The sequence below is a fragment of the Squalius cephalus genome, assembly GCF_949319135.1.
Source record: "Squalius cephalus genome assembly, chromosome: 13".
Taxonomy (NCBI): domain Eukaryota; kingdom Metazoa; phylum Chordata; class Actinopteri; order Cypriniformes; family Leuciscidae; genus Squalius; species Squalius cephalus.
The window spans coordinates 24984369-25123271 of NC_137134.1; the positions used below are offsets into that span (position 1 = coordinate 24984369).

Genomic DNA, 138903 nt, shown 5'->3' on the forward strand with positions numbered 1-138903 from the left:
ATGTCTCAAAGGGTCATTGATTAAAAAAAAAAAAAAGTCCTGATTAAACATGGCTCTGTGTCGTTTTTTAACCCCCCCAAAAAAAACAATAAATAAGAAACATTATAATAACCATTGTGGAAATAAATAATGTGAGTTCTTTGCAAGCCAATGTTTCTCTGGGGAATGTAAAATGTTTGAGAGAGAATGCAAAAGCATTGAAATATATTTTTACAGTTTTTATTTTATTTTATTCTCTTTGGTACTATTTTCACAAGTAAAGTGTACATTTTCAAAACTCTTAGTACAAAAATCCAAACTGATCACACTTGTAACAAAGCTTCAAAACCTGATGTAATGCTTTCATTCAGTTGCACATATTTTCAGTCCACATAATCATTGTTTCAAACACAAGATTATTGTAATATGTAATGAGAACATTTGGTTTAAACACAACAGTACGATCTCCTTTCAGTTTAGTACTTTTAACAATCAGTTCATTCAACAGCAAACAATGCAAAATACATAATAAATTAATGACAGTAATACAGGCTATGTTGCCACATTAGAAAATACACTTACATTACGGTATGAAATTGAATCCATAATGTTTGTAATAGTATCTATCTAGTGTGTTATCAAAAGGTGTGATGAAGTTATGAAACTGCCATGAGGTTTTGTGCTAGAACAGAGTTTGATGGCAATACAGTAAATGTTTTCACTGTGCCATATGACTGAATCTTTACACAGATGAAGGGTGATTTACAGTAATATGGCAGTCTCTACAATGCTAATCAGTTTACAGTATCACTTACTGTAATGTACTATATTTTATGCCATCTGTCTCCCTTTTTCTGATGCATCTCTGATCAATCTGATGTTACATATGTCTGTTTCCTCTGCTTTGTACTCTATCCTGCTTTATGTTCACAAATTGCAAATCTCCACACTGAGCCCCACACATTAGTTTTGTTCTGTGCAGTCTCAGTGTTAGTATTAGGCACAGACTCTGAATATAGCCTACATGATCTGCTCCTCAAGCATCCTGTAAAAAACACACAATCATATGGAAAAATTACAAATCAGAAAGGAAAATGCTGCTGCTATTAAAAACTGAGAGAAAGTTTTTTCATGTAATAGAGAGAAAATTCACTAAAACCCATCGATAACAGCAATGTCAGTATTGGCAGCACAATCTGTGCAATCTACATTAATCTCTGATTAGGCATCATAAAAGGGTTATCATTTATTTCCCTTGAGGTCCACTCTGATTTTTGTTTTTCTGTACCAAATTCATTTTTATTTTAATTTTTCTATTTTCTATTTTATTCTATGACTATTTTCTACTCCCTCTATGCAAGTTGTGATGATACTTACATGTTCTGGTTGATTACGGTTTCTGCTGCACCAGATCCTCACTCCTCCTGCAATTACTGCCAGCAGCACTGGAACAACTATCAGTGGTATAAGTATAAAATAGTAGCGGCGCTTTTCTGTAATAATCAAAGGGTGGTGCTTTTCTGTAAGAAACAAATGGAAAACAGCACTTTTTGTAAGTGACCTGTCTGTCTGACTTCAGTCTACACACAATACCTCATCTGGAAGAGGAAATATTCATGTATCAATACAGGTCAGAAGGCTGTAACATCACAGCTGATGTACCTTCACATGTGTGACAGAGTTCACTGATGTCCAGATGTGTGGTCTGGTTGCTGATGGTATTGTAGATCACACAGCTGTAAGTGTTGTTATCTTGATATTCCACCTCCAGAGGTAGAGAGAGACTGATGCTGAGATCAGACACACTGATGCTGGACAATACACTGATTCCTTTGTACCAGGAGAGAGTCACATCACTCACATTCAACACTGAACACACCAGTGAACAATTCTGGCTTGATGATGATGAAGAACTGTTGCTGATGTTAGGAACAGGCAAAGAACCTGAAAAACAAATGAATAAGCAAATAAACAGCTTCAACAATAGATATATATCTGACTGTTGTCTGACATATAGACATTAAGATTTTCCTGCTGTATAAACCAGTCTCACATCATGAATGACACACATCACTGTTCCACTGAAGAAATACAATAACACAGGTGTAAAAACAACCTGAGGTTAAATGACAATGCTCATTTCTGAGTCAACTCTGTTTTTAAAACAAATTGATTTTCACCAGGATGAAAGTTATGAAGGAGAAAACTGCTTACCGTACACTTTAACACAATAAGACTTTAATGTTGTATGTTGTATGTTTCCATTTCTGATGATGATAAATTCATAACATCCAGCGTCTTTAATGCTGATGTTCTGGATGGTGAGAGATCCGTTCTGACTGTCCAGCTGAAATCTGTCTCCGAATCTCTCATTATCACAATTAATTATTTTATTGTTATTAGCTATACATAGATGATCTCCAGACTTCCACCGTATCACATCATCGCTATGTAGTTCAGAAGCATCAGGGCAAAACGTCACCGAATCTCCCTCCTTCACTAAAGCGTTCTTTTCATCTCTTAAATCTGTAAAACACAATATCCAGTTTAAACTTGATATTCATTTTAATTTGTAATTTCTTTTCATTCTGTTGAAGCTTTTTTAGGTCAGAGTTTCAAAAGGGTTTGCTAATAGCATTGTAACGTGTACTTACACGATCTGGAGATGGTTTGTTGTCGAGGTTGAGTGTCGCTGAAGCTCCAGATAATGTGTGATCTGCTCTGCTGGTTTTTAAATCTCTCGTAACTGTCAGAGGTCGAGATGATCCTTTCATAGACTTCAGGGGTGTGAATGTTTGGAGATCCGAACATCCACAACATGTGATCATCTTGCTGTGTTTCATTAATGTCATTGTGAAGAATGATGAAATCTCTCTCAGTCGCTCTTGTCGTCATTTCATACCTTGCATAATCGTTCACATCTGGAAAAAGTTCAATTAAATTTATATATTACGGCCATTAATGAAAAATATGAATACACCTGACAATAAATCTTAGCCACTGTCTTGCAAAGTACATTTTTAGTGATTAGTGATACTTATTATTCAACAGGCCGAATTTCAGTTTAGTATAACACACAGCATTCCTTGTGACAAAGTTCCACGGTCACAGTTATTAGGACTGTCAAAAATAACTTGTTCATTTATGTTCGATTTTTTGTTTAACATGTTAAAAATGTTTAATGCAACATTCATTTCCCCCCTTCATCCTCTGGCTAGCATTACAGTAAATGTTTGTAAAGCGAGACATCTCTGCATGCTTCTCTTTGGGAGGCCGATAGCCACAATGAACAAGACACGACACGTATGCTGTCATAACGTGCTTGTCTATGATTAAGACCAGTGTTGGGGATTAATTACAAGAGAGTTATGTAATCTGGGGCCGTATTCACAAAACATTTTATCTTACCACTAAGAGTTCTCCTAAAAGCAGTAAAAGTTCTAAGGTAAGTTTCCTCTTAAAACCTATTCACAAAGCTGCTGAGACCAAATTTTACTAAGGAACAGAGAGTAGCCTTAAGCTAAGAGTAAGGGCGGGGTTGACCTCGTTGCTATGACACATTCCAGACACCAGTCTCTGTCAGCGATTTAATCATAGAAATACTGTAGAACGAGGTATCATATTGACATATTCAAAGAAAGATTTTAAAATAAAAATGGTATTGGTTTGGGCAAATTGGTTTTATGCAAATTCCCAACCTCAGGAACGTGGCCACTCATTTACAATGCTCCAAATTCATTAACTTTAGAACGAGTTGAAGAACAAATGCATGTGTGTGTATGCACATTTTGTGAATTAGGCAGATTTTATTTCATGAGAAGTTCTCCTGTGCAGTTATTAGTGAATGAGAGCCACTGTTGTTGTTTTTTTACTTGATCTTAGAAAGCAGTTTATGAAACCATTTTTTTTTTAATTCCTCATCTTATATTATTAAAACATAATTTTGACAAAGTTACATTGATTTTAAGATTTTTTTTGGACCCCGAAAATTTGACCCCCTTTGGCTATTTTTCTTTGTGTTCTGACTAGGGTTGGGTACCGAAACCCGGTTCCAATAGGGAACCGGTTCCGACGTAAACGGTAGTAACCAGACCGAATAAGAACGAAACTTTCGCTGCCTGATTTCGGTGCCTGACATTTTTTACCGTCCCCTATAAAACATCTCGCGGCACGAATGATCCAATAATAAAACATCTCCAGTTAACCAGCAGAGCATTCATTTAGTTCGTTTGTTAAATAAGAGACGATCTAGCGCTGAAATGTGTTTTTTTAAATCAAGTGATCAAAGTGCTCGTTGCCGCTGCGATCAGTGACGCGGATACAGTGTTTTCTCTTGGCTCGCGCACACCGCGACGCGTCTTCACTCGGACGCTTGCTTCAATACGTTGCGGAGATCGATCTATTTATGAGGCGCCGTCTATATGATTATGTGCGCGGAGAGTTTGTGTGTGCGTGCTCGCGTCTCAGATGAGTATGTGCGCGGAGAGTTTGTGTGTGTGTGTGTGTGTGTGTGTGTGTGTGCTCGCGTCTCAGATGAGTATGTGCGCGGAGAGTTCCGCGCGTCTCGTGTGTGTAGAGTTTGCGTGTGTGTGCGTGAGCATTGTGCGTTTCATATGTATTAGTTTGAGCATTCAGCAGTATAGCCTACATCTATGTGTGACTATAGTATATGTGTATGCAAGGGTTTCATATGTGCGTGAATGAAGTTTGATTTAAGCCCTAGACGGCGCCTCATATCTATTCGTTCTGGTGAAATCTCAAAATATAATGGACACAAAGTGTCCCTGCTTGATATACAACCACTGATGAGCATAATTAAAAATAATAATAATAATAATAATAAAAAAACTACGAATGCGGATTAGAACCCAAAACCTCTCACAGGCTTGACTAAAGTTCAAGTTCAGCTGCCAGTGTTCCTCTTCGGGTTAGTCTAGTATTTGAATGCCAACTGCAAATCTTGCATATCAAGTATGAAGTATATCAATATCAAGTATATTTATATATGGCTATACTGTGTGTTAAATATTTCTGCTCAGTGTCAGATATTTCTCTGTTTTGTAAAAGTCATAATATGAGAAGACAAAATTTTGATCTTAACTCAGGTGTTTTGTGCTACATCAGTAGCCTTTTAAAGGGCACAATTTTTCATTTAATCAGAAATCAAAAAATCTTTTTCAGAAAATCACACACACACACACACACACACACACACACACACACTATTTTTTTGATAAAGTATGTGCAGTTTAGTTTTCTTAAGTACCGTTTCAAGAACCGTTTAAGCACCGGAACCGTTTGAAAAATACCGAGTAGGTACTGGTATCGGATAAAACCCAACCAATACCCAACCCTAGTTCTGACGTAAATAATCTTAAAATCTGTAACTGTTAGTCATAATTATGACAACTATCATTGTATGGATAAAGAAATGCAGGGTTAGATTGATATACAGTAAGAGTGAAGAAATAGCGTCAATAGTAACTTTTTATCATATGGTCATATAGCTGTCATAGACTTGCAGCCAGAGGCATGCAAGATAAGAATAAGCATTCATGCAGAATAAGACCACTGACATAACCTACTATGTACAGAAGACGTTCTAACACATTTTTTTTTTTTAACCAAAGCTGTTAAGTTGAAGTTGACTGGAGATGAGACTAGAAGATCAGGCTTAATTTTAGAGTAGAGTTTTAAAAAAAGCATCACTTACCATCTATACATAGATAAACACCGAACAAAACAAGAAAAATATTCATATTCTTCAGTAGTTTGAACAGATGAAGAGTTAACGTGTTCCCATCAGCTGTTCTGCTGTTTGTTCTCATCCTAAAAATAAACCAGTAAACTAACTGGAGAAACTTGTACTACATTTATTTCAAGTGTCATAACTTCTGTCATCTTTTACGCCAAGACAATCCCAAAAGAAAACAAAAGCGTAGAAATGCACCTGCGCAACATGAGTTGTCACGCAAGTCAGTGCTTGTAAATCAAACACTATACACTTCAGTTCAGTGGAACCCTGCATTCCTGACTCAACTTTAAAGAACGTTTTATGACAAAAAGTTATTTTAAAAACATTAATTTAAACTAAATCCATAAAATCATCACATAGTGGAAACCCCTGAAATGTACACATGAAGCGCCTGACAGATCCCTTTAAGGTTCTAGAAATGTTTATTTGTGATATATTTTTTATTGATGCATTTTAAAGATAATTATCAGCCTTCAACACATCGAAACATAGCAAATGAACTATTGTGCACATACATTGACATTTTGTGGTTCAATATCTTAGATCAGTGTTTCAGTGAGCCTAGCTTGTTTTTCCACTCACTACTCTTGCTGTGCAACGTACATGCAAATGTGTCTTCGTCTGTCACAGGACTATTTGGATATGCAAAAGATGGCAGTCAAATTATTTTAGCTGAGCTCTTCTGTCTTCCTTTTCTGGTTAACCGGAAGTGGTTTTCATAAATGTCGTTTTTATAACTTAATACGAACATTAGCAAAACATTCTTAGGACATAATTTTGTTTGCTGGAAAGGACTGTGTTGAAATTTCAGCTTTAAACATTTCAAGAGAACATCTGTGTGATCACCACATGTAAGTAAGTAATCAAAGTAAGAAACAGTGCAGAGGGGGTGAATCGAAATGTAGTGGACTGGAATGACCCTGAATGTAGCTTCAAAGGTTTGAACTAATCGGCTCGTCAAACACCTCAATAGGGTACTGACATTCAATTCACGGCAGTACATTTAATTGTATTTTGTTGTGGTGCATCTCTACATTAATATTTTTTCCCCTGTCTCAAACATGAATACCTTTTAGAATTGATCTAAAAACCAATACTCATATTACATAGCACACATGCTATCATTACTGCAACAGTTACACTGTTTGTGCTGTAGGGGGCAGCATTTAACTTCCTTTACATCACTTCAGCTATCAGAAGGGTAAGAGAAGAGGACTTTATTCACATTTACATACAACTATGTCCACAGTTCTGCCATGGCAGGTTTGACAAGTAAAGGTTGGCATTTAAAGCATTTAAAATGCGCTTCACCAATGGACGTCCCTCAAATGCTTCAGGGCGCAATTGGATAGACCTAAAACCAGAGCGATCGTCATCGTGTAAAGCCCGCCTCAATGTTTCTGATTGGTGCCTCGATTTGGGCTTGAATGGGCTCTTTGCCAGACCACTTGCAGAGCAAATCTAAATTTGCAGGAAGTTTGTCTGGGTTTTCCCAGGCTACAACTGCAGGGGTGAACAAAGGCCAAATAAACAAATACCACACTAACGCAGAACTAAATTACCAAATTAAAGAATAGTAAAATAAAATATATAAAAAACGTATGCAAAAATAGACACACTAAAACACAAAAAAATATAATAATAAAATATAGGATTAAACATAATAAGTGACAAAGTATATAAAAACTTAGATACAATATAAGCTGTATAATATATAAAATATCAAGCTGAATGCCACCTTCATAAATCGTCCCTTTAATACTGATTAATTCTTTATGGAAATACTGGACTGATACTATAAAAAAGTGGAAATTTTAGGAAAAATGGAAAATTACCTCACTAATCTGACTTCAGACTTTAACTTTAGCTGCTCCTAAATGAAATGTAATGAAACGGAATAAAAACATGAATGATGTCAAAGTGATCAGATTGGGGGAATTGACAGAATTCATGGCATTGACCTGCAGTATAACAATAAAGACAGTCTGATGCAGTGGCGTGCACAGACCTCCTCCGGGGCAGGGGCGGAAGGACCAAAAAGGGCACTTTTTAAAAAAAACATTTATTTTTAAAATAAATCACCTGTATTTAAAGCAGTATCCGTCTGTCTGTTGTGTTTTATATATTTTAATGACTTCCTCACAATTATTTGGAATATCTCACTCGATGGAGAGCAGCAGTAGGTCAGAGAGCCTCTCTCGGAAATGATGATAATATAACTAATTATTATTTACTTTACCAAACAAAACAGAGAATCAAGTCGGTAATTATGAGGAATTCATGTTTAGTCATGTTAATGTTATAAATTGTAGGCCTATGTATTCGATAAAGTGTTAGCTATCATGAAATCAGTAACACTTTACAATAAGGTTTCATTAGCTGAATTTATTAAAGGGCACCTATTATGCAAAATTCACTTTTACATGGTGTTTTAACATAAATGTGTGTTGGCAGTGTGTGAGCAAAACCCCTAGAATGATAAAAATCCATCCAGTAGTTTTTTTACTATCTCAATAAATCATAAGCACTGTCTCAGAACACCCTGTTCTAGATTTCCCTCACTGTGACGTAGAATTGAGCTAAGCCCCACCGACGTGATTTGATTGACATCTGGTTTTGGCAAAGACCCCGCCCTCGGTGATCAGTGTACACCATCGCCATTGTTTCAAGACAGCCGGTGTGTAATAATGTCTCATAAGAAGTGTAGGTGTTCTGTTGTGGGATGTAAGAATGGACATAGTCTTCACTGACATCAGAGCCACTGAAAACACAGCGGATGGATTTTATTCATGAAGAAAAGGCACCACTTCAACAACAAATGCGTCTAAAGCTATTTATTGTCGTCGTCGACGTCATAGGATGTCTCAACAAACAACGTCAGACAGTTTTATGTCACGTAGGCATTTTTTTGCAGCATTTACAAATGTAAATAAATTAAGGTCTGCTCTATCTCCATAGACAGTATATAAACGTCTATCTCCCTCCCCTTAATAAATAAATAAATAAATCGTTTGTACTTAGCAAACGTTATCACAGTATTTGTGTGTGTGTGTGTGTGTAACGTTAGTTTAAAAAAATTGCGCGAACGTTATCACAGTTCGTGTGTGTGTGTGTGTGTGTGTGTGTGTGTGTGTGTGTGTGTGTGTGTGTGTGTGCACATCCATAATTGCAAAGGAGACGCGATTAAAACTTTGTAAGTACATAAATGTATCAAATAACCATTCCGAGACGTTTAGTCCATTCTCATTCGTGTTTATTCTGTGCCGGAGTCTCTTCATCATCTAGGTCCAGCAGCAGGGCGGGGATATGCAGCTCATTTACATTTAAGGTGGTACACACCAAAACAGCTCTTTTTAAACAGGCCCCAAAAATGACATTTTCAAATGGTTATAATAAATTAACTGTGGGGTATTTTGAGCTGAAACTTCACAAATGCATTCTGGGGACACCCAAGACCAATATTACATCTTGTAAAAAGGGGCATAATAGGTGCCCTTTAACATGAACTAATAATGAACTACACTTCTACACAATTAGTTTAGTTAATATTAATTTCAGCATTTACTAAAACATTATTAAAATCAAAAGTTGTATTTGTTAACATTAGTTAATGCACTGACTGTGACATAACATGAATAAACAATTAAAAGTTGTATTATTATTAACTAAGATTAACAAATAGGCCTACAGTAGCCTAACAAATGTTTAGTTTAGTTTCAGACACAGTTGAGCTAACAAACAACAGCACAGTTTGAAACAGGTGTAGGCTAAAGCTCTTGCTTATAATGCCTACCTTTTTAAAACATCTCATATTTTAATAAAAAATAAAAATAAAAATAATTATTGTCTTACATCATTATGTTGACAAACAAATATAAACAGAATACAAAAACATTAGTATTTCCTATGCAATACCATTGTACAATCAAAATACAAAAGCAGCTTGTTCATTTATCATTCTTTAAATGGTTTCATATAGTTTCAGTGCATTATTTTTAAATAGTTTCTTTAACTTATTAAGTGCCCCACATAGTTTTAATTCCTCATGACAGCTATTCCATAGATTTACACCTTTAACTGAAATGCAATGGTATTTTGCATTGGTCCTATGTTCTTTTTGAACTGTACAAGTTCCCCTTAAGTCATGTTGGTATTCTCTTTCTGTGAACAACCCTTGGATACTTTCTGGCAATTGATGATTTTTTACTTTGTACATGATCTGTAATGTTTTTAGTTGTTTTGCATGATTAGTTAATGTTAGTTAATATGAATAATATACAAATGAACCTTATTGTAAAGTGTACTATGAAATCAAAGATATAAATTTAGAGCTGGACATGGACTTTTCCTTGGACATGAAATTTCCTTTCACTAGATGTATTTCCCCAAGCTAATTACACTTGCCATGGCCTGGACAAAAACGAATGACATTGTCAGAAATTTAGTTATACTTTTTTGATTGTTAAGCATAACTCACATGCTGCCGCAACTTTTACAGTAGCATGGTAGGATCAATGTAACTTTTCCGTATTAGCTTAATGTTACCTGCTGCCGTGCAGTTTGAAGACTCGCGGCGAACTATAGCGTACATAGCGCTGCAAAAAAAAAACAAAAAAAAAACTCCGCCACTTCACCTCCGCCAAAAAAATAATATTTAATATTTGTTTGTATTATTATTGTTCGTGGCAATGGTGTATAAGTGTATTGTTATTTATTATAATATTTATTTTAATAATTGTTATTATTTACATTTATCAGAGAGGGGCACAATACATTTTGAGACAAAAGGGGCAGGGGCTTGAGCCCCCTCGGCCCCCCCACTGTGCACGCCATTGATCTGATGGATATTCATGTCACAATAGCTGAGTACACTGTGTGTTCTGCTGCAATGATGTCCTGCAAGAAAACAGAACCAGAATCAAAAATCAGACTGAGGTTCAAAAACACAAGCCGTCCTGAAGTATTCAAGTGACGGTAACATACAGCTCTAAGTCCCACAAATGAGTGATAAAAACTTTTGGCATTATATCACTAAGATGCATGTCAGCACATGCCCAGTCACACACACCTTGACTACAGGAATTTAAAGAAGCCGAGGGAGTTTACATATTGAAAACCAGCTCAGTTCATACAGTAATATCAAATACAGTATCTTACCGTAATTCTGTGACGTGGACAGAATGTTGGAACAGTGTAATGCATCTCTTCATCATGACTCTTATCTGTTTTAATAAAAATCAGACATTTAATAAACTAAAATACATTTAATTAACTTGAAATTATAATTTTATATATATATACATTGTATGTATACAATACACTGTTACGGCTCAGTTTTGTGTTGGGTTTTTTCTCTTTTTTTCTATAGGTTGCCAGATAAGGATCCACACCTGTCTTGAATTTGGTTATGTATTTAAGATGTCTGTCCTTTGTGGGAAGAGTGTCCTGATCCCTATCCTGCAGTTGTGCTCAGGAGCTGGACCTTCATATTGTTTTTCTCTTAATTGTTTGCTTATTTTCTTTATCATTTAACCCCTAGACATAAATAAATATTTTGTTTACTATATTTTTGGACTCTGATCCCTTTCTTTTGTTACTTCCTTGAGCCGGAATGTAACAATTGGGGGCTTGTCCGCAATTTTTATTTTTTTTAATTTGGAAGGTCCAGCTTCTATATATATATATATATATATATATATAAACGTATTGCTTGTTTATATATATATATTTATTTATTTGGATGTCAATACTTGCCTTTTTTCCCTGTTTTTTTACATCTTCTGTGGTAAATCAAACCTCCAATTACAGCTATTGATGCCAGCAGCGCTAGAGTAACAGCTATTACCATCATGAAACTTGAACGCTGGTCCAGTGCTGTAATGAACAGAGAAAACAGTCATTAGTGTAATCTGAATATAGTAGGCTACAGTTAAATCTTAAATAAACCATTATAGTTTTGAAAATCCGATTTAACATGTTAGATTTCAACTAGCGGGTGTTTAAGAGAAGTACTTGAATATTTTGACATCTATATGATAAGGACTCCAACTATCTATCTGGTCTTTATTTTATAAAGTTCATAACTTATATTTACAACTATCAAAAATGATTTGATGAACACCGTTGGTTTCACTGTTAATGTATTTCCTTGAAACAGGATGTTTGGGTGGGACAAATCGAAGATATTTCATTTTTTTTAAATGCCAATAGACTTACAAATATCACACCATGTTCGGCTGGAAGAAGTTATTTAAGATGTAGGTTGAGGAACATTCAACAGAGTTCTTTTTTAGACAAACATTTGTATATGATAACATCTGCTAACAATGAACTGTCAATATTTAAGAGAAAATATTTTCTATATTTATATCTATATTAGCATATATGACCAAAAAGCTCATGGACATTAAATAAAAGCTATAAAACACACAATTTTGATTAATTTAACACATTTAGAGGATAAGATATATTGTGATACCTGGACATGGCTGACAGAGATCAGTGATGTTGAGATGTTGAGTCTTGTTGGTGAATGAATAAGACACGACACAGCTGTAGGAATCATCCAGACACTGAACCTCCAGAGGTAGAGAGAGACTGATGCTGAGATCAGACACACTGATGCTGGACAATACACTGATTCCTTTGTACCAGGAGAGAGTCACATCACTCACATTCAACACTGATGAACACACCAGTGAACATCTGGACTCTGATGAGGATGCCAATGATGATGATGATGATGAACAGTTCGAAGAGTTACTGGTGATGATAGGAAAGGGCAGACAAGCTAGAAAATATAAAAATCATTTACATCTTAATAAGTACAACATAATTATTATTTAAAATACAGTATATCATGATTTCTTTATTGTGTCTATTTGCAGCATCAACCGCTCAACAGAATCTGCCTTTGTTGTGCTCTATTTCTGCTATTATTCAAAAATGAAGATTATGATTAGGATTAGATGAAAGGAATAAATCTCCCTTCGACTTACTGGTGCTTTCAAAATGCAACGGACAGCATTACATTCTGTTGTATTTGCATATTGAATTGCATACTGTATTATGATTGGTTAATTCATCTAAACTTTATTTTAATATTAATCTATTCTCTCTAAATGTGGGATTGCAGCTTGTCTAACATTGTTCCTAAAACGTCAACACTATTGTTTCACCTCCTTGTAAAAGCACTGGTATTTCCTTCAGGAAGTGCAAAAGAATAGTACAGCAATTGATGTATAAACCAAGTGTAGAAAATAGGTTTAGGTTTCACTTTTGTCAATTATTAAATACTTATGAACATCCAGATTAATCGAGAGAAGTTTTATTTTTGAGTATTATAACAGTCTGAATCATCATGAGAATCGTTTACTCACCAACAGTAACATTGAATCTCTTGTATGAAGTTCCTCTGCTTCTGATGATCTGTAGTTTATAAAGTCCAGTGTGTTCAGTTCTGATGTTTCTGATGGTCAGAGATCCAATTTGATTGTCCATCTGGAGTTTGTCTCTGAATCTTCCATCATTACTGACAAATACAAAATTTATTTGGTCCCTTTTAAAGATTTCAGCTATTCGAGTGTCTTGAGGTCCAAACATCCACAGTATGTGATCATCTCTCTGTACTTGAACATCAGAGTTTAGAGTGACAGAATCTCCCTCAGTCACTGACACTGACTTCACTTCATCAGTTTCACCAAACACACCTGAGAAAAAAATAAAATAAAATAAACAAACCTGATCAACATCAAATATAATATTTATGAGGAAGATCACCTAGGACAAAAATATTTAACACCATAAAAAAGGGACTTTAAACTAATAGCCTTGTGTAAATTGTCCCTGAACAAATAAGAAACATGACAGTAGTTTTAATTCGCAGTGTTTTTTTCTTTTTCTTTTTCTTTTTCTTTTTCTTGTTATTTCAAAGGATGTTTATAACGTAGCCTACCATTCGATAGCAATAAACACAGACAGAAGAAAGATGCGCTGTGAATCATTTTTCTGAACTTCTCAATAAACACTCGACGACACACAGGCAAACATGACGCGAAAACACTGAGTGCGTAAAAAAAAAAAAAAAACATTCAGCGATCTGGAGCTCCACTTAGAAAAACTATTTCCATTCTCAGGTTACACATTTTCAATAACAAAAATATATATCCATAGTAATCATTTAAAACATTTACAAGCAAGAAATAATCAGCTGATACAGTTCAATGTTAGAAGTCCGTTCAGAAACAGGATCTAGGAGTTTACGCTACATTTACATGCACACACCATCTCTCTCTCTCTCTCTCTCTCTCTCTCTCTCTCTCTCTCTCTCTCTCTCTCTCTCTCTCTCTCTCTCTCTGGGGGCGGATATTAATGTATGTCAAATGAATGTAGGGTTATGTAATTCATAAGTATTTATGTTTTAATCCATTATTCTGATCATCTGTTTATTTTGCATCTTAAACTTTCTTAAGTTGAATAATTTGTAAAAGGGCCCCTAAATTCAATTTATTTTTTATAGCTCTCTTGATATTACACATTGGTCCAACGTTTTCAAGAACAGTGTTTTCAAAATGTTGGTGCCAGTGGAATGTTAATCTGTTTGCTGCAGATAAGGAGGAAATCTTGGGAGGAGCCGGGGTTTATCTGGAAAGCTCTCCCCGTGACATTTGAAACACATTTATATGAAGCATGCACACATAAAAGTTGTCTTTAGTTGTCTAATAGTATATTGGATTATAAGTAGTGTATTCAATATCATTATTCTAAAGAACCCATGTGATATGCAAATAATAAGGAAGAGGATGAGGCACAGCAGACACTAGTGGGCGAAACTTGATGCTGCTTGCAAATAGTGGCCAGGATCCGGAACTGATGGATAAAGATTGCTTTGCCTCTGCACACATTAGGCTATTAACATAGTCATGTTGCTGAATATAAAGGCCAATTTTCACTGCACCGACAAGATGCCGACAGTCACTAGATTAAAGTACTCCTCAGCCATTCCAACACACAAACACATTCAAAACATTCAATTGGCAATTACAAGCGCCAACCAACGCCAACAGGGGATCTGACAAAACCCAACAACAAACGTAAATCTCTAACCAACAGAGTCTGAATGACCACAGAGTTTACATCAGGTAACATCAGGAGGCTTCCAGGTATGATACATACTTTTACATTATGTTCACAGAGGAAATAGTATATACTGCATAAATAGAAAAAAAATTGGTAGTAACAGAGTAACAGGTAAAACAGTGCCAATGTACGACCCCTAGACCAGGGGTTCCCAAACTTTTCCATTCCAGGACCCACCTAGACAAGAATAATCTATCTCAAGACCCACCAAAATATAAAATAATTTTAAAGCATGAATGTGGGGTGGGAGGCGTTAGTTCTCTTTGGAGCAGTTTTTTTCTTGTTATAGTAAGAATGACAAGTTTAATTGCAATACAAACTTTTGGCACATTATCAAAAATTGAGAGCCTAACAGCCTAATGGCTGTTGAAATAATGTGAAGAATACTGAGTAGTTTTTGTCTGCTGCCTCAACTGATTTACCAGACACGGCAGAACAAATTTAAAGAAATGAAAAAAGATTAAGTAAGCTTAATCATAACCAAAGGTTTGATATGACAAAAATCAGAATATAAAAAATATAATAGACTAATAATTTTATTTGACAGTAGACCCATGACCTAGAATTTCAATAGTAATATTTATGCTGCGAGTGTTGTTAAACTCATTGCGTTGTTCAGCGCAGAAAACACTTTCGTGCTGTGTGTACATGTGAAATACTTTTTATATATAGGCTATATTTTTTGCGTTGTAGCAAAATGCATGCAAGGGAACGCAAACAACGCACTCTTACGACGACCATATCTCTGAAAGACAACAGTGCTGTGTTGAACAGACGACAGAGAAATCAGTGCGATTTGTTTCATAAAGCGCGCGCTTGCGACATGTTGTGTTAACAATTTCAGCGTCTCAGAGCGGCGCGGTTCATTAAGCGGTTATGTGCGCATTATTAACAAGAAGAAACTCGTTTACTCCAATCACTGCTCTGCATTCTGCATGAGATCGCATTACACCGGATAATTCAAATGTCACGAAAGGCTGATTCAGGTCTCCGCTGCGTTTCCCAAAAGCATCGGGAGCTAAGCTGATCGTAGAGATAAGTGGCAACGGTTTTACAATCTACTAAAGGCATACGACGCTTTTGGGAAACGCAGCGCCTTTCGTGACATTTGAATTCTCCTGTGTAATGCGATCTCACAGCGATTTCTATTTAACGTTGGTATCGTGCAAAATGTTTGTGTGTGTGTGTCATTCATGAAACTTAAATTTAGCTGCAGCCAATAGTGACTGCGCGACCCACCTCTTCCCAATCTGCGACCCACAAATGGGTCGCGACCCACAGTTTGAAAACCCCTGCCCTAGACCACCGATAAACTGTTACAGCCTTGTTCTTATCAGTTTACATCTAGAGGGTTTTATTCTTTTGACACGTTGGGTTCTGGTAGGCCACCATTTCCTTCACAGCTAAGACACAACATCTGTGTAAACTTTCTCACGGTTGAACATGTTCAATCAGCGCCAATCAATGCCAACAGACACAAGAAGGGTATAACACACTAAATCGACAAACCCAATGTATTTTTTGTTGCTATTGGTCGGCGTTTGACGGTGCAATGTGAATTGGCCTTAAGACATCTGTTTTAACCTAACGGCGACATAAATCAACATGAAACAAAACTATTGTAGACTTACAATGCTGCTTATCACTTTTATTTCAATCATTTACAAGGAACGAAAGGAATTTCTGTTTGTAATCTGCAATGCGAGTCTCACATTGGCTCTCAAACTCAAACTAGCGCCACCATCAGGTCAAAAAGTTTCACAAACTGTTCAAAGTTTTCTGCTATTTAATTTGAATTGATTTGAAACAATACTTTTTTTCCCCCGAGCTTGTATGACAAGCTACTACATTCAACATTTAAACCTTCACCAGTTTTGGGTCACATGACTATCCTGATAAAATGGGTGTATTCAAAACCAGCAACGGCTAGAAAGATGACGGTAAAGCTGTATCGTGTTTCCATATTTGTCTATCGAAACACGCCTTGAGCAGCTTTGTGCTTATTTATTGGCCCTTACTGCATGTGAGAACTATATTAAATATCTAAAACCTGAAACCTGTTTTCATCTTTGTATCTCAGTTCACACCTGATTCACAAAAATAAAGGACCAGAAAATGCAATCATTCAACTGGGACATTCATTCCTTTTGTTCTGAAATAAAAGCTTGACTCTGTGCATTCACTTTAATAAAGATGATGTTCTGAGCCGTATTTATTTTGGCAGGTTTTCCATCATCAACAAAAGATAAGAAATGTTCCATATAAATGTCACTAAAAACAAATCTATTTTTAAACTCATTTTGAATATACCTGTGTCAAAGTATTCATTATAGTTCCCACAACGTTCTGACAACATTAGTTTCCAGTGAAGCGCTGAGGCCTGGTAAGAGAGTTTCACAAGAGCATCTCTTCACCCACTCATACACCTTATACACACTAACACTCAAGTGCACTCTTGTGAGCCCAATAATAGGTTCACCAAAAAACCACCCGCTGCATTCAACCAACAACAACACAAAAACACTTGATACCTTACACTGACCTAAATAGATCTGACTTCTGACCACAGGTATCATTCTGACTCCGAGCTGCTAGTAGTAAAGGCACAAGAAACAAAGAAGCTCTTGTTCATTCTACATTTAAAAAAAGAGGCCTTCTGCACAATTGATTCAATGCAAAAGCATAAAGACAAAATAGAAACATGATGGGTGTGAATCAAACAATGGAACAGCAATACTCAGGAATTTCCGGCAATTCTCAGGAATAACCTTGTGTATTGCAGGATTTCCAGTGGGAGGTCCTAACAATGCTGTATCTGTTGTTCAAAGCTCCCACAGACACATCTTTGGGTTAAGGTTCTTTAAAGGCCGACACATTAACTGCTACCTTCAATGAATTCTTCAACATACACAAACTTGTATGCATTGGCGAGCCTAAAATAAGATTGCATCAAAGAACATTAAGAGACAAAGACCTCAATTTGAATTGATAAATATAATTTTAACCGTGTCAGAAATCCACATCAGAAGCAAAATCCCTTGCGGGGAAAGTTAGTTCACTCATTGGCCATTTTTCCAACGCCTCTGAGTCGCTATTTCAGGCATTCAAGACCAAGCCCTATATATTTGAATAGGGAAATCCTGAAATCTCAAAAACTGCTGTCATTGTCACATAACATATCAGGAACAAAGTCTGAACTGAACTGCCCCATAAATAATGTTTTATATGTTCAAACAGCATTAAACATGCTTATATTTCAGGCTGGACCAGCCAATGATATTCAAAATTAGAATTAGTGCATCCCAAATCATAGCATGTTGAAATGAGTATTCCAAAGAAGATGGATGGTCTATTTTTTCCAGTTGAATCTGAAGTGCAGATCTGTGCGCACTCTAACGGCTAATATTGCCCATAACCCATTGAGCGTTGGATGAGAATTGGATTAGAACTACAAACATGGAATAAAAAGTGTTAGAAAACTACAAACATGGTGGATGTGCGAGACTGATGGTAGATGTTTAGTTAAAGGGGTTTGAGTGATTAATAATCAGTATATAACCTGACGAAAAGATGATTATTCAATGTTATCCACATTATATTTAATCTGAAACAGCATTGTGGACTTTTGTGAAGATATGTTTGGTCATTAACTTTTAAATGTGTCATGGTTATTACAAACACATGAGGAGAGTCTCTGCATGAAAGACCCACGACTGGCAGATCAACATGCTGCTATATTTCTCTCTGAAATGTAAGAAATTAAATGAAATTGAATGTGGAGGAGTTTAACTGTGACAAGATGATTGGCTGTGTCCAAGTTGACAGGCTCTGCTCTGCCTCCCTCTAGTGTCATGAGTTAGACTATTTTGAGCTATTCGTTAGTCAAATAATTTCTGTATATAAGTCTTCCTTTAAGACACGACATACTTGCATGTTTGAACTGAAGCAGCTGGCAAAAAGTAAAAGATTCTTTCTAGATTTTTGTAAAATGTTTATTGGAGCAACACTGATATTAACACACAAAGCGTTCAGAGCAGATTTTCTGCTGGGCTCAGAGCTAAAATGTAAAATACAGTGGAAAATGTCCAGTATTAGCTGAACAAACATGTCCTGTCTGACAAGGTGAGCAACTAAATGCAGACAACAGCTGGTAAAATGTGCGCCAAACATTCAGAATCTAATCTGTTTGAAAAAAGGAAGTCCAGCCATTTAATACTTAAAGTTATCCATTAACTTGATCATTTATTTACAGAAATCATTGCACTTTTTTTTTTCTTAAAAAAAAAAAATAAATCATTTTTTTGAACTTTTACAATAATAACAGGATACAGATAGGCTACAGGAGAATAGTGAACAAATAAAGCGAACAAATATTGAGAATTTAAAACAGAGTTTAAACAAAGTGAAATTTAAGCAATAAACCTGTTAAGCAAATAAACAACTATCTCTAGGGTTTACAGAGATGGGCAGAAAAAGAGGAAATGTCCAGTGAGTGGCGGTTCTGTGGATGACAATGTCTTGCTGATGCCGGAGGTCACAGGTCAGGAGAACGGCCAGACTGGTTTAAGCTGATAAAAAGGTTACAGTAACTCAAATAAGCACTCGCAGAAGAGCATCTCTGAACACACAACACTTGAACTTTGAAGCAGAAGAGCTACAGCAGCAGAAGACACACACCGGCGTCACTCCTGTCAGCTGAGAACAGAAACTGAGGCTACAATTCACACAGACACACCAGCATTAGACAATAGAAGATTGGAAACATGTTGCCTGAGTCTGATGAGCCTCGATTTGTGCAAACCTTTTCCAGTAACACAATATACTTTGATACACAATAGTAATCTTCACTGTATGTGTTTATAGTCCACAGCTGTCTCTGTTCTGCCCAAATCCAGCAATGGTTTCTGTTAAAGACGAGAAGAAACGTTCATATCACAAATGAATCAGTACTCTGATCTATAACTAAAATGCTGTTGAATCGGCTGTAACCGAGAGTAGGATTTAGAAGTGCTTAAACAAAATATCCATGAGCCGATTGATGAGCAGTTTCGTTCACGGTTCTACGTTCATTCTTCCACGAATGTGGGCGAAACACTGTATAAAAGTAGCCGACTCTGACGATAACTGCGTCCCAAGGCTGCATCCTTTGAAGGCCAGTTTGTACTGGACTTTTTTTAAAGTTATATTCACCCATCTTAAAACAAAACAGGGTTCACAAACTGTCTAAATATGTTCACCATGGTCCATTTCTGTTTATAATAGAGTATAAACTACAAGTTTTTTATATTTTTATATTTGTATCATTAGATATTGGAGTAAGATGAAACCCAATACTTGCGTTTAAAGGTAATTCTGCAATTTCTCTCAAAGAAATCCTGTCGTCACCAGTGCGCGGTGAATTCTGGGGTATAAGGGCATTGAAGATCCATCTGTTGTATCCTTCATTTCACGGGAAACGAAGGACGCATTTGAAGGAACCTTCGAATTGGGACAATCGGCATTTGAATGCGGCCTTTGAAGGATGCAGCCTCTGAATTGGGACGCAGCTAAAGACTCCCACAATAAATGATCAAGTGTTTACTGACCTGTGGCAGATCTCCCGTCTGAAGACAGGTGATCAGATGATCAGGCAGATGAGTGTATTCAGACTCTGTGATTGTCAGATCTACAAACACAAACACGTGTGGATCAGTGTGAGGAGAGTTTGTGTATTTAACATCAGTATCACACACTCATCGTGTTCTGATCAACAGTCAATAAAGCAATATTTCTTTTGACATCAGAATGGGTTGTACTGCCATCTAGTGAAACATGTTTACTGTTTGAAGTTTAAATTACTTAAAGAAAGTGTACCGTCTGCTTTCACATGCAGTTTTAAAAATCAACAATTTAACTTTAAATGAAACATGAATGTACAGTTTTAATTGCATTTACAATTGACTACTTATAAATCGGTTTTAACAAAAATTGCAGCATGTCTTTTGAACACTTTATTTTCACCCAGAAAGTCTCATTTAATTTCATTGAATGAATAAGGTAATGTTTGCCTTATTGCCTTAAAATCAGACATTTAATAAACTAAAATACATTTAATTAACTTAAAATGGTAATTAAAAAATTATATATATTTGCATGTCAATACTTGCCTTTTTTCCCTGGTTGTTTAAATCTTCTGTGGCACATCGAACCTCCAACTACAGCTATTACTGCCAGCAGCGCTAGAGTAACAGCTATTACCATCATGAAACTTGAACGCTGCAGTGCTGTAATGAACAGAGAAAACAGTCATTAGTGTAATCTGAATATAGTACAGCTAAATCTTAAATAAACCATCATTACCAGTAGTTATGGAAATTTGATTTAACACGTTAGGTTTCAACTAAGCTGGTGTTTAAGTAAAGTACTTGAATATTTTGACATCTAAAGAGTCCAACTATCTATCTGGTCTTTACTTTATAAAGTTCATAACTTATATTTACAACTATTAAAAATGATTTGATGAACACCGTTGGTTTCACTTTTAATGTATTTTCTTGAAACAGGATGTTTGGGTGGGTTAAAATATTAAGATCATTTTTGTCATTTTTTTAAAAAAGCCAATAGACTTCAGTTTATTACAAATGTCACACCATGTTCGGCTGGAAGAAGTTATTTAAGATGTAGGTGGAGGAACATTCAAAAGAGCTCTTTATCAGACAAACATTTACTGTCAATATTTAAAAGAAAATATTTTCTATACTTATATCTTTTTTTTTTTAGCATATAGGTGACCAAAAAGCTCATGGATACCTGGACATGTGTGACAGAGATCAGTGATGTTGAGGTGTGTGGTTCGGTTGGTGAATGAATAAGACACGACACAGCTGTAGGAATCATCCAGACACTGAATCTCCAGAGGTAGAGAGAGACTGATGCTGAGATCAGACACACTGATGCTGGACAATACACTGATTCCTTTGTACCAGGAGAGAGTCACATCCCTCACATTCAACACTGAACACACCAGTGAACATCTGGACTCTGATGATGATGATGAACAGATTGAAGAGTTACTGGTGATGACGGGAATGGGCAGGTCAGCTGGAAATATAAAATATTATTTCAGGAATGATTAATGATTGGCATCTTAACAATTAAGGCATCCTTAAATATTCTTATACATGCAGATCATATATATCATATATCAAAAACTATTTATTGGAGCAGGTTTTCTCATTTAGTTGGTGTTTGCAAAGAAACAACTACATTTACATGCACCTTCATAATGCGATTATAAAGCATAATGTGATTAATCTTTACCTCATGCAAAAACAATGCTTTGATCAAAGTGATGCGATTAAGCTCATAATCATATAGTAACCATAACTGTAGTAAAATATGTGTTGTGTGCTAATTTTAAACGCAATAAACAGGCATGTAAACACTTTAATGGCATTTATTCCATTCAAGGGCCAGATTTAATAAAGAGGACAAATTAGTTTGAGAGCCCATTTCCCCCCAAAAAGGCCTCAGTGGGAGTGGAAAGTTTTGCATGTAATCTACTGACGACACACAAATTAAAGAACACAGGATCATTTCCATAATGGTCAACGCAATCTACCAAGAGCAGCGCAAATTAGCATCTGGTTTAAGACAAGCCTTTTTGGGCAGTAAATAATGGCACAGATAGCGCAAACCTTAGTAAATCATCGTGCGTGATTAATTTGAATACTCTACTCCCATAAATACTGATCTGAAAGAGAAACTCCTACAAATGCATGTGCAATAAGGTTAGCTGCAAAAATAACTGTGCCCTAGTCAGCGCTAATTTTGCACTGTGTGTCTTTAGTAAATCATGACAGTAGTTTTTAACCCAAAAGAGGGTTTTTGCTTGGGCAAGCTGTTAGTAAATCTGGAACCAAAAGTGCATGTGTTTGTGATATACACAGGTGGCGCTGCCACTCACAGGTTTGAAAACATTTTTTGGGTGCTGAAGAAACTGCGCAACATGAATATAAAGCAGTACAGTGATGGTCAAAAACATTGAAATTAAGATATTTTAGGCGCCTCACTGAAAAATATCCAATACGTCAACAAGAAATGTGTTTTGCATTTGACGTGTAGATTAAAACAGTGGGCAGTAACACATGACTGTATGTGAGTTCGTCATTTATGCTGTGCAATTGGGGTATGCGAATAGCCTTAATGGCGATGAAAATAACCACAATTCTTATGAAATATTAAGAGTAATGAAAATCGCATGTAAATGAGAGTGGGGGTTTTGCTCGTGTCATATAAACATTTTACTGAGATTTAGTATTTTCTCATATTTTTGGAAATAATCACATTAATACTGCACATTTAAACACAGTTAATGTTTTAAAATCCATCATAAATATAACAAACACTCTGGATCATTATGAAAATCAATTTACTCACCATAGACAGTAAAACTGAATCTCTTGTATGAAGTTCCTCTGTTGCTGATGATCTGTAGTTTATAAAGTCCAGAGTGTTCAGTTCTGATGTTTCTGATGGTCAGAGATCCAGTTTGACTGTCTATCTGGAGACTGTCTCCAAATGTCTCTTTACTGTCATACATATTAATGATCTGCTTATGGATTTCAGCTATACGAGTCTCTTTAGGTCCAAACATCCACAGCATCTGATCATCTCTCTGTATTTCAGTAACATCAGAGTTTAGAGTGACAGAATCTCCCTCCATCACTGATATTGACTTCACTGGATCTGAATCAACATACACACCTGAAACACAAACAGAAAATATCAGTAAAGTAATAACTGGTTTCGGATCAAATAGGATGTTAGTAAGGAAGATCATCTAAAACCAAACAAACACTGCACTTAAGGTACAAAATAGCTTGCAATATAAAAAGTAATATTTCATAAAAGGAAATCTGACACATACCACTCAGGATCAATAAACCCAGACGGAATAAAGTTGCTTTATGAATCATTTTCCAAATGCTCTTTCATATAATGTCCACATGGCCCAATTCAATGATCATCTACTCCACTCAAACAGAATGATTTTAATTCTCAGATGTACTTCACATGCTCCATTTCTTCAACAATAAAAAATATCACCATAAAAAATTAGAAATAGAAGAAATAATCCAACATTGTAAAAACGAGACGCTTACTCTCTCTCTCTCTCTCTCTCTCTCTCTCTCTCTCTCTCTCTCTCTCTCTCTCTCTCTCTCTCTCTCTCTCTCTCTCTCTCTCTCTCTCTCTCTCTCCACCCCCTTCTCCTTCCCTCTGAAGTTTATTTTCTTTATTTTAAATCTACCAGTGTTTTATCTTGAAAGCTCTCTGGTTGTTTTTTTTTAAACTGGGCATTACTTTGCAAGTAACATTATTTTAATAAATCAACATGCTTTTTGTCATATCTGGAATATAAAACAGCATATGAGTGTGCAGTTACACTACACCGTTCAATGTTGCTGTTGAATTACATGATTTATAAAGGGCCCATTCAATGCATTTGTCTTTTCACATTAAATATTGTTCTTCAAATGTAGATTACAGTCTAAACGAAGAAACCTTGAGGAGGAACCAAGCTAAAAAAAACTCCACGGACTGACACGTGAACTAATTTATATATGCATTTACATAAATGTTGAACTGAATAGATATAATCCATCAGAATGCTAATATGACTCATGTTTATTTCTTGTTTGATTAGACGAGCTGAAGAGTGATCAGTCATTGCTTTATGCCTTTGTTAAGCTCTTCACTAGCTTGAAATAATGCATGCAGTAAATTCACATATTTAGCACATATTTAACATAGTAAATACAGCAAAAACAGAGTAAAAATGAATATGCTATTCCAAACAGTAAATGTAACCCTATACCGCTGTGAAAGAATAAACTTGTCTCAGTAAAAAAAAAAAATTGTTTTGTTTTTGACACCTTGGTTTCTGCCTACCATTTCCTTTACAGTAAAGACTCAACACCCTTTTCAGAGTTCTCATCAGATCTAAAATGCTTTTGCAAATTATCGCTCTGAGCGAATTAAAGACCTAACAAATTATAAAGGTTTGTGTCACATGACCTTTAGGCCATGCTGCGCCAAACCTAATAAAAAACTGTTTGTTATTCAAAACCATGCAGCTTCATGCTGCTGTGAACTTTAAGCTGTTTTTTTTAGAGCAAAACAAAGGTTATCCAATATAATTTTGTTTTAAGGGTTTCTATGGGGCTACACTTAATAAAGTCATAACATCTATTTTTTTTTCTTTTTTAACTAATCTTGTACCTTTACAATGACATTAACGATTAGTATTAATTCCAAAACTTAATTCTCTGAAGCGTTCTCACAACATTTATTTCCAGTGAAATGTGGAGGTCTGTAAGGGGTTTCACATGAGTATAAAAAAGCCTTTCACCTACTTGCTGCGGGCACATAGACACAACAATGCAAACATGCACTCTCGTGTCTAAAATGACCATCGTGCACCTGCTCTGCTGCATTTAACCAACAGCAACAAAACCACACGGAGAGCCAATCCCCTGCAATGACCACAGCTTGACTGAAACCAAGCTGAGGCACGAAACATTGAAGTCTTGAAAAAAAACAGGCCTTTTGCACAAAATGCAAAGTCAAACTAAACATTGACACATGAATGTTTTTTTTTTTATAAGAATGTGATTGAATTTAAAATATATTTTCATGTGGAACTGCTGAGGCAATACCAAAAAAACTATTTAGCCCATGAGGTATAAGGCATTTTGCATCTTTGGCTGACATAATATTATCCAAATACCATCCAAATATTATGTGGTTACGCAGCCAGGCTGACGTAGGCCAGTAAGAGCTGTGTGTGTAAACTTCACTCCCCTGGCCTCAAGAGGCGCATTGACTGCGACCTTTAGTGTCATTGTTAGCGCACCCACCTCCCATTTTATTTTTTAGCTTTTAAACTTTTAGAGATAAACTGCATGGAATGGGAAATTAGTATATAATGCTTATCAAGCAAAACACGTACTGTAACAATTATTTTCAGTAAATTATCTGATTTTGATCTCTAGACAGTTTTCCATCAGCGCAAAGACAGTGCAGGTTAAAAATATGTCTTTAGATGTCTTTAGACGACATTATACTGCGCTTACAAACAGGAGAATCCAATCACACACATTTTCCAAACTAAATATGTGCTCATTTATAATCAATGTGTAAACACATACATCTAATGAAAGGAAAATAGTTTTTGTGCTGTAAAATCCTTCTTAGCACCAATCACTGTTTAGGAGGAGGAGTGTTTAATTTAACTCTGCTGACAGATGTACGGTGGGCCGTCACAGTACCCACACTTAACCACTTTCTGCTTACAGTAGGCTAGATGACAAGTTTCCTGTGTTTGGCCAAAGTGTTGAAAGTGTGAAGTGGCTTTATTTATACAATATATGCACTTTCAAATAAACTTCTAAATGTCTCTTTAGTTCAACAGAAGGCATGTTGTGCTTGTAATGAGGATAAAAAGTAGTTGAAACGTTTTACAAAATATACCCATATCTGTACCAATAAAATGTGTAATATTTGCCATTTTACTACTAAATTATATGTATATCTAAATTATTTAACTTACACTGGAAATTTCTTTTTGACGATTCTCTTTTCAGGGATCCTGAGTTCCTGATTGTGATTAATTATTAGAGATAGTGTGGATTTAGTGTGAATTGCGGCAAAGTCAAGGAAAGTCTCACTCAGTTTACTCAGCGGCCATATTTGCAATGCCTCCCAGCAGCAGCTATTTCGGGCATCCAAGACAATGCGGGATTCATGAAATTAAAAAAACTGCTTGTCGAACTCTCAGTTAAATAACATATTTAAAATCAGTAACAAAATCTGACATGAACTGTCCAATAAATGTTGTTCCTTATGTTAAAATAGTAAAAAAGACCAGAACAGCCAATACGCAATGCTCAGAACACTGACTGTTTCTATAGACCTTATGTAGCCCTGCGCTTGTTGTCTTTTGACTTCTGGTCTGTATTTTCACAGCGATTTTGCGTGTTTATTAATGAAAGGCTCATTTTAAAGTCTTCCCGGTCGACTGATCTGCTTTAAACATTACAGTCCTCATGATAACTTTCGGTAACTTTACATGAAGTAAATCCACTTCAAAAGCTAATTACTTCTGTACAGCAATGCCATAGAAATATACAGAGCAACCGCAAAAACGGAAGTTAAAAGACAATATTCTACAGATGGCGGCACCCTTGTTTCTCTGGCGCATAAGGTCTATAGCAACCGGAACTTCTAAGGGTAGCTACATTTGATAAATCAATTTATCAATCAGTGATTGGTTATTTTATTTAGAATTTATTTATTTACTTATTCCACCATATTGTGCTGCACTTTCTCGTATTCAAAATTAATATGAGTGCACCATTTTTCTATATAATAAGTCTTTGGTTAAGAGCACTGAGTCTTGTGCATGCGCTCTCAAGTGGCCAAGCCTGCAAATGTTAGTGTGTTCAAGCTGCAGTCATGGCAGGTTTCCTCAGAATTAATCAAGAGTGTTTCTTATTACTTATTCATGCATCTTCATGGTTGCATATGCGTAACAAAACCATCTCAAATTCCAATCAAAAATAGCCCAAAACAAGCCCAATGACCCTATCCAAATATCAAAACTCAACATATGCCATTCCCATATTTTACAGTCACTGTTACATGTTATACACAATTTCTAATTAAGAATCACTAGTAATCATAAACAGTTGGAGCTCAAAGGCCCCTCCTTCACAAAAATCATAATCTAGCACAGTTTTATGGTTGGAAGAATCTAAAATATTTCAATACACACACTTTAGTTACAAATAACACTTTAATTACAAATAATGCTATTCTATATGACAGTGCACTCTGTGACGAGGCCTTCTCTAAGTTATACACTATCTATCTATTAGAGACTGTCCATTAATTTTCTTGGAAATGTTTTTTTCTGGGCCAGGTCTCTCCCCTCTCCTCCACAATACATGGCTTGGGACACACATGAATTCACACCTACAGCCAATTTGGCATGTCCAGTCCACTTAATCTGCATGTCTTTGGTGCTGTAGGGGTAACCGGAGCACCTGGTGGAATCCCAAACCAGGACACAAACCAGGGATTTTCTTGCTGTAGGATTTGAGAATGAACCAACCTTTGAATGACCTCTTTTACCAAAGGATTGAAATCCATAGAGAAATCCACAGAAATGCTTTTACATAATCAGAATGCATCAGATCACTCCAAATGCTAGATGAACTTATAATCAAACATCGTTCAACTGAATAATTCTATATTATGTCTATAACCTATGTGACTATTTTGCTTAGATCACATATAAGTCATGCAATTGTTATAACTATTAAATGTTTGACTGAAAGTGTTTCTTGTTTCCTATTAGTATGATCATATGCTCATAATTCAGAAGATGGCTTGTTTGAAATCTGTGTAAAATGTATCGTATCCTTATTATAAGAAATCATGACTAAACTTAACTCTCTGTACTCTCTACTTAGAGCGGGAAGGTAATAGACCACAGATAAGGTGTGATTTATGACGATGAGGGAAGAAACACCAACCTCTGAACTAAAGACAGTGTTAAACTGGTTACCACTCATCCAGGAGGATGGACAATTATTTGAGTTTAAAATCTTAGGACACGAACAGACAATTTGGAGTAGCCATGTAGACCAGACATGTAGATGAGAAGACGAGCAGAAAAAAAGACTGCAGATCTAGATCAGAAGAACATTGGTTAAACAATTTCTTTCAAGCCATCTATCTACTCTCATCACACTTTTCTTTCTTTTCTTTACTTAGTTACTTTTCTTTTCCATTAAGAGTCTCGGTTTGAAGTTAAGTTTTGCTGTACAGTTTACACAGCTTTTTTTAAAAAAAAAAATGTCTGGTGTTAGTGTTTCATGTGCGTTCGGCCAATCAGCACACACTAACGCCACTGGTAATTAATGCTGGTTTAGACCCTACTCTTATAGGAGCTACATTAGTTCCTCCAAAAGGAGTTCCTACATCTAAAATTGTTCCTATAGTTCCTGCGGTGCGAACACACCAAAAATCAGGTACCTCCGCCATAGTTCTAGGAACTATGAAAAGGTTCCTACCCACTGACCCACCATGCTACCATTAAGTTTTATACTACAGGCTGTAAACATCTTAATGAAAACATTTTTTAAAAGAAATACACTAAACGTCCAGCTCCCCCTCACTGGATGTAATGGGTGAAATTTGAAGGTCCAACCCCACCCTAACCCTGACCTTCAAGCCCAAAGTATACTTAGGTTTTTAAGCATACGCGAGGGTTTGCATATAGTGTATGTGTGAGCTTCTGTAATCACGTGTACTTTGTATGCGGAGGTCGCAATGACATTGAGTTTGTTAACATGTAAAAAAACAAAGTATACTTTGGGCTTTATCTTTACCATCCCTAAACCTAATTTTGGTCAAGCTGTCACGATCCATCACACGGGAAACAGAGAGAAGATCCAAAAGCAGTATAATTTATTAAGGGAAATCCGTTACTCAAATCCAGTCCAGGCAGGGGTCAAAACCAAAGAAGCAATCCAAAACATAAAACAATCCAAAAACAGGCAACGAGGCAGAACACAGAAGTGGTGTGATACAAGACAAGGACTCCGTGACAAACACTGAAACAGACAGGGTATATATACACACAAGTGCTGACAAGGTGACGAGAAACAGCTGAAAGACAATGTACAATCAGTGACAGGCAGGATCATGGGAATTGTAGTGAAAATGCATAGACACCGTGAAAACTGAGGACCTCTAGTGTTTAACCCAGGGAACCACCAGACACTGTGACATAACCCCCCCTCTACGGAGCGGCTACCAGACGCTCCACGACAGAAAACAAAACTCGACAAAAGTCCAGGAGGGAGGTGGAACTGTGGGGGACTAGGGGGAGGGATGGAGGGCCAGGACCATGGGAAGGAATGGACACAGGGGATGACAGTCCATCGGGCGGCCTGGGCGGAGAAGACCCTTCAGGCGACCAGGGCGAAACAGATAGTCCATCGGGCGGTAGGGGCAGAGACGACCCTTCAGGTGGCCAGGGTGGAGCAGGTAGTCCATCGGGCGGTCTGGGCGGAGACGACCCTTCAGGTGGCCAGGGTGGAGCAGGTAGTCCATCGGGCGGCCAGGGCGGAGACTTCCCCTCGAGCGACCACGGCGAAGACGACCCATCGGGCGGCCACGGCGGAGGCGACCCCTCGGGCGGCCACGGCGGAGACGACCCCTCGGGCGGCCAGGGCGGAGACGACCCCTCGGGCGGCCAGGGCGCAGGAACAGACACCGGCTCAGGAACTGGAACAGACCCCACCGGCTCAGGAACTGGAACAGACCCCACCGGCTCAGGAACTGGAACAGACCCCACCGGCTCAGGAACTGGAACAGACCCCACCGGCTCAGGAACTGGAACAGACCCCACCGGCTCAGGAACTGGAACAGACCCCACCGGCTCAGGAACTGGAACAGACCCCACCGGCTCAGGAACTAGAACCACCGGCTCAGGAACTGGCACCACCGGCTCAAGAACTGGAACAAACACCACCGGCTCAGGAACTGGAACGGACACCACCGGCTCAGATACCACCAGCTCAGGAACAGATACCACCAGCTCAGACACCACCGGCTCAGGAACAGACACCACAGGCTCAGGAACAGACACCACAGGCTCAGGCTCAGGAACAGACACAGCCGGCCCAGGAACAGGCACCACCGGCTCAGGAACAGACACCACCGGCTCAGGAACAGACACTACCGGCTCAAGTGTGTGCGCAGCCCACACACACCACATGGCTGTGGCCATAATGGCCAGTGTCGCGGTCACTGAGGCCTCAGGCGGCGCAGACGTGACGTGAACAGTCTCTGACTGGGCAGACGTGACGTGAACAGTCTCTGGCTGGGCAGACGTGACTTGAACAGTCTCTGGCTGGGCAGACGTGATGTGAACAGTCTCTGGCTGGGCAGACGTGACGTGAACAGTCTCTGGCTGGGCAGACGTGACGTGAACAGTCCCTGGCTGGGCCATCTTGTCCGAAGACACAGGCTCGGCAGGCGTGACGTAAACAGGCTCGGCAGCGGCCATCTTGTCCGAAGACACAGGCTTAGCAGACGTGACGTGAACAGGCTCTGCAGCAGCCATCTTGTCCGAAGACACAGGCTCGGCAGGCGTGACGTGAACAGGCTCGGCGGTGGCCATCTTGTCCGAAGACACAGGCTCGGCAGACGTGACGTGAACAGGATCGGCGGCCATCTTGTCCGAAGACACAGGCTCGGCAGACGTTCTGTGCTTCCTCCACGCATGCAGTACCGCCACTGCATAAAAGAGGAAGACTGCTCTCTTGGCCATGGCAGGACTGATGGTGGACGGCTCCGAGACGATCTCAGGGATGACAGCGGGCTGTTCGGAGGGGATGGCCTCCGGGACGACAGTGGGCTGCTCGGAGGGGACGGCCTCTGGGACGACAGCGGACTGCTCGGAGGGGACGGCCTCCGGGACGACAGCGGGCTGCACGAGGACGATCTCTGGGTCCTTGGGGAGACTGGAGGTCTTCCTCCTCCGCCGTTTTTGATGGCGATGTGCAGGCTCTGGGCTGGACGGAAACTGCGGCGAACAGAACTCTGAGCTGGGCGGAATCAGCGGCGGATGGAGCTCTGGGCTGGACATCACCAGCCCAGGGTTGAAGAGGGGCCAAAGTGGAGAATGGTGTCGGGATTCCTCTCGACCACCTCCTCCACTGCGGCCTCCACGGGTCCCGCGAAAAATGACTTGGCGGGTTCCCTTAAAACAATCTCTCCTCTCCCGCTCGGTGGCTGGGAAAGAGAAGTTAGTGTACATACCGCTGGATCTTGTATTTGACGGAGTCCTTCTGTCACGATCCATCACACGGGAAACAGAGAGAAGATCCAAAAGCAGTATAATTTATTAAGGGAAATCCGTTACTCAAATCCAGTCCAGGCAGGGGTCAAAACCAAAGAAGCAATCCAAAACATAAAACAATCCAAAAACAGGCAACGAGGCAGAACACAGAAGTGGTGTGATACAAGACAAGGACTCCGTGACAAACACTGAAACAGACAGGGTATATATACACACAAGTGCTGACAAGGTGACGAGAAACAGCTGAAAGACAATGTACAATCAGTGACAGGCAGGATCATGGGAATTGTAGTGAAAATGCATAGACACCGTGAAAACTGAGGACCTCTAGTGTTTAACCCAGGGAACCACCAGACACTGTGACACAAGCATTCACAACTCTGAATGAAATTCAATTACTTCAAGCCTGTAATGTAATTGGTTATCAAAATACATGTGATCCAAGTTAGTCTTTTCCAATGATAGAGCCACAGACCTTCTTATTTCTACACAGACTCTCATCTGACATTTAAGGCTCACATTAAACATCTCTGCAAGACCTCCTTCTTTAACCTCAGGAACATTGCCAAACTTCATCCCATACTCACCTCTGCAGATGCAGAAAAGCTTGTCCACGTCTTTATCCCCTCCAGGCTGGACTACTACTACAATGGGCTCCTCACCGGAATCTCTGAAAAAAGCCTTCAGCTGCAGTACATCCAGAATAGCGCCGCTAGGATCCTGTTGAGGATGCGCAAACATGACTACATCACCCCCATCCTCACATCACTCCACTGGCTTCCTGTCTCATTCAAGATTGAGTACAAGGTCTCTCTTACCCACCAGTGCATCAGTGGTGAAGCCCTCAAGGAACTCCTCACCCCACAGACCTCAACACGTGCCCTCCGATCTGCCTCAGCGTATCTCCTGAAACCTCCCAGGACCAAGTTTCGTACACTGGGAGATCGGGCTATCTGTTCAGCTGCTCCTAGTCTGTGGAATGCTCTCCCTGACCACCCGAGGACAACACAGACCTAAGCTTTTGATTGAACTCCCCTTTTCCCGTTTCATCCTTTTTTATCATGTAGCACTTTGGGATTTACTTAAATATAAAGTGCAAGTGAATTTGGTCTTATAAATTAAAGACCAAAACGAAGACCTGCAACAAATTAATCTCTAAAACAACTAGGCTACAGTCAAACTGTTTGAATTGCTAAACTGATATAAACTGATTCACTGAACCCTAACAGGATTCATTGCATGGTATTCATGCTCCACTTCTTTAGCTGCATGGGGATTTCAAATGTTGTCGAGCTCGTCTTTGGCTCCCTCTAGTGTCACTGAATTGAACTCACCACAATTATACAACTCACTCATAGTTTATATTCATAACACTTTTTTCTTTTCTTTTCACCAATACTAAATTGCAATTCACTAACGACAACAGAAACATTTCAAATAAGAAATTAATACAGGGTCAGTTCCCAGTTTAAATAAGCAGCTAACCATGGTCTAATAATTACTGTATAATCAGAATCAGTATTCTTTATTGACAAGTATGTTTACACAAGGAATCTGTCTAGGTGACATAAGCTTCCACAGTACAGACAGAATGACAGTGGCAAGACAGATGATAAAAATAGAATAAAATTTAACAAGCGAAAAAATTAAAAATAAAAATAAAAAATAAATATTTTTGAGCAAAATGGGTTTTGTTTGTTTGAAAGGTTTAAAAAATATTAGGAAATAGAAAAGAAAAAGAATAAAAACTATTCCATAAAATGTTATATATATACAGTTTTAGTTTATATATATATATACAGTTATATATACATATAACAAGAAATATTCAACAAAAATAGCAAGACAATAACAAGAACACAGACACTTATTTTAAGGCAAATGCAGCATGAGCTCAAGTTAAATGTGTTTGTTGGCTGAAATAAAACTAATAAAACCAAAAGCTCTGCCTATCTTGTGGTTTTATCTGTATTCTTTCCTCCACTCTTCTCAAATCATTGTAGAACAGATTAATGAGTTACTAGAATGTCTCAAAGGGTCATTGATTAAAAAAAAAAAAAAAAAAAGGTCCTGATTAAAGATGGCTCTGTGTTATTTTTTAACCCAAAAAATAAAAATAAATAAATAAATAAGAAACATTAAAATATCCAATGTGGAAATAAATATTGTGAGTTCTTTGCAAGCCAATGTTTCTCTGGTGAATGCAAAATGTTTGAGAGAGAACGCAAAAGCATTGAAATATATGTTTTTGCTCCCATCTAATATTACAGTTTTTTATTTGATTCGCTTTGGTATTTTCACAAGTAAGGTGTACATTTTCAAAACAAAAATCCAAACTGATCACACTTGTAACAAAGCTTCAAAACCTGATGTAATGCTTTCATTCAGTTGCACATATTTTCAGTCCACATAATCATTGTTTCAAACACAAGATTATTGTAATATGTAATGAGAACATTTGGTTTAAACACAACAGTACGATCTCCTTTCAGTTTAGTACTTTTAACAATCAGTTCATTCAACAGCAAACAATGCAAAATACATAATAAATTAATGACAGTAATACAGGCTATGTTGCCACATTAGAAAATACACTTACATTACGGTATGAAATTGAATCCGTAATGTTTGTAATAGTATCTATCTAGTGTGTTATCAAAAGGTGTGATGAAGTTATGAAACTGCCATGAGGTTTTGTGCTAGAACAGAGTTTGATGGCAATACAGTAAATGTTTCACTGCCATATGACTGAATCTTTACACAGATGAAGGGTGAATTACAGTAATATGGCAGTCTCTACAATGCTAATCAGTTTACAGTATCACTTACTGTAATGTACTATATTTTATGCCATCTGTCTCCCTTTTTCTGATGCATCTCTGATCAATCTGATGTTATATATGTCTGTTTCCTCTCCTTTGTACTCTATCCTGCTTTATGTTCACAAATTGCAAATCTCCACACATTAGTTTTGTTCTGTGCAGTCTCAGTGTTAGTATTAGGCACAGACTCTGAATATAGCCTACATGATCTGCTCCTCAAGCATCCTGTAAAAAACACACAATCATAGGGAAAAATTACAAATCAGAAAGGAAAATGCTGCTGCTATTAAAAACTGAGAGAAAGTTTTTTCATGTAACAGAGAGAAAATTCACTAAAACCCAGCGATAACAGCAATGTCAGTATTGGCAGCACAATCTGTGTAATTAACATTAATCTCTGATTAGGCATCATAAAAGGGTTATCATTTATTTCCCTTGAGGTCCACTCTGATTTTTGTTTTTCTGTACCAAATTCATTTTTATTTTTATTTTTCTATTTTCTATTTTATTCTATGACTATTTTCTACTCCATCTATGCAAGTTGTGATGATACTTACATGTTCTGGTTGATTACGGTTTCTGCTGCACCAGATCCTCACTCCTCCTGCAATTACTGCCAGCAGCACTGGAACAACTGGTATAAGTATAAAATAGTAGTGGCGCTTTTCTGTAAGAAACAAATGGAAAACAGCACTTTTTGTAACTGACCTGTCTGTCTGACTTCAGTCTACACACAATACCTCATCTGGAAGAGGAAATATTCATGTATCAATACAGGTCAGAAGGCTGTAACATCACAGCTGAAGTACCTTCACATGTGTGACAGAGTTCACTGATGTCCAGATGTGTGGTCTGGTTGCTGATGGGATTGTAGATCACACAGCTGTAAGTGTTGTTATCCTGATATTCCACCTCCAGAGGTAGAGAGAGACTGATGCTGAGATCAGACACACTGATGCTGGACAATACACTGATTCCTTTGTACCAGGAGAGAGTCACATCACTCACATTCAACACTGATGAACACACCAGTGAACATTTCTGTCTTGATGATGATAAAGAACTGTTGCTGGTGATGTTAGGAACAGGCAAAGAACCTGAAAAACAAATGAATGAGCAAATAAACAGCTTCAACAATAGAGATATATCTGACTGTTGTCTGACATATAGACAGTAAGATTTTCCTGCTGTATAAACCAGTCTCACATCATGAATGACACACATCACTGTTCCACTGAAGAAATAAAATAACACAGGAGTAAAAACAACCTGAGGTTAAATGATAATGCTCATTTCTAAGTCAACTCTGTCTTTAAGACAAATTGATTTTCACCAGGATGAAAGTTATGAAGGAGAAAACTGCTTACCGTACACTTTAACACAATAAGACTTTAATGTTGTATGTTGTATGTTTCCATTTCTGATGATGATAAATTCATAACATCCAGCGTCTTTAATGCTGATGTTCTGGATGGTGAGAGATCCGTTCTGACTATCCAGCTGAAATCTGTCTCCGAATCTCTCATTATCACAATTAATAATTTTATTGTTATTAGCTATACATAGATGATCTCCAGACTTCCACCGTATCACATCATCGCTATGTAGTTCAGAAGCATCAGGGCAAAACGTCACCGAATCTCCCTCCTTCACTAAAGCGTTCTTTTCAACTCTTAAATCTGTAAAACACAATATCCAGTTTAAACTTGATATTCATTTTAATTTGTAATTTCTTTTCATTCTGTTGAAGCTTTTTTAGGTCAGAGTTTCAAAAGGGTTTGCTAATAGTATTGTAGCGTGTACTTACACGATCTGGAGATGGTTTGTTGTCGAGGTTGAGTGTCGCTGAAACTCCAGATAATGTGTGATCTGCTCTGCTTGTTTTTAAACCTCTCGTAACTGTCAGAGGTCGAGATGATCCTTTCATAGACTTCAGGGGTGTGAATGTTTGGAGATCCGAACATCCACAACACGTGATCATCTTGCTGTGTTTCACTAATATCATTGTGAAGAATGATGAAATCTCTCTCAGTCACTCTTGTCGTCATTTCATACCTCGCATAATCGTTCACATCTGGAAAAAGTTGGAACAACCTATTCACAAAGCCGCTGAGACCAACTTTTACTAAGAAATAGAGAGAAGCCTTAAGCTTAGAGTAAGGGCGTGGTTGACCTCGTTGCTATGACACATTCCAGACACCAGTCTCTGTCAGTGATTTAATCATAGAAATACTGTAGAACGAGGTATCATGTTGCCATATTCAGAGAAAGATTTTAAAATAAAAATGGTATTGGTTTGGGCAAATTGGTTTTATGCAAATACCCAACCTCAGGAACGTGGCCACTCATTTACAATGCTCCAAATTCATTAACTTTAGAACGAGTTGAAGAACAAATATGTGTGTTTGTACATTTTGTGAATTAGGCAGATTTTATTTCATGAGAAGTTCTCCTGTGCAATTATTAGAGAATGAGAGCCACTGTTGTTGTTTTTTTTTTTTTTTTTACTTGATCTTAGAAAGCAGTTTATGAAACCATTTTTTCCTAGTTTCCAATTCCTCATCTTATATTATTAAAACATAATTTTTTGATTGATATAAGAGTGAAGAAAATGCGTCAATAGTAAATTTTTATCATATGGTCATATAGCTGCCATAAACTTGCAGCCAGAGGCAAAATAAGACCACTGACATAACCTACTATGTACAGAAGACGTTAAGACGTTAAACAAAGCTGTTAAGTTGAAGTTGAAGGTGACTGGAGACCAGAAGATCAGGCTTAATTTTAGAGTAGAGTTTAAAAAAATGCATCACTCACCATCTATACACAGATAAACACCGAACAAAGCAAGAAAAATATTCATATTCTTCGGTTTGAATAGATGAAGAGTTATCGTGTTCCCATCAGCTGCTCTGCTGTTTGTTCTCATCCTAAAAATAAACCAGTAAACTAACTGGAGAAACTTGTACTACATTTTTTTTAAGTGTCATAACCTCTGTCATCTTTTACGCCAAGACAATCCTAAAAGAAAACAAAAGCGTAGAAATGCACCTGCGCAACATAAGTTGTCACGCAAGTCAGTGCTTGTAAATCAAACACTATACGCTCTTAGAAAAAAGGTTCAGTGGAACCCTGCATTCCTGACTCAACTTTAAAGAACATTTTATGACAAAAAGTTATTTTAAAAACATTAATTTAAACTAAATCCATAAAATGATCACATAGTGGAAACCCCTGAAATGTAGCCTACACATGAAGCGCCTGACAGATCCCTTTAAGGTTCTAGAAATGTTTATTTGTGATATATTTTTTATTGATGCATTTTAAAGATAATTATCAGCCTTCAACACATCAAAACATGGCAAATGAACTATTGTGCACATACATTGACATTTTGTGGTTCAATATCTTAGATCAGTGTTTCAATGAGCTTTAGCTTGTTTTTCCACTCACTACTCTTGCTGTGCAACGTACATGCAAATGTGTCTTCGTCTGTCACAAGACTATTTGGATATGCAAAAGATGGCAGTCAAATTATTTTAGCTGAGCTCTTCTGTCTTCCTCTTCTGGTTAAGTGGTTTTCATAAATGTCGTTTTTATAACTTAATATGAACATTAGCAAAACATTCTTGGAACATAATTTTGTTAGCTGCAGAACATAATTTTGTTAGCCCTACAGCACTGTTTGTGCTGTAGGGGGCAGCATTAACTTCCTTTACATCACTTCAGCTATCAGCAGGGTAGGACTTTATTCACATTTACATACAACCATGTCCACAGTTCTGCCAAGGCAGGTTTGACAAGCTTTGGAGAACAGAAACTGGAAGGGACAGAACAGAAGATATTATTAGGAACTGCCTTTGTGGTTTGTGTTCGTGGAAGAGCTACTTTCAGCTGTTTCTTAAACGTTGTGATGGTCTAATAATCAATGGAGGCTGGAAACTCCTTCCAACGCTGAGGAACAGAGAGGATAAAGGGTCTGGAAAGCAACTTTGCATCTTGTTTTGATGAATCCACCAGGTTCTGCTAATTCATTGATCGTAGAGTAAAGGAGGGCACATAAATTTCATGTCTCATTTAGAAGGAGGTGTCCTCCAGGTGTCGCATTTGTCATCCACAGAGTCAGTAAAAAACAACAACATTACATTTCAAAGTCATCAAGAAATTACAATTTATGCTTCACAAGAAATGTTAACGGGTCAATTTTACGGGTGAGACATCCTTGATGAAGTATGCGGCCAACAAAAAAGACGAGTGCTGATCAGTCCTGAAGGCCACAGTTCAAGTTAAAGATAATATGAGCATAAGATACTGTAATGATCCCCATTGAAAATATATAGGATGATCCTTTTAAGTGGTTTTTAGAAATAGGATGAGGGTGGAGATGCAATGTAAACTAGAACACTAAGGAAACCTTCCTCAATTTTAAACATTTTTAACCACCAGTGAAAGCACAACTGCAGGGGTCAACAAAGGCAAAATAAACAAATACCATACTAACGCAGAACTAAATTACCAAATTAAAGAATAATAAAATAAAATATGTAAAAAACGTATGCAAAAATAGATACACTAAAACACAAAAAAATATAAAAATAAAATATAGGCATATACATAATAAGTGGCACAAAGTATATAAAAAACTTAGATACAATATAAGCTGCATAATATATAAAATATCAAGCTGAATGCCACCTTCATAAACCGTTCCTTTAATACTGATAAATTCTTTATGGAAATACTGGACTGATACTATGAAAAGTGGAAATTTTAGGGAAAATGTAAAATTACCTCACTAATCTGACTTTAACTTTAGCTGCTCCTAAATGAAATGTAATGAAACGGAGTAAAAACATGAAAGATGTCAAAGTGATCAGATTGGGGGAATTGGCAGAATTCATGGCATTGACCTGCAGGATAACAATAAAAACAATCTGATGGATACTCATGTCACAATAGCTGAGTACACTGTGTGATCTGCTGCAATGATGTCCTGCAAGAAAACAGAACCAGAATCAAAAATCAGACCAAGGTTCAAAAACACAAGCCATACTTAAGTATACAAGTGACGGTAACATACAGCTCTAATTCCCAGAAACGAGTAATAAAAACCTTTGGCATCATTATACCAATAAGATGCTCAGTCACACACACCTTGACTACAGGAATTTAAAGAAGCCGAGGGCGTTTACATATTGAAAACCAGCACAGTTCATACAGTAATAAAATATACAGTATCTTACCTTACTCTGAAGTGTAGAGAATGTTGGAACAGTGTAATGCACCTCTTCATCATGACTCTTATCTGTTTTAATAAAAATCAGACATTTAATAAACTAAAATACATTTAATTAGCTTGAAATTATAATTATATATATATATATATATATATATATATATATATATATATATATATATATATATATATATATAGTTGTTACGGCTCAGTTTTGTGTTTTTTTTTTTCTGTTGTCTTCTCTTTTTTTCTATAGGTTGCCAGATAAGGATCCACACCTGTCTTGAATTTGGGGATGTATTTAAGATGTCTGTCCTTTGTGGGAAGAGTGTCCTGATCCCTATCCTGCAGTTGTGCTCAGGAGCTGGACCTTCATATTGTTTTTCTCTTAATTGTTTGCTTATTTTCTTTATCATTTAACCCCTAGACATAAATAAATATTTTGTTTACTATATTTTTGGACTCTGATCCCTTTCTTTTGTTACTTCCTTGAGCTGGAATGTAACAATTGGGGGCTCGTCCGCATTTTTTTTTTTTTTTTGAATTTGGAAGGTCCAGCTTCTATTGAAAAAAACGTATTGCTTGTTTTTATATATATTTATTTATTTGCATTTCAATACTTGCCTTTTTTCCCTGGTTGTTTACATCTTCTGTGGCACATCGGACCTCCAACTACAGCTATTGCTGCCAGCAGCGCTAGAGTAACAGCTATTACCATCATGAAACTTGAACGCTGCAGTGCTGTAATGAACAGAGAAAACAGTCATTAGTGTAATCTGAATATAGTACAGCTTAATCTTAAATAAACCATTATAGTTTTGAAAATCCGATTTAACATGTTAGATTTCAACTAGCAGGCTTTTAAGAAAAGTACTTGAATATTTTGACATCTATATAATAAAGAGTCCGACTATCTATCTGGTCTTTACTTTATAAAGTTCATAACTTATATTTACAACTATTAAAAATTATTTGATGAACACCGTTGGTTTCACTGTTAATGTATTTCCTTGAAACAGGATGTTTGGGTGGGACAAATCGCCAATAGACTTCAGTTTATTACAAATGTCACACCATGTTCGGCTGGAAGAAGTTATTTAAGATGTAGGTGGAGGAACATTCAACAGAGCTCTTTATTAGACAAACATTTGTATATGATAACATCTGCTAACAATGAACTGTCAATATTTAAGAGAAAATATTTTCTATATTTATATCTATATTTTTAGCATATAGATGACCAAAAAGCTCATGGACATTAAATAAAAGCTATAAAACACACAATTTTGATTAATTTAACACATTTAGAGGATAAGATATATTGTGATACCTGGACATGGCTGACAGAGATCAGTGTTATTGAGATGTTGAGTCTTGTTGGTGAATGAATAAGACACGACACAGCTGTAGGAATCATCCAGACACTGAATCTCCAGAGGTAGAGAGAGACTGATGCTGAGATCAGACACACTGATGCTGGACAATACACTGATTCCTTTGTACCAGGAGAGATTCACATCACTCACATTCAACACTGAACACACCAGTGAACATCTGGACACTGATGATGATGATGATGAAAGGTTCGAAGAGTTACTGGTGATGACAGGAAAGGGCAGACAAGCTGGAAAATATAAAAATCGTTTACATCTTAATAAGTACAACATAATTAGTATTTAAAAGATATAATGATTTCTTTATTGTGTCTATTTGCAGCATGAACCGCTCAACAGACTCTGCCTTTGTTGTGCTCTCTTTTTGCTATTTTTCAATTTCATGTTTTCAAAAATGAAGATTATGATCAGATGAAAGGAATAAAATCTCCCTTCGACTTAAACTGGTGCTTTCAAAATGTAACGGACAGCATTACATTCTGTTGTATTTGCATATTGAACTGCATACTGTATTATGATTGGTTTTCATTCTTATATCAGTTAATTAATCTAAACATTATTTTAATATGAATCTCTATTCTCTCTAAATGTGGGTTTGCAGCTATTGTAACATTGTTCCTAAAACTTCAACACTATTGTTTCACCTCCTTGTAAAAGCACTGGTATTTCCTTCAGGAAGTGCAAACAAATAGTACAGCAATTGATGTATAAACCAAGTGTAGAAAATGGGTTTAGGTTACACTTTTGTAAATTATTAAATACTTATGAACATCCAGATTAATCAAGAAAAGTTTTATTTTTGATTGTCATCACAGTCTGAATCATCATGAGAATCATTTACTCACCAACAGTAACATTGAATCTCTTGTATGAAGTTCCTCTGCTTCTGATGATCTGTAGTTTATAAAGTCCAGTGTGTTCAGATCTGATGTTTCTGATGGTCAGAGATCCAGTTTGATTGTCCATCTGGAGTTTGTCTCTGAATCTTCCATCATTACTGACAAATACAAAATTTATTTGGTCTCTTCTAATGATTTCAGCTATTCGAGTGTCTTGAGGTCCAAACATCCACAGTATGTGATCATCTCTCTGTACTTGAACATCAGTGTTTAGAGTGACAGAATCTCCCTCAGTCACTGACACTGACTTCACTTCATCTGAATCACCAAACACACCTGAGAAAAAAATAAAATAAAATAAAATAAACAAACCATGATCAACATCAAATATAATATTTATGAGGAAGATCACCTAGGACAAAAATATTTAACACCATAAAAAAGGGACTTTAAACTAATAGCCTTGTGTAAATTGTCCCTGAACAAATAAGAAACATGACAGTAGTTTTAATTCGCAGTGTTTTTTTTTTTGTTGTTTTTTTTTTCTTGTTATTTCAAAGGATGTTTATAACGTACCATTCGATAGCAATAAACACAGACAGAAGAAAGATGCGCTGTGAAACATTTTTCTGAACTTCTCAATAAACACTCGACGACATACAGGCAAACATGACGCGACAAACTGAGTGCGTGAGAAAAAAAAAAAAAACATTCAGCGATCTGGAGCTCCACTTAGAAAAACTATTTCCATTCTCAGGTTACACATTTTCAATAACAAAAATATATATCCATAATCATTTAAAACATTTACAAGCAAGAAATAATCAGCTGATACAGTTCCATGTTAGAAGTCCGTTCCGAAACAGGATCTAGGAGTTTATGCTACATTTACATGCACACACCATCTCTCTCTCTCTCTCTCTCTCTCTCTCTCTCTCTCTCTCTCTCTCTCTCTCTCTCTCTCTCTCTCTCTCTCTCTGGGGGCGGATATTAATATCTGTCAAATGAAACAGCAGATCAGTGTAGGGTTATGTAGTTGTTAATATGTAATCCATTATTCTGATCATCTGTTTATTTTGCATCTTAAACTTTCTTATTGCTAAGTCGAATAATTTGTAAAAGGGCCCATAAATTCAATACATTTTTTATAGCACTCTTGATATTACACATTGGTCCAATGTTTTCAAGAACAGTGTTTTCAAAATGTTGGTCCCAGTGGAATGTTAATATGTTTGCTGTAGATAAGGAGGAAATCTTGGGAGGAGCCGGGGTTTATCTGGGAAGCTCTCCCCGTGACATTTTAAACACATTTATATGAAGCATGCACACATAAAAGTTGTCTAATATTATATTGGATTATAAGTAGTGTATTCAATATCATTATTCTAAAGAACCCATGTGATATGCAAATGGTAAGGAAGAGGATGAGGCACAGCAGACACTTGTGGGCGAAACTTGATGCTGCTTGCAAATAGTGGCCAGGATCCGGAACTGATGGATAAAGATTGCTTTGCCTGTTCACACATTAGGCTATTAACACTGTCATGCTGCTGAATATAAAGGCCAATTTACACTGCACTGACAGACGCCGACAGACACCAGATTAAAGTACTCAGACATTCCAACACACAAACACATTCAAAATATTCAATTGGCAATAACAAGCGCCAACCAACGCCAACAGGGGATCTGACAAAACCCTACAAACGTAAATCTCTAACCAACAGAGTCTGAATGACCACAGAGTTTACATCAGGTAACATCAGGATGCTTCCAGGTATGGATACAGAAATTTACATTATGTTCATAGAGGAAATAGTATATACTGCATAAATAGAAAAAATAGTAACAGGTAAAACAGTGCCAATGTACGACCCCTAGACCACCGAGAAACTGTTACAGCCTTGTTCTTATCAGTTTACATCTAGAGGGTTTTTTCTTTTGACAAGTTGGGTTCTGGTAGGCCACAATTTCCTTCACAGCTAAGACACAACATCTGTGTCAACTTTCTCACGGTTGAACATGTTCAATCAGCGCCAATCAATGCCAACAGACACAACAAGAGTATAACACACTTAACTAACAAACCCAATGAATTGCTATTGGTCAGCGTCTGGCGGTGCAATGTGAATTGGCCTTAAGACATCTGTTTTAACCTAACAGTGACATAAATCAACATAAAACAAAACTATCGTAGACTTACAATGCTGCTTATCACTTTTATTTCAATCATTTACATATTTATATGAAATTGCAATTAGTGGCCAAGCAACAAAAGGTTTTCTGTTTGTAATCTGCAATGCAAGTCTCACATCGGCTCTCAAACTCAAACTAGCACCACCATCAGGTCAAAAAGTTTCACAAACTGTTCAAAGTTTTCTGCTATTTAATTTGAAAGGTGCATTGCGCAAGTCTCTGAGTTTTTGCAGAACTATGCCCCCTCTGGCGACAAGCGAAACTGCAACACTGCAACTGAACGCGCATGACGTCACGCCCAGTCTCCGATTCGGTCCGAATCCCTCTTATTTATTTTACTGTACAGGATTATAGAGGCAATCGCAGTGATCAGAGAAGGGCTCATTCAGCCCATCAGGCAATTGTTTAAGCATGTATGGGTTAGAAAAACAGGTATTTTTAACATGAAATGTTGCTTAGTGCACCTTTGAACTGATTTGAAACAATACTTTTCCCCCCAAGCTCCAAAAATGTATGACAAGCTACATTCAACATTTAAACCTTCACCATTTTTGGGTCTCATGACCATGCTGATAAAATGGGTGTATTCAAAACCAGCAACGGCTAGAAAGATGACGGTGAAGCTGTATCATGTTTCTATATTTGTCTATCGAAACACGCCTTGAGCAGCTTTGTGCTTATTTATTGGCCCTTACTGTAAGAACTATATTAAATGCCTAAAACCTGAAACCTGTTTTCATCTTTGTATCTCTGTTCACACCTGGTTCACAAACATAAAGGACCAGAAAATGCAATCATTCAACTGGGACATTTATTCCTTTTGTTCTGAAATAAAAGCTTGACTCTGTGCATTCACTTTAATAAAGATGATGTTCTAAGCCATATTTATTTTGCCAGGTTTTGCGTCATCAACAAAAGCTAAGAAATGTTCCATAGAAATGTCACTAAACTGAATCTATTTTTAAACTCATTTTGTATATACCTGTATTAAAGTATGCATTCTAGTTCCCACAACGTTCTGACAACATTAGTTTCCAGTGAAGCGCTGAGGCCTGGTAAGGGAGTTTCACAAGAGCTTTTTGTGCAGAAGCATCTCTTCACCCACTCATACACCTTATACACACTAACACTCAAGTGCACTCTTGTGAGCCCAATAGGTTCACCAAAAAACCACCCACTGCATTCAACCAACAACAACACAAAACACTTGATACCTTACACTGACCTAAATAGTTCTGACTTCTGACCACAGGTATCATTCTGACTCTGAGCTGCTAGTAGAGGCACAAAGAAGCTCTTGTTCTTTCTACATTAAAAAAAGAGGCCTTCTGCACAATTGATTCAATGCAAAAGCATCAAGACAAAATAGAAACATGATGGGTGTGAACCAAACAATGGAACAGCAATACTCAGGAATTTCTGGCAATACTCAGGAATTACCTTGTGTATTGCAGGATTTCCAGTGGGAGGTCCTAACAATGCTGTATCTGTTGTTCAAAGCTCCCACAGACACATCTTTGGGTTAAGGTTCTTTAAAGGCCGACACATTAACATCGCTGTTGAAGGACTGTGCTACACTGCTACCTTCAGTGAACTCTTCAACGCACAAGAACTTGTCTGCATTGGTGAGCCTAAAATAACACTGCATCAAAGAACATTAAGAGTCAAAGACCTCAATTTGAATGTATAAATATAATTTTAACCTTGTCAGAAATCAACATCAAAAGCAAAATCCCTTGCGGGGAAAGTTAGTTCACTCATTGGCCATTTTTGCAACGCCTCTGAGTCGCTATTTCAGGCATTCACGACCAAGCCCCATATATTTGAATAGGGAAATCCTGAAATCTCAAAAACTGCTGTCATTTACACATAACATATCAGGAACAAATTCTGAACTGAACTGCCCCATAAATAATGTTTTTTATGTTCAAACAGCATTAAACATGCTTATATTTCAGGCTGGACCAGCCAATGGTATTCAAAATTAGAATTAGTGCATCCCAAATCGTAGTATGTTGAAATGAGTATTCCAATGACAGATGGATGGTCTATTTTTTCCAGTTAGAATCTGAAGTGCAGATCTGTGCGCACTCTAACGGCTAATATTGCCCATAACCCATTGAGCGTTGGACGAGGATTCGATTAGAACTACAAACATGGAATAAAAAGTGTTAGAAAACTACAAACATGGTGGATGTGCAAGACCGATGGTAGAGGTTTAGTTAAAGAGGTTTGAGTGATTAATAATCAGCATATAACCTGACGAAAAGATGATTATTCAATGTTATCCACATTATATTTAATCTGCAACTGCACTGTGAACTTTTGTGAAGATATGTTTGGTCATTAACTTTTAAATGTGTCATGGTTATTACAAACACATGAGGAGAGTCTCTGCATGAAAGACCCACGACTGGCAGATCAACATGCTGCTATATTTCTCTCCGAAACGGTAATAAATGAAATTAAATTGAATGTGAAGGAGTTTAACTGAGACAAGATGATTGGCTGTGTCCAAGTTGACAGGCTCTGCTCTGCCTCCCTCTAGTGTCATGAGTTAGCAAATAAGTGGACTATTTTGAGCTATTCGTTAGTCAAATAATTTCTGTATATTAGTCATGTTTGGACTGAAGCAGTAGGCGAAAAGTAAAAGATTCTTTCTAGATTTTTGTAAAATGTTTATTGGAGCAACACTGATATTAACACATGAAGCGTTCAGTGCAGATTTTCTGCTGGGCTCAGAGCTAAATTGTAAAATACAGTGGAAAATGCCCAGTATTAGCTGAACAAACATGTCCTGTCTGACAAGCTGAGCAACTAAACGCAGACAACAGCTGGTAATGGTTTAGTTAAAATAGGCGCCAAACATTCAGAATCTGTTTGAAAAAAAAGGAAGTCCAGCCATTTAATAAAGAAAGTTATCCGTTAACTTCACCATTTATTTGCAGAAATCATTTCACTTTTTTTCTCTTTAAAAAAAAAAAATCAGTTTTTTGAACTTTTACAATAATAACAGGATACAGATAGGCTACACAGGAGAATAGTGGACAAAAAATGTCGTCACGAACCCCAGTCTGGAAAACCTTGACATAACGTAATATTTAATGCACTTCTTGTTGTTGATTACAAAATGGAATATATTTTCTTTCTCTTTGTATTTTATATCAATATGGTACAAGATTATCCTACTCAAATCAATGTGATAAAAAAAAGTTCAAATTCAATTAATTAAATAATAATTTAATATAATATAATAAAATAAATGTATTTAAAAAATAATAATCATTTAAATAAATTAAATTCAAAATTAATCTAAAAGTAATCAAAAAGTAGTCCAATTATATTACCTGTAAATTAATGGATTACGTTACAAAAATTGTAATTTTGAATAAGTAACCGACTACAATTTGTTAGTAATCTACCCAGCACTGCACTCAGAGGACCACTAGAGGCCGTTCACACAGAATGTGTGTCTATGCCGGTTTTTAATTGTTTTTCCATGTAAATATGCACTAGATGTACATCTTTAATCACTGCAGAAACTTGTCAGAGGCTCATTATAGAAATAATTGGTAAATGGTTTTAAATATGTATGTATCCCCCTCAGGGGGTGTTTGTTTAATATAAACTCAATGCAAAGATGTTGGCTAAGAATTTCAAACACAGAGATTAAACAAAGTGAAATTTAAGCAATAAACCTCCAGCTAACACTAGGCAACGTGATCTCATGAGAATACGTGTGTATTTTTACGTAAAGTGTAAGTCTACCATACGTACATTTACTTACGTTTTATACACACAGAAACGTATAATACTGACGTATTTACAGCACTAAAACGTAAAATATTTACGTATTAACAGCACAAAAACGTAAATTATTTACGTATGAACAACTCTACCGACGTACATATTTGTACGTATTCTTATTTATGCATATTAAAATCGTAGCATTAATGTTTTGACTCTATTGCATTCAAATGTCTTATCAGTTACGTTTTCAGTCGCATTTATTATTATTAAATGCAGTTTACTCAAGAAATAGGCTAATAACCATTCGCTCTGTTCGTGCATTCTGCTGCAAACTCGTTTCGGAGGATTAGCCTACATGCAGTTACACAAGAATAAACTTTAAAACCTTAAAAATACCTTATTTAATCGTTTAACCATTTTGTAATATTAAGTTTATTTACAGTGAGACACAAAATGCGTTTTCTCCAATAGAACAATAATACATCAAAAACCCAACATAAATTCACAAAAGACATACATTTTATTAGCTTGATATTATAATCCAAATCTTTAGAATCCATACGTTTGCAAGAAAGAGATCCAAATTCAGCCCTTTATCCAGTGAGTGATCTTCATTTCCATTTCACAGGCTATCAAAGCAGCGCAGTCCGTAGCTGTCAAATTCCGCGCTGGTGATGAATTTAAATTCAAAAATTGCGCCCTCAAGAAGCGTTACGACATCTTTTACGGCAGTAATATCAAACGCTCATTGGCTCTCGCCACAGATTGCGACATGCCGTATTTCAGTCGGTAAACTACATTTGAAATGGAGAAGCGCGCGCGCCTTCACACCCATTTTTTACAGTCTATGCTTCACACAGAGCGAAGCCGGATTAACATTTTCATGGATTAATAACTTAAATTCTGCTCTGTACCTCATTCAAAACTATTATACTGAAAGAGAGGACTGTGACTGCAACACATCGTCATGTGAACGACTTTTGGTACCGGTTTTGACATTTTCGCAATAAACAAATTATTTTGATTTCACGTATGTTGTAATTTTTCTTCATAATTGTAGCCTATGTAGTTTTAAGAAATTGTTATGGGTAGGTTTAGGGGTAGGAGTAGGATTAGCTGCTAAAAAAATCTTTTAATGCTATATTGTTAATAAAATTGCCATTTCCCTACACATCTCTGTAGGCTACGTTTTGTCCTTTTTATATTCTGTATAAAATGGGTAACGTTATGTTTAGGTTTGGGAGTGGGGTTAAGGGATCTTCCATTTATCTATAAAACGGTAAAAGGTAAATTATACAGATATCTTAATGATATGAAAGATTCGTAAATATTTTACGTTTTGTAGCAGTAAAAAACGTAATAATGTTACGTTTAATTGTTGCAGATACGTCCATATCATACGTTTCAGCATCTATCCAAACGTACAAAATGTACGTTTTCTATCTTTGAAAATTACGTATTAATACTACGTATTAACAATGAGACCAGGCTGTATAAATTAGTGATGCGCGGGTCGTCTTCTAACCCGCGGGCCCCGCGGGTAGCCCGCGGGTCGGGTTGGGGCGGGTAAAGAAATTGTCACTTTATTTGCGGGGCGGGTTGGGGCGGGTCATTAAAAACAAAATAAAATAAAAATCCATATATGTTGCATGCAATGTCCAGCCTATATTAAATATTTGGGAATATCAATCTAATCATATTTTAGGTTCTTTTATAAGGCCGTAGCAATGCAACTTGCGTGATTTCCCCAAACCTTTGGCGTCACGTGACACAGCTCGCGCCAAGCAGCTCCCGCCGCCAGCCACAACAACAAAGACGGAGAAATAAAAGTGAAGATGGAAGATGAGGTGCGGGAGAAATTGAGGTCGGGATTTTACATAATTAAAAGAAAAAAGGTGAATGATGAATTAGATGAATACAAACGCTGCTTTGTAAATATTGAAAATGTTTAAATCATTATCTTATTAATATGACCTGATTTATGGTTCATATTCAGAATCGTCTGTTATTGCCAGTTTACATGGCGATGTTTCCAAGCACTTTCAGGCTGAAATAAAGGCTGTTTTCATTTACATTCAATGCCTAGTATGTCTATTTAATGGTCGCGGGTGCGGGGCGGGGCGGGTTGTAAAAATAGATACAGTGGTGCGGGGCGGGTTGGGGCGGGCCAAATAATTTCATAAAAGCGGGACCCGCGGGTTGGAAAAAAAGCCGACCCGCGCATCACTAGTATAAATGCATTTATGGATATACGTTGAATCTATACGTATTTTAAGTTGTAATACGTAAATATAGATACGTATCGAACCTGAAATAACGTCCATATGATACGTAAAAGTCACTATAATACGTAAATATATATACGAATTGGATCGTTTTTATTTACGTCTAAATAGCGATCCCAACATCACTCTAGGAATCACAACCATCTCTAGGGTTTACAGAGAATGATCCGAAAAAGAGGAAATGTCCAGTGAGTGGCAGTTCTGTGGGTGACAATGTCTTGCTGATGCCGGAGGTCACAGGTCAGGAGAACGGCCAGACTGGTTTAAACTGATAAAAAGGTTACAGTAACTCAAATAAGCACTAGCAGAAGATCATCTCTGAACACACAACACTTGAACCTTGAAGCAGAAGAGCTACAGCAGCAGAAGACACACACTGGCGTCACTCCTGTCAGCTGAGAACAGAAACTGAGGCTACAATTCACACAGACACACCAGCATTAGACAATAGAAGATTGGAAACATGTTGCCTGAGTCTGATGAGCCTCGATTTGTGCAAACCTTTTCCAGTAACACAATACTTTGATTCACAATAATAATCTTCACTGTATGTGTTGATAGTCCACAGCTGTCTCTGTTCTGCCCAAATCCAGCAATGGTTTCTGTTAAAGACGAAAAGAAACGTTCATATCACAAATTAATCAGTCTGATCTATATCTAAAACATTGTTGAATCGGCTGTAACAGAGAGTAGGATTTAGAAGTGCTTAAACAAAATATCCATGAGCCGATTGATGAGCAGTTTCGTTCACGGTTCTACGTTCATTCTTCCGCGAATGCGGGCGAAACACTGTATAAAAGTAGCCGACTCTGACGATAACTGCGTCCCAAGGCTGCATCCTTCGAAGGGCAGTTTGTACTGGACTTTTTTAAAAGTTATATTCACCCATCTTAAAACAAAACAGGGTTCACAAACTGTCTAAATATGTTCACCATGGTCCATTTCTGTTTATAATAGAGTATAAACTATTATAATAGCATCTCGTCAACATTTTAATCACTTTAAAGTTTTTTTTATCTTTATCTTTGTATCATTAGATATTGGAGTAAGATGAAACCCAATACTTGCGTTTAAAGTTAATTCTGCAATTTCTCTCGAAGAAATCCTGTCGTCACCAGTGCGCAGTGAATTCTGGGGTATAAGGCCGCAAAGGATCCATCTTTTGTATCCTTTATTTCACGGGAAACGAAGGATGCATTTGGAGGAGCCTTCGAATTGGGACAATCGGTATTTGAATGCGGGCTTTGAAGGATGCAGCCTCTGAATTGTGACGCAGCTAAAGACTCCCACAATAAATGATCAAGTGTTTACTGACCTGTGGCAGATCTCTCATCTGAAGACAGTAGATGACCTGTGTGTGTTCAGACTCTGTGATTGTCAGATCTACAAACACAAACACGTGTGGATCAGTGTGAGGAGAGTTTGTGTATTTAACATCAGTATCAAACACTCATCGTGTTCTGATCAACAGTTATAAGTCAATAAAGCAATATTTCCTTTGAATGGGTTGTACTGCCATCTAGTGGAACATGTTTCCAGTTTGAAGTTTATATTACTTCTAAAGAAAGTGTACCGTCTGTTTTCATATGTAGTTTTAAAAATTAACAGTTTAACTTGTAAATGAATGTACAATTTTAATTGCATTTACAATTGACTATGTATCAGTCGGTTTTAACATATATTGCAGCACGTCTTTTGAACACTTTATGACCCAGAAAGTCTCATTTCATTGAGTGAATAAGGTAATACTTGCCCTCTATTGTTTCTTGTTTGTAGTTCCTGCAGTGAAAGTATTTCACCAACACAACTACAGCTATGACCAATATCAGTAAAGCAGCTGATATCAGTGGAATAAGAAGTGACGGCTGAATGACATCTGTAATGAAGAGAAAATAGTCATTCATATGAATGTAATAGTCTTTCAATGACTCAATCAAGACATTATATAACACTGCAGAACTCAATATAAACCATCATCATGAACTAAAGAAATGTGATGGTAAAAGAAAAGATGAAATACAAAACAAACGTAAATCTGTTAATGTGACAATGTGAATATACGTGAGTTCAACTACTTGAAGACACTTGAGATCCCAGTATTAAACAAAATCTTTAAAGCTCATTAAGATAAAATAGCACAACAGTTGTGTTTCCCTGCAGTATTTACAATCATTAACATCCAGCAAAATCTACTGAACTATTCTGACGTACCTGGACATGTGTGACAGAGATCAGTGATGTTGAGGTGTGTAGTTCTGTTGTTGAATGAATAAGACACGACACAGCTGTATGAATCATCCAGACACTGAATCTCCAGAGGTAGAGAGAGACTGATGCTGAGATCAGACACACTGATGCTGGACAATACACTGATTCCTTTGTACTAGGAGAGAGTCACATCACTCACATTCAACACTGAACACACCAGTGAACATCTGGACTCTGATGAGGATGAAGGATTTTGAACTGATGAAAAGTGTCTGGTGATGTCAGGAGTGGGCAGACGAGCTGGAAAATATAATGTAAAAACTAAAATGTTTTTTAAGGAAAATTCAATGATATCTTAAGACATTGTAAGTAAGATTGTCAAACATGCAGGTCAATAAATGTGTCAACATAGTATTCGCAAGTAATTTCTTCATAACTTTCTGCAATTATTTCATCATGACAGTTTTTATTCATCTAAACATTATTTTAATATTAATCTATTGTCTCTAAATGTGGGTTTGCAGCTTGTCTAACATTGTTCCTAAAACTTCAACATTAATGCTACTCTGTCTTCTCTGTCCTGCCTGATTGTTTGTTTGTTTGTGCTTCTTGTGCTATGCAGATGAGGTTGTCTGGCTCATTTTTGTTTAGATAGATGAAACCTCTGTTGTTGGTTATTGTCCCAGCTATATTGTTTTTTGTGCATGTCCAAAAAAATGTGTTAAATGGACTGACAGTTTGGCTTGTGTGTGTTGGTGGTGTTGTTGATATTGACCAATTGTTCTATTTTATATGTTGGTTTAGTATTTTTTTAATTCATATTAACCTGTATGTAATATTTCAATCCTTTTTTTTTTGTTAATTCTTTTTTTAGGTGTGACATTAAGATCTGTCCTGGGACAGCAGATGTTAAGAATTAGCCTTTTGGCTAATTCTGGCACACTGTACATTTAATTATTGTTGGTGTGCATTGTCCCTGTTAAATAAACTTGAAATAAATAAATAAATGTTTTGATTCCTTTTATAAGCACTGGTATTTTCTTCAGGAAGCGCATACGAATAGTACAACAATTTATGTATAAACCAAGATAATGGGTTTTGGTTTCACTTTTATCAGTTATTAAAGGTGGGGAATGTGATTCTCTTTTTTGGCCATTTTTTCAAAATCACTTATAATCCTATTCCTAACCCACTTACAGCCACTGAGTTAGAAGCACTGAAATGAAAATTAAGCAATTTAATAATCTGTGGAATGGGCAGGACTCGAAAAACTCCAGCCAATCATTTCCAAGACCACCTAGAACCTTTGGACAGTAAGTACGTCAATCAAACGGTCGTACTATCCCCCCCCCTCCCCCTCCCCCTCCCCCTCCCCCATCCATGTTCTTCGAATGGGTGGAGTCAAAGTAAAGAAGGTAGGACCATTTGAGTTGTGTATTTTCAAAATCTGCCGGCCGTTTTGCAAATCACATACCCTATACTTTTAAATACTTATGAACATCCAGATTAATCAGGAGAAGTTTTATTTTTGAGTGTCATCACAGTCTGAATCATCATGAGAATCATTTACTCACCAACAGTAACATTGAATCTCTTGTATGAAGTTCCTCTGCTTCTGATGATAGATAGTTTATAAAGTCCAGTGTGTTCAGATCTGATGTTTCTGATGGTCAGAGATCCAGTTTGATTGTCCATCTGGAGTTTGTCTCTGAATCTTCCATCATTACTGACAGATACAAAGTTTATTTGGTCTCTTCTAATGATTTCAGCTATTCGAGTGTCTTGAGGTCCAAACATCCACAGTATCTGATCATCTCTCTGTACTTGAACATCAGAGTTTAGAGTGACAGAATCTCCCTCAGTCACTGACACTGACTTCACTTCATCTGAATCACCAAACACACCTGGAACAGAAATATAATATTTATGAGGAAGATCAAGTAGGACAAAGCGATTGCACTAAATATTTAACACCATGAGAAAAAAGGACTTTAAAATAATAGCCTGCTGATAGGAATTCCCCCTTAACAAATAAACAAATAAGAAACATGGCAGTTTTAACTTTTTGTTTTTGTTTTTTCGTGTTATTTCAAATGTTAACGTACCATTCGATAGCAATAAACACAGACAGAAGAAAGATGCGCTGTGAATCATTTTTCTGAACTTCTCAATGAACACTCGACGACATACAGGCAAACATGACGTGGAAAACTGAGTGCGTGAGAAAAAAAAAAGGAGGGAGGGTTGTAGAAAAGTGCTGGTGAACTTTATTATCAAGTTTAGTGTGAATTTTTTCTCCTAATTTCTGTTATTTCAAAGCATAATTTTTTTTAAATATTTATATAGGCTATGATTTAGTAAATGACTTTTGCAATATTAAATAATAATTTTCCAATGAGTAATTTAATTTCATAATTCACCAGTTTACCAAGAGTGGCCTACTTGCTTTCACATTAAATCAATATTTTTTCACAATATCTGTCAAATAAAACTGCAGATGTTATGTAGCAGTGCAGGGTTATTGAGTTGTATCCATTATTCTGATCATCTGTGTATTCTGCATCTTAAACTCTCCTATTGCTGAGGTGAATCATTTATAAAGGGTTTTAAACACATTTGAAGCATGCATTAAAAGTTGCCTAATTTTATAATGGATTATTTGCTGTGTTTTCAATACTCTATTGTTAAAGAACCTTTATGATATGCAAACAGGGATGAGGGTGAGGGACAGCAGACACTGCTGAACGACACTTGAGAGTGACCACTGCATAAATAGAGTAGAATGGCAGCATGTTATTCAAAACAGTGCCAATGTACGACCCCAGACCACCGAGAAACTGTAACAGTCTTGTTCTTATCAGTTAACATCTAGAGGGATTTTTCTTATGACACGTTGGGTTCTGGTAGGCCACAATTTCCTTCACAGCTAAGACACAACATCTGTGTTCTGTGACCTGAGTTCACACCTTTATACAAACATAAAGAACCAGAAAATGCAATCATTCAACTGGGACTTTTATGTTCTAGGATAAAACCTTGACTCGGTTTATTCACTTAAACACATATATGATGTTCTTGGCCATATTCATTTCGGCAGGAATTCTGTCATCAACACAAGCCATAGTAAATGTCAGTAAACAATCTATGTTTAAACTAATCTTTTACCTTTACCTGTATTGAAGTATTCATGTGCGTTCTAGTTCCCACAACGTTCTGACAACATTAGTTTCCAGTGAAGCGCTGAGGCCTGGTAAGAGAGTTTCGCAAGAGCATCTCTTCACCCACTCATACACCTTATACACACTAACACTCAAGTGCACTCTTGTGAGCCCAATAATAGGTTAACCAAAAAAACATGTGCTGCATTCAACCAACAACAACACAAAAACACTTGATACCTTACACTGACCTAAATAGATCTGACTTCTGACCACAGGTATCATTCTGACTCAGAGCTGTAAAGGCACAAAGAAACTCAGGTGTTCTGCACAATTGCTTCAATGCAAAATCTTTGTGATAAGCATGTCAAGTTCAAAAATATTTATAATAAAAATAAAAAATTAATGCTGCGGACCCCCTTTTGCCTTCAGAACTGCCTTAATTCTTCATGGTACCGAAGGTGCTGGAAACATTCCTCAGAGATTTTGGTGAAAATTAACATGATAGCATCACGCAGTTGCTGCAGATTTGTTCATCTATGATGCAAATCTCTTGTTCCAGCACATCCCAAAGCTGCTGTATTGGATTGAGATCTGGTGACTGAACACGACTCTTCTGTTGAAGAACCCATTGACTACGAGACGATGGAACCGGAAGTGCTAAAATGCTAACTTCTTTCTGGGTTTTGGCCTACAGAAATACATCATCCCTGCAGCACTCATTTAGCTCTTATGTTTAGAAGGGACTTATGCTGCCTTCACGTGCTATCAGAATTATCATAAATAGGATTTCCTAGTTAAAAATTGGACGCCTTCTCAAGTTGAATTTACCACAAGGAATCTCAGGGATCATTTTGATACCCAAGTTCCCGAGTTGGGCGAGCAATAAAATTTAAACATGGAGGAGGAGAGAACTGACGATTGCTACTGTGACTGCTCTTCTTTATTAGTTTTTCCACAACAGCTTCATCGCCTTGTCTTGACATTAAAGTAGTGCATATTTATATGCAGTATATGAATAATCATTTGAAGTGTATTGTAGGTTTTAAACAGTCAAAATAGCCTGTATTTGACCAAAATTCCCGAATTGTCAGCTTGATAGTGAGGTGAATTTTTAGGCCTATAATGTTTGACAATGAATGGGACGCTAAATGTTTTTGTCTTTAATGATATCATTTTGTCTAAAGATTTTCCCAGTAATAGGCAGAAATAAACCTGGTGTCCTCCTTTATTCCTGTTCTATCTTAGTATTTAGGCTTACAATCTTTTGCTGGATCCCAATTTGTGTACGTGTGCACTATTCTATAACATTTTGTAGTACAAACAGTGCAAGTAGTGTTCAAACTGAAAATTCCAAAAAAGAAAATGTGCCTTTTAAATACCCGGATGATGCAGTCAAAAAAAAAAATGTTTTGTGGAACTTTAGACACTTTATACACTCACCTGTGGAGGAGAGGCCATCAGACTCTGACACTGGATGTCCAAATAACAAAACATATAAAATTCATACACTAGACAGCTGGATATTACAAGTACATAGTGTATACACATATACCATTTTGTTTTCTTATTTTCTGCAACACAAAAGCCTGTATTTATAATAGTTGTGAATATTAAAGTAGTCAAATCATGAAAAATCTATTTTCCCCTTGAAATACAGCACACTGTATATTACTCAAAACTTTCTCTTAAGCCTAAAAAGTCAATTTATTGAATATAACATGGAAAAAATGGCTCAATTTGCAATTTGTGAAACCTGAATACATTAATACATGAAATGAACATTTGTCATCAACTATTTTTTACAGTAACGCACATTCATTTGAGTCTAAATGTGATTGTTGTAGATTTTTATAATTTATTCTAAAACAAATGTGTAGCAAAGTTAGATGTTATGGGATGAAGGAGGCGAGAACCGGCAAACATTCAAAGACTTTAATAACAAAATAAAACAAATACAAAACGAAAGTAAAGTAAAGACAGCAGCCCCTCACAGACGACTGCTGTCACATATAACAAAACAAAACATCAAATAAAGTAGTCCAGGCCTGGTCCTCTCTCATCCTTCACAATCGTCGCTCCTCCTCTTATGCTTCCGCTCCTCCGTGAGAGATACGAGATGGGTGCGTCACGCAGGTGTCGCTCATTATCAATCATGCCATCAGCCTCGCACCCTTCTCGCACGGTCCTCGGCCTCGTCCTGCTCGCCACAAAATGAAATAATCATTATATTAGGGTGTTTTGGTTGCTTCTGTGACTCACTGATGCTCTTTATCTAAACTATGCTTTAATGATGTTACTGATTTATACTGGTGAGCACATGAAGAACTTTATTGCTTCCTGTAAATAAACTTTTAAAAAGCTTTTTCCATTGATGTTTTTATCTTGAGAGTGAGTCTGGAATGTGTGCCAAGGGCATATGACTTACTCCTAAAGTTTAGATTAAAAATGCTAAACTCTTGATTTCTTTGTTTTTATATTGGTAGATCTGACTTGTTGGGGTTAGTAACTTGAGTTACGTAATCAGATTATTTTTTCAAGTAACTAGTAAAGTAACATTTTTTCCAATTTATAACAAAATATCTAAGTTACTTTTTCAAATAAGTAATGCTAGTTACTTTTTTTTACATTTATGGACTGACTCTCCTATCCCTATGTTGAGAGAAATAAAGGAGGTGTTGTGTGTGAGCGCTGTGTAAACATGATGGTTATTGTAGTTCTAAACTAAATGTGAACATGCATTTACTCATCTCATTTGCACGAAAACATTCAGTATTCCTCAAAATGAATAAAAACAGTAAAATGCAATCTCTGAATTTTACGCAAAACTTTAACTATATTAAATTACACAAATATACTTTATGTATTTAATCTCACTTATTAAAGACCTTAACATTTGCATAAAAAAAGATTGTTGTTATTAAAAAACAAGCAAGCCCAGCCCAGGTAAGAAAAAGTAATGTAAAAGTAATGTAACGCATTACTTTCATAAAAAGTAACTAAGTAACGCAATTAATTACTTTTTTTGGGAGTAATGCAATATTGTAATGCATTACTTCTCAAAGTAACTTTCCCCAACACTGCTTGTAACAGACTAACTGTAACAAGACACATCCACTAAACACTCTCAAGAAGCATGTGACCAGTAAATGACAGCATGACCAATATACAAATCCATTATTTCTGCTGCTTCAGATGTATAAGCCTTCATTAATCACAAGTTGGGTTTTTTTTTTTTTCAGAACAAATGTCAGCTCGTCAACCTTCAGGCAGCCGAACGGAAACTGAGACCGGATGTTTTGTTCAGCGTCTCAGCAACAAGCAACTGCAGTTTTACTGGTGCAATGGGTCACTGATGACATCTGTGCTAGATTGTCTTCATAGGGTGTGATGTGAGGAGTGTTATTCGCCTACGATTACACAAAACATCTGCACTATATAAAGGGAAACCATACTAAAGCATGTGATGGATTTTTTTTAATTAATCAACTAACATTTGTTTTTCTTGCAGGAACAACATTCATATGCTTTTAAATGTTTCCAAACTCTTTGGGGAAGACTTGTGACTTTGGGTAAATATTTCCCCCTCCGAAAGTCCCTGTTCGCAACTACTTTTTCAAAGTTCAGGAACTTTCATGGGTGGGACTTGGGCACTGAACATGCTGATTGGTTGAGGTCATGCTGCATTTTGATTGGTTGACTCCACGCTGAATTTTATTCAACCACTATCTGTTGTGGTGCGTTAAGTAACAGTCATCTGCTATTCGAATCAACAATGGAGTTAAAAAATACGACCGATGGACAGACGATGAGGTTCAGGCTTTATTAAGCTTAAATTCAGAGGATGAAATCCAGTGGGAACTGTAAAGTCGCATGCATCAAGAACAATAGAACTTTTTTTGTGAAGGCAGGTGTTAACACCCAGAGGACCATTAGGGGGCGTTTACACAGAACTTGTGTCCTTATGTGGGTTTTTAATTTTCTATATAAATTTGCACTAATGAATGTCTTTGATCATTGCAGTAATTTGCAGAGGCCCATTATGGAAATAATTGGTTTTAAATCTGTCTGTAACCTCTGGTTGTCACATTCACCGTCTTCTTCCTCATCTGTGTGTTCACTACACTTCCCATCATCCTCCTTGGCACACCTGCACTCTATCAGCCATCATCATCATCATCACCTGCACTCCCTCGTTAACAAGCCATATATATTCAGCATTCTCCCTTCACTTCTTGTCAATACAAGACACACAGACACCCTTCCTACAAGACTTACCTGAAAACCTACCTGAGACGATCCTCATCAGCCTGTCTACCATCCATCTTCTGAGCCTTCATCTTCATCATCTGCAAAGAGAAAGAGAGACTTGATTATCATTCAGTTAAGCTTCCATTGTTTATCTAATTTCGGTTTACTCCCCTTTCATCTCTGCATTCGATCCATTCTGCTAAATAAACACATTAAACTTACCATCTCGTCTGTTCCCTGTGTGAATCGTGACACTGGTGATGTTTGTTTAATTTAAAATAAATGTATTACAAAGATGCTGGCTGAGAATTTCAAACACAGATTTTAAACAAAGGGAATTAAATGCATTTTATTAGATGGTTTCTAATTTTATACAGCAATGGTTTCTAGAGATGGAGAGAAACATTAATTTCACAAATTTATAAGTAATCTGATCTATAACTTAAACACTGTTGAATTGGCTGTAACTGAGAACTGTTTCTATTAAACAAAATATCCTTGAGCCTAATGACGAGTGGTTTTATTAGCGGTTCTTCGTTCAAATGTTGGAACACCGTACTAAAATGGCAACAATTTTGCAGCAACAATTATTCAACGGTGACCCATTCCTGAATCTAAAGGGGGAACAGTGTAGTCTCACTCCCAAGCGAATGATTCTTATGAGCCGGTTCTTTTCGGTGAATCAGGGCAACCATCTGATTACCTAATGAATGACTCGTATGAGACCGTTCTTCTCAGTGGACCAAAATCATCAAGCATGACCTCTAATGTTCTCTATTGTTTTTTTAAATGTTGCTTAAAGGAGAACTCCGGTCAATTTTAACATTGAGCTCATTTTTTTGTACATTTGGAGTGCTGTCAATACAGAGAACAACGACAAAAATCGGTGTTGCCTACACCGAGTTATTCTATTTTTAAAATTTGCACCCTGTTGACTTCAATGGGGCAAGTACTAAACCTGCTTTTAGCCTCTTAACATCCTTGATGTGTCATTACAAGTGCACAGAAAATGTGAGTGATTCCTTCAGAGTGAACACGAGTGAGTCTGACTGCAGTAGATGTGAAAGAAATGTATAAAAATGATGTTATTTAAGCCAGCGCAAATACCTTTGTTTACATCCTGTTTTTCGGTTGAAGTCCAAAGTAGTCGATTGCAGAGTTCACACGCATAGGTTTAATACCTATGATCACGCGCGTGAACTCGGCAATCGACTACTTTGGACTTCAACCGAAAAACAGGATGTAAACAAAGGTATTTGCGCTGGCTTAAATAACATCATTTTTATACATTTCTTTCACATCTACTGCAGTCAGACTCACTCGTGTTCACTCTGAAGGAATCACTCACATTTTCTGTGCACTTGTAATGACACATCAAGGATGTTAAGAGGCTAAAAGCAGGTTTAGTACTTGCCCCATTGAAGTCAACAGGGTGCAAATTTTAAAAATAGAATAACTCGGTGTAGGCAACACCGATTTTTGTCGTTGTTCTCTGTATTGACAGCACTCCAAATGTACAAAAAAATGAGCTCAATGTTAAAATTGACCGGAGTTCTCCTTTAATGGTTAAGAAGACCAATTATTAAATATGTTTTGCCTCTCCAAAATTGAAACATTTAAATGTCTGTGTAAACACTCCTTTTGTAATAGACTGAGATTAATACAAACAACAAAACTATTTTTTAGTTAAGATAACTGGGTTTGGAAGTATAACAGGTCTTCTATTCAGCGTCAATGTGAGATTAATGTCTGTCACATTTACAATGATTTCTTTACTGACCTGTGGCAGATCTCCCGTCTGAAGACAGTAGATGATCTGTGTGTATTCAGACTCTGTGGTTGTCAGATCTACAAACACAAACACGTGTGGATCAGTGTGAGAGACTTTTTTGTATTTAGCATCAGTTTTACATGACCATCCTGGGGGTTATTCCAGACAGTAAGGTTGGCTTACCGTCAAATATATCCTAACTTTCGGTTGATTAACCTAAACATTGCATACTTGAGGTATGCAGGTCCAAAACCGTGGTCTGGAGTAAGTTCAGTCAACCCGGAGTATATGAAGCTCAATAGTTAACGGTTGGATATTATCAACCGAGTGGCGAGATCCGAATCCAGGAGTCACCATGGAAATGGATGCTCAGAAGAATAGCGCCATACTACTTACTTCTTCTTTTTGGCAATTTACATTCTTTGTGCATATTGTCACCTAGTGGGCGGTTTTGCTATATTTTAAATCTTATCTATTATTCTGAAAAATTAGGTTGCTTTATGTTATGTTATAATATATAACGATATCATATAGTACTGTGTGAAATCTGTGATGCTCACTGGAGCCTCGTCATGTGCTGAATACCTCTGAAATAAACTAACCCTGAAACAGAACCTGCTCTGGAGAAGGTTAAGTTCAGAGAGTAAGTTGCTATGGCTACTTACATACCCTGAAAGTTACCTCTGTTTTTGGAAATGAAGGTTGAGGTTATCCGGTTACTCTGAATCAACTTAGCCAGCAGGTATGTTGCATAACCTGCTTTCTGGAATAGAGCGCCTGTGATAAAAGCTGAGGTTTCTGCACACAATCATTCAGTGTCTTAACGTACTGTGAACGAAATGTTGTTTCGGCATACAGTACCTCTTCCTCACAAGACTGGACTGTTTTAATGATAATAATCACATTTTCAAAATACAAAATAAGTCTGAAATAGTGTTTTAAAAACGGATATTGTGGCACATCTTAGGAGCACTTAATTTCACATAATTTGAACCCAGAATGTTCATTTAATTTGGTGAGTAGTACTTGAAGTAGTAGTAGAAGTATTACTTGCCTTCTTGTGTTGGTTGTTTACTCTTCCTTCTGAGAAAGATTATTGCCGCCACAACTAATACAGCCAGTATCGCAAAACTAATCGATTTTCCCACCCAATGTGACGGCTGCATGAGTTCTGTAATGAACAAACAGAAAATAGTAATAATTATGAATGAGTCCTGCAATGTTTGCATCTCAATTGAAACAAAATCTAAAATCATTAATTATCATCAATAATATCAGCACTGACGTACCTTCACATGTATGACAGAGTTGCGTGATGTCCAGATGTGTGGTCTGGTTTCTGATGGGATTGTAGATCACACAGCTGTAAGTGTTGTTATCCTGATATTCCACCTCCAGAGGTAGAGAGAGACTGATGCTGAGATCAGACACACTGATGCTGGACAATACACTGATTCCTTTGTACCAGGAGAGAGTCACATCACTCACATTCAACACTGAACACACCAGTGAACATCTGGACACTGATGAACGTTCAGATGATGATGATGATGGACAGTTTGAAGAGTTACTGGTGATGACAGGAGTCTGTAGAGGAGCTGGAAAACATGGAAATGGTTCAGGTCAGGAGCAGCATGTTCATTTAATAATCATCCCAGCAATCACAAAACATAAACATCTATATATCTCCAACCCTCAATCCCCCTACACCAGCCCACTATCTTGATTTCTTGATCAACACTTAATTTTACTCACCATAGACAGTAACACTGAAACTTTTGTGTGTGATATTACTGCTGAAGATCCTCAGTTTATAAAGTCCAGAGTCTGTGGTTCTGATGTTTCTGATGGTCAGAGATCCAGTTTGATTGTCCATCTGGAGTCTGTCTCCAAATGTCACATTACTGTTAAACATATAAATGATCTGCTTATGGATTTCAGCTATACGCATCTCTGAACTGTCATGTCTATAAGCCCACAGTATCTGATCTCTCTGTACTTGAACATCAGTGTTTAGAGTGACAGAATCTCCCTCAGTCACTGACACTGACTTCACTTCATCAGTACCAGCGCCAAACACACCTGAAACACAAACAGAAACATTTTTGTACATTTTTAATAACACTTTATTTTTGCACATTTAGAGAAAATTACATTGCAAAAGCCTACAGTTTCCACAGTTCACTAACTCAAACACATGCCCAAAATAATATGCCATTATAAAAACATGTTTGTTAAAAAACAACACCATTTCTTCTGGAACTGAACTGCATTCAGTTGTTTACTTTTTCACAGAGGATGTTTTCCAGATGTTGTTGAGTTCAAAGGATGAACATATTCAAACATGTTTTCTTCTTCTTTTAGTTTTATGGCGGATTGCATCCACAACTTATCAGGCGCACCGCCACCTACTGTACCGGAGTATGCAATATGGCTAATGATTCAATGATCTACTGTAATTAAATAAAATAAAATAAAATAAAAAAAACTTTCCTATATAACTTTTTTAATATTACTTATATATTTATATCTGCTGTTGTACCCAATACACCCTTCCATTTTCTTCCTGCCTGACTTATCTTTTTTTAATCATCTCTTCTCTATATTTCTTACAATGTAACAGTATATGCTCTGCATTTTCTGTCATTTTGCACTCCAAAAATTAATCTAATTGACTTTTACCTAACATAGCCTATGTTTTATTTAACCCTGTGTGGTCAAACCTCAGTCTGGTTAAAACTATCTGCTCCCTTCTGTTCCTTCTGATCACATCATCACACCCTGTTTATTGAGAGATTTCTGTATTTCTGTATACTAAAATATTTCCTTCCACTATTGTCCATGTCCCACCTATCCTGCCAGCTTTCACAATCTAAATAAACTTTGATGGATTTCTAACATTACTGTTAGATTTCATATTTTGAATACTGTATAGGGCTGCTATAGAGTCAACACAACCACTCTATCTGGTTTTACTTCCGCCACCCACTGTCACCCTACAATAATCGCCATCATCTCTGCCGTTTAAACTGACAACTGTTTGGATAATCTTTTCCCAATACTTACATTTAGTGTTGGTATGTATATGCCTATGCCTACCCTATCTTCTTCATGACATATTCACTTCTTATGTACTGTCTGACTTGCTATGTGTCCTTTATCTCACTCTTCCCATTCTTTCTTTAATTTCATTGTTTAAATCTACCTCAGTTTTTGGAAACATCCATATAGGGATACTACTAATAGGGGTAGGGGAGTTACAACGGAAATTCTCTAATCTTAATTCCTCTGCTTTATCTTACAAATCCTTTTAAAACATTACCCATCCAAATCCATTACCTTGAAAATAATTATATTCCCAACCTTCTTTAATGACACTATTTGTAGGATTTTCATTACCACATCCACGTAGATGACACCAGTACCTAAGCATAAGTTTATCTTTTCTCAGGTCTGAGGGCATTTCTCTTAACTCTACCTGGATCTACATGTGGACACGAACATTGCCTTTTTTTCCCTGAAGACTTTTTGTTGGTTGGATTTTCAGTTTACCACATATTTCGCAATTCCTCCTCCACCCTTACTAACACTGAAAATGGCAAAATACAATGCATTGATGTGTGAAAAGATATAAAATAGCAAGTTTTGGGAGTGAAGCCTAATAAAAATGAAAACACTTACCACGTGAGAACCAAATCCACAGACAGAAGAAAAATGCTTTATGAATCATATTCACAATTCCCTAAATCCGAGCCACCCAAAAAAACAAAAATTTAAACTTTTAAATTTGCAATGCGTTAAGATCATTTCGATTCGCTTTTCTCAAATCTATGTAAGTAAATCTTCAAGTAGCCTAATCCTATGTCTAAAAGATCCTTTCGAATAAGTTATTAGTATTTTTATTTATCAGTAATTTTTTTTGCGGGGAAAAAAGAGAAGACATACAGAACCCCAAACGCTACTTCATGATTTCAATTTCAGCCTTCCAGATTTCAGTTACTTCGTCTGGAAAACATCGCCCGCAGTGCCGCCCCTGCCCTCCCCTCCCCTCAGGGTCATCGCATAATTGCCTGAGTCTTCAGTTCAGTTCTTGAGACGTCTTTACAGTAACTATAGCATTAGAGGAAAGTCAGCTCTTTCAGCGACACAAACAGGACGAAGACTGTGAGTTGGGACTGTTATAGTGCAGATTTTTTTTGCATGATTATGTTCACTTTGCTCTACTTGTGGTTTGTTGCTCTTCTAGTAGGCTATAAGCTCTTCAACTGTCATTTTCCTTTCAGAAAAAAAAAAATCCTTTCGGAGTACAGCTCTATAACTAATAGCTGAATGTAAACATTTCCCTGCCCACATCAGTCTCTAATATAGGCCTACCAAATACAACAGTTTTTATTATTTACATATCAAACAAATCGCAAAGCTGTTGCTTAGGCATTTTGCAACCCTGTATCACATGAAATACGTTCTGAGGAAACTATTTTGCAAATCGCAATTACGTTACATGCCAACATATAAGCAGTGCTATTACGTTGGTCCTTAACCTAATATAAGCAGTGCTATTACGTTGGTCCTTAACCTAATATAGCCAATCTATTGCAGTGCTATTACGTTTGTCCTGAACATAATTCATCCAAAGCAGGTTTCGTAGCAGTTAATGCTGTTCATTTTGTTTTAATTATTTACTCCCTTTTTTCTCATTGGGCTACAAAATATTATCTATGCCAGGGCGGGTCAAATGGCGGCACCCAGATATTTTTTATCTGGCCCTCCAACTGGTTTTTGATGTTTAAAACCCCTCGCAGTCTGATATCAAAGTCCCCGCAAAGGTTTAGCGCGTTCAGCGGTGAGTTTAACAACGCACGTGATCATTCAGCGGTGAGTTTAACAACCCAGTCTCACGGCAGTTCGTGATATGGTCACGTAATTTAATCTATTGACTCGTGCCACGGACACGTTTATTTCGTTATTATTATTTTTTTTTTAAACTAATGTATTTTCAATGGAGCGTCTTTCGTGATAACAGCACGATTCTTTCTGCCTGTCGGCTGCAGCAGATAAGCTATTTAATCAACATTTATTCACGAGATCTTATGTATTTTTATGTATTTTTTTAATGTTATTATTTCGGTCTTATTGCCAGGGAAGCTGGATTGCTTTGCTGTTTATTGATATTTTTTAAATTATATTTTATCAGTAGGAAATCGCGCTGAAGAAGTCTCGTTCCGAACACATCGCGATATTTGGCATCAGTTCACGTGTGTCAGATGTTGGTAAGTAAATACCTAAATACACTGTCCTAATAATGTGTGATATCATGTCTTTTCTGTTTGTCGATGTTAATCTGCCATTATATCTGCCATCTCCACGGAGACTTTGCGTTTCATTGCTTTCTAATTCAAAACAGGGTGATTAACACTGCCTGTCACGTGACGTGCATATCAGATTAAAAATAGTACAATTAGTTCCAAAGTTGTATTTGTAGTAGAAGCACAGTAAAAACAACACTTACCATGCTTTTACCACAGTAACATTAGTTTCACTGTGATAAGTGTAGTAAAAAGACAGTAATCACAAAATTTACCATGCTTTTACCACACTATTTGTAGTTTTAATGTGGTACTTATTGTAAATGCACAGTAACCACAACACTTACCATGCTTTTACCACAGTAACCATAGTTTTACTGTGATAGGTGTGGTAAAAGGACAGTAACCACAAAACTTACCATGCTTTAAACCTCAGTAACCTTAGTTTTACTGTGATTGGTTTAGTAAGGACAGTAATCACAAAACTTACCATGCTTTTACCTCAGTATTGATAGTTTTAAAGTGATATTTGTTGTAAATGCATATTAACCACAACACTTGCCATGCTTGTAAGGCTTTATAATGTAACATCCAATATTTGAAAGGTAAATCAGTACTTTTTCCTTTACATAATCCTATATATTTTACATAATGATATTTTCTTTTCTCTTTTTTCAGCTGAAAAGACCAAAAGGGCCTTTCGGACTCAGTCAGCCCATTATTGTTGGAGGAGAAGTAAACGGAGGAGACGGACAGCTGCAAAGGCAAATATTCGCAATGGTGTGTATGTGTTGGTTTTAACCCTAAATCAAACATTTTATCAAGCATTTGTTGTTTCTTAAAACTTTTCTCACAAAACCCATAGCCCAATCAGTACAAACATAGACTGAAAGTCTTGATAATTCACAAGATTTAACAAGTTGTCAAATTCGTACGATACTCGTACATATTTGTACACTCGTACACAATCCTGCAGCTTTTACTCCTAGTGCTGTCATTGGCTACTGCCTCAATTCCTGTACATATTTGTCGCGATATTTGTAAATCAGTTGCGCCCCTTCTTGGAAAGTAGTCGCACTGTAATATAAACAGATAGTTTATATTAATTGCAAATTGGTCCCCGTCTGTTCATGTTCCAGTGATACATGATGTCTCTCCACACCTCATAACCTACCTCTGTTTGCAAGAGTGGAAAAGCTTATCTGACTTGTCACATGACATCAGATACTCGATTATTTTGTCATAATCAGATCAGTTACACTGCTGATAACTGTCCCGTTTGCATGTAAATCATTTTCATGATTATTGCTTGCTATTAAAGACATACTTTTATTCATAGAAATGCCCACATATCAGTGAACTTAATACATAAAAATGCTTTTAACATTTAATTATGCAACACTCTTCACAGAAAACATATCCTACAGTTATAAACTGACTATTTGCAAGTAATGTATTAAAATTACCTTCCTTTCTGTTTTGCAGGATTACTTAGTCCTTTTTTTTAAAGCTCTACCAATATCAAACTCAACCATTACAAGAGCTACTAGTGAGTCGCAGCGAATCTTGCCGTGATCAGCCCTTCCCAGGTGAAGTTTCTTAATATATCAGTATTTACTCATCAAATGTTCTCTCCCTAATCATATGGTAAATTAACTTATTTATAACTGTCTTAATTTGTGTTTCAAGAACAACAGTAATTGCACATAGAGTAAGTCGAGACTTTCTTGTTTTACAGCCGAGAAGGAAGACCAGTCCTTATATCAACGCAAGCTAATCGAATAAGTCCTTTGTTTCGGGTGAGGAAGGAACATCTGGTGCCCAAAGACGATAGAAAAGTGCGCGAGTCCATTGGTATGTCTTGTATTGAAACAATGCTGTAATATGTAGTACATAATTTGATGTTGACAATTTTACATTGTACAGGTTATCACTTGGTTTTTGACCAAGTGAAGCTCTTGAAACAATTGACAGAAGAGTATGTTGTCTGGAAAGAAATCAAGCATCACTGGTAAAGGCTCAAAAGAGACCATGCCTTTCTAAAAAATCTTTTAAAATATGTTGCTGTTGATATGGGTAAAACTGTTTTTGTTCAGTACTTAGCTTATATTATTGTGCTGCAATATATATATATATATATATATATATATATATATATATATATATATATTAGGGCTGTCAAAAGATTAATCGCGATTAATCGCATCCAAAATAAAAGTTTGTGTTTAAATAATATATGTGTGTGCACTGTGTGTAATTAAATTTGTATATATAAATACACACACATGCTTGTATATATTTAAGAAAAATGTGTAATTTATATATATAAAAAAATTATATTTATATATAATATAAATTATATATAAATATATACAGTATATGTATGCAAATATTTCTTAAATATATAAATGCATGTGTGTGTATTTATATCTACAAAATAATTATACACAGAATACACACATATATTATTTAAACACAAACTTTTATTTTGGATGCGATTAATCGCGATTAATCTTTTGACAGCCCTAATATATATATATATATATATATATACTTCAATGTGTATATTATATAATGTACTGACTGCTGCTTTGTAAATTTATGTAAGGAACAGGCAACTCTGGCCCTTTGCATTCTACTTTTTGAGGTCAATTAAGAGTTAACCTCCAACCCTAATCGAGCACATCTGAAAATTTTAACCAAAGTCTTCAGGTTTATTTCTAGACAATAGGCAGGAGGGTTTGAGGTTGGAGCTAAATCTGCAGGACAGTGGACACTGAGGGCCAGAGTAAACCATCACTGCTTTAAATAATGCAGAACATAAGCTGACCTGACTGTCCATTAAACAACCTGGTTTCTGTTTTTTGTTTTACTTTCAGACCAGGACTGGAGAACGCCTGACAATGGGATGTTGAGACTTCTTCTTCTGGTTGAGAAAAAGCTACACCACATCAGTGATCACATCTTCTGTTCTTCAACTGAACAAACTGTTTAGACGAGGAAGAAGAACATGATAGAGACATACAGGGAAGAGCAAGAAACCAGTTTATCACAGCTAAACTGGTTTCTTGCTCTTCCCTGTATGTCTCTATCGTGTTCTTCTAATGAATCATTATTTTCCATCACAATATCAAATCTGTTTTCTGTAGGTGACTGAATATGATTATCTGGCACTCGTTTTGTGGCTTCAGCAGCTGTGAATGGATTCATATGATGTTAATGTATTTTTGAAGACACATTTTATTTATCTTGAATCTCATTTGTCTTTATGCTACTTTATCAACTTTATGCTTTGTTCTTCAATAAAGTGTTGTTTAATAAAGTATGGTGACTATTGTGTTTTGAAAGTGGTGTTTGGTACAGTAAATAGAAATTTTTATTTGAGAAATTTTAATTTCTTATTTCTTTAAAAATAACTACATATAATTAATAACATATAAATAATTACATATAATTAATGACCATGATTCTTTTTCTTGGGACATAAAAATTTAGATCTGGTTAATGATATATGGGACAACAATGCAACAAAAGTTGCACATACTTGCATGTATGCCAGTTTGCAGTGAAATAAAAGGAAGCTATGTGAATAACAAGAGGCTGCAGTGGGCTATCTTGCTATAAATACTTAAAGCTTAATTGAAGATGATCCATGTTGATCATTCTAGTATACTCTATATAGCAGGGATGGGCAACTTCGGTCCTGGAGGGCCACTGTCCTACAGAGTTTAGCTTCAACCCTAATCAAACACACCTAAAGCTAATCAAGGTCCTCTGGATTACTAGAAAATTACAGGCAGGTGATTTTTTTCAGGGTTGGAGCTAAACTCTGTAGGAAAGTGGCCCTCCAGGACCGAAGTTGCCCAACCCTGCTATATAGTATACTCTATATATCACTGATGTCAGGAATATAAGCAGCAAGAGGGGGTGAAAAGGACATGTTGGCACTGTTTTTTTTTTTGTTGTTTTACTGAATGGTGCATTATCCTTGTGTAATACTAATAGTATGTGTAGATTATACTGTCCTTCCACCCCCAGGGCCCCAGCAATGGCCCCCAGAAGAGCAAACAAATGCACATTTCAAATGGCTGTAACTCAAAGTCCGGTTAGTGTATCAAAGAGAAAATTGGCTGGACAACTGCTTATGCTATGTTTAATAAATAATGTTGGCCACAGTTTTCAGACATATATGGAAAGCTGGCATAAAGGTTATTTTTAAAGTGCTCACAGTAAAATATAAAATTTCAGCCTGTCCCTTATATGGGCCATTCTACAGAATTGGTGCAAAGTCAGAGTTGGAAACATCTTGAAATTTTTTTGTTTTTTTACACAAATTTTGCATGTATGTAAATTGTATAATATCCAAGGTACGCTTTTCTAGTAATTGTGCAGTTAATTCTCATATTGTATTTTTAGAAAATCCTGGAATATTTTCCTTCTCCCCAAATTTGTCACTACCGAAACACAATATTAAATAATTTATTAAGAAGGCTTATAATGACCTATTAAGATTTTGTTTACATCTACCTTATAAATATATATTTTTTCTATTTTAAAAAAATATTTTTACAGGTTAAATCAATAAAGGTTATAATTTTAATAATATTTTAAATGTAATTTATGAGATTTGTTGTATTTTTAATCCAATCTTTCTTTGTAGAAGGCATAAAATTTATCATACTGATTTCAAAGTTAAGGATTCATTAGTTTGAATATGCATTGAACCAAACACTATCATAACATCTTAGTTGATAATTCAATATACTTTATTTTTGACAAAACATCCCATGTTACGGTAGTGACTTCACATTTTTGGTAGTGACAGTAATGTTTTGGTAGTGACCACAATACTTAGTTTGCCATGGCTGAATCAGACTGTCCACATTTTATGTTAATATAAATAAATAACTATGATGCACATATGCAGTCAGTAAATATAGCAGACACACATCTGACAGTAAAGATCTTATAAGCACACCTAGAGCTATTCTATACTTTGGGTCTTGAGGTGCAAGTGAGAAGAGGTATGCTCATAGATTTTTCTTCCTAAAAAACAACAACAACTTACAATGTAGACTGTTTCAGAACCACTTTGTTTTATTTTCACATTTTCAACATTTTGTTTGAGTCATTCAGATAAATCTCCAGAACCACTGAACTGTGTGTGTGTGTGTGTGTGTGTGTGTGTGTGTGTGTGTGTGTGTGTGTTTACATAAAACATTAATTTCAGAATAATTTTCCTCATTCAGATAAATCTCCAGAACCACTGAAGTGTGTGTGTGTGTGTGTGTGTGTGTGTGTGTGTGTGTGTGTGTGTGTGTGTGTGTGTGTGTGTGTGTGTGTACTGGTGTCTGATCACCCTCACTGGAAGTGCTAGGTGGTGTGGAAGCCCTGCAAAATGTCTCCACCTCTTTTTGTCTTTTCACCATCATCCTGTGTCTTTTCTGTCTTTTCCTCCATGCTTTTCTGACCTGTCTTTGCTCCCTGTCAGATAATTCACTGATACTCTTCAACTTTCCTCCTTCCCTTCCCTTTGTTTCTTATTTCTTTCTCTTTCTTTCCTTAAAGGATTAGTTCACTTTTAAAAAAACTTCTGCTGATAATTTACTCACCCCCATGTCATCCAAGATGTCCATGTCTTTCTTTCTTCAGTCAAAAAGAAATTAAGGTTTTTGATGAAAACAGAAGCAAGAAGAACAGAGCAAGGCGAGCATTTGTGCTTATAAAACTTAAACTTTTTTATTTATTTTTGAAATGACCGATCGTTTCGCTAGATAAGACCCTTATTCATCGTCTGGTATCGTTTAAAGCCCTTTGAAGCTGCACTGAAACTGTCATTTGGACCTTGAACCGTTTGGGGCCCATTGAAGTCCATAATATTGACAAAAATCATGGAATGTTTTCATCAAAAACTTTAATTTCTTTTCGACTGAAGAAAGAAAGACATGGACATCTTGGATGACATGGGGGTGAGTAAATTATCAGCAAAAGTTTTTTTTAAAGTGAACTAATCCTTTAAGTATTCCTCGTACTTCACTGGGTCTTCCCTCAACCTTTGTTTGTATTCTCTCTGTCTCTCTGTTGTAGTTTTTTTTTTTTTTTTTTTTTTTGTCATGTTGGTGTTTTCTGTTATTCTCCCTGTCAAGTTAATCATAGAAATTAACATTACTGACAACAACCTTACACCTAAGCTAGTATCATGGACTGCAACCTTAAGTAATTGTAACCTCATCACATTACAGAATTTTAACAGAATCTTGCATACTAAAACACTACTAAAACATACTACAGTAGTAATTATTTGCATAACTGTACTAAAATGTAGTTTATTCCTCCAAATAAAGGATTATGTGTTCCCTTTTGTCACTACCAAAACAATAATGTCACAACCGAAACTTCAAGACATGTTACGGTTGTGACTGTTTTGGTAGTGACAATTTTAGATACTTTTGAGCCTAGCTCGAAGATGCTAATCAGCACATGGTTAGCCATCACTGGTCAGAACAGTTGAACACATATAACAACTAAATTTTATGGAATAACATCCAAAAAAGTTTTCTCAATAGCAGAAAAAATGAGTTTGGTAGTGACATTCCTTAAAGTTACAACACAGATTTTTAGACTTTAGAACACATTTACTTCAAAATGATGGGATCAATCTACTCACCATATAGCACATGAGAGAGAGGGACACAGGAATATTTCCTGATCAAAAATGTAGGGCTGTGGTTAAAATCAGTCTCAGCCAATGGACTACAACATTCACTGTTTTGGTAGTGACATGAAAATGCGGGACAAGTTTTTTTAGATAAAGTTTCATGATTTAAAAATAAAAAATAAAATAAATATTTTTTTTAACTTCATTTTTTAAAAGAAAACAAAAAAATATTTTTTAAAACAAGAATGGAAAAATTTGCAAAATTTTTTTCAATATAATTTTCACAAGTTGAAATTTAGGGGTTAGGGTTTGGGACAGCCACCTCCTAATTGAAAGTAGCCCATAAATAATGATTTTATATATGTAAAGCTTACTGATATCTTAAATATTATTGTGGGTTTCAATAGATAATTGAAGGATCTTAGTAAACATCTAAGATTTTAATAATTAAATGCTTTTCAAATGTGTTTTTTGGATGAGGGACAGCAGTTTGCACCAATTCTGTAGAATGGCCCATATATGTCATAAAGGTTTGCACAATGAACAAATTTAGATATCCAGTTGTCCATTAAATATATTATTTATTTAACATTTATTGTTTTATTACTAAACGTTTTAAACTACATTACCCACATATCTCTGTCATTCTATCAGTGGAGCAGGATGCATTGTACTGTAGTTCATTGAAATGTGCAGACATGCTTAGGGTTAGGGTTAGGATCTCGGTAAAGGAGTAATTTCTCACAACATAGAGACACTCTATAGTTAGCTTAATGTATAACTAACGTAATAATAACACCAAAACATACTTTGTAACATGAAACGCCGTTTTATATGGGTTAAACGATTGTCCAATCACAGCGAGCTCTGCGATAAAGTCACAGCCAATACAAACCCAGCTGAACAGATGCGTCACACTTACATGCCCATTTATGGTAAACGATGACAGATCTCTTCTGGTTCCGGCTGCAGGGATAGATACCTTAAATATTTTATATTTAGGCTGTTAAACATGCATTCCTTCTAATTAAATTTTAAAACTCATATTTAAAAACAAAAGACTCCTTTGTGTGGTTACCATCCAAAAACGAGTTCACATGATCAATGACACAAATTTGCTTAGACTGATGCAAAAAAACATTTGAAAGAGAAACTTTTTTTCTAAGCAATGGCCTACAGCAAGGTAGTTTTGCAGTATTTTAATTAAAAATAATTACATGTACTAAAGTGCTTCTAACATTTACAGTGTATGTATAGTATATTAAAGGTATATCAATTATATTCAAATAAATGTAACAAAAGCACAATGAATGGACACCATTTTGAAAGCTTATTCCAATATTTAATGTCAAACTGTTTAAAGACAAATGTAGCGCCAAAACTACTGCACAACAGAATAAAAAAAATCAGTTAATTAAATATCCAGATACAATCGATTATAGTGACACATACATTAACGTTAAAAAATTGCTATGATGAAGTTATATATTTACAAACCAAGAGATGAGATTCAACTTTGATATGTGAACATACATTTGTTTCTTCGCTTTAAAGAACAAATAGGCAAAAACATAAGCACAACATTTTACATTCTCAACTTTCATTCTATATCCTTGTGATTATTGGTCACTTTTATTGTAACTATGCAATGAATATGTCCTTTAGCAAAACACCTGATGACCACTGACACTTTTTTGAAAAAGGCATTAGGCAGACATCAAGTACAGTTTATGAAGCTAAAAGAGAAAACAAAATGCTTTAACAATATGGAAAAAGATAAATCACTATTTTCAATATTGGTTCTGCATATATCAAAGAGATCCTGAGGAGGAGTGGGACTCCACATGAAGACTTTCAGAAACTGTGACAGAGCAAAGGGTGCACCTCGCTGGACACATCCTACGCATGCCCAAACAACAACACCCAAACACAGTGATGAAGTGGACACCGCCAGGAGGATGCAGGAGACAGGGAAGACCAAGGAAGACATGGAGACAGATGTTTCACGAAGACCTGAAGAATGTCAGTGTCCCATGGGAAGATGTGAAGAACTTGGCCACGGATCGAATACGTTGGAGGACAGTTGTTGCCCAATGTGCCCAGCACAGGACTTGATGATGACGTTGTGAGTTTATAACTGTAGGATATGTTTTCTGTAAAGAGTGTTGTAAAATTAAATGTTAAAAGCATTTTTATGTAATAAGTTCACTGATATGTGGGCATTTCTATGAATATAAGTATGTCTTTAATAGCAAGCAGTAATCATGAAAATGATTTACATGCAAACGGGACAGTTATCAGCAGTGTAACTGATCTGATTATGACAAAATAATCGAGTATCTGATGTCATGTGACAAGTCAGATAAGCTTTTCCACTCTTAAACAGACAGGTTCCAATTTGCAATTAATAAAAAACTTTCTGACAGTGTGTGTGACATCCGACAACTTTCCAAGAAGTGGCACAACTGATTTACAAATATCGCGATAAATATGTACAGGAATTGAGGCAGTAGCCAATGGAGTAAAAGCTGCAGGATTGTGTACGAGTATACAAATTATGTACGAATTTGACAACTTGTTAAATCTTATGAATTATCAAGACTTTCAGTCTATGTTTGTACTGATTGGGCTATGGGTTTTGTGAGAAAAGTTTTAAGAAACAACAAATGCTTGATAAAATGTTTGATTTAGGGTTAAAACCAACACATACATACCATTGCGAATATTTGCCTTTGCAGCTGTCCGTCTCCTCCGTTTATTTCTCCTCCAACAATAATGGAATGACTGAGTCCGAAAGGGCCTTTTGGTCTTTTCAGCTGAAAAAAGAGAAAAGAAAATATCATTATGTAAAATATATAGGATTATGTAAAGGAAAAAGTACTGATTTACCTTTCAAATATTGGATGTTACATTATAAAGCCTTACAAGCATGGCAAGTGTTGTGGTTAATATGCATTTACAACAAATATCACTTTAAAACTATCAATACTGAGGTAAAAGCATGGTAAGTTTTGTGATTACTGTCCTTCCTAAACCAATCACAGTAAAACTAAGGTTACTGAGGTTTAAAGCATGGTAAGTTTTGTGGTTACTGTCCTTTTACCACACCTATCACAGTAAAACTATGGTTACTGTGGTAAAAGCATGGCAAGTGTTGTGGTTACTGTGCATTTACAATAAGTACCACATTAAAACTACAAATAGTGTGGTAAAAGCATGGTAAGTTTTGTGATTACTGTCTTTTTACTACACTTATCACAGTGAAACTAATGTTACTGTGGTAAAAGCATGGTAAGTATTGTTTTTACTGTGCTTCTACTACAAATACAACTTTGGAACTAATTGTACTATTTTTAATCTGATATGCACGTCACGTGACAGGCAGTGTTAATCACCCTGTTTTGAATTAGAAAGCAATGAAACGCAAAGTCTCCGTGGAGATGGCAGATATAATGGCAGATTAACATCGACAAACAGAAAAGACATGATATCACACATTATTAGGACAGTGTATTTAGGTATTTACTTACCAACATCTGACACACGTGAACTGATGCCAAATATCGCGATGTGTTCGGAACGAGACTTCTTCAGCGCGATTTCCTACTGATAAAATATAATTTAAAAAATATCAATAAACAGCAAAGCAATCCAGCTTCCCTGGCAATAAGACCGAAATAATAACATTAAAAAAATACATAAAAATACATAAGATCTCGTGAATAAATGTTGATTAAATAGCTTATCTGCTGCAGCCGACAGGCAGAAAGAATCGTGCTGTTATCACGAAAGACGCTCCATTGAAAATACATTAGTTTAAAAAAAAAATAATAATAACGAAATAAACGTGTCCGTGGCACGAGTCAATAGATTAAATTACGTGACCATATCACGAACTGCCGTGAGACTGGGTTGTTAAACTCACCGCTGAATGATCACGTGCGTTGTTAAACTCACCGCTGAACGCGCTAAACCTTTGCGGGGACTTTGATGTCAGACTGCGAGGGGTTTTAAACATCAAAAACCAGTTGGAGGGCCAGATAAAAAATATCTGGGTGCCGCCATTTGACTCGCCCTGGCATAGATAATATTTTGTAGCCCAATGAGAAAAAAGGGAGTAAATAATTAAAACAAAATGAACAGCATTAACTGCTACGAAACCTGCTTTGGATGAATTATGTTCAGGACAAACGTAATAGCACTGCAATAGATTGGCTATATTAGGTTAAGGACCAACGTAATAGCACTGCTTATATTAGGTTAAGGACCAACGTAATAGCACTGCTTATATGTTGGCATGTAACGTAATTGCGATTTGCAAAATAGTTTCCTCAGAACGTATTTCATGTGATACAGGGTTTTTGACAAAGAAATGGCGTTTACAGCTTATAGCCTATCACATCCTGCAGCCCAAAAGGCCAATAAAATACAATATCCGAGATGTCAAATCAGTGTACAAAAGTTACATAAGCTTATATATTGAATAGTTGATGTCATTTCACTTCTATAACCACTAGTTCACATTATCAAGAGATTTTCTGACACTTTGGGTTTTGGTTGGCCACTACTTCCTGTGCAGAAATCTAGTTAAGTTGAAAAGAAGTGTGTGTGGTGAATGCTTGTGCATGTGGGAATAATGGAGAGCACTATTCCGAAATTCAAATGACACATTAAAAGGATGTTCTTTTGAATACCATCCATAATGTTCCTAGTCTGCCAATTCTTAATTACAAAAGCATCTGCACACATGCATGTTGTATTGTAGGAAATGTAATACAAATATTCAGAGTATGTTCACTGTATTCAGTCTAATTATCTCAGTCAATATTCTGGTCTCCCTCAATCTTCACTCTCTCGATTGCAAGTTGTTCAGAATGAGGCTGCAAGACTTTTGACTGGGTCTAAAAAGAGGGATCATATTTCCCGTTTTTCCCATTAAATTCAGAGTTGATTTCAAGATCCTTATGTTCCTATATAAGGCGTGGTCTGGCCGTGCACCAAGGTACATTAGTGATCTTATTGTGCCATACTGTCCTGCTAGGGCACTTAGATCTTCCAATTACTTCCTCTTAAATGTGTCTCTGTGTCGCTACAAATCAAAGGGTGATCGGGCTTTTTCTGTGGCTGGGCCAATGCTTTGGAATGCTCTCCCTTATCATGTAAGGTCTGTTCCTTCATTGGACATTTTTAAATCCTCTATTAAAACGCATTTTTATTCTTTAGCTTTTGGAAACCTGTAATTGTTGTTTTTTCATTGTTTTTTATTTATTTATAGTGTAGACCTGCTTTGTACCATGTACAGCACTTTAGATCAGTCTATATTGTGTTTAAATGTGCTTTATAAATAAATGTTGTTGTTGTTGTTGACTTATTGTTCTCACTGAATGTAACAAGGTCAGCCATCATCCTCAATGCAGCCTTTCATGACTTTCATGTTTATGTAAGAGTTTCCTTCAGTTATATTTTCTCACTTCTAGCTTCTTCTGCTTATTTGTTCTCTTTTAATGTATAGGCCTACATATGATGAGTTATGTTGTCTTGAAGTAATGCAACACATTTATTTCTTTAAGTTGCAGGGCATGAGTTTGTCTGCAGCCCTTCACCCACATGCAGTGTTTCCAGCACCTTCTGCTCATATCTCCGATAATAGACACCCGTACCACATCTGACCAAACACCACAGCACGCCTCATTCTGAGCGGAGCAGGTAATGTGTCACAGTGCATGAAGCTTCTCGCATTCGATCTGTGCATTAAAAAAATACTTGTGCAAGACTGCAAAATAGAAATAAGTGCCAAAATAATAAGCGTTTTGTTGTAATATTTCACTATAGACTAACACTGAGAACATGCAACCATTCAATCCTCTAGATGTTTAAACGAATAGTTTTCTTTTCTATTTATTGATTTATACCATTTTGTTTGCTTATTTTCAGCACACTGTATTTCAGCAGCTGCAGTTTTACTGGTGCAATGTGTCACCGATAAGTGGCTTCCTTCTACTCATAGATATTATGTGCTATTTTGTCGGACTAATAGATTTAAAAATGATTTTGAACCAGCTGCCGTGGTTTTTTAAATTATTCTAGGTAAATTATTTATGGAAGACATTTTTTCCTCCTCTTTTCCTTGTGTGTTGTTGGGCTTGTTTTGTTGATTGTATGGTTTACTGCTGGCTGTGAAACATATCGGGAATAATAAAGTAAACCTTACCTTACCTATGTGGGTTTTTTCTAAATAAATATGCACTAGATGTGTGTCTTTGATCATTGCAAAAAAATCGCAGAGGCCCATTATAGAAATAATTGGTGTATTGTTTTAAATCTGTCTGTAGCCTCTGGTGGTGTTTGTTTAATATAAACATAATGTTATTAAGATGCTGGCTGAGAATTTCAAACACAGAAAAAAATGTTTTAGACATAAAAAAACAAGAGATTGATGCAAATTTGTAATATTAAATATAATATTGAATCAACAATACAAAGACAATATACTTCAGTGACTCCTACTCTGGATAAGTGATATTCTCTTGACATCTGTTTCACGGTATGTGTTGATAGTTCACAGCTGTCTTTGTTCTTCTGGACACATCCAGCAATGGTTTCTGTCAGAGAAAGAAAAACATTTGACAAATTCCATTTTTTGCCTCAACAAACATGACAAAGTAATTAAAATGTCAGTGTAAACACTCCTCTTGTAATATATTTAGATTAAGACAAATGACAAAACTCGTTCCCTCTTGCCCTCTATTCATATAAGATAACAGGTCATCTATGCAGCATCAATGTGAGGTTAATGTCTGTCACATTTACAATGATTTCTTTACTGACCTGTGGCAGATCTCCCATCTGAAGACAGTAGATGATCTGTGTGTATTCAGACTCTGTGGCACACAAACTCGTGTGGATCAGTGTGAGGAGAGTTTGTGTATTTAACATCAGTATCACACACTCATCCTGCTCTGATCAACAGTTATGAGTCAATAAAGCAATATTTCCTTTGAATGGGTTATACTGCCATCTAGTGGAACATGTTTCCAGTTTGAAGTTTAAATTACTTAAAGAAAGTGTACCGTCTGTCTGTTTTCATATGTAGTTTTCTGTTGCAGCACATCTTTTGAACACTTTATGACACAGAAAGTCTCATTTCATTGAATGAATAAGGTAATACTTGCCCTCTATTGTTGCTTGTTTGCAGTTGTGAAAGTATTTCACCAACACAACTACGACCAGTATCATCAGTAAACCAGCTGATATCAGCGGAATAAGAAGTGACGGCTGAATGCCATCTGTAATGAAGAGAAAACAGTAATTAATATGAATGCAATAGTCTTTCAATTACTCAATCAAGACATGATTATATAACACTGCAGAACTCAATATAAACCATCATCATGAACAGAAATGTGATGGTAACAGAAAAGATGAAATACAAAACAAACGTAAATCTGTTAATGTGACAATGTGAATATACGTGAGTTCAACTACTTGAAGACACTTGAGATCCCACTTTTAAACAAAATCTTTAAAGCTCATTAAGATAAAATAGCACAACAGTTGTGTTTCTCTGCAGTATTTACAATCATTAACATCCAGCAAAATCTACTGAACTACCCTGACGTACCTGAACATGTGTGACAGACATCAGTGTTGTTGAGGTGTGTAGTTCTGTTGCTGAATGAATAAGACAAGACACAGCTGTATGAATCATCCAGACACTGAATCTCCAGAGGTAGAGAGAGACTGATGCTGAGATCAGACACACTGATGCTGGACAATACACTGATTCCTTTGTACCAGGAGAGAGTCACATCACTCACATTCAACACTGAACACACCAGTGAACATCTGGACTCTGATGAGGATGAAGGATTTTGAACTGATGAAAAGTGTCTGGTGATGTCAGGAGTGGGCAGACGAGCTGGAAAAATATAACGTAAAAACTAAAATGTTTTTAAGGAACAATCAATGATATCTTAAGACATTGTAAGTAAGATTTTCAACCATGCAGGTCAATAAATGTGTCAACATTCACAAGGAATTTCTTCATAACTTTCTGCAATTACTTCATCATGACAGTTTTTATTCATCTAAACATTATTTTAATATTAATCTATTTTCTCTAAATGTGGGTTTGCAGCTTGTCTAACATTGTTCCTAAAACTTCAACATTAATGCTACTCTGTCTTCTCTGTCCTGCCTGATTGTTTGTTTGTGCTTCTTGTGCTATGCAGATGAGGTTGTCATGGCTCATTTTTGTTTAGATAGATGAAACCTCTGTTGTTGGTTATTGTCCCAGCTATATTGTTTTTTGTGCATGACCAAAAAAAAGTGTTAAATGGACTGGCTTTTGTGTGTTGGTGTTGTTGATATTGACCAATTGTTCTATTTTATATGTTGGTTTAGTATTTTTTTTTAATTCATATTAACCTGTATTTAATATTTCCATCCTTTTTTATTTTTTTTATTTTTTTTTAGGTGTGAGGTTTTTGTAAGAGCTGTCCTGGGACAGCAGATGTTAAGAATTAGCCTTTTGGCTAATTCTGGCACACTGTACATTTAATTATGTATTGTTGGTGTGCACTGTCCCTGTTAAATAAACTTGAAATAAATAAATAAATGTTTTGATTCCTTGTATAAGCACTGGTATTTTCTTCAGGAAGCGCATACGAATAGTACAACAATTTATGTATAAACCAAAATAATGGGTTTTGGTTTCACTTTTATCAGTTATTAAATACTTATGAACATCCAGATTAATCAAGAGAAGTTTTATTTTTGAGTATTATAACAGTCTGAATCATCATGAGAATCGTTTACTCACCAACAGTAACATTGAATCTCTTGTATGAAGTTCCTCTGCTTCTGATGATCTGTAGTTTATAAAGTCCAGTGTGTTCAGATCTGATGTTTCTGATGGTCAGAGATCCAGTTTGATTGTCCATCTGGAGTTTGTCTCTGAATCTTCCATCCTTACTGACAGATACAGAGTTTATTTGGTCTCTTCTAATGATTTCAGCTATTCGAGTGTCTTGAGGTCCAAACATCCACAGTATCAGATCATCTCTCTGTACTTGAACATCAGAGTTTAGAGTGACAGAATCTCCCTCAGTCACTGACACTGACTTCACTTCATCTGAATCACCAAACACACCTGAAACAGAAAAAAAACCTGATCAAGATCAAATATAATATTTATGAGGAAGATCAACTAGGACAAAAAGATTGCACTAAATATTTAACACCATGGGAAAAAAGGACTTTAAAATAATAGCCTGCTGATAATTGCCCCTTAACAAATAAACAAATAAGAAACATGCCAGTTTTAACTGTTTTCTTTCTTTCTTTTTTTTCGTGTTATTTCAAATGTTAACGTACCATTCGATAGTAATAAACACAGACAGAAGAAAGATGCGCTGTGTAACATTTTTCTGAACTTCTCAATAAACACTCGACGACACACAGGCAAACATGACTCGAAAAACTGAGTGTGTGAGAAAAAAACAAAACATTTCAACGATCTGGAGCTCCACTTAGAGAAAACAGTTCCATTCTCAGGTGACACATGATCAGATATATGCAGTTCTACTAGAACAACAAAAAAAAAAAGCGCTTCAGGAACAGGAGGGTTGTAGAAAAGTGCTGGTGAACTTTATTATCAAGTTTAGTGTGAATTTTTTCTCCTAATTTCTGTTATTTCAAAGCATATTTTTTTTTTTAAATATTCATATAGGCTATGATTTAGTAAATGACTTTTGCAATATTAAATAATACTTTTCCAATAAGTAATTTAATTTCATAATTCACCAGTTTACCAAGAGTGGCCTATTTGCTTTCACATTAAATCAACATTTTTTCACAATATCTGTCAAATAGAACTGCAGATGTTATGTAGCAGTGCAGGGTTATTGTATCCAGTATTCTGATCATCGGTGTATTCTGCATCTTAAACTCTCCTATTGCTGAGTTGAATCATTTATAAAGGGTTTTAAACACATTTGAAGCATGCATTAAAAGTTGCCAAATTTTATAATGGATTATTTGTTGTGTAATCAATACTCTATTGTTAAAGAACCTTTATGATATGCAAACAGGGATGAGGGTGAGGCACAGCATAAACAGAGTAGAATGGTAGCATGTCATTCAAAACAGTGCCAATGTACGACCCCAGACCACCGAGAAACCGTTACAGTCTTGTTCTTATCAGTTAACATCTAGAGGGATTTTTCTTATGACACTTTGGGTTCTGGTAGGCCACCATTTCCTTCACAGCGAAGACACAACATCTGTGTTCTGTGACCTGAGTTCACACCTTTATACAAACATAAAGAACCAGAAAATGCAATCATTCAACTGGGACTTTTATGTTCTGGGATAAAAGCTTGACTCGGTTTATTCACTTAAACACATATATGATGTTCTTGGCCATATTCATTTCGGCAGGAATTCTGTCATCAACACAAACGCTTGTGTTGATGACAGAATTCCTGCCGAGAAAACTGAGAAAAGTTCCATAGTAAATGTCACTAAACAATCTATGTTTAAACTAATCTTTTACTTTTACCTGTATTGAAGTATTCATGTGCGTTCTAGTTCTCACAACGTTCTGACAACATTAGTTTCCAGTGAAGCACTGAGGCCTAGTAAGGAGTTTCATGTGCTGCAAAAAATATGTGCTGCATTCAACCAACAACAACACAAAAACACTTGATACTGTAATGAGGAGTCACCGGATTGAGGATCCATCTGCAACTTTATTAATACAGAGTCGAAAACAGGTACAAGCAAGGTCGAGACAGGCAGCAAACATTCACAGAACAAAGGACAGGCAAGAGGTCTGGGCAGGTAGATGACAATCGTAATCCAAAAGACAAGCAAAGGTCGAGGCAGGCAGCAAAACATTCATAGAAGAAAGGACAGGCAAGAGGTCTGGGCAGGCAGCTGACAATCGTAATCCAAAAGACAGGCAAAGGTCGAGGCGGGCGGCAAGGAATCCAACAACGAGAAACAGTCCAAGATCAAACACAGAAAATAATCCACAGTAGAAAACGCTCAGAAATGATCACCACAGCAAATCAAGACTTCGCAATGGTGGTGTGTGTGTTGACTGCTTAAATAGTGTTTGTGAAATGAGTTGCAGGTGTGTGTGTAATCAGTCCCAGGTATGAGGGCCTATGGGATTTGTAGTCCGAATAGCAACAGTCAATATTCTGGTGAGAGCTCCCTCTGGTGACCTAGAGGAGGCGGAGAGGAAGCCTCTCCTGTAACAGATACCTTACACTGACCTAAATAGATCTGACTTCTGACCACAGGTATCATTCTGACTCTGAGCTGCTAGTAAAGGCACAAAGAAGCTCAGGTGTTCTGCACAACTGCTCCAATGCAAAATCTTTGTGATAAACATGTCAAGTTCAAAAATATTTATAATAAAAATAAAAATTAATGCTGCGGACCCCCTTTTGCCTTCAGAACTGCCTTAATTCTTCATGGTACCGAAGGAGCTGGAAACATTCCTCAGAGATTTTGGTGAAAAGTAACATGATAGCATCACGCAGTTGCTTCAGATTTGTTCATCCATGATGCGAATCTCTTGTTCCAGCACATCCCAAAGCTGCAGTATTGAATTGAGATCTGGTGACTGAACACGACTCTTCTGTTGAAGAACACATTGACTACGAGACGATGGAACCGGAAGTGCTAAAACGCTAACTTCTTTCTGGGTTTTAACCTACAGAAATACATCATCCCTGCAGCACTCATTTAGCTCTTATGTTTAGAAGGGACTTTTGCTGCCTTCACGTGCTATCAGAATTATCATAAATAGGATTTCCTAGTTAAAAATTGGACGCCGTCTCAAGTTGTATTTACCACAAGGAATCTCAGGGATCATTTTGATACCCAAGTTCCCGAGTTGGGAGAGCAATAAAATTTAAACATGGAGGAGGAGAGAACTGATGATTGCTACTGTGACTGCTGTTCTTTATTAGTTTTTCCACAACAGCTTCATCGCCTTGTCTCGTCATTAAAGTAGTGGATATTTACAGCGTACTGTAGGTTTTAAACAGTCAAAATAGCCTGTATTTGACAGAAATTCCAGAATTGTCAGCTAGATAGTGTGGTGAACTTTTTGACAGTGGATGAGATGCTAAATATCATTTTGATTAACAAAGCACTTGTAATCACGACTTCATAAGTGGAAAGTAGGACATTTTTGATAGCGTAACGGCAGCATCATTTCACCATTTTGTGCATTGCCTTTTCTCCCAATAATATTAGTGCACCATCTTATAGGCTTATACAATCTTTTGCTGGATCCCAATTTGTGTACGTGTGCACTATTCTATCTACTATTCTATTACATTTTGTAGCACAAACAGTGCAAGTAGTGTTCAAACTGAAAATTCCAAAAAAGAAAATGTGCCCTTCAAATACTCGGATGATGCAGTTAACCAAAAGAAAAAAGTGAATTTGTGTGGAAAGTGTGTTCTCTGATCACTGAGATTGTCTCTATAATCCTGTAAAGTAAAATAAATAAGAGGGATTCGGGCCGGAATTTTAGACTGGGCGTGACGTCATGCGCGTTCACGGCATGCTCACATATGCCTGGCAGGTTTGTGTATTCGCCGGCATTCTCCGTAGAAGATGGATTGTAAGAGACCTGCTTATAGTTCATTTCAAACACCAACGCAAACTCCACGTAAGATAAAAAAAGAAAACTTTTGTCCGTGAGCGTGCACACCTCTGGTTGCAGTTTCGCTTCCCGCCAGAGGGGGCATAGTTCTGCAAAAACTCAGAGACTTGCTTAATGCACCTTTAAGACACTTTATACACTCACCTGTGGAGACACTGGACGTCAAAATGACAACAGCTAGACAGCTGGATATTACAAGTACATAGTGTGTGTTAATTGGGACTCAACTTTTGTTCATACTTGAGACACAGGGTTGCTGTTGTCAGCTCTGCTCTGGCTCCCTCTAATGTCACTGACATTCTCTCCATTATACAATTAACAGAGTTTACACACACTATTGAGTTATGTATTACTCAAATAATTAATGAATATCAGTCCAGGCAGAAGTCAGTAAAAAGTAAAAGATTTTTTATAAATACTGGGTTAAAAAAGTTTTATTGGTGCAATACAGATTAAATAACAGTTCAGTACATTTTCAGATAATAATGCATTATGAAAAAATACCAAAGCATTTTGTTAAAGGTGCCGTGTTACTGCGCTACCTGTGACTTAAATGAAAATAATATTATTATGTCAATGTCAGTTGGAAACACATAACACATAACAATGGGATTAAGGACACTTTTCTTGTTGAGGTTTTACATAAAAAAAACCCACTGCGGTATACAACTTGTTTTTCTGCTGAGCTCAAAGCATCTTAAATAAGGGTGTAAAGACTCCTGCATTGAGCTCAGCTTACACAAACATGTCCAGTCTGACAAGCTGAACAACTAAAAATAACCGTAGAGAAATAACAGAAGATTTCCATAAAATGAACAAAAGACACAAGCTATCTGTTAGCATTATCATTCATATCAATGGCAGTTTCTCAGCTGGAACAGGATTCAGAAGAGCAGAAACCGGATGCTGACTTGGCAGTGGTGACAGACTTAAACATCCTGGGCAGGTTGTGTAAATACATTCAAACTGTTCACACAAATCTTGTAAAAACTTTCAGCTTGTGCTTAGAAATGCTGGTCTTAAAATTAAAGGCACAGTAAAGGCATAATACATGAAACATTTGGTAAAAAAAATCGAACATTAAATATACAAACGTATATAAAAATGTACACAAAATGATGTAAAAAATATAAACCTAATAATAGGCTTATACTGTATTTAATCAATATAAAAAACTCTACACACATGCAGAGTTATAACCATTTTTAAAAGAGCAGAAAGGTTTTTGTTAAGGCTGATGTTACTGCTACAGCAACTGACTTAAATGAGAGTAATATGATTGTGTATGTGTATTTATAATATATAGTATGCATTCAGCTCACTGTTCAAATCTCAAATAAGATTGTGATAATAGAGTCGAGCTTGTATGAACATGTTGTGTCTCACAGTTAAACATCTCGCCGCAGAACAAGTTAGAGCCGGATGGAAGATCAATGTAGGATTCAAATGGGTGACAAACACTGAGCTGTGATTATTCACAAATATTTAAAGGGATAGTTCACCCAAAAATGAAAATTCTGTCATCATAGACTCTCCCTCAAGTTGTTTCAAACCTGTATGAATTTCTTTTTTCTGCTGAACACAAAAGAAGATATTTTGAAAAATGTCTGTAACCAAACAGTTGACGTGTCCATTTACTTCCATAGTAGGAAAAAAAAAATACTATGGAAGTAAATGGACACGTCAACTGTTTGGTTACAGACATTTTTCAAAATATCTTCTTTTGTGTTCAGCAGAAAAAATAATTCATACAGGTTTGAAACAACTTGAGGGAGAGTCTATGATGACAGAATTTTCATTTTTGGGTGAACTATCCCTTTAAATGGAAATTGACCAATCGGAATCAAGTATTCCAGAGAAACATGTATCAATGAATAAAGAATATTCATACATTTACTGAAATTCTATAACATGGAATGTTAGTGCAAGCTAGAGAAAATCCTGATACTGGAATACTGATAAAATACTGATGACACTGAAGCTCAGGATTTTATATAATAAATCTGAACAACTGTTCATAACTCTCTGCAAATCTATCCTTATGGTCTCTAAAGATGCACTTGAGCCCACAGCGACTTTCTCTAAAATTAATTACTTGAAAATGACATGGCAGTGTTATATTAGTCACAGAAAATACTGAGAAAAATGTCAAATAAACACAGTATTTTTAACATGGACATACACTGAATATGTCATGTTACATTAACACCCGAGTATATGATGTGGTCTTCTCGATGAGCTTTCTGAAAGAAAACAAAACATAGAAATTAAAATGTGTATAACAAAAAAAGGTGTTTGTGTGCACTAAGCCATCCGGCTGATATCTGTAAATAAGCTCTAACTTTAATAATGTTCAACCAAGGGAAAAAAGGCTTCTGGGGGGGTGGGGGGGTGGGGGGTTATTGTGTTTGGCTCGAGGTCATGGTTCAAAGGACCCTAGGTTGATTTTACTCCAAACCATCCCTTTAAGCTTTTAATTATAAGTTTATACTTATCATTAACAGACTGTTGGTGTGTGTCTGATATATATATATATATATATATATATATATATATATATATATATATATATATATATATATATATATATACATATATATATATAGTACAGGCCAAAAGTTTGGAAACATTACTATTTTTAATGTTTTTGAAAGAAGTTTCTTCTGCTCATCAAGCCTGCATTTATTTGATCAAAAATACAGAAAAAAATGTAATATTGTGATATATTATTAGAATTCAAAAATAATTGGTTTTCAATTTATTATACTTTAAATTTTCATTTATTTCTGTGATGCAAAGCTGAATTTTCAGGATCATTACTCCAGTATTATGACGCCCAAGGATGAGAATGCGTTGGTCTATCACATGATCCTTTAGAAATCATTCTAATATGATGATTCATTATCAAAGTTGGACACAGTTCTGCTGCTTGATATTTTTTCATAACCTGTGATTTTTTAGGATACTTTGATGAAAAAAGAAAAAGAAAAAGAAGCAAATGTTTTAAAAATAGAAATATTTTGTAACAACAATATACATTACTGGTCAGTAATTTGGGGTCAGTATTTTTCTTTTCTTTTTTTAAAATAAATCAATACTTTTATTCAGCAAGGATGTGTTAAATTGATAAAAAGTGATAGTAAAGAAGATTTGTTTTTATTTTTAATAAATGCAGTTCTTTTTAACCTTTTATTCATCAAATATATTAGGCAGCAGAACTGTTTCCAACACTCATAATAAATCAGAATATTAGAATGATTTCTAAAGGATCATGTGATAGACTGGATGTCACATGTGACACTGAAGAAGTAAGAGAATGATGAGTAATGATGCTGAAAATTCAGCTTTGCATCACAGAAATAAATGCTAATTTAATGTATAATAAATTGAAAACCAATTATTTTAAAATCTAATAATGTATCACAATATTACATTTTTTTCTGTATTTTTTTTATCAATTAAATGCAGGCTTGATGAGCAGAAGAAACTTCTTTCAAAAACATTAAAAATAGTAATGTTTCCAAACTTTTGGCCTGTACTGTATATATACACAATACACAATATATATACACACCAGCAGACTGTTAATGTTCTTGTAATCCTTGTAAAGCTCATCATGCTGCAACTGAAAAACTTGTCATCAGACAACACATTTGCTATAAATGCTCATGACCCAACCAAATACAGAAGCATGTTGAAAATGCGTCTTTGTATTCGGTTGCATTGTGAGTATTTGCAGCGTGTTTCTGTACTTGGTTGCGTTGTATTTGCAGCACATGTGTCGCAAAACTGATGTTGTTTTCTTAATTTGCATTTCTAAATTTTGTGTTTTCTTCAGTTGCAGCGCATCAAGATCTCTAGGCCACAGTAATAAACAAACTATAAATCCAACTTCTCTTCAAAGACAACAGCTGAACAAAAAAAAACAATTACAAGCACAGGACTTGATAGCGGCAAAACATGATATTTTACTACATTGTCAAAAACACTTACTAGACTTACTAATATACGTTTCTAAAGTTGTCTGATATGGCACTGTGCCTTGAGGACGCTACGGTGTAAATTTGAAACCTAAGCATGAAAAGTGCAAGCAAAAACAGACAATAAGCAAAATAGAGCACTCTAAGACGCTTGAAAATAGCTTACTTGTCTTAGGCCACATTTTGCACGGATAAAGTATGAACGCTAACATCAGCACAGGATGACACAGCGACTGTTTCGACACATAAGCACAAACAGCTCTTTACTTAGCGCCTGTGGTAAAAGCTGAGGTTTCTGTCTTACCGTACTGTGAACACTGTGTGCACGAAATGTTGTTTCGGCATAAAGTACCTCTTCCTCACAAGACTGGACTGTTTTAATGATAATAATCACATTTTCAAACTACAAAATAAGTCTGAAATAGTGTTTTAAATACCCTGAATGTTCATATCTTTGATGAAAAAAGTATTACTTGCCCTCTTGTGTTGCTTGTTTACTCTTCCCTCTGAGAAAGATTATTGCCGCCACAACTAATACAGCCAGTATCACTAAACTAATTGATTTTCCCACCCAATGTGACGGCTGCATGAGTTCTGTAATGAACAAACAGAAAATAGTAATAATTATGAATGAGTCCTGCAATGTTTGCATCTCAGTTAATACAGTATGTCTCTGTTGAAAATCTGTTTTAAACAAAATCTAAAATAATTAATTAAATCATCAATAATATCAGCACTGAAGTACCTTTACATGTGTGACAGAGTTCACTGATGTCCAGATGTGTGGTCTGGTTTCTGATGGGATTGTTGATCACACAGCTGTAGGTGTTGTTATCCTGATATTCCACCTCCAGAGGTAGAGAGAGACTGATGCTGAGATCAGACACACTGATGCTGGACAATACACTGATTCCTTTGTACCAGGAGAGAGTCACATCACTCACATTCAACACTGAACACACCAGTGAACATCTGGACACTGATGAACGTTCAGATGATGATGATGATGATGATGATGATGACGAACAGTTTGGAGAGTTACTGGTGATGACAGGAGTCTGTGGAGGAGCTGGAAAACATGGATATGTTTCAGGTCAGGAGCAGCATGTTCATTTAATAATCATCCCAGCAATCACAAAACATAAACATCTGTATATCTCCAACCCTCAATCCCCCTACACCAGCCCACTATCTTGATTTCTTGATCAACACTTAATTTTACTCACCATAGACAGTAACACTGAAACTTTTGTGTGTGATACTTCTGCTGAAGATGCTCAGTTTGTAAAGTCCAGAGTCTGTGGTTCTGATGTTTCTGATGGTCAGAGATCCAGTTTGTCTGTCTATCTGGAGTCTGTCTCCAAATGTCACATTACTGTCAAACATATCAATGATCTGCTTATGGATTTCAGCTATACGTATCTCTGAACTGTCATGTCTATAAGCCCACAGTATCTGATCTCTCTGTACTTGAACATCACTGTTTAGAGTGACAGAATCTCCCTCCATCACTGACACTGACTTCACTTCATCTGAACCACCAAACACACCTGAAACACAAACAGAAACATTTTTTAAACTTTAATATAAATGTGTTTATTTTTTAGAGACAATTACATTGCAAAAAAATACAGTTTCTACAGTTCACTAACTCAAACACACCCATTATATTATCCCATTATAAAAAACATGTTTGTTCATAATTTTAACACCATTTCTTCTGGAACTGAACTGCAGTCAGTTGTTTTCTCTTTCACGGAGATATTTGTTTTCCAGATGTTGTTGAGCTCAAAGGCTGGACATATTCAAATATGTAGGTCACGAACATGCCTTTTTTTCCCTGAAGATTTTTTGTTGGTCGGAAGCTCACAGTTTACCACTTATTTCGCAATTCCTCCTCCACCCTTACTAATATTGAAAATGCCAATGGATTCATTGTGTGAAAAGATATAAAATAGCTATTTTTGAGAGTGAAACCACATTTAATAAAAATGAAAAACACTTACCACGTGAGAACCAAATCCACAGACAGAAGAACAATGATGTATGAATCATATTCACAATTCCCTACATATCCGAGAAACCCAAAAAACTTTAGAGCGCGTTCGTTTGAGTAATGAAATCCAACAATGCGTTAACACCATTTCGATCCGCTTTTCTCAAATCTATGAATATCGAAGTATAACTTCAAGTAGCCTAATCCTACGTCTAAAAGATCATTTCGAAGATCATTTAGTTAATGTTGCTACTAAAATATGTGAATTCGCGTTCGCTTCTAAAGGCGGGATACACAAAAGACCTTTACAATGAGGGTGGTCTCCGGCTGGTAATTAAAGAATAGCCTAAAGGCCTATTCGTGATTCATGCACCCGTTAAAAAAAAATGTTTTGTGTGTGTGTGCAACAAAAACAAAACAAAAAGAGAAGAAATACAGAACCCAAAACGCTACTTCATGATTTCAGTTCCAGCCTTCCAGATTTCAACTAGGATACTTATTCGTCTAGAAAACATCGCTCCGCCCCTCGAGGCTCGTTCCACCCATTGCCCGAGTCTTCTTCAGTTCTTGAGGCGGTACAGTAACTATAGCATTAGACGAAAATCATCTCTTTCATCTACACAAACAGGATGAAGACTGTGAGTTGGGACTGTTATGAGGGTGTTATAGTGCCGATTTTCTGCATGATTATGTTCACTTTGCTCTACTTGTGGTTTGTTGCTTTTCTCTAAAGCTCTTCAACTCTTTCCTGTCATTTTCCTTTCAGAGTACAGCTCTATAACTAACATCTGAATGTAAACATTTTTCCTGCTCACATCAGTCTCTAATATAGCAAATACAACAGTTTTTATTATTTGCATATCAAACAAATGACAAAGCTGCTGCTTAGCTAATAAATCACAGAGTCGGTTCGATTGGCAGGTGTTTTAATCTGAAATGACTAAATGTTGGCATTATGACAAATAAATATGGTGTTTAACAGCTTAGGCACATCCTGTAGCACAAGAAGCCATTAAAATACAATATATCTAAGATGTCAAATCAGTGAACAAAAGTTACATAAACTTATATATTGAATACTTGATTTCATTTCACTTCTATAACCACTAGTTCACATTATCAAGAGATTTTCTGACACTTTGGGTTTTGGTTGGCCACTACTTCCTGTGCAGAAATCTAGTTAAGTTGAAAAGAAGTGTGTGTGGTGAATGCTTGTGCATGTGGGAATAATGGAGAGCACTATTCCGAAATTCAAATGACACATTAAAAGGATGTTCTTCCTTGAATTCCATCCATAATGTTCCTAGTCTGCCAATTCTTAATTACAAAAGCATCTGCACACATGCATGTTGTATTGTAGGAAATTTAATAAAAATATTCAGAGTTTGTTCATTGTATTCAGTCTAATCTCAGTCGACTCATTGTTCTCACTGAAGGTAACATAAGGTCAAGGTCAGCCATCATCCTCAATGCAGCCTTTCATGACTTCAAGTTTATGTAAGAGTTTCCTCCAGTTATGTTTTCTCACCTCTAGCTTCTTCCGCTTCTTTCAATTCTCAGCTCAGTTCTTTGCATTTTTCGTAACGCGAGTATGTTTGTTCTGTTCAAGTCTATAGCCAGTCATTTTTTCAGTATCTATACATGTTTTTTGGTAAAAGTTGATCTGAACGGCTTGTTCTGTGTTAATGTGATGAGTTATGTTGTCTTGAAGTAATGCAACACATTTATTTCTTTAAGTTGCAGGGCGTGAGTTTGTCTGCAGCCCTTCACCCACATGCAGTGTTTCCAGCACCTTCTGCTCATATCTCCGATAATAGACACCCGTTCCACATCTGACCAAACACCACAGCACGCCTCATTCTGAGCGGAGCAGGTAATGTGCCACAGTGCATGAAGCTTCTCGCATTCGATCTGTGCGTTAAAAAAAAATGCATGTGCAAGACTTCAAAATAGAAATAAGTATACCAAAATAATAAGCGTTCAAAGTTCAATCCCTTGGTCATTCTGCATCTGGGTCGTCTTTCTCATAAGACTGCTTTGACAAAACCTGACACCTGTCTTTATAATAATTGTAAATATTAAAGTGGTCAAATCTTGAAAAATCAATTTTCCCCTTGAAATACAGCATCACTCAAGACTTTCTCCTAAGCCTAAAAAGTCAATTTATTGAATCGCCTGCAAAAAATTCAATACATTTTTGACGTCAGAAACCTGAATAAATGAATTTGTCAGCAACTATTGTTTATAGTAGCGTACATTTAGTTTTAGTGTCTAAATGTGATTTATTTGCAGATTTGTATATATTTTTTCTAAAAAAGAAGAAAGAATCTATCTCAGTCATTACTTTTGGGTGATTCGGTTGCTTCTGTGACTCATTGATTTTCTTCATCTAAATTATTGATGCTTTAATGGTGTTACTGACTAATGGCACATTAAGTACTTTAAAGCTTCTTATAAAATAGCACAAAACAAAAGAAGATAAAAAGCTTTTTACTTTGATGTTTTATCTTGAGAGTGAGCCAAGGCCATATGACTTATTCCTAAAGTTCAGATTTAAAATGATAAACTCTTGATTTCGGTGTTTCATATTGGTAGATCTGACTTGTAAACGACTAACTGTAACAAGCCACATCCTGTAAACACTCTCGAAAAGCATGTGACCAGCATGACCTACAAATCCATTACTTCTGCTTTAGAGGTTTATGATAAATGCATTAGCTGTTCAATCCGGGATATTGAATCCAAGCTTTCGTTAATCACAATTATTATTATTTTTATTTTTTTTCAGAACATGTTTTTTTTTTTTACCTTCAGGCAGCCGAGCGGAAACTGAGATCGGATGTTTTGTTCAGCGTCTCAGCAACAAGCAGCTGCAGTTTTACGGGGACAATGGGTCACTGATGACATCTGTGCTAGATTGTCTTCATAGGTTCATAGGTCTTTACAGAGAGAATAAAAAAGATTTATGAATCATATCCGATTAACATCTGAGAGCATTGAAAATCTAAAAAGTACTAACATAAATTCAATCTGCTTTTCTCAAACAAGTGAAATTTTTAAATATTAAAAGTAATAAGCCTATGTTTATAACAAACAATGATTTTGATAAAGTTGATATTAGTCAAAGGTGCTAAGTTAGTATATTTTTTGTTTACATTTTTCACAAAAGCAACCCAGATAGCAACATAGTGTCGGCCCAGATCCGGCCCACATCCGGTACACAAGGATTCCACACGTACCAGATGTGGGCTGGATCTGTGACAACACTATGTGTCTGTCTGGGAAACGCTAGTCGATTAAGGTCACATTATGCCGACCTTAAATTAAAATATAGCGTATATTATTTGTGGATAATCCATCATTTTAAAAACAAAAATGCACAATGTTTTTCAATGAAAGGTATAGAAATACAGAATCCAAAACAGTAGTTCTTGATTTCAGTTTACAGATTTCCAGATTTCGGTTACTTCGCCACGGCCCTCACTGGTCCTCTCGGCTTGAGTGATGAGTTCAGCTGAATAGTTGACGTATTCAGTGTGGATTTATCAGCATTTGAGATGTCTTTACAGTAGCTAAATAAGCATCAGAGAAAAATCAGCTCTTGTGTTGCCTGTATAGAGGCATTACTTTGTGGTTTCTGCTCTAACCTCTACATCTCCTTCCTGTCATTTTTTCTCTCAGCAAGAAGAAAAAATATTTTCAGATTTTACAACTGATCTGATCAACTGAATGTTTTTATCATTTGCAGAACATTGGTGTGTGCTCTAGTGACAAGGTAAGGCAGCAGTCGTATATATTGATTATATCAGCACAGCATTCAATATTAAGCACATAATCCCACTGGCATCCGATAAACAATCCTAAATCAGTGCATAAAAGTTACATGTAAGCTGTACATTGAATAGCTAATATCATTTCATTTCTAAACCCACTCGTTCACTCTATCTAGAGATTTTCTGACACTTTGGGTTCTGGTAGGCCACTATTTCCTGTTCAACAAAGAGACAGACCTCTTCGTGTAATGTTGATCATAACAGTAGTTTTGTTGAGGTTAATGTTCAAAGTGCTACTAACACCTGATGTCTTGGATTTATGAGTCCATCAAATCATGAGTTACAAAATAATCTCCATACATGCATAATAGACAAGAATCAGCACATTGTGGGAACTATAGCCTAACTGTTTAGTATTCAGTCGCATCTCAGTTGACGCTTTGTTCTCACTCCTGGGAACATGCCACTGAGAACTGCTAGTTTCTATTACCGTTGCAGGCTGACTGTGGGTTCAGCTGCAACCCTTAACCGCATGCAGCATTTCTACGGCACATTTTACACACCTCGACTCATATCTGACCAAAGAGCACATCTCATTCCGGCACATTTTGAACAGAGCAGGTCGTGGTCACAGTGCATGAAGCATCTCATGTTCATTTTGTACATATATAATAAAAAAAGCAAAACAATTTGCATGTCTGCTTGAATACATAATAGAAATAAGACCAGAAATAAGACACATCAAGTTAATCCTCATTATCTTTTTTGTCTCTTGACTAACGAAAATAAAGCAAAAAAAAAAACAAAAAAAACGTTTTTGTCTTGTGGCACTGCTGAGAACATGCAAACATTTGGTCCTCTGGATATTAATAACAACATTTTGCATCTTACACATTTTATTGGACATCTGAAGTTTTTTTTTTGTTTTTTGCAACCATGCACATGCATTTTAAATGTTGTCTATATCTCCCTCTGGTGTCTATATCTCTCTCTGGTGTCTGTCTCATATAAACTCACAGTAGTTTATTATATTGTCTGAGATGCTGTAATGCTCGCTGAGCATTTCAAGCAAATTTAAATAGTTTAAATTGTGAAATTTTTATTTAAAACCCAAACGAAACATGTAAGTTAACATTTTATAGTTTCAGTTATATATTAAAGGCACGTACCAGGATTTTAATCTGTTGCTTATTTGGGTTTTGTTTTTAATGAGTGATTTCGTCTCGCAGTGATGATGTCATCACAAACTGATTTTTCCGCAGCCGCGACTCTGCAGGAACCAAAAAACTTATGTAAAAATGGTGGTCATTTTTATACTTTATGTATTGTTGGTGTTTTACTTCTCACATTGTGAAAAATAAAACTATTATAGAGCAATTTTATACTCTTTTAGAATAAATCTCGACTCATAGTCACTATACAGATATCTACAAGATCACAGCATTTTTTTGTTATACATTTGCTGTACATTTAGTAGACACTAATTCAAAGCCACTTACAAATCTGAAATACATCAAGCGAATCATCATGAAGAGGCAAATAAACACAAGAAGTGATCAAAATACAAGTTTTAGACATTGCTTAGAGTAGCATAAGATAGATAAGGGAGGTATTAGTAGTCTGTGATAAACCATGTTTCATATAACACAGCAAAAGAAAAAAAAGAAAGTTTGGTCATGACATATTTCGTTAGTGACAATTTAAGAAATTGAGCCTAACTCAAAGATAACCAGCACATGGTTAACTAGCACAGTTCTGAAAGGTTGTACACACACAAAAACTAAATTTTATTAAATAACACTAAAAAAAAAACATGTCACTACTGAAACTTCACCACATGTTTCGGTAGTGACAATTGTAGATACTTTTGAGCCTAGTTCATGCTAATCAGCACATGGTTAACTAGCACAGTTCTGAGCAGTTGTACACACACACACACAATTAATTTTATCGAATAACACTCAAAAAAACCATGATGTCCCATCCGAAACTTCACCGACTGTTTCGGTAGTGACAATTTTAAGAGACTTTTGAGCCTAGTTCAAAGATGATAGCCAGCACATGGTTACATAGCACAGTTCTGAACAGTTGTACACACTTAAAAACTAAATTGTATGGAATAACACCCAAAAAAGTTTGCTTAATTGCAGAAAAAGGTGTTTGGTAGTGACATTCCTTAAAGTTACACACAGATTTTCAGACTTTTGAACACATTTCCCTCAAAATGATGGTACCCATCTACAATGAAATGGAGGCTATAGAGAGGGACATAGGAATATTTCCTGATCAAAAATGTAGGGGTGTGGTTAAAATCAGTCTCAGCCAATGGACTAAAAAAAAAACACATTGTTTCGGTAGTGACATGAAAATGCGGGACACATTTTTTTTACATAATGTTTCATGATTTCAAATTTAAATATAAAATGTAAAAAAAAAAAAAAAAACAACATTTCAGTATAATTTTTTACAAGTTGAAATTTAGGGGTTAGGGTTTGGGACAGCCACCTCCCAATTGAAAGTACCCAATAAATTATGATTTTGTCATGGTCTAGAAGGAGAGAACCCAATCGCAGACCATTTGCAGACATTTCAAGGGTTTATTACTACACAAAACAGAAAACAAAACCCACGAGGGGGCAAAACAGGACTGAGGGTAGAACACTTAGGCTAAGACAAGACTATAAACAAAGACTAAATACTGACTAGACAGGAAACAAACTCACAATTCTTCATATAAACAGGAATCAGACAATGTACTCACAAGACTGTATAACATGCAATGTTACACACACTAAGTTTGACAATGAACCGACACAGGACAGAAAACAAGAGGGATTAAATAGGGAAGCTAATGATGAGGGCAACAGGTGAAACTAATTCGGTAATGATTACAAAACGAGGATAACAAGGGGCGGGGTTACATGACGAGACAACGCAAGCACATGGCCAAACAAATGGCCATGTGCTGCACATGAAACATGGGCCTGTCATGATTCTGCCGCAAGACAAGAGAAAATCAAGAACAAGATGGCAGAATCATGACAGAACCCCTCCCTTAAGGAGCGGCTACCAGACGCTCCCTAAGGGAAACTAAACACGAGACATAACAGACTGTGACAAGGACACAAACCAACAAAACATGACGAATAACACTAATGGAAAACATGAAAAAACAATCACAGGGTTAGGGTGTAAAATGAAAAACAATAAACAAGGCAGAGGAGGTGGGGGAAACACAAAGTCCTTGGGGGGCAGTCCAGGGTGGATGGGAGGACGGGGGGTCTTGGACCTCCGTGACGAGGACTGAGGACAAGGAATCCGGGGAGACTTGACTGGAGATGCATGAGGGGATGACTTGGGAGAAACAGTAGGCAGCTTGACAGGGGAGACAGGAGGCGACACACCAGGAGATAAGACGGGATACTGCGGGTGACGGTGGAACAGAAGCAAAAACAGAGCTCCCCAAAGACGGCTCAGTATTAACGCTCCCCATCACAGAATCGGGGAGATCGTCGTCTGCAGCTGACTGGGGTGCGGCGCTCTCGGCAGCTGACTGGGGTGCGGCGCTCTCGGCAGCTGACTGGTGTAGCGACTGAGACAAATCAGACTGACAATTATTTGCCATATGCACACACAAATCTTTAAAAACTTCCATCCGAGAGCAGGGTCCCAACCCCCCAGGCGGGGCGAAAGGGGCCTGGTTGCCATGGCCGCGATCAGATAGGATGTTTTATGACTCTCAGGAATGCTAACAAGTAACTAACTCTGCCACAGATATCAGAACAAACTCTCCTGCATTCATTTATTGATGAACTGACTGACATGAAATGAACAGGCATTCCAGAACATTTTGAGAATGATTTACTGTTGTGTGTTTTGTCTTTTAATAATTCTGTTGATATTATGATCTCTTTGATACTATGTAGTTATTACAGGACCAACTGTCTATGTAACCCCACTTATACCATGTTTGGTCTCGATAAGTTGGTACTTTGAAGATCGAAATGATTGTGTACATGATATGCCAATAGCTGTGCAACACATTAGAATTACTAAGAATCTTCCTTAGTAGTGTCATTAAACACCAATCCAGCATGCCAGTCCGAGTGAGCACGCTTAAGACAAAGGCTTGTAAATCCTGGTGACAGAAGAAACTCCCGCCAGACAGTCCACCCTTCTCATTGGTACAGCAAACCCAGAGAGGGGTGGCCATTCTCAGGCTTTATTAGAGACTGACCACAGTGACCGCCCTCTCTTCTCAACGCTTCTCCCCATATGAAAAAAACCTGCATGGTTCATATACAGCAACCATATATCTTCCTTACTTAAATCGGCCAGAATTACCTAATGTGTTTCATATAAGGCCGATACATGTCACAAAATCAGACCGATTATGGCCACTTTCATACTAAATAGCACACATACAACTTGTAGGGGATTTTTGCGTTATATATGAATACTGTTAAAAGACTTATATGAGTTTTATATGACAAAAGTGTGCAAATGTGTATGGTATTATTAGTAGAAATCATATAAAAACTCATATAAAATTCATATATAAATCATTTAAAGTTCTTATATTGAATCATATGCTAGTTAAATTAAAGTCATATAGAATTTATACACATTTTGTGTCATTTGTTTATGTGTTTCATACAGATTTCATGTTTTGATGACCAACATCTGATTCACTTATGCAGTTGGCAACTTTTTAAAGGGATACTCCACTTTAAAATGAAAATTCTGTCATCATATACTCACCCTCATGTTGTTTCAATCCTGTATGAATTTCTTTCTTCTGCTGAACAGAAAGGAAGATATTTAGAAGAACATCAGTAACCACAGTTTCTGGTCTCATTGACTTCCATAGTATATTTTTTTCCTACTATGGAAGTCAATGAGACCAGAAACTGTCTGGTTACTGACATTCTTCTAAATATCTTCCTTTCTGTTCAGCAGAAGAAAGAAATTCATACAGGATTGAAACAACATGAGGGTGAGTATATGATGACAGAATTTTCATTTTAAAGTGGAGTATCCCTTTAAATTGTACAGTGCAGAAGCCGGTTTGAGGATTACTAGCTGTCAGAATATCACTGACCTTTATGAAGACAGTTCATTTTCCTACAGGATTTGAAAGAGCAGTTATAAAGCAATGACATTGTAAGACCGTGTATTTACATTAATTGTGAACTGTCTGGGCCTGTTGTTTGTGAACAAATCATAACATATTATTGCAAATGAACAAAGTTGAGTCAAATATGTTTCTAGAATATTGATTAAAATGTTGCAAATTGGCTGGAATTTGTTTTTCTATATGAACTCTGGTGGTGATGCACTCTAAAAACTTTTAATATGATTTACTCAATTTTTTTGGTGAAACATTTTTACACTTAGAATATTGATTAGATTTTTAAGCAGTGAAATCAATTACATACACTGTATTAACTGAGTAAATGTAAGTAAAACAAATTAAATAGATCTGAGTAACTGCATTTGGTAAATTAACAAATAAAATTGAGTAGAAATAATTGGGGGGGAAACATTTAAAAACAAATATTTATGAGTAATATTAACTGTGTTTATATGCCAGTAATATTAGCTTTTTTATTTCCTCTAAACCTTTGTAAAAATATTACATACAACCACCGGTATAACTACATGCCTTTATTGTCGATGAGTAACTTAGCCTACAGCAATACAGCATATTTTATACTATTTTTAACACATATACAATATTACCTACATTTAAACTCATGTAAGAAACATTTTCGAAGTAAAAATGAAACATTTAGGCCTGAACATTCAAGTAATTCAAGTGTAATCATCCGGTCTGTTATCCAGTATCCACCGGATCAGCGCTGGTTCCAGTGCCGGAGATGGACTCGCCTCTCCGGGGGAACCTCTAACTTTACAGCGCCGTCGTGCGTCACTCACAGCCGAAAGATGCTGCGACGCGACTGACTCCATAACCTGCCAATAAACAAACAGTGCACAGTTCTGAGGACATTTTATCATCCAAATGAGTTATATTCATTATCTTTAGGAATATAGTCGTGTTTTTTATGCAAGGCGTTACAATCACGCGAAAAGGCAGAGTCGACACTCGTTTAACTCGTTTGCGTCTCTTTATGTTCTTTCGCATTAAATAAAATTATTTGAAGCACATTAATGATTATACAGATAAAATAAAACATGCACACACCTGAATTTCACAGAGGAAATGCACCAATTCTGCATCGTTGAGGAGAGAAGAGGAGACTGAAGACTAGAGAATTCAAACAGCGCGCGCTCACTCAACCGCTGAGATGTCGTCACGTCAGAGGGTGGGGGAGGGGTGCATTGTTTTAACTGAGTAAACTTAATCAATTTCTTATGCGTGTTAAGTAAGGGATAATGTATAGAGAGGCGGTTGTTATAGCGAATAACAAGCCCGACAGGCTGAACGAGACTATCTTGACATCTTGTCTTGACAGCCTGAAGGGCTTGTTATTCGCTATAACGACCGCCTCTCTATACATTATCCCGCTTATTACATGGCTACCTACAAAATAAATAAATAATTTGACACGAATTATTGATTTAAAAAGGAGTTTATTGATTTAAAAACGATTGTATTGCTTCCGCCAAAGAAAATAGTCCGTTCCGCGTCCATAGCAACGCGCTGTTTTTCATGGCAACGGTCTGTTATACTCCGCAGCGGTCTGTTATGTAAGGGATAATGTATAGTGAGCCGGTTGTTATAGTGAATAACAACCCCGACAGGCTGAACGGGATCCCGACGCGAAGCGGAGGGATCTTGAATCAGCCTGAAGGGGTTGTTATTCAGTATAACAACCGGCTCACTATACATTATCCCGCTTATTACATGGCTACCTACAAAATAAATAAATAATTTGACGCAAATTATTTATTTAAAAAGGAGTTTATTGATATAAAAACGATTGTATTGCTTCCGCCAAAGAAAATAGTCCGTTCCGCGTCCATAGCAACGCTCTGTTTTTCATGGCAACGGTCTGTTATACTTCGCAGCGGTCTGTTATCGAGAAATAACAGACCGCATTCTACATTGGAATTCAGCCAAGCCATGTAATAAAAAGAAATAACAGACCGCATTCTACATTGGAATTCAGCCAAGCCATGTAATAAATATTAATAATATTGATTTTATTTAAGTTGGCAAATATTTGTGGTTCTTGAAACAGATCATTTTAATTATCCATTCTCAAATATTGTGATGGAAATTTCACAAATATATTAGCTCAATGTATTTTAAATAAATAATTGGTTAGTCAAATACTAAATTATTTTAGTGAAAAACTTCAAACTTAAATACAACTGTAAATTTCAGACAAAATTAATTGTTGGAGTTTTAGTCAATTATTTCGGTATGTTCAACTCAAACTATCAAGTAAATGATATTCAGAGATTTAAAGGAGAACTCGGCAACTCTAGCGAACTCTAGTCACTTCTTCGCTGATTTTTCCTTTTGTTGTCGCATGTTTTCCCCACGAGCTCCCCCTACAGCTGTGGGGGGGGGGGGGGGGGGGCGTATATTTCACAACACGGTCGTAAAAAACTCACTTGCGGCGGCCTCCTCCCCCTCTCTACCGCTGCTCATGTGCGTTTGTTTTGATCGGTGCAAGCCAACTGTATCGTGTGGAGCTATGTCTGTCTACCGAGGTGGGTAATACATCATACATGTGTGTGTGTTTATGTCGAATTGCCGTAAAGGAATTCGTGTTTCACGCTCGTTCTCATTCTCGTTCTCGCTTCTCACGAGACTTCCAATTTCTATCTTGCCGGGACGGTAGTCCCCAAGTTGCAAGGTTGGTTTTCCGCCTGGGAACGCTGGGGGGAGCGGGGAAAGTCACCAATATCACCAGAACAGGTTGTTTAACTAGAGTTCTCAACGGGTCGGGTCGGCCCGACAAACCCGACGGGACCCGCGGGTTCGGGCCGGGTTCGGGTCGAAAATATAATCAAATGACTCGGGTCGGGTCGGACCTCGGGCTTAATCTTTTCCGCTCAAAAAAATAAAATAAAACATTTATTAATCATCGCTGCTGTTCACCGTAAAGAAAGTCTGGCTGCTGCGTGCAACGTGCATCATGGAGAGGGGCGGGGGCAGACCTGACGCCGCTGCGTGCACGCCTTTAGCCTGGAGAAGAAGATGGAGTTGGTGAGAAGTAAACTTGCCGCAGGTGAATTCCCCGTCGCTACTACAGCCTATTTATATATTTAAAGTTTATTGTTTCAGTTGTTTGTATTGTTAAAAGGTGTGAACATTAAAGGTTGATTTGAATTCCCATCTGCTGGTCATGATAATACGTTTATGAGAGAGAAAAAAAAATCCGACGCGGCGTCGGGCCGCGGGCCGGGTTCGGGCAGATGATTCATGTTTATGTGTCGGGTTACATCGGGTCCGGGCTTTAAAAGCCACGGGCCGGGTCGGGTCGGGTTGTAATTTTCAGGCCCGTTGAGAACTCTATGTTTAACCATCCAAATGAATTCTAGACAGTTTTATTTAGTTAAAAAAGTTACCAAGTTCTCCTTTAATAAAGTTAATAAAGTTAATTAGTAATGTGATATTTACTAAGCCACTGAATTATTTTTTAGTATGATAAGCATAAGAATCACTTCGACATTTAGGAAAGTTTTATGTTTGTAGGTTAAGAATAGAACTGTTGTATACCATAGTACTGTGATAAAGTTTAGAGAAATTGTCACAAATGAAAATGAAATCTGGTGATGCAGGATTTAAAATGAAAACTATTGATATGTGAAATATGCAACAGTATCTTGTAGAATACACTCTAATAAATAATTTTGTAATTAAAATGTGTGCTTGTGTGTGTAGTTTAAATGTTGTGTTTCATCTAAGGCTGATTATACAGTATATAACCATGATTGACTACAGGCATAGGGCTCAACTCAGGACAAGATAAGAGTATGAGTGAAGTGCCTAAATACTGATTGGTAAACTGCACTGTGTTTTATACACATCCATGCTGGACATTCATATTAAATTAGCATTATTTTCCTACGTTTTTACATCATGAAAATCTATATGGCTTTAGTTGTATGTAGGACATATATGACATAATATGATTAAAAATACATTAATATTATGTAATTTATATATGTGGTTTTTGCAGCATATATGTCCCTTACAATATTCTGTTGGAACATATAAGAATCACAGGAGTTTTTAGCAAACCTTTTCCATATGGGTCATCCGACAACAAGGCAGCTTCTGCTGTTACTGGGGAGGGGCTGGACCCCTTCCCCCCCACTTGGGCCCAGCTCCCTGGGCCCAAACAGGCCTGAGCAATGCCTGCCATGCTTTCATACTCCAAAAAGGGAGTCAGACTTTTCTTCAATCTAGAAAACAACTGCAACTTTACCATCACTGACTCAACGATCCACTCCTGGTCTTCAAGCCAGGACAGCAGGCTTCGACTCACAACAGCCATGTGCTCGAAGCCACCATGCTTTTCTTCAAGGCCATAGACCCATCAACGAATCCAATCTTCATCCACTTCAAGAATTTTCCACGATTGCAACTGCCATGCAAATTCTTTGATGAGATTGCTATGAAATAAGCTGATGGTTCTTTCATTTCTTTCCATACTGAAATAGATCGTATTCCATAGTTCTATTTCCTGTTTCCGGATCCACATAACTCACCCCTTTACCTATGCATGTATGTATGGATGTATGAATGTATTTATGTTTGTTTAGTGTTAGTTATGTTTGTGATTTAGTTAATAAAACTTGTGCACAATTATGAATTTGGTTTCTGATCCTCTGTTTGCATACAAAGTCCCTTTTACGATTTTGATCTTGCTACATGCTAATTGCTGTACATAAGGAATAATTATTTTTCAGTGACCATGAACAATACATTTTCCTTAGAATAAATGAATAATCAAAGAGTTCGATGGAACTGATTAATTGATTGTAATATTAATTTGGCTTACCTCAAAGTTAATCTAATTAACTGACCCAAATATTAATAATTAATCATAATTGGTAATTATGGATTATTATTAATATTTCCCCTTTGAGCTAATATTATTAGACTGGGGTGCGGCGCTCTCGGCAGCTGACTGGGCTGCGGCGCTCTCGGCAGCTGACTGGGGTGCGGCGCTCACTGCGGCGCCCCTAGACTCAGGACAAGACATGACGGGGACTTCAAGAATTTTGACCAGACGTTTTAAGTACTCAGACATTGTCTCGGCAGCGACGAGGACAGGCATCTTTTGCGAAGCAGAAACCGACTGTAAAACAGCTTCAGCAGCTGAATCAGCCGCTGCTCTCTCTGCAGCACTTACGACTGCAGACTCAGGAACAGCACTTGCAGTAGCGAGCTCTGGGACAGCGCCTGGGACAGTGCTTGCAGTAGCGGGCTCTGGGACAGCGCCTGGGACAGTGCTTGCAGTAGCGGGCTCTGGGACAGCGCCTGGGACAGCGCTTGCAGTAGCGGGCTCTGGGACAGCGCCTGGGACAGCGCTTGCAGTAGCGGGCTCTGGGACAGCGCCTGGGACAGCGCTTGCAGTAGCGGGCTCTGGGACAGGCTGAGATGAAGGACGAGAGGCTCCCTTTCTCCTCTTCTTTCTCCTAGGTTGTGGTGTGGAAGTCATAGCCGGACTAGCGACCGGTTGGAGAAGCTCAGCGGGCTCCGTGACTTGAGTAGGAAGGGCAGTCTCAGGCAGCGCTGACTCGGTCAAGGATGACTCCGACGGAGAATCCCACGAAGTCCGCCTCCCTCGTTTGCCACGAAGATCAACGGGAGTGGATGGGACCTCAGGAGACGAAACAGAACCAGCCTGATCACCCTGGGTAACAACGGCCAGGACGCAACCCTCCGGGACCACTGGAAGCATGGCAGATGGAGATCCCGTGGAAGAAGCCTGCAGCTCCTCCCGACTGTGAAACTCCACCAACTCCTGGTATGGGCGAAGAAACAGCTCCTCCTGTTCAGACAGAGGGGGAAACGAACTCCCGCCACTCCTCGTACTGAAGACAGACGGCATCCACCAGGATTCCTGGAGCCTTAACTGACGCTTGGAGAGGGAGGACATACAATCTACTGGGTTCTTAGTTGTTGGTCGGTTCATTCTGTCATAGTCTAGAAGGAGAGAACCCAATTGCAGACCATTTGCAGACATTTCAAGGGTTTATTACTACACAAAACAGAAAACAAAACCCACGAGGGGGCAAAACAGGACTGAGGGTAGAACACTTAGGCTAAGACAAGACTATAAACAAAGACTAAATACTGACTAGACAGGAAACAAACTCACAATTCTTCATATAAACAGGAATCAGACAATGTACTCACAAGACTGTATAACATGCACTGTTACACACACTAAGTTTGACAATGAACCGACACAGGACAGAAAACAAGAGGGATTAAATAGGGAAGCTAATGATGAGGGCAAGAGGTGAAACTAATACGGTAATGATTACAAAACGAGGATAACAAGGGGGCGGGGTTACATGACGAGACAACGCAAGCACATGGCCAAACAAATGGCCATGTGCTGCACATGAAACATGGGCCTGTCATGATTCTGCCGCAAGACAAGAGAAAATCAAGAACAAGATGGCAGAATCATGACAGATTTTATATATAATTAAACTTACTGATATTTTAAATATTATTGTGGGATTCAATTGATGATATAAGGATCTTTATAAACATCTCAAATTTGAATTCTTAAATGCTTTTTAAATGTGTTTTTTGGTTGTGCAGTTTGCACCAATTCTATAGAATGGCCCATATACAGAAACGGACCGTCTAACTTTCAAAAAAGTCCAGTACAAACGTTACTATCGCTCATCAACTGCAGCTGTCACAGTTGCTAGGCGAGAAGAACAGTCCTTCGTAGGCTAAAGTAAACCATTCTCGGTCCGACCTTCGTAGACTTCAAAGGACGCAGCCTTGGAAATTGGGACACAGCCTTGGTTTTTGAGAACATACGTTGTCGCCTCGCAGTGATGACGTCAACTGCTCAGAATTAAAAATATGAACATGTTGATAGCATTTATGTGGACCCCAGCTCATAGAGGTATTAAGGGAAATGAGGATGTGGATGCATTAGCAAAACAGGCTCTGAAGCATGAGGAGATCTTGTGCATACCACTCAGTAAATCTGAAGCCAAAGGTTGGGACACAGTTGGATAACAGTTGGGATACAGGAAATACAGGGCGACATCTCTATATACTACAGAAGGTTGTGGGCACGGGAAGGACAGCTAGAAGAAACAATAAAGAGGAGAACTTCTTGACAAGGCTGAGGGTAGGGCATACTAGACTTAATAAAACATTGCAATGAATAAATAAGCACCTTTCAGGATTATGTGAACACTGTCAAATAGAGGAATCAGTAGAATATGTAATTCTTCACTGTCAAAATTACTCTCGAGAGTGAGAAACATTAAGGAGGGAAAGCAGAAAGCTTGGACAGGAAGAATTAAGTCTAAAAAATGTATTTGACATTGAGGTAGGGAAACTATTCTATTATTTGAAAGAAACTGGATTGATTAACAGAGTTTAGGGAGCATGGAATATATATATATATATATATATATATATATATATATATATATATATATATAATTTTTTATTTTTTTATCAAGGGTAGGAAACTCTGGCCTGCACTCCAACATAGTAGGTGGCGGTAATGCACCATAATGCTGGTGCCACCGCCATAAAACGTAACAAAGAAGAAGAAGACGTCACCTACTAACGCCATCTGTCAGCGTCGAATATTCTGATGAGGTGAGTGTAGCAGTTAACGGTGCTGCGTATATTTAAATAACTATAAAGTACACAATTACCCTCAAGAAGCCTTTTAAAGGGGTGATTTATGTATTGTTTTCTATATGTGCGTCTTTTCTGGCGTTTGCCGACGGAAATGGACATTGAGCAGGACACGATAGTGTGTGTTAAAATCAGGATGGTTTTTGTGTATGTGTGTCTTTTTCTTTGTTCGAGTTTTTCGATGTTTGGAGCGATAATATTATTGTTGTATGGAAGCGATCTTAGCGATCTCTGTTTCTCGGACACAATTTTATTCCCCCTGTATTTATCTTTTGACACTTACCATTATGATCATTAGGATGAGGTTGCATTATATTAATTGCCAGCTTGTGCATAAACAACAGAATAACACGTAACATGTTATTCCTTTATTGCTTTTGAAGTTAATAGAAAATCAAAATAGGGTTACTGAACTGCTGTAACCTTAGGTGTCATTTGTATTTATTTTAATTTAATAATACTTTTATAAATATAAGATTGTTAGAAATAATAATATTACAGTCTGTCTCTGACACGTTTCATGTAACAGCAATGAAACACTTAAAATCAATGAACAAAAACTGCTAAATGACAAGTTGAATGAAGTTGGATCACTTGGAATGTTATTTTAACTAGTATTTTATTCATAATTTCAATATTTGTTCTTATGACTTTACTGCAGATAAAGGTAAGAATAAAAAATGCTAAAAATGTATTGACATCACAGGCAAAATATAAACATGTAGAATATATTTGTTTTAAAAATACATTCAATAACTTTACCTTTTTGAAAGATTGACACACAATTTAAATGCTTATGTGAATTAAAATGATTAGTTTAATAACTTATGCTTAATACGATCTGCTCTTCCTACTACACAGGAATACCCTCTTGTGAAGGTTCTATAACAATTAACCGATAAATGCTGGAATATTCCCATCAGTCTACAAGTGAAGAAGAGAAACAGCGAGAACATGTGTGATCCAGAACTCTGCAGGATAAAAGATGAAGAAACTGAAGAACAAAGAGGTTGGTGTTTATTCTTGATTCCTCATTAATGATGCTGAAGAACATTAAGGTTATAAAACGTCAAGCAGTTCAGCAGATTTTGTGGATGTAGTTCGAAAATTCGCAAGAGTGGTGAAATAACATAAAGGAGCAAATAATATACAGGATACTTTCCATAAAATTAGTACAAAATGAAGTTTTCTTTTCTTTAGTGTCAACAAATGGTCAGTGTAAAGAGGTTTGAAAAACATTCATATTGATTGAAGTGGGTCAGATTAGATATGATGCAAGGGTTTAGAGTTCAAGGGTCATTTTGGTGATCAAAGATGAGTTTTAAGGGATAAAATGATTGACTCTAGGGGGACTTATATCATTGTTCTGAATCCGATACGGATGTAGTCTTTGAAAAAGTAGATTTTCTCTGCTATTTTCTCAAAATGTTGCTTTTTGTTAATAAAACTTAACCACATTCATGAAGCTAGAAAATTTTTTTTTTTTTTTTTTTTTTTAAGCAGAGGCTTTGTTCTTTTGATATACTGCATGTTTAGATATTTATTGAACAAAATATTGTGGGGGCCATTAATGTTTTGTGAAAATGATTAAAAATGCATGACTGGTAACTAAAAAATAAAAAAAATAAAAAAACGGGATGCAAACCTGTCACCTTTAGGTGAAAATAACAGTTTTGAAGCCAAAATAGGTAATTATTGTGATTGGGTTTTTTTTTTGGACATCATGGAGGGCATCATGATCTTGATTTGATCAGCACAGACTAGTGTTGTGAACACAAGGTGCAGGCAAATGTAATTCTGAATTCTGAAACAGTTCACTAAATAAGCTAAAGGAGTAGTTCACTTTCAAAATGAAAATTAATCGTCTGAAAGAAGAAAGTCATATACAGCTAGGATGGCTTGGGGGTGAGTAAATCATCGGCTAATTTTCATTTGAAAGTGAACTATTCCTTTAATAGAAGTGACTTACATTTTAGACAAAAATGTTGTCTGTTTCAACAACAAAAATAGTTCCAAAGTAAACTGGAACAGAACGTTTCTTGGCAAGAAACGGTGGTCTTTTGTTTCTGAATGAAATCTACAATTTTGAACGAATTGTTTGAGGAAGTGATTCAATAAGATTTTGAATGAATCGTTTGAAAGATTGACTCCAATGACACACTCACTACTGGCGGTGTTAGATTAAGGATCTTTTATTTTTTACTATAAAAATTGAATTTATTTTAAAACATTAAAATCATAGAATTGTTTAAGTTGTGATGTCTTATTTGTTGATATTATATTAATACACTAGATTAGTACTAATTATTGTTTATAACATTTTGTTTATTAATATTTGAATACATCATTTAATATGAATATAAAAAGTGTGCTTTACAAACAGGAAAATGACTGAATACTGTCAATAATATAGTAAATAAAAACAAACTACACAGGTTTTTAAGACTTCTGGAAAGAGGAACATATCGCGTATTATTCGCGTTGAATGAAAATTTAAATTTCCTAGAAAATTATCTCTGAAAAAGAGTAGTTACCCTGTTCTTAATCCAAATACATCTTGTATTACGCTACTAACATTACCATTTTGTCATCGAATACAACTTTAGTTATGCTCTACTGTACTGTCAGATCCACAATGTAATTAAACAGTTTGCTTTTACACACACAAGATGTTTTGTGCAATATCATAAGGACAGGATTTGAAATGAACACCCTTACAACCCCAAAAAATGAAGCTATAACTATGACAGAAAACAATGTCAAATTGCAAGCCAATTTGGTGTGTTATGTTCCACAAATTATGTTTGCTGGCGAAGTTTATGTAATCTGCACTGATTTAGTGCAGATACTCAACTCGATATGAATATTTGATATAGCCGAATGGGGTTAATTCAACATAACCGTCACAAAGCAACAGATAAAGGCGCTGGTTTGTTTGCTTTGAAGGGAATAGTGCAGACCCAAGAAACATAATAATCTGTAGTAATGCGCGGATCGCGGTTATATCCACGAGTCGGATGGGCCAAGAAATTAAAAATAACATCACAATTAATTGCTGGTGGGTCATGTTTGCTGGCGAAGTTTATGTAATCTGCACTGATTTAGTGCACATACTCAACTCGATATGAATATTTGATATAGCTGAATGGGGTTAATTCAACATAAATGTCACAAAGCAACAGATAAAGGCACTGGTTTGTTTGCTTTGAAGGGAATAGTGCAGACCCAAGAAACATAATAATCTGTAGTAATGCGCGGATCGCGGTTATATCCACGAGTCGGATGGGCCAAGAAATTAAAAATAACATCACAATTAATTGCTGGTGGGTCATGGGCATATGAGATGAATCATTAATGTGTTGATTTTAATAAAGACACAGAACTCTCATTTCATTGTAAAACGCGATGAAAGTCCATCACTCTTTTACTTTCGTTTTCAACAACAACTTGTATCTCTTCGGGAAAAAACAATCAAGGAAAACATATGCCTCCAGCACCTCCTAGAGGTCATTATATAAAAAACAAAGGGAAAAACTTACATGAGATGTTAAACAGCTTTAAAGGGAAACTCCACCTCTGGAAAGATGAATGTGTATTTAAATTGGGTCATTTATGTAGTAGAAATGTGAAATTATTTTTTGAATTTGGAGCCTTCTAGACTGAGAAAAGCCAGAAAATGTATTTTTGGCTCATGTGGATGAAAGACAACATCTCCCAGAATGCACTTGCTTCGCTGCTCTACTAGGCCACTCCCAAGCCACGCCTACCGGTTAGAGAGCAGTTGTAAACAACAAAGCTAAGCTAGTACTAACGTTAGTCTCCGTGAGTCTGCCCGGGTTTTTGAGATCGCACAAAATGTCCGGGATTCGGCTTTTGCGTTCAACAGTCGCGCACAGGACGAGACTAGGCCGCGGGAGAACGAGGCGAGGCCGGTGGCGTGATTACTGATGACCGACACCTGTGAGACGCACTGGTCTTGTATCTCTCACGGAGGAGCGGGTATTTTCTTAGCAAGGGTAAAACGCACATCAACCGATCTAGCCACCGGCCTCGCTTCGTTCTCCTGCGGCCCTAGCCTCGTCCTGCTCGCCACAGTAAACGTGATGAATGGCGACTGTAGAACGCAAAAGCCGGTGGCGTGATTACTGATGAGCGCGCCTGTGAGATGCACCGGTCTCGTGGGCTATCTCTCACGGAGGTGCGGGTATTTTCTTAGCAAGGGTAAAACGCACATCAACCGATCACTTGTTTAGCGTTCATGTAAACACTACATTCAAATTCACCAATCGGAATGATTTCAGTTAGATTGAAACAAAAGGTGTGCATGTAAACAATGAATGGTGAAATCAAACGCACTGGCACTGATCTGTGATAGGTCTGTTTGCGCATTAGGTCCAACTAGGGCTGTCACTTTTGTGAAAAAATCCTGTTCGATTTTTGAGACATAAGTGTTCATTGAATCGATTGTAAAATCGATTTTCCATGTCTAAAGACGTTTCCATTTTAAACGCCAAATATGGGCAAATCCACGGACTACTAACAGGCATTAGGACTAACGTAAAGACGGCGCTTGAGACGCGCACAATTCAGCAAATATTCCTGATGATTTATTGGTGTGAAGTTTCGTGCACAATGACAAACAGGAGTGCAACATTCTCGAAAAACAATAAGCAGAGTAGACTGCCATAACATAAATGAAAAACATTACTGCAGTCTTCAACATGCCTGTGTTTACGGTTAGAAATGTAAAACAAATTTTGCCTACGTAGGCGATTGAAGACCGTAGCCCGAATCTGTATCTGTATGCATGAGACTGTCTGCATACCGGCAGAATTCACAGTTTTATAGTAAAAAGAGAAACATTATGCAGAAGTATAATTTGCTGTTATGCGTGTTTGTCAGAGCCTGCGGTTGCTGTGTGACGCGTGTTCGCTGCGGGCGTATCGTGACGAGCTGGACGCGCTCCGAGAGAAGACCGTTAAAATCGATTCCCTATTTTCGTTTTCGAAACTTGCGTTGGTTGGTCCGATCGATTGTGCAATCGATTTACAAACGTAAAGTGACAGCCCTAGGTCCAACCCCCTATGGGCGTGTTTGAAAGGGTGGGAACTAGTGCTTGTAGTCTTAACAGAAATCCCCCCCTCTTACACTTCCTCCTACAATGACGCAAAATGACGATTTTTGCGTTATTGTAGGAGGAAGCGTAAAGAGGTAAATACAGATTTCTCTCGTCTCAGGGGAAAATGAGAAAATGTTGCACGACCATTCAATAGTATGATTGGGTTTCTAACATTGCAAAGCTTAATGCAAATGGCTGGAGTGTTCCTTTAACTAAAAATATACTCAAGCTTAGTGGAAATTATTCTAGGAAGAGTGTTTCGCATCTTTTTCACCTTATGCCAAGGTTACACTGCACGATTTTCAAAGTAGTCGGATCACTTTTCGTTTCACACGGCACAATTATCTGTGTTAACATTCAGTGTCTGCTGTGTTCACACTGCACGATGGATCGGCGACAGGAGGTTTCACATTGCATGACTTTACAAAAGAAAGAATCGCAGACAACTTCTGTCTGGTCCACAAACTACGTTTCACAACCAAACGCCCGCAAGAAGTGATAGAGAAATAAGTCGTGCAAGACTGAAATTGTTATTAAACATGATAGCCTGCAAGAAGATAGCGATCCAAATTGCCTGTGTGCTTATCTGCAGTGAAAAGGAGAAAAAACAGTTTATGCAGGAGGAAATGGTTGGGGAGAGCAAGGATTGTGTGTTCTGCAAAGTGAGCTGGGGGTAAATAAATAATTTTGTAATGTGCTGCTGTTGCTGCTGGTCAAGCAAATGTTTGTGCTTTGTTTCTGTTTGATATAATTGTAAATATATCTATTAATATACTAATGTTCTGGTCTATAACTCCTCCCCGAACTTCCCGCTGCCCTGTTTCTTGCTCTCTCTGGCTGTTGGTCATCGCCGATGTAGTTTTCAGTCAGAACACATTCACACAGCAGGATTGTGAATCACCGACAGGTCCAAATATTTAGCATGCCAAATATCTCGCGGGCGTCGGCGACTCATCTGCGATTCTCTCAGATCGCGTCTTTGATAATTCACACTGTGTGATTGTCACTCGCGTGAACGAGCACCGATTTGCCTTTGATTTCGGACATTTGTCGGCAATCTCACAAAACTCGTCGGCGAGCGAAAATCTGGTCTAAAGTTTGCATTCCTGAATTTTTTTATAGCAGTTTTCTGTTACTTCTTATCATATCAGTGATCACCTGTGTTCTTTTCCTTCATATTTCTATTTTGAATTTTATGGTTTAATTCAAATCAAACCTGTTTTACATTCATTTCAGACCTGATGGAAGAATACGAGGAGAGTGAAGAGAAGGAGAAACATGATGCCAAATCTGTTAAACAAAATTCAAGCCACACACTGAAAAGAAGTGCTACACAATCTTTCACCTGCTCTTATTGTGGAAAGAGTTTCTCAAACAAACAAAATCTGAAACACCACTTTAGAATTCATAGTGGAGAGAGACCTTTCACGTGTGATCAGTGCGGGAACAGTTTCACGAGAAAAGGATCTCTTGATGAACACATGAAAATCCACACTGGAGAGAAGCCGTACACATGTGATCAGTGTGGGAAGAGTTTCAGACATGCAAGCACTCTTAAATCGCATCTACGTTCTCACTTTGGAGAAAGACCATATAGCTGTGATCAGTGTGGTAATATGTTCTTAAGGGCAGAATCCCTCAAGAGCCACCTGAAAGTTCATTCAAAGGAGAAGCCTCATGTTTGTTCTTTGTGTGGAAAGAGTTTTAGTAGGCTGAACGTTTTTAAGCTACACCAGAAAAGACACAGTGGTGTGAAGAATCACATATGCTTTGATTGTGGAAAATCCTTTATTAGAGATGCTGAACTGAAACAGCACCAGAAAACTCACACTGGAGAAAAACCTTATAAGTGTTCACACTGTGAGAAGAGTTTCAGTCAGGCGGGACACATGAGAATACATGAGAGGATCCACACTGGAGAGAAACCGCACACGTGTGATCTGTGCGGAAAGAGCTTTGCATATGCAAACTCTCTTAAATTACATCTGCTTTCTCATTCTGGAGAAAGAAAGTATAACTGCGATCAGTGTAATAAGAAATTTGTTAGGGCAGATTCTCTGAAGAACCACCGGAAAGTTCATAGAAAGGAGAAGCCTCACGTGTGTTCTTTGTGTGAAAAGAGTTTTGGTCATATAGGCAATTTTAATACGCACCAAGAAAGACTCGGTGGTGTGAAGAATCACATGTGCTTTGATTGTGTGAAGACCTTTATTACAGATAATGAACTGAAACTACACCAGAGAATTCACACTGGAGAAAAACCTGACAAGTGGTCAGCATCTTTGAATATACATGAGAGGAGCCACACTGAAGAGAAGCTGTATCATTGTGGGAAGAGTTTTAGTAAATTAGCTTTTCTACTCAGTCATACAGAAAACAAACCCTTTTAAGACATGAATATGGCATTTATATTAGTTATTATATCATCTAATTACTTGACCACTTCAGACATATTTACCAAATGCAGATGCAAGATATACTGTAATGATGGGGCAATATTTTATGATTTTGGCATGTATAATGGTGATTATTATTTTGTTATTCCTAATGCTTTACAACAACGTTGTATACATTACCATTTGTACATGTAAAGTATTACATTCTAAATTAAGTATCATTAAATAGTGAATATTTTTGCACACATTTGTTCTTGGTTAATGCTAATTTATAAATACACTTGTCTATTGTGAAATCACGTTAGTTCTTAATTATACATCACTTCATATCAATATTAAATTGAATTGTTATATGCAGACATTTATATAAAAATAATCCTGGTATTTAGTGTTAGTTTTGGGACTGCAGGAACGTTGTTGGGAATCCCTGACTTAGCCTGCAGTAAAAAAAACAACAACAACTACATTACATTCCAAGTCATCTGAGAACAAACCAGATCATTGTGGCATATATGGACTGGTTTTACTATTTTCATCTTTAGTTATTAAACTGTCTGTATTGAAAATGGCTAAAAGGGCCACTTTTAGTCCTAGTCCACCTCAGCTTTTATTCTTGAATATAAAATAAATAATTTAATCATTTTATTCATGAAAGCTACTGTATTGTTTGGGCTCGGTATAGCTTTTATAATATGCCTAATAAATTATATTTCACCCCAAACATGACTGAAGTGGCTGTCTGTCTACATCATTCAGTATGACAAACATTAATTTGTTCTAACAAACAGCTCGACACAGAATGGAATTTATACAGTTATTTTTGTTTCATATTTGTATAGTACCTGTTTTATATGATAATTGAGGATAATATTTGTCGCATTTTTGATAACGTACTTTGCCGCCTCGCGGTGATGACGTCACTACTGACGACATCAGTCATCAGCATCGAGTGTTCTGAGGTGAGTCGAGCAGTTCATGTTGCAGTCATCGTATATTAATCTCACTATAAAGTACAGAAATAGCTTAAGCAGCCTTTAAAGGGATGGTTTATGTATGTTTTCATCGGGTACATCTGTATTTGTGCGTCTTTTCTTGCGTTTGCCGACGGAAATGAACATTTTAGTTGTCAACGATGTGTAGGCTATGTGTTAAATTCTTTAAGACATGAGCTATTGTGTGTTTTTTCTTTGTTCGTGTGTCGATGTTTGGAACAATAATGTTAAATATATTGTTAGTAAAAATAAATCTAAGCATAATAGTCCAAATAAATATAGCCTAGTTCGATTTTTCTAATATCTTAACAGCAATGGGAATTACATGTACATACTCTGTCACTTGTCAAGGTGTCACTTTCTCTTATTGACAGAGCATGTACATGTAAATGATGTAATTCCTATATTGCTGTGAAGATATTAGAAAAATCGACTAGGCTATATTTATTTGGACTATTATGCTTAGATTTATTTTTACTTGTACCTTTTCATGAAATGTTCTCCCACACAGATAGGAAGCAGAAGAAGAACTGTTATATAGGTGTGGCTTGTAATTGTGTCTCAGATTTATAGAAATAATGCTATTACAGAGCACTTTTATGCGCATTCTGCATACATTTGATTCAAATAAATTGTTTCTACCACAGTCCCTTAGAATAAAGTGAGATCTCTGCTGATGACGTTTTATTACCAGCTGTTGACAAGCCTCGATTTCATGTCAATAGTCGAGTTCTGGTTAATAGTCTAGTTAATGACTTCGGATCACCTGTAAACTGCCAATTAAAGCTAATTTTATTAGTGTCAACTAGGGATGAACGATTATGCCAAAAAATCATAATTGTCGATTATTCCCTTAAAATTCTAATTGCGATTATTAATTACGCTTATCACAATTTACATTAAATTATGCTTTGAATAGCTTTATACCAGTGGTTCTAAACTCGTTTGGCCTTGGGACCCACATTTTCCCATGGTCATCGAGCAGCAACCCACTTTTTAAAGTATTATATTATATGGGCCTATTATAATACATTTAAAACATTTTTTAAGAATATGACTAATACTGAAAAATAAACGGTAGGCCTATGAGGACCTTTTAAATAGCAGTCCCAAATTAGTTTTTGTTAATACGATGTTGGTATGTGCCACCACAGTCATTGAAAAATATACAAAAAACACAATAAATAAAATAAAGGGGCATTTTGGGGTTATGGAAACAGCAGTTATCATGGTGAATACACAATACTAACAAGAACTGTTAATGAAACATGGAAGCTGCTCCTGATGAATAGATTGAACATCATACCTGCATGCAAATCCTTCTCAGCTAACACATGGCGTATAGTAACGTGATTTATTGGTATTTTACTTTTATTTCGTGACTTAATAGTTTATAATGTAACAATGTTGCATGCTCGGTGTTTATATTGAGATTTATATATAGCCTCGTGTAGCCAGACCTTCAGACTGACGGCAGAAGGTCTGGACTCTATCACAGCTTTTCTTGGCCAAGGACCGGCCAAGAGAACGTTTGATTGACATGTAACGCAACCAATCACAGTTTGTTTTGTTCCGCGTCATGTTCAGGGGCGTGACAATATAATGTCGATGTCCCTACAATAACAAATCATCGTGCATCGAACAAATTATTCATTGAAGAAGTTTACTGCAACAATGGAGCCGTGAACTTCACATACTTTTGAAAATCCAGTGTTTAGTTGATCCTAATAAGCGCTCATTGTCACAGTTGTAAACACAGCAACTTTCTTCTTCCACGAGAGGTTTTAGCGTCACAGCATTTGTTTCCAGGTGGACCGATAAAAAAAGTGACACTCACGTCTCCCGGACATTCTGTAGAATTCACCCAATCATATCGGGACTTTGAAACTACTGAAGTGTTTCCAGAAAAGTGTGCCATATGCATCAGACATTCAGCCAATGGTCAGTGGGCGTAACGTTTGAGGCTGAGACTACTTTATATATAGTGAAGTGATATACAGTGCGTGCCGCAGCATTTGTGCGTGCAATTGAAGAGGGCCCTAGGAGCACAGTATAATGGCTGACAGGACAGGAAAGTCAGTTTTTCTGAGGTGAGAGACTTTTTATTTCAGCGTACACTTACATCACTGGTAGTTCCTATTTAGCTGAAGTCGTGATTCGCCTCTCACAACGTAACAAGCAAAATAATGTAAGTGGACTTTTTTGTAATCACGGTTTTGAACAATTACAGTGGTGTGAAAAAGTGTTTGCCCCCTTGGTAAATATGATCAAATATGGCTGTAAAAAATAAATCTGCATTTTTAATCCTTTTGATATTTTATTTAAAAAATGTGCAAAAATCTAACCTTTCATTGAAGTAAAATAATTGAAAGTGGGGGGAAAATCACATTATGAAATGTTTTTCTCCAAAACACCTTGGGAACAATTGTTTGCCCCCTTTTATTAAATACTTTTTGCAACCTCTTTTTTCCAAGATAACAGCTCTGAGTTTTCTCCTATAATGCTTGATGAGTTTGGAGAACACCTGACAAGAGATCAGAGACCATTCCTCCATACAGAATCTCTCCATCCTGTTCTCCGTTATAAGATTTCTAGCACAGGCTGTCAGGTTTAGATTTTTTATCTGTTGGTATTTGATCGAATCCGTGATGCCATGTATCTGAACAAGATGTCCAGGACCTCTGGCAGAAAATTAGGCCCACAGTATTTCATTTTACACATGGGGTACTTTTATTATCCCTGTGTGCACCAAACCCATCTTAAGTGTTTGCTGCCAAAAAAGCTAATGTTTTTGTTTCATCTGACCATTCATCTGAACTTATTTAATTGTTTTTCAATTTAACCAGATATGTTCTTGCTTCTACACAGAACTTCCCCTCTTGTAAAGCTTCTTCTACAATATTTCACCAAAAAAATGCTGGAATATTCCCACCAGCCTACAAGAGAAAAGAAATATTGAGAACATGAATGATCCAGAACCCTGCGAAATAAAGCATGAAGATACTGAAGAACAAAGAGGTGATCCAGAACCCTACAGAATAAAAGATGAAGATACTGAAGAACAAAGAGGTTGGTGTTTATTCTTGATTCTTCATTAATAATGCTGAAGAACATTAAGGTTATTCATCTTCAATCAGTTCATCAGATTTAGTGGATGTAGTTAAAAACATTGTTAAAGGAGCAAATAAATAATCATAATAAATAATAATAATTGTGCCTGAAATATTTAAATAATAATAAAGTATGCAAATAAATTCATAAAAAATTTTTTATAGCAGTTTTCTGCTATCATATCAGGGTTCACTTGTGTGTTCTTTTCCTTCATATTTCTCTTTTTATGATTTACTGAAAATCAGACCTGACAGAAGAAAAAGAGGAGAGTGAAGAATTTACTGAAGCCGAGGAGAAACATGATGTCAACAAACAAAGCTCTTTGTTGAAAAGAAGTGCTAAACAATCTTTTACCTGCTTCCAGTGTGGAAAGAGTTTCTCACACAAACACAGTCTGATACATCACATGAGAGTTCACAGTGGAGAGAAGCCGTTCACGTGTGATCAGTGTGGGAAGAGATTCGCACAAAAAAGAATCCTCAAGGAACACATGAAAGTCCACACTGGAGAGAAGCCGTACACATGTGATCAGTGTGGGAAGAGTTTCGCACAAGGAAACGCTCTTAAATTACATCTACATTCTCACTCTGGAGAAAGACCATATAACTGTGATCAGTGCGGTAAATTGTTTTCAAGGCCTGAAACCCTGAAGAAGCACTTGAAAGTTCATACAAAGGAGAAGCCTCATGTTTGTTATTTGTGTGGAAAGAGTTTTAGTCAGATGGGTGCATTAAAAATACACCAGGAAAGACACAGTGGTGTGAAGAATCACATATGCTTTGATTGTGGAAAATCCTTTATTAGAGATGCTGAACTGAAACAGCACCAGAAAACTCACACTGGAGAAAAACCTTACAAGTGTTCACACTGTGAGAAGAGTTTCAGTCAGGCGGGACACATGAGAATACATGAGAGGATCCACAGTGGAGAGAAACCGTACACATGTGATCTGTGCGAGAAGAGTTTCGCACATGCAAACACTCTTAAATTACATCTGCTTTGTCATTCCGGGGAAAAACAGTATAACTGCGATCAGTGCAGTAAAAAATTTGTTTTGGCAGTATCCCTGAAGGTTCACCTGAGAGTTCACTCAAAGGAAAAGCCTTACACGTGTTCTTTGTGTGGAAAGAGTTTTAGTCAGCTGGGTGCTTTAAAACGACACCAGAAAATACACAGTGGTGTGAAGAATTATATTTGCTTTGATTGTGGGAAGACCTTCATCACAAATTCTGAACTGAAATTGCATCAGAGAATTCACACAGGAGAAAAACCTTACAAGTGTTCACACTGTGACAAGAGATTCAGATGGTCAGCATGTCTGAAAATACATGAGAAGAGCCACACTGGAGAGAGGCCATATCTCTGTCCTTCATGTGGGAAGAGATTTAGTAAATTAGCTTCTCTACGCATCCATTCAAAAAGAATTTGTCCGATGCAATGAAGGCTTCCTTCCAAATAAATCTATCCTAGCCAGCTGCAACAAATGGCTGGACATAGAACCGTCACCAAAAGTCGTACAGTGAACAAGTGTGAGATTCATATTAACTCAAGGATGCTATAAGACTTTTAAGTAAGACATGTATTTGATATATATAAATAAATCTAAAGATTTATAATTTGTTCTTCATTTTTGTGCTTAGATCATCTAGTTATTTGGCCACTTAAGACCCTGTTTACCAAATGCAGATGCAAGATACTATGATGATGTCGATAGTTTTGCATGTAACGCATTACATTCTAAAATAGGCATCATGAATTAATGAGTATCTTTGCACTCATTCATTTTTTATTTATATTATTTATTAATATACTTTCACTTCCATACTTTTATTATAAATATTCTTTCATTCTTTTACTTTCATTATAAACATACTTTTACTTTCATTATAAATGTATACTTTCACTTTCATACTTTCATTTAATATACTTTTACTTTCATTATAAATATATTTTCACTTTCATTATAAATATACTTTCACTTTCCTACTTTTACTTTGCCCCCGAATGAGCATGGTTTTATATTTACTGAAACTGCTCAGAGTTCTGGTAATTTCAATGATCCATTACAATGGCGGCCAAAATGGCAATAAAAAATGAGCATATAGCTTATGTTAGTCATACTAATTCAATACAATATTAACATCAGTGAATTATCGTCAAAGCACAGTTTAACACTTTATCGCTCCACCTCCGAGATGAACTCGAAGATTTGATTCATTTTCCAACATATTTTTTCAGTAATGTACATTTTCACCTTTGTCACCACAGCTTTTAGGTGGGGCGAGCATTAAAGTCACCATGAAATCAAAATTTATTTTGATTTATTGACTTATTTTTATGTAATATTGCAGAATTTATTCTAAATTATTTATCTGTGCACATGATTCTTTTCTATAATCCATGTGCCCTCGAAAACTTTATTCTAAAAACCATCTCATCCCTCTTGCGTAGATTTATACAATCATAACGGCAAAAGACAAGACTTTTCTTGAAATTAAAATTGTAGAAATATATTTACTGGAATATATGGCAAGATAATTGACAAAGTCTGAAGTTCAAATACCTTATTGTAATGGTCAGGCATGTGTAAAAAAAAAAGCCCTCTCAAATATCAATGATAATATTGTGGTCAATAAAACAAAAGTTTTGACATCTGAAACTCGTGAGTTGAGTGATTTTTTTGCAAAGTTGAGAATACTTTTTCCACAACATTATTAGCTTGTAGCCTGATATGAAAGCATGGGAAATGAGCAGCGGTATTGACCATTTTCTGACTCAGGTAAACTCCGCCTTTGTTCATAACCACTCCTCAAGCCCCAGTTGGCTGGCTTTGGACCAAGGTTTTCGGCTGGTCAAAAATCTCTCAGTGTTAGCCCAGAGGAAGTCCTGAGGAGGCACGATCAAGTCCTTGAAGTGTAACGCGACTGGCCCTGCCACGCACTAACTCGCCCGCTTTTTGGCCTGACGGCTATTGAGAACAGGAGTGATCCAGAACCCTGCAAAATGGAACATGAAGAACAAAGAGGTAGGCGTTTATTCTTTATTCTTCATTAATGATGCTGAAGAACATAAAGGTTATAGAAATTCAAGCAATTCATTACATTTTATGGATGTAGTTAGAACAGTCATAAGACAATAGTTAATAGTGGTAAATAATATATAAGACACATTCCATGGACTGGGTACAGAATGGAGACTGAAACTCAAATTTCTTTTGTTTTCAACAAATGGTCAGTGAAAGTAAATTTGAGAATCATTGATTGTCAATATCAAGAGATCAGACTAAAAACTGACAAATAAATTTAGTGTTAACGTTGTGGAGAAAATAAATAAATGACAAGGGAGTTTTTTCAAATGTCAAGGGAACTTTGCATGAATGTATATCATTTGTAATAAACTACAGTTAAAACAAAAGTTTGTTTTTTGATAATTAGGCTAAAGAGTTAAACATATAGTTGGGTGGGTGATGTGAATAAATTATATGTGAGAATATACTGTGAGAATAAAAACCTGCTCTCAGTTAAGTGGAAAAGTACTGGCTGTGTGTGTTGTGCACGTCGCATCTCCCTGCTCCTTATCTATGTCTGGACACTGCCTTGGCCTTGGATACCTTCCTGCCTTTCCTTGAACAATAGATACCTTACAGCTCATGAGTTATCTATGGTCATGTATCCTTTGCGTTAATATTATTCACCATATATATATATATATATATATATGAAAATTCAGTATTCAATTTGATACAATTATACCCTCCACCAAGGTTTTACGAGTGGCCCTCCGAGGTCACAAGACTGTGTGTCTAGGTGCCAACATGTCGAAGAAAACAAGTCAGTTTATTCTTTATGTCACTTGTTCCTTAACCTGTAACCAAGAATACTAACACACACACAGACACACAGCTTCTTCAAGGTTGGATTTGGTCGGGCTCTGACTATAAACAGGAGACTTCCAAAAACATCCAGATAACATGTTCTTTCTCTCAGTGAGTGGAAACTTTAATATAGAACTTTTATATGCTTAAACTAAGAAATGGTCACTTAAACTGTTGGTTCAAATGACTCTTGTGTCCTATATATAATAACAGATATATGTTTTAACACGTTTAAATTAATCGCATGCATCAGGGGCGCAGGAGACATTTTCAAAGTGTGTGTAGGCAAAAGCTGTAGGCAAAAGCCCAGATAGTGAGATCAGATTTCCAGAGGACCACCATCAAATATTAAACTTCCCTGATCATTAATGGAATATTATTGATTATTATTACAATATGAAGTAAGTGAAATAAGAAGTACATATATGAATGATCAAAACATCATCTGCGCTTTATTTTTTGTGAGCATTATTTTGTTGCACTTCTGCTATGATAAACAAACTTCCTCTCTTGGAACAGAGGACAGTTAGTCAGAGGTGCCTTGGCGAGTGCTAGTGAATGCGGTGTTTAGCGCCATTGTTAGTGCACTCGATTTGCTTGCAGGAGGATCGGGGTTCGAGACCGCCTTGCAGGTCTGTTAGGATTGGAGTGTGAGTTTTGGAGGCGGGGCAGTGACGAGAGGGGTGTGTTTGTTTGGGTTGATTTCAAATATCAACATTGGCCAACAGCATATTTAAAAAAATGGCTTACCCCACCTTTAAACAATTATCTATTTGATTAAATCATTTAGAGTTTAAGGCCATCACAAACATGGCTTCAATGGCATCTGGGGGAATGATGACAATTAGCATTTCATATAGGCTGGGCTTGTATAAAACTTTTGAAAAAACAAGGCAACTTTTCTGTTCTGTTACTTTTCTGTTTCGCTGGCTGCATCTTTCTGGTTGTTGCCCATAGTCTGCATCTTGGCAGCTCGTCACTCCCGGATAAGCTAACAGACATCAGACAAATGGCTAGTAGTGACAGTAGCAGTATCCACCTGTCACTCAAGTTGCCACGCCCTTAATTATGCAGAACTTTATGGCTTAATAATACTTTAAACGGATGCGTTATTAAAATCACCAAATTAGCTATATAGACCAAAACCACTTTTTGTACCAGGCTGTAAACATATTTTTTTCTGCTGTAAAGTTGAGCATTTTAACACGGTGGGTCTATGGGATTGACTCTATTTTGGAGCCTGTCTCTAGTGGCCAGACAATGAATTGCAGTTTAAGTCACTTACATGTTGGATTCAAGAGAGAGAACGGATGGTTGCCGCTTGGTTGTGCCAGGCTGACTACAAGAAAGTAAAAACTCATGTTGCAGCTGAGACAGGCACAAGTAAGACTACTAAATTCCCTGCCTGTTTAGAAAAAGCCATTAGAAAAAGACATGTACATGTAGGCTAACAACAACACATAATTTATTTTCTCCTTGTCACTGAAAGATGTCTGAAATAAACATTTTAAAACTTAACAGTGGTGTATGACTTAAATTACTTGCAAAGAATGTGATGTCCGTTGTCGGAAGTTTTAGTCAGCGAATAGCGCAGGCTATTTTCCCTTATCAAAAAAGCTGTGTGTCGGTGTGTGTGTTAGTCTTCTTGGTTACAGGTTAAGGAACCCCTGGCATTGTTGGAGATTGACTGAGTTGTTGTTCGGGACATGCTGGCACCCAGCAACCCAAATCTGCGACCTGGAAGGTCACGACGTGCCTAACTTCAGGGTTCGAGTGTCAGCTGCATAATATATGGATATATGTTTCAGTCTATGTATATGTGTGTAAAATTACTATGTTTATCAATTTCTTAGCCAATGAGAATCATTCAACCTGAAGCAAGGATGTAGCTTAGACCCTGGTGAAGGGTATAACTCCTGTGATCTTTGTAACTGTAAGCAGGGCGGCCTACAAACTCCTGTGTGAGTCTGTAAGCTGACTTCTGCTGATGAAACTGCAAACTATCAGTAAAACTTTTCTTCAATTTATTATAATTCTGACTCCGGGTCTTCTTTCAAACATCTGGTCCTTGGGTCCTAAACTGTCCCTAAATTTGCCCTAACAAATGTTGCTATTTTTTATGATTTACTGAAAATTAAACCTTCCTTTCTTTTATTTTAGGCCTGATGAAAGAGAGGGAAGAACTGAGTGAAGTGGAGGAGAAACATCATCATGTCAAAACTGGTGAAAAATCGTTGAGTGGCTCACAGACTGAAAGTCATTTATTAAGAAGAAGAGACAAAAATGTTTTCACCTGCCCTCAGTGTGGGAAGAGTTTCACACAGAAAGGAAACATGAAGAGACACATGAAAATCCACACTGGAGAGAAGCCACACATATGTAATCAGTGCGGGAAGAGTTCTACACAAAAAGGACATCTTCAGACTCACATGAGAATCCACACTGGAGAGAAGCCGTACACATGTGATCAGTGTGGAAAGACTTTTGCACATAAAGGAACTCTTAATGATCACAAGAGAATCCACACTGGTGAGAAGCCGTACACATGTCATCAGTGTGGGAAGAGTTTTAGCACCACATCGCTGAAGCACCACATGAAAGTTCACACACAGGAGAAGCCTTACGTATGTTATTTGTGTGGAAAGAGTTTTAGTCAGATGGCTAGTTTAAATTTACACCAGAAAAGACACAATGGTGTGAAGGATCACATGTGCTTTGATTGTGGGAAGACTTTTGTCAGAGATGGTGAACTGAAACTGCACCAGAAAACTCACACTGGAGAAAAAACTTACAAGTGTTCACACTGTGACAAGAAATTCAAATGGTCAGAATATCTAAAAATACATGAGAGGATCCACACTGGAGGGAAGCCGTATCACTGCCTTCCGTGTGGGAAGAGTTAAATTAGTTTATCTTCTTTACTCAGTCATACAAAAAAATAAAATAAAAAAAAAAGGTCTGAAATCACAGCGAGTAGTTCACCTTGGTAGTTCATGATGTTTGTATTTTGTTCCATTTAGATTTTAGTGTGAGGGGGGATGGATTCCTATTTTTCATGACCTCTTCATCACCATTTATCCTTTATGGCAGTGGTTCCCAAACTGGGAGAGGGGTGTGGAGTTATAAAAAGGGGGGCACAGCAAAGCTAATGGATAGTGTAGAGTCTGCAGACTTTTATGCAAACCACTGTGAATTTATCCCGCGTTATTATGCAGCTACTTACCACATAAGTAAAAGAAAATAGAAAATGTGACAAAACATATTAATCTGACATATTTTATTATATCAAGATGTCTCACAGTACCCTCTTGAGCGGCATGTTGTCAGCTGCAGCGGTTGTTGCAGGAACAAAAAGAATGGATAAATTTGGATTGTCCATGGTAAAATATAAATTAATGATGCATGGTGCGCTAACACATTGTTGCATCCAGTAGAAGCTGTTGCATTGGAACGTCAGGTCAGGTGTAGACAGTGTTAAGACAAAAAAATATGATGAGGCACCTCGTCCTTGGATTCACCAGTAATGAAGAGAAATTCTCAGATCGGTTTCAGGCCTCATTCATCTGATGTGGAAATAAATCTGATACAAATCGGATACTTGCTTGCAACGGTGGCGAATGAAATCATCTCAGGTGGACACTAACCATGATCACATGACTCTTTTCATTAAAGAAATTCCAGGCGAGATGGGAAAGCGTGGTTTTAAGCGCTCATGGCTACAGTGCCAACGTAAAATCAAAAGCTTAAAAAGCAAGTACAAGGTGGTCAAGATCACAACAAAATATTGGTAATAAAAGTCGTATTACATTCCCATTCAGCATGTCTACCTTGGGTTGTTTCGCCAAGTGTATTGTGTAAATGCAGATATCGGATATTAAAAGATGTAAGCAGGTCGTCAAGGTGTTAAGGCCACGTACACTCTGGTAAGTTTCAAGAGTGACAACCGCAATTAAATACGGCAGTGAAGCCCCTAAATGATCATTCTGTGTGTGTATGGAACTCCTAAAAATTCTCATGACTTACTCCGGAACCACTGCTATATGGAGTGATTTTAGTAAGTGATTAAAATAAAATAATTCTTTACCAAGAATGATGAATAATAAGAAGAATATTGTTCATACTTGTTCATATTAAAAAATAATTGTGAATTGAAAGTCTTTCTTTGACTCTACTGTTTTGGGAAAAATACATTTCACTTTGAGGAAGCGTTGTGTGTGTTTCTTCTATCTCCCTTTTTTTCTGTCCTTCAATATGTGATCTGGACTGGCACCAGCAAGGTGGGAGATGAAACCACTATGGAGGGGTTGAAAGTCCCATATAAGAACATTGATCGTTGAGTATCATTCCTGGCTCTTACCTGTTTTCAGACTGTTTCCACCTCAAGCTTAGTTATTATTCACCATTCACTCTTCTAACTGCCAGCTGCGACTGCTACACATCGGCATTTTAACTACTTTTGCTACAGATTTGTAAATATTAAACTTTTTGTAGCTGTAAAAATGTAATATTGCTACTGTATCTTTACATTTTGAAAAAAAAAACATTGTCAAATCACCTTTTTTTATATAACATTTATTTTACAATAGAGATTGTTTCAAAGCAGCTTTACAGTGATAACAGGGAAATAATGCAACACAGTTTGTTTTGGCTGTACAGCAGCTCTAAGAAAATAGTGTATTTGTCCAGTTTAAGTAAGTTCGGTGTTGATTCATTACTATATAGGCTACTGACTTTTCTATTATACTCTCACTCAAGGGGGCGGGGTTAAGTAACAAGACACCACAAGCACATGGCCCAAACAAATGGCCATGTGCTTGTACACAAAACATGGGTCTGTCATGATCCTGCCTCAAGACTAAAGAAAGATAGGGACTAGATGGCAGAATCATGACAGATTGACTGCTTCGTCAATCAGGCACAGATCAATGGCGGTTTTTCAAAGAAGCTACTCATCAAAGATGCTGCAGTCCCCAACTCGTTTGTATGTAAAACTTCACTTTGTTCTTCCTTCAATAAAAAATATGAAAAAAAAGATGCTGCAGTCTCTACATTGTTGGGTCCGACCTCACATTCGCAACCCGTAAATAAACTTCTAAAACATTTTGTTTTTTGGTACAATTTGGAGGCAGCATAATCTGAAATTATAGTTTGTAAATAGATATGCAACACTAATATGTTGCTAAGTTGGTGCTGACGTGTTGTTTTATACAGTCTATTGTAGTTGCCTCAAGCTTTGATAGAATATCTGTTGGAAACAAGACAAAATACGTTGTTTGTTTTCCTAAGTTACAGACACCGGCCCTGTTGGGGTCTGTTGTTTTTGTTAAGTTAAAGACGGTGAGATTGAGTTCACTCAGTCTCTGTGTCTTTTGTTTTGCTAAAATGAACCAACATTTAGTGTAGTTGCATGGGTAATGTTATTTCAAAAGTCTGAGTATGTTTACAGACAGTTTATATTAGCGTTAATGTTAAATCTGCACGCAGCAATGAGGTAATGGTAATTATAATACTCTTACAATAACATAGAAAGAATTACCATTCAGAAATTTTTTTTTTGTAAACACGTTTGAGGAGGTGGTTGGTTATCTCCTGTCGTCGGCGATTCGAGCCGGATAAAATTTCCCTCAGCAATGTCCATCATTACGAGTAGCATCTGCCTGCAAAATAGGAGGCTGCATTTTCAGGACCCCAGTTCTATGGCCGCATTTCTAGGACACTAGGTTTTTAGTGACAACGCCACCTACCGAATTAGAGGACCAGCGAAGATGGATGACAAACAGGGCCCTATCTTGCACTCAGCGCAATTGACTTTGTACACCGACGCATGTATCATTCCTATTTTGCACCCGCGCAAAGCGCGTTTTTTCCTCCACAGAAGCACGTCGCTAAACTAGGGAATGAACTTGCGCTCCCTGGGCGGTTCAGCGCAAAAAAGGAGGCGTGTTCCAGCGCAAACGTTCCTTCATGCTATTTTGCAGGTTTAGAAAACAGTTGCGCCACTAACCAGGAAAAAATGGTTTAAAGTCAGTGGCGCGTTGCGCATGTTATTCTATTATGCTATTTTAAGGGCGCATGCTTGGCCATAATCAATGTAGCGTGTGCACAACGCGCATACACTTTGATTCTCTCATCTACACAGAAGCAGCAGTTTTCATTTTTGCAAATTATACATTATTACGATAGATAGATAGATCGATAGATAGATAGATATACAATTTATTATAAAAGCATACATCTAGCTTACACATTTACCCAAATTATCATATGCCTTTTTAACCGAAGTTAATTTGGGTGGGTTTCTCCATCCCCAACGTCCCTGACGAGAGCGTTGCTCTCCTCGGCTGTCAACTGCTCCTGGCACGCGTCTGGCAAATCCGCCGTTATAATAGGAATCCGCTTTAGAACAAGCGCGCCTGCTCTTAAAGGGAATGTGAGATGACGCTCTGATTGGTTTATTTCACGTTACGCCCAAACCACACCTATGAATAATGAAGCTACTTCAGACCAACCCATTTTAGATTTGCGCCGGGCGCAAGAGTCATTTATCCCGCCGGGAAAATAGCAACAGCGCCAAGACCCGCCCACAAAGTTACTTGCGCTTTGACACTTGCGTTTCAGATCGTTAAAATAGGGCCCTCAGAGTGTGAGTATCAAATGCGAATCAATTTTTATTTGTTTAACTTTAAAAACAATTGTGATGCATTTCATTGGAAAGTTAAAGGAGAACTCTGGTCAATTTTAACATTGAGCTCATTTTTTTTTTTGTAAACTTGGAGTGCTGTCAGTACAGAGAACAACGACAAAAATTGGTGTTGCCTACACCGTGTTATCCTCTTTTTAAAATTCGCACGGCAACGGGGCAACGGGGCACTTAAACGGGGCAAGTTTTAAACCTCCTTTTAGCCTCTTAACATCCTTGATGTGTCATTACAAGTGCACCAGCCATGTGAGTGATTCCTTCAGAGTGAACACGGTGAATCTGACTGCAGTAGATGTGAAAGATATGAATAAAAATGAAGTTAATTCGGCCAGCGCTCATACCTGTATTTATTTCCTGTTTTCGGTCGAAGCCCACAGTAGTCGATTGTCGAGTTCACGCACGTGATCATAGGTATCTAAGCAACAGTGGAGAACTCGACAATCGACTACTATGGACTTCGACCGAAAACGGGAAGTAAATACAGGTATTTGCGCTGGCCGAATTAACTTCATTTTTATTCATATCTTTCACATCTACTGCAGTCAGATTCACCGTGTTCACTCTGAAGGAATCACTCACATGGCTGGTGCACTTGTAATGACACATCAAGGATGTTAAGAGGCTAAAAGGAGGTTTAAAACTTGCCCCGTTAAAGTCAACAGGGTGTGAATTTTAAAGGTGAACTAAGTAATTTTTTTACCTTAACTGAACAGCTTCGGAGTCATTGGATCTGTTATATTACTTATTTCAGGTTGAATGGTGGTCGTTTCGCACCCCCCTGGTGCCCATGAGCGGAAAATCCGCACTTGCAAGTTTGAGCCGGCAGGCCGCCGGCCGCCGCGTCAGGAAGTATCGCGTGATATCAGGTCTCGCGATGTAAACAATTGCTTTGCGGCCAAAAGAAATCTGCTAAAATACTGTCATTATTGCGCTCCCTCACGCTGTTCGAACCCGAATGAAGAAGACGTTTTAAAGAATGTCCCATCTGCTTTGATGTCGTTGATCTACTAGCCTCTGGTGTCTGAGAATCGCCAAAGAGTTTTTACAACAGTGTTGTCAAATATCTATTCCGAAGCTGTGGGGGGAGCTCTAGAGCAAAAAGCGAGAATACAGCGAAGAAATCCCGAAACTACTGAGCCCTGCTTTAAAAAGAGGATAACACGGTGTAGGCAACATCGATTTTTGTCATTGTTCTCTCTGTACTGACAGCACTCCAAATGTACAAAAAAATTAGCTCAATGTTAAAAGTTCTCCTTTAAAGGAGCTGTATGTAAGAAATGTATTTCAATTAATCATAAAATGGCCCTGATATGTCACTAGACATTAAGAAATCATGTTCATTTCAAATACTTATATCACTGACAACAGTAGTCCGGCCAGGATATTGTCATTTAAAAAGTGAAGTTGCAGCCCTCAACTGATGTTGATGTTGTCATCTTGTGTTTTGGCCTGATGCCCCACCCTCCACCTATCTACCAATCACGAAGTCAGTAGTGTTTCGGCATCCAGGTTGTCAGCTCTGCTCTAGTTACCACAGCTGCAGCTACAAACTGCAGCCTACGTTCCTGCTGGATCCTGCAGCCTATCTGGCAACCTCGAGTCAGGGGGGAAGGGGGAGGGGATACACCGCTCTACAGTAATTTGAAAGTGATTGCAGTACCAGTTTTGGCCACAATCTTAAATACGGCTCCTTCAACATAGCCAACATGATGGTGATTTGCTACATATTCTTGAATGCATAGCCATCCTATTTTAGCCTCTAATGCTGTAAAATTAATTATTAGCACATTCATTTAACGGAACTGTTGCATGATAAGCCTGTGTTGACTTATTGACAATAAACTGTAGCATGTTCATTCTGAAAGCTTGTTAATTACTCATTGTTTTTCCATTTTAATTCAGTTAAAATAATCTTAATGTTTTCACTGCACGCCCTCACAGTCAGCCTGTTTAACGTTACCCACAATACATGTTATAAAATTGGTTAAGTAGTAGGTTAATTAAATAAATAAATTGGTTAAGTACTAGGCTTAGTATTTAATAATATAATATATTGTGCATGTTTCTGCCCTTTCAAACCCTACTATAAACCTTATGCTACTTATGTACAGACCTGTCTATATTTCAATTAACAATTTTCTTTTGATAGGCCATCATATATGGCTTGGCTGGGCTTTAGAATTTGTCTCTGCATGATGCTGACCAGGCCTTCCTCTCCTGATTATCATCACAGGTAAGAGTAGAAAATGGAATTGTTTTTTATACAATGTCCAATGTATCCTTTTTAAGCGTTAACCGTACTTCTGTTAACCTAGTAGTGATTATGTTCTCCATTTAATATTTCAGTGAAGTGGAAGAATTTAATAAGGTGATATTGAGAAAAGAGGGGAGAGCATCCAGGTGGTAGGTAGTGCTGCTGCATACATCACAATGTGTGCTTTAAATATTATATATATATATATATATATATATATATATATATATATATATATATATATATATATATATATACTGTATGTTAGGAAAAGTTGTGTCAATAATATGTTATTTCTATTCAGATTTCTTGCATTTCTCTCTATTATTATTTTTTTCTCAGTTCAGATGGGCTTTATTGACATGAGTGTTTCATCAAAATTATTTTTTTCCAAATCTTTGAACAGTATGCAATAATAGTATTATGAACATTAATTGGTATGAAGATTGATATCATTATTTTTGTATAGTATATGTATGTGCACTTTGTGGTAACTAAGATCTTTTAAATATGAAATTTAAAATTAGAGAGTAGTAGTGATGTATGTCTCGAGACCGGTCTTGGTCTCGAGACCGGTCTCGAGACCACTTTTACGTGGTCTCGGTCTTGTCACGGCCTCGACGGTCTTTGGTCTTGGTCTTGTCTTGGTCTCGGACCTCTCGGTCTTGTCTAGGTCTCGCTGTCTCAGACCGACATAGTGGTCGGGGGATTTAGCAATACAATACTAAAATATCCACGACGACACAACGTTCGATAATGCAACATTATTATCCGCAACGGAACGGATTGAAGCGCGCGTCCGAGTCAAGACAGTGCTGCGTGAGCGCGAGCCACGAGAAAACACTTTATCCGCGCCACTGATCGCAGCGGCAACGAGCACTTTGATCACTTGATTTAAAAAACACATATCAGTGACATGATGGGTTTTAACTTCATTCAGGAGATTTTGGGTAACTGCACAACTGACAGATGACTTTGAGAGCACCGCCAACGGTGTGTGTGTGTGTGTGTAACCATAGCGACAAAACGACCAACTTTCGGATCCTGCCTATAATTTCGTTTTTAAAAATTTAATTATGTATTTAAAAGTTGCAGAATAGATTAATTTGGAGACTCCGAAATCGGCAGAGATAGGCAGGCATTTGCTTAGATGAATTTGTGTCTTTGATATCTGTGTGTGTGTGTGTGTGTGTGTGTGTGTGTGTGTGTGTGTGTGTGTGTGTGTGTGTTGTTTGATTACAATATTGTATTTAAGATGGTGTTAGACTAAATAAATGGTCTTTTAAATATCATCTGTATATCTCTGTTGTGTTGACTAAACATTAGGCCTAATCCAAGTTTATAATTGTGTATCTTTAATTTGATGTTACAATTTAATCTATAAATTAAGTATAATTTCAATTGGTTACATATTTCTCATTCTTTAGACAGTTGTTGGAGGAGCAAGATGGTGTTGGAGGTGTTTGATGTTTTGTCAGATGAACCAGTCAGTACCAGTCATGTCAGTCCTCAACGGTACACAAAAGTTAAGGGAGTCTCAATCCTCTAATAGTGCAGTAACAGCCGTCATGCAATTGCTACACATAGGCCTAGTTGATCTCACCCAGTCTGCAAAAACATTTACAGTGAGCTCACAGTCACACACATGACATGGTCTGTCTCTGTATTGTTCTGCCTGTGTAGTTGAAGTAATACCGTTTAATATGTATTGAATGTAGCCTAAACTGCGGCTGAACCCTAGTATGCTGCTGTTCTTGAATTCATACAAGTTATTGCTTAGCTTCAACACTAGTCTGTTTTTTTTTTCCTCCGGTCTCGACTTGGTCTCGGTTTTGGTCTCGACTTGGTCTTGGTCTTGACTTGGTCTGTCTTGGTCTTGGTCTTGGTCTTGTCTTGGTCTCGATACCCTCTGGTCTTGGTAGTGTCTTGGTCTCGGCTTAGGCGGTCTTGACTACAAGTCTAGAGAGTAGAACATGTTCAACTAAATGTTCCTTATTTAATTCACTTCTCTTTCTCTCTCTTAGGAGTCAGTGATGATGCTGTCCATGAAGTTCTGTCTATGTGGTTCACGTCATGAACAAATTTGTTTTTGTGTGTGTTGAAGTTCAGTTGTTATATATTATTTTGTAAAATATACACAATCTTAAATCTACCCCCAGAGTCATCCTTGTCTTCCTTCTTTACTTGAAAATGTGGTCGATCTAGTGACTGAAAAGACTATAACATGATTCCTTGTTTATTTTACTTGAGTTATTATATTATGCTACTTAGACCCAATAATTTCTCAACATTCCTAGGAACCAGGTTTAATTGTAATAAAGAAAGTAGTATTTAGGTGTAATAAAACTTAAAAAAAAATTTTTTTTTAAAATCTAAAACTCAAATGTAGTTAAAACTGAGTGGAAATACTGCCTTGGTGGCACATTTTATCGGTCCTCCAAAACTAGGGTCCTGGAAATGCGTACCTGGGACTGCGGTTCTCCGACTCGGTAGCTTTCGAAGTGGTGGGCCCCACTCTATGGAACAATCTTCCTATCCAACTTAAAATGGCTTCCACTTTGTTTAAAACAGCGCTAAAAACATATTTGTTTGGATTAGCTTTTAATGTGTAATTTACTTGAACTTATCTTTTAATGCACCATATTTGACTGTTGATAGTGATGTTGTTGGTTCATTATGTATTTTGTTGTGATTATTGTACAGCACTTTGGTCGGCCAAAAACCGGAAGTAAATGTGCTCTAGAAATAAACAAACTTGAAACTTGAAACTTGAGGTGGTGCTGTCACAAGAAAACGTACTCGGTTACTAACGTAACCTCGGTTCTCTCTAGAAGAGGGAACGAGTACTGCGTTTTTGTAAAAACGCTACGGGAAAAGTCTCTTTTCACGAAATACTGAAGCAAAAAATTATCCTTAATTTTCATACATGTAAAGCGCGTTGCAGCAGTACACAGCTATGGCGAGACGGCTTGCTCGCTCATTGGCTGCTCTGCGGCAACTGCATAAGCCTATCGAGCGAGGCCTGAAGTGACGTCAGGCCAATGAGGGCGCTTCGCGCCCTCCTCGCCATTTCCCGCCGAGACGGGTGTGGCTAATCCCTATAAAAGGAGCTCGAAAAGGCTGATTCACTTGATTTTGATCGCCGAAGCGAACCAGAGTGAACCGTACGCACGGCAGAGAACGCAGTACTCGTTCCCTCTTCTAGAGAGAACCGAGGTTACGTTAGTAACCGAGTACGTTCTCTCACGAGAGTCGTCTCGTACTGCGTTTTTGTAAAAACGCTACGGGAACCCCTTGTAAAACGCCGTGCGTGCTGGGATAAAAAACACCGATCACTGGAAGCTAATCCAGGTGTACAGTGCATAATCACCAGATAGACTCACACAGAGTCAGGGAATAAGGGAGGGGAAACCTTAATTCCCTATACTGTAGTGTCCGCAGACTTAAATATGACCTCACAGAGAGAGTCTAAAGACAAGAGGGGAATCCCTCTGTCCTTATATGGCCGCGTCCGCAGACGCTAATATGACATCACATAGACAGGGTAGGGAGCCTGACTAAATGTGGGAAATGTGGGTCTTACACAATTCTGCCCAAAGATAGTCGGTAGAGCGTTGCACCTGCTATTTCAGTGATCTAGTTAGACAGCTGAATCGACTACACCGATAAAAGCTTAGCCTGCAAGGCGGGAACCTCTAGGTTATAAAACCTGATAAATGTAGACGGTGAGGCCCAGCCTGCCGCCGTACATATATCCTGTAAGGAAATCCCGCTAGACCAAGCCCACGAGGAGGCAACGCCTCTCGTGGAGTGCGCTCTAACTCCCAACGGGCACTGGATGCCCTTGACAGTATAAACCAGCGCTATGGCGTCAACTATCCACCTGGATAGACTCTGTTTCGAAACAGCCATTCCCTTGGAACGTCCGCTGAACGAGACAAAGAGCTGTTCTGTCTGTCTGAAGACAGCAGAGCAGGACACATAAGCTCTTAAAGCCCTAATAGGGCAAAGAAAACTCGAGTCCCCTTCCTCACTTGATCCCGGTAGGGCAGACAGAGAAATAACCTGAGCCCGAAACGGCGTGTTGAGGGATTTTGGCACATAGCCATGCTTAGGTTTGAGTATGACTTTAGAGTCATTAGGACCAAACTCTAAGCACGCTGGGCTCACGGAGAGCGCGTGCAGATCGCCTATGCGCTTCACTGAAGCGAGAGCCATCAAAAACACTGTTTTGAAAGACAAATGTTTGAGGCAATAGACTGGATAGGCTCGAAAGGGGCACCTTTCATGGCCGCCAAAACCGTAGAAAGGTCCCACATAGGGACTGAAGGAGGTCTGGGTGGATTCAGCCTCCTAGTTCCCCTGAGGAAGCGGATGACTAAATCGTTCCTTCCTAGCGACTGACCCAGCGTTGATCCAGAGAACGCTGAAATAGCCGCCACATAAACTTTGAGCGTGGAAGGGGATCTACCCTTATCCAACAGCTCCTGTAGGAAGGAGAGAACCTCCGTTACCTCACAATCGAGGGGTGATAGGCTCCGAGCTGTACACCAGCCGGAGAAAACCGACCACTTTGAGGCATAAAGCCGCAGAGTCGACGGTGCTCTAGCCTGAGTGATGGTACTAATCACTCCCTCTGCGAGACCAACGGATATACATTGAGCGCCCACACATGAAGGGACCACAGCTCCGGGTGTGGGTGCCAAATCGAGCCCCCGGCCTGCGAGAGGAGATCTCTCCTCAACGGCACTGGCCATGGAGCGATGTCTGTTAACTGCATCAGGACTGGGAACCATGCCTGGTTCTTCCAGAACGGTGCAACAAGCAGCACAGGGCATTTTGTTTCCCTGACCCGCTCTAACACCTGTGGCAGGAGGGAGACGGGGGGAAAAGCGTATAGCGGGCAGCGCGGCCACATCCGGGACAGCGCGCTGTCGCTCTTTGAAAAGAACGCGGGGCAATGAGCGTTTTCGTGGGACGCGAATAGGTCCACCTCCGCTCTGCCGAATCTCTCCCACAACAGCCGGACTGTTTGTGGGTGTAGAGACCATTCGCCCGGGGGAATGTTGTTCCTGGATAGTCTGTCTGGGCCCACATTCTGAAGCCCAGGCACGTGCACTGCTTTCAGCGAGCGTAAGTTGTGCTGAGCCCAAATTAGGAGGCGTTTCGCCAGCCTGTACAGGGATGTGGATTTCAGACCGCCCTGGCGATTTATGTAGGACACCACGGCCATGTTGTCCGAACGGACTATGACGTGTTGGTCCTTGATATGGGGACAAAAACGCGTCAGCGCGTTGCGCACTGCCAGCATCTCTAGGCAGTTGATGTGTTGGAGCTTTTCTCGTTCTGACCACAGGCCGAAGAACGGTCTGCCCTCGAGCAGCGCTCCCCATCCCGAGGTGGATGCGTCCGTCGACACCATCCTCACCCCCGAGGAAGTCCCCAGGCTTACACCTGATTGGTACCAGTCGTCCGCCAGCCAAGGTATCAGGGCTGTCACACAGCTCTGATTGATCTTGAGGCG

The 138903-nt window shown here is 37.2% G+C and overlaps 9 protein-coding genes and 3 long non-coding RNA genes across 20 annotated transcripts; 4 read left to right on the forward strand and 8 right to left on the reverse strand.

Annotated features, from left to right (window-relative positions):
- Window positions 1-240: 240 nt before the first annotated feature.
- LOC307169715 (uncharacterized protein) lies at window positions 241-5960 on the reverse strand. Its single transcript, XM_079890492.1, has 6 exons — window positions 5693-5960; window positions 2634-2900; window positions 2194-2505; window positions 1642-1923; window positions 1357-1499; window positions 241-1024 (listed from the first exon to the last, which is right to left on the reverse strand). Exons 1-6 carry the CDS (start codon window positions 5805-5807, stop codon window positions 1016-1018), a joined length of 1128 nt encoding a protein of 375 aa, XP_079746618.1. The 5' UTR covers window positions 5808-5960; the 3' UTR covers window positions 241-1015.
- Window positions 5961-8971: 3011 nt separating this feature from the next.
- Window positions 8972-14081, reverse strand: LOC307169713 (uncharacterized protein). Of its 2 annotated transcripts, XM_079890488.1 has the most exons (7): window positions 13689-14081; window positions 13114-13443; window positions 12409-12524; window positions 12213-12306; window positions 11489-11608; window positions 10892-10956; window positions 8978-10630 (listed from the first exon to the last, which is right to left on the reverse strand). In XM_079890488.1, the coding sequence occupies exons 1-7, from the start codon at window positions 13822-13824 to the stop codon at window positions 10583-10585; spliced, it is 909 nt and encodes a 302-aa protein (XP_079746614.1). In that variant the 5' UTR covers window positions 13825-14081; the 3' UTR covers window positions 8978-10582. The 2 variants fall into 2 exon arrangements, with proteins under 2 accessions (XP_079746613.1, XP_079746614.1); XM_079890487.1 differs by having other exon boundaries at window positions 8972-10630; window positions 12213-12524.
- Window positions 14082-18847: 4766 nt separating this feature from the next.
- On the reverse strand, window positions 18848-24110 carry LOC307169723 (uncharacterized protein). Its single transcript, XM_079890513.1, has 6 exons — window positions 23781-24110; window positions 23291-23617; window positions 21662-21952; window positions 21019-21135; window positions 20458-20537; window positions 18848-19776 (listed from the first exon to the last, which is right to left on the reverse strand). The coding sequence occupies exons 1-6, from the start codon at window positions 23827-23829 to the stop codon at window positions 19717-19719; spliced, it is 924 nt and encodes a 307-aa protein (XP_079746639.1). The 5' UTR covers window positions 23830-24110; the 3' UTR covers window positions 18848-19716.
- Window positions 24111-33287: 9177 nt separating this feature from the next.
- LOC307170380 (SLAM family member 9-like) lies at window positions 33288-37541 on the reverse strand. The gene is made up of 6 exons (XM_079891470.1): window positions 37427-37541; window positions 36417-36683; window positions 35977-36288; window positions 35419-35706; window positions 35167-35276; window positions 33288-34834 (listed from the first exon to the last, which is right to left on the reverse strand). The coding sequence occupies exons 1-6, from the start codon at window positions 37536-37538 to the stop codon at window positions 34826-34828; spliced, it is 1098 nt and encodes a 365-aa protein (XP_079747596.1). The 5' UTR covers window positions 37539-37541; the 3' UTR covers window positions 33288-34825.
- A 343-nt stretch (window positions 37542-37884) lies between these two features.
- On the reverse strand, window positions 37885-43046 carry LOC307169714 (SLAM family member 9-like). 3 transcript variants are annotated; one of them, XM_079890490.1, is made up of 7 exons: window positions 42890-43046; window positions 42655-42760; window positions 42085-42414; window positions 41176-41469; window positions 40470-40586; window positions 39853-39914; window positions 37885-39602 (listed from the first exon to the last, which is right to left on the reverse strand). In XM_079890490.1, exons 2-7 carry the CDS (start codon window positions 42701-42703, stop codon window positions 39555-39557), a joined length of 900 nt encoding a protein of 299 aa, XP_079746616.1. In that variant the 5' UTR covers window positions 42704-42760; window positions 42890-43046; the 3' UTR covers window positions 37885-39554. The 3 variants fall into 3 exon arrangements, with proteins under 3 accessions (XP_079746616.1, XP_079746617.1, XP_079746615.1); XM_079890491.1 differs by lacking the exon at window positions 42655-42760; XM_079890489.1 differs by having other exon boundaries at window positions 42655-43046.
- Window positions 43047-57596: 14550 nt separating this feature from the next.
- Window positions 57597-65711, reverse strand: LOC307169721 (SLAM family member 5-like). The gene is made up of 7 exons (XM_079890510.1): window positions 65379-65711; window positions 63453-63779; window positions 62987-63295; window positions 62752-62868; window positions 61707-61774; window positions 59954-60024; window positions 57597-57875 (listed from the first exon to the last, which is right to left on the reverse strand). Exons 1-6 carry the CDS (start codon window positions 65425-65427, stop codon window positions 59962-59964), a joined length of 933 nt encoding a protein of 310 aa, XP_079746636.1. The 5' UTR covers window positions 65428-65711; the 3' UTR covers window positions 57597-57875; window positions 59954-59961.
- Window positions 65712-66434: 723 nt separating this feature from the next.
- Window positions 66435-68827, forward strand: LOC307169741. Of its 2 annotated transcripts, none has more exons than XR_013823175.1 (5): window positions 66435-66572; window positions 66892-66967; window positions 67682-67783; window positions 68489-68592; window positions 68742-68827. It is a non-coding gene; the product is annotated as an uncharacterized lncRNA (long non-coding RNA). The 2 variants fall into 2 exon arrangements; XR_013823176.1 differs by having other exon boundaries at window positions 66895-66967.
- A 6641-nt stretch (window positions 68828-75468) lies between these two features.
- Window positions 75469-77370, reverse strand: LOC307169744. Its single transcript, XR_013823179.1, has 3 exons — window positions 77192-77370; window positions 76376-76477; window positions 75469-75814 (listed from the first exon to the last, which is right to left on the reverse strand). It is a non-coding gene; the product is annotated as an uncharacterized lncRNA (long non-coding RNA).
- Window positions 77371-86994: 9624 nt separating this feature from the next.
- LOC307169719 (uncharacterized protein) lies at window positions 86995-92851 on the reverse strand. Of its 4 annotated transcripts, XM_079890501.1 has the most exons (6): window positions 92336-92851; window positions 91556-91879; window positions 91075-91398; window positions 90807-90923; window positions 90634-90701; window positions 86995-88592 (listed from the first exon to the last, which is right to left on the reverse strand). In XM_079890501.1, exons 1-6 carry the CDS (start codon window positions 92382-92384, stop codon window positions 88542-88544), a joined length of 933 nt encoding a protein of 310 aa, XP_079746627.1. In that variant the 5' UTR covers window positions 92385-92851; the 3' UTR covers window positions 86995-88541. The 4 variants fall into 4 exon arrangements, with proteins under 4 accessions (XP_079746627.1, XP_079746629.1, XP_079746628.1 ...); XM_079890503.1 differs by lacking the exon at window positions 90634-90701; XM_079890502.1 differs by lacking the exon at window positions 90634-90701 and having other exon boundaries at window positions 86995-88588; window positions 90803-90923.
- Window positions 92852-92888: 37 nt separating this feature from the next.
- LOC307169743 lies at window positions 92889-97749 on the forward strand. The gene is made up of 3 exons (XR_013823178.1): window positions 92889-92963; window positions 94063-94198; window positions 95114-97749. It is a non-coding gene; the product is annotated as an uncharacterized lncRNA (long non-coding RNA).
- Window positions 97750-108749: 11000 nt separating this feature from the next.
- On the forward strand, window positions 108750-117173 carry LOC307169709 (uncharacterized protein). Of its 2 annotated transcripts, none has more exons than XM_079890480.1 (3): window positions 108750-108891; window positions 109795-109942; window positions 115289-117173. In XM_079890480.1, the coding sequence occupies exons 2-3, from the start codon at window positions 109888-109890 to the stop codon at window positions 116440-116442; spliced, it is 1209 nt and encodes a 402-aa protein (XP_079746606.1). In that variant the 5' UTR covers window positions 108750-108891; window positions 109795-109887; the 3' UTR covers window positions 116443-117173. The 2 variants fall into 2 exon arrangements, with proteins under 2 accessions (XP_079746606.1, XP_079746607.1); XM_079890481.1 differs by having other exon boundaries at window positions 108881-109080; window positions 115289-117161.
- Window positions 117174-117367: 194 nt separating this feature from the next.
- LOC307169705 (uncharacterized protein) lies at window positions 117368-123749 on the forward strand. The gene is made up of 3 exons (XM_079890475.1): window positions 117368-117407; window positions 120309-120509; window positions 120797-123749. Exons 2-3 carry the CDS (start codon window positions 120404-120406, stop codon window positions 121990-121992), a joined length of 1302 nt encoding a protein of 433 aa, XP_079746601.1. The 5' UTR covers window positions 117368-117407; window positions 120309-120403; the 3' UTR covers window positions 121993-123749.
- The last annotated feature ends 15154 nt before the right edge of the window (window positions 123750-138903 follow it).

Bases quoted from the DNA above. Each gene is read 5' to 3' on its own strand.
- LOC307169719 (XM_079890501.1), bottom strand. From the start codon at position 92,384: ATGATTCATACATCATTGTTCTTCTGTCTGTGGATTTGGTTCTCACGT. The intron at 91,880-92,335 runs GTAAGTGTTTTT...TTTGTGTTTCAG, and splicing joins GTGGATTTGGTTCTCACGTG to GTGTGTTTGGTGGTTCAGAT. The intron at 90,924-91,074 runs GTACTTCAGTGC...TGTTCATTACAG, and splicing joins ACTCTGTCACACATGTAAAG to AACTCATGCAGCCGTCACAT.
- LOC307169714 (XM_079890489.1), bottom strand. From the start codon at position 42,790: ATGTTTTTTTTTTTTTTCTCACGCACTCAGTTTGTCGCGTCATGTTTG. The intron at 42,415-42,654 runs GTACGTTATAAA...TTTTTTTCTCAG, and splicing joins GTGTTTATTGCTATCGAATG to GTGTGTTTGGTGATTCAGAT. The intron at 41,470-42,084 runs GTGAGTAAATGA...TATATTTTCCAG, and splicing joins GAGATTCAATGTTACTGTTG to CTTGTCTGCCCTTTCCTGTC.
- LOC307169715 (XM_079890492.1), bottom strand. From the start codon at position 5,807: ATGAGAACAAACAGCAGAACAGCTGATGGGAACACGTTAACTCTTCAT. The intron at 2,506-2,633 runs GTAAGTACACGT...TGTGTTTTACAG, and splicing joins ACAAACCATCTCCAGATCGT to ATTTAAGAGATGAAAAGAAC. The intron at 1,924-2,193 runs GTAAGCAGTTTT...TTTGTTTTTCAG, and splicing joins TTATTGTGTTAAAGTGTACG to GTTCTTTGCCTGTTCCTAAC.
- LOC307169705 (XM_079890475.1), top strand. From the start codon at position 120,404: ATGAATGATCCAGAACCCTGCGAAATAAAGCATGAAGATACTGAAGAA. The intron at 120,510-120,796 runs GTTGGTGTTTAT...ACTGAAAATCAG, and splicing joins AGATACTGAAGAACAAAGAG to ACCTGACAGAAGAAAAAGAG.
- LOC307169713 (XM_079890487.1), bottom strand. From the start codon at position 13,824: ATGTTTTTTTTTTTTTTTTACGCACTCAGTGTTTTCGCGTCATGTTTG. The intron at 13,444-13,688 runs GTAGGCTACGTT...TTTTTTTCTCAG, and splicing joins GTGTTTATTGCTATCGAATG to GTGTGTTTGGTGAAACTGAT. The intron at 10,631-10,891 runs GTAAGATACTGT...GTTTTCTTGCAG, and splicing joins GTCCACGTCACAGAATTACG to GACATCATTGCAGCAGAACA.
- LOC307169723 (XM_079890513.1), bottom strand. From the start codon at position 23,829: ATGATTCATAAAGCAACTTTATTCCGTCTGGGTTTATTGATCCTGAGT. The intron at 21,136-21,661 runs GTATCCATGAGC...TGTTCATTACAG, and splicing joins TCTCTGTCACACATGTCCAG to CACTGCAGCGTTCAAGTTTC. The intron at 19,777-20,457 runs GTCAGTAAACAC...CGTCTTTAACAG, and splicing joins AGACGGGAGATCTGCCACAG to AAACCATTGCTGGATTTGGG.
- LOC307169721 (XM_079890510.1), bottom strand. From the start codon at position 65,427: ATGATTCATAAAGCATTTTTCTTCTGTCTGTGGATTTGGTTCTCACGT. The intron at 63,780-65,378 runs GTAAGTGTTTTC...TTTGTGTTTCAG, and splicing joins GTGGATTTGGTTCTCACGTG to GTGTGTTTGGCGCTGGTACT. The intron at 62,869-62,986 runs GTACGTCAGTGC...TGTTCATTACAG, and splicing joins ACTCTGTCATACATGTGAAG to AACTCATGCAGCCGTCACAT.
- LOC307169709 (XM_079890480.1), top strand. From the start codon at position 109,888: ATGTGTGATCCAGAACTCTGCAGGATAAAAGATGAAGAAACTGAAGAA. The intron at 109,943-115,288 runs GTTGGTGTTTAT...CATTCATTTCAG, and splicing joins AGAAACTGAAGAACAAAGAG to ACCTGATGGAAGAATACGAG.
- LOC307170380 (XM_079891470.1), bottom strand. From the start codon at position 37,538: ATGAGAACAAACAGCAGAGCAGCTGATGGGAACACGATAACTCTTCAT. The intron at 36,684-37,426 runs GTGAGTGATGCA...AACTTTTTCCAG, and splicing joins TGTTTATCTGTGTATAGATG to ATGTGAACGATTATGCGAGG. The intron at 35,707-35,976 runs GTAAGCAGTTTT...TTTGTTTTTCAG, and splicing joins TTATTGTGTTAAAGTGTACG to GTTCTTTGCCTGTTCCTAAC.